The sequence below is a fragment of the Nelumbo lutea genome, chromosome 2, assembly GCF_056320005.1.
Source record: "Nelumbo lutea isolate HS-2025 chromosome 2, American lotus-T2T, whole genome shotgun sequence".
NCBI lineage: Eukaryota > Viridiplantae > Streptophyta > Magnoliopsida > Proteales > Nelumbonaceae > Nelumbo > Nelumbo lutea.
The window spans coordinates 110,532,786-110,676,964 of NC_142685.1; the positions used below are offsets into that span (position 1 = coordinate 110,532,786).

The following is a 144,179-nucleotide window of genomic DNA, read 5'->3' on the forward strand; positions in this document are numbered from 1 at the left end:
ATGAATAAGAGAGAAAATAAGAAATTACTGAAAAGATCAAAACACCAGAAATATATTGCCTAGTTGTGAGGACAAAAATGATTTGGATAATGCATGTATCGAACCATGTACCTCTAACAAGCAAAGCGACCAATCTACCATTTGTGCTACATCCCCATTTCTTAACTATGATAGTAATTGTTATAATAAATTAAACCTAAAAAAAAAAATAAAAATGAAAGAAAAGAAGAAATTTCTAGAAAAGATCAAAATACTCTAAAATATATTGGTGAATTGTGAGGATAGAAATAATTTGGAAATGCTGTGTATCGAGCCTCGTACCTCTTGCAAGCAAAGCAAGCACCCTACCGTTCCAGCTACGTCCCCATTTGTTAATTATGATGGTAATTGTTGTAATAAATTAAACCAAAAAAAATTTAAAAGAATAAATGTATATGAAAAAAAATAATAAATTCCGGAAAAGATCAAAACACCTTAAAACATATTGGTGAGTTGTGAAAATAAAAATAATTTAGAGATATGGGGTATCGATCCACGTACCTCTTGCATGTAGAGTGCGCATTCCTCCATTTGAGCAAAATGCCCATTTGCTAATTGTGATAAAAATTGTTGTAATAAATTTAAAATAATAATTAAATATGAAAGGAAATAAGAAATGGCTGAAAATATCAAAATACCCTAAAATATATTGATGACTTATGAGGATAAAAGTAATTTGGAGATGCGGGGTATCGAACCCCGTACCTCTCGCTTGCATAGGGAGTGCTCTACCATTTTAGCTACATCACCATTTGATTATTATAATAGTAAATGTTGTAAGACATTAAAAAGAATAAATAAAAATCAAAGAAAGTTAAAAATTCCAGAAAAGATCAAAACACCCTAAAATATATTTGCGAGTTCTGAGGATAACAATAAGTTGGAGATGCAGGGTTTCGAACCCCATACCACTCGCATGCTAAGTGAGCATTCTTCCATTTGAGCTACATCCCCATTTGTTAATTAAGATAGTAATTGTTGTAATAAAATACACTTAAAAAATAAATATAATAATCATATATATTGGTGAGTTGTGAGGATAAAAATAATCTGGAAATGCGGTGTATCGATCCCCGTACCTCTTGCTTGCAAAGGAAGCGCTCTATCGTTTGAGCTATGCCCCCGTTTGTTAATTATGATTGTAATTGTATTAAAAAATTACAATTAAAAATTAAAAATAATAAATGAATATGAAAGAAAATAAGAAATTCTTTAAAAGATCAAAACACCTTAAAATATATTGGTGAGTTGTCAGGACAAAAATAATTTGGAAATGCGGTTTATTGAACGCCATACTTCTAACATGCAAAGCGTGCCCTCTTCTGTTTTTGCTACATCCCCATTTGTTAGTTATGATAGTTGCTGTTGTAATACAAAAAATTAAAAATTAAAAATAATAAATAAAAACGAAAGAAAATAAGATATTCTTGTAAAGTTTAAAAACACCCTAAAATATATTAGTGAGTTGTGAGGATAAAAATAATTTGGAAATGCAATTTATCGATCTACGTACCCCTTGAATGCAAAGTAAACGCTTTACCGTTCGAGCTACATCCCCAATTCTTAATTACGAAAGTAATTGTTGTAATAAATTAAAATTGTAAATTATAAATAATAAATAAATATTAAAAAAAATAAGAAATTCCAGAAAAGTTCAACACACCTTAACATATATTGGTGAATTGTGAAGCTAAAAACAATTTGGAGATGCGGAGTATCGGTTGCTGTACCTCTCGCATGCATTGCAAGCATTCTACCATTTGAGCTACATTCCCATTTGTTAATAATGAGAGTAATTGTTGCAATAAGTAAAAAAATAGTAAATACAGATGAAAGAAAATAAGAAATTCTTGAAAAGGTCAAAACACCCTGAAATATATTGATGTGTTGTGAGGATAAAAATAATTTAGAAATGTGGGGTATCGAACCCCGTACCCTTAACATGCAAAGCGGGCACTCTTCGGTTTGTGCTACATACCCATTTGTTATCTATGATAATATTTGTTGCAATACAATAAAATTAAAAATTAAAAATAATAAATAAATATGAAAGAAAATAAGAAATTCTTGAAAATTGTTAACACTCTAAATTTTATTGCTGAGTTGTGAGGTAAAAATATTTTAGAGATGCGGGGTATTGAAGCTGGTACATCTCGCATTCTAAGCGAGCGCTCTACCATTTCAGCTACATCCCCATTTGTTAATTGAGATAGTAATTGTTGTAATATATTAAAATTTGATAAGTTCAAAATAATAAATAAAAATGAAAGAAAATAAGAAATTCCAACAAATATCAAATCACCCTAAAACATATTGTTCATTTGTGAGGATAAAAATTATTTGGAGATGCGGCGTACCGAAACCCATACCTCTCGCATGCAAAACAAGCGCTCTGCCATTTAAGCTACTTCCCCATTTGTTAATTATGATAGTAATTGTTATAATAAATTAAAACTAAAATATTAAAAATAATAAAGAAAAATCAAAGAAAATAAGAAATTCTTAAGAAGATCAAAGCACTCTAAAATATATTGGTGAGTTGGGAGGATAAAAATAACTTTGACATGCGAGGTATCGAAGATCGAAACTCTCGCATGCAAAGCGAGCAATCTACTATATGAGCTACGTCCCCATTACTTAATTATGATAGTGATATTTATAATAAATTAAAATTAAAAAATATGAAATAATAAATAACAAATATAAATAAAAGAACATAATAAATTTCCCAAAAGATCAAAACACCCTAAAACATATTGGTGAGTTGAGAGTATAAAAATAATTTTCAGATGGAGGGTAACTAACCTCGAACATCTTGCATGCAAAGCAAGAGCTCTACTATGTGAGCTACGTCCCCAATCGTTAATTCTGATAGTAATTTTTGTAATAAGTTAAAATTAGAATATAAAAATAATAAATGAATAAGAGGGAAAATATGAAGGTCCTGAAAAGATCAAAACACCATAAAATTTATTGGCGAGTTGTGAGGACAAAAATGATTTGGATAATGCATGTATCGAACCACTTACCTCTAACAAGCAAAACGAGCAATCTAGCATTTGTGCTACATCCCCATTTCTTAACAATGATAGTAATCGTTATAATAAATTAAACCTAAAAAAATAAAAAATAAAAATGAAGGAAAAGAAGAAATTTCTAGAGAAGATCAAAATACTCTAAAATATATTGGTGACTTGTGAGGATAAAAATAATTTGGAAATGCGGTGTATCGAGCCTCGTACCTCTTGCAAGCAAAGCAGGCACTCTACTGTTTCAGCTACGTCCCCATTTGTTAATTATGATGGTAATTGTCGTAATAAATTAAACCAAAAAAAACTTAAAATAATAAATGTATATGAAAAAAAATAATAAATTGCGGAAAAATTCAAAACACCTTAAAACATAATGGTGAGTTGTGAAGATAAAAATAATTTAGAGATATGGGGTATCGATCCACGTACCTCTTGCATGTAGAGTGCGCATTCCTCCATTTGAGAAAAATGCCCATTTGCTAATTGTGATAAAAATTGTTGTAATAAATTAAAAATAATAGTTAAATATGAAAGAAAATAAGAAATGCCTGAAAATATCAAAATACCCTAAAATATATTGATGACATATGAGGATAAAAGTAATTTGGATATGCGGGGTATCGAACACCGTACATCTTGCATGCAAAGGGAGCGCTCTACCATTTAAGCTACATCCCCATTTTATTATTATAATAGTAAATGTTGTAAGACATTAAAAAGAATAAATAAAAATCAAAGAAAATTAAAAATTCCAGAAAAGATCAAAAACACCCTAAAATATATTAGCGTGTTCTGAGGATAACAATAAGTTGGAGATGCAGGGTATCGAACCCCGTACCGCTCGCATAGTAAGTTAGCACTCTTCCATTTGAGCTACATCCCCATTTGTTAATTAAGATAGTAATTGTTGTAATAAAAGACACTTAAAAATTAAAAATAATAATCATATATATTGGTGAGTTGTGTGGATAAAAATAATCTGGAAATGCGGTGTATCGATCCCCGTACCTCTTGACGCGAAGCAAGTGCTCTAACATTTGAGCAACATCCCCATTTGTTCATTATGATAATAATCGTTATAATAAACTAAACCACAAAATTTTAAAATAAGAAATAAAAATGATAGAAATTTAGAATTTCCTGAAAACATCAAAAGACCCTAAAATATATTGGTCAGTTGTGAAGATAAAAACAATTTGGAGATGCGGTTTATCCATCCCCGTACCTCTTGCTTGCAAAGGAAGTGCTGTACCGTTCGAGCTATGCCCCCGTTTGTTAATTATGATTGTAATTGTATTCATAAATTAAAATTAAAAATTAAAAATAATAAACGAATATGAAAAGAAAATAAGAAATTCTTTAAAAGATCAAAACACCTTAAAATATATTGGTGAGTTGTTAGGATAAAAATAATTTGGAAATGCGGTTTATCGAACCCCATACTTCTAACATGCAAAGCGAGCCCTCTTCTGTTTTTGCTACATCCCCATTTGTTAGTTATGATAGTTGCTGTTGTAATACAAAAAATGAAAAATTAAAAATAATAAATAAAAATGAAAGAAAATAAGATATTCTAATAAAGTTTAAAAACACCCTAAAATATATTGGTGTGTTGTGAGGATAAAAATAATTTGGAAATGCAATGTATCGATCCACGTACCCCTTGAATGCAAAGTAAGCGCTTTACCGTTCGAGCTACATCCCCAGTTGTCAATGAAGAAAGTAATTGTGGTAATAAATTAAAATTAAAGATAATAAATAATAAATAAATTTTAAAGAAAATAAGAAATTCCAGAAAAGTTCAACACACCGTAACATATATTGGTGAATTGTGAAGATAAAAACAATTTGGAGATGTGGAGTATCGGTTGTTGTACCTCTCGCATGCATAGCAAGCATTCTACCGTTTGGCCAACATCCCCATTTGTTAATAATGAGAGTAATTGTTGCAATAAGTAAAAAAATAGTAAATACATATGATAAAAATAAGAAATTCTTGAAAAGGTCAAAACACCCTGAAATATATTGATGTGTTGAGAGGATAAAAATAAATTAGAAATGTGGGGTATCGAACCCCGTACCATTAACATGCAAAGCGGGCACTCTTCGGTTTGTGCTACAAACCCATTTGTTATCTATGATAATAATTGTTACAAAACAATAAAATTAAAAATTAAAAATAAATATAAAAGAAAATAAGAAATTCTTGAAAATTATTAAAACACCCTAAATTTTATTGCTGAGTTGTAAGGTAAAAATATTTTAGAGATGTGGGGTATTGAAGCTGGTACTTCTCGCATGCTAAGCGAGCGCTCTACCATTTCAGCTACATCCCCATTTGTTAATTGAGATAGTAGTTGTTGTAATATATTAAAATTTGATAAATTCAAAATAATAAATAAAAATGAAATAAAATAAGAAATTTCGTAAAACATCAAATCACCCTAAAACATATTGTTCATTTGTGAGGATAAAAATTATTTGGAGATGCGGTGTACCGAAACCCATACCTCTCGCATGCAAAACAAGCGCTCTACCATTTAAGCTACTTCCCCATTTGTTAATTATGATAGTAGATATTATAATAATTTAGAACTAAAATATTAAAAATAATAAAGAAAAATCGAAGAAAATAAGAAATTCTTAAGAAGATCAAAACTCTAAAATATATTGGTGAGTTGCGAGGATAAAAATAACTTTGATGTGCGAGGTATCGAAGATCGAAACTCTCGCATGCGCGAGCAATCTACTATATGAGCTACGTCCCCATTACTTAATTATGACAGTGATATTTATAATAAATTAAAAATAATAAATAATAAATAATAAATAACATATAAAAATAAAAGAAAATAATAAATTCCCCAAAAGATCAAAACACCCTAAAACATATTGGTGAGTTGAGAGTATAAAAATAATTTTCAGATGGAGGGTAACGAACCTCGAACATCTTGCATGCAAAGCAAAAGCTCTACTATTTGAGCTACGTCCCCAATCGTTAATTATGATAGTAATTTTTGTAATAAGTTAAAATTAGAAATTAAAAATAATAAATGAATAAGAGAGAAAATAAGAAATTCCTGAAAATATCAAAACACCATAAAATATATTGGCGAGTTGTGAGGACAAAAATGATTTGGATAATGCATGTATCGAACCACGTACCTCTTACAAGCAAAGCGAGCAATCTACCATTTGTGCTACATCCCCATTTCTTAACTAAGATAGTAATCGTTATAATAAAGAAACCTAAAAAAATAAAAAATAAAAATGAAGGAAAAGAAGAAATTTCTAGAGAAGATCAAAATAATCTAAAATATATTGGTGAATTGTGAGGATAAAAATAATTTGGAAATGCGGTGTATCGAGCCTCATACCTCTTGCAAGCAAAGCAAGCACTCTACCGTTTCAGCTACGTCCCCATTTGTTAATTATGATGGTAATTCTTGTAATAAATTAAACCAAAAAAAATTAAAATAAGAAATGTATATGAAAAAAAATAATAAATTCCGGAAAAGATCAAAACACCTTAAAGCATATTGGTGAGTTGTGAAGATAAAAATAATTTAGAGATATGGGGTATCGATCCACGTACCTCTTGCATGTAGAGTGCGCATTCCTCTATTTGAGCAAAATGCCCATTTGCTAGTTGTGATAAAAATTGTTGTAATAAATTAAAAATATAAATTAAATATGAAAGGAAATAAGAAATGCCTGAAAATATCAAAATACCCTAAAATATATTGATGACTTATGAGGATAAAAGTAATTTGGAGATGCGGGGTATCGAACCCCGTACCTCTCACTTGCAAAGGGAGTGCTCTACCATTTAAGCTACATCACCATTTGATTATTATAATAGTAAATGTTGTAAGACATTAAAAAGAATAAATAAAAATCAAAGAAAATTAAAAATTCCAGAAAAGATCAAAACCCCCTAAAATATATTATCGAGTTCTGAGGACAACAATAAGTTGGAGATGCAGGGTATCGAACCCCGTACCGCTCGCATGCTAAGTGAGCACTCTTCCATTCGAGCTACATCACCATTTGTTAATTAAGATATTAATTGTTTTAATAAAATACACTTAAAATTTAAAAATAATAATCATATATTATGGTGAGTTGGGAGGATAAAAATAATCTGGAAATGCAGTGTATCGATCCCCGTACCTCTTGATGCAAAGCGAGCGCTCTAACGTTAGAGCAACATCCCCATTTGTTCATTATGATAATAATCGTTATAATAAAATAAACCAAAAAAATTTAAAATAAGAAATAAAAATGATAGAAAATTAGAATTTCCTGAAAACATCAAAACACCCAAAAATATATTGGTCTGTTGTGAAGATAAAAACAATTTGGAGATGCGGTTTATCCATCCCCGTACCTCTTGCTTGCAAAGCAAGCGCTCTACCGTTTGAGCTATGCCCCCGTTTGTTAATTATGATTGTAATTGTATAAATAAATTAAAACTAAAAATTAAAAATATTAAATGAATATGAAAGAAAATAAGAAATTCTTTAAAAGATCAAAACACCTTAAAATATGTTGGTGAGTTGTTAGGATAAAAATAATTTGGAAATGTGGTTTATCGAACCCCATACTTCTAACAGGCAAAGCATGCCCTCTTATGTTTGTGCTACATCCCCATTTGTTAGTTATGATAGTTGCTGTTGAAATACAAAAAATGAAAAATTAAAAATAATAAATAAAAATGGAAGAAAATAAGATATTCTTGTAAAGTTTAAAAACACCCTAAAATATATTGGTGAGTTGTGAGGATAAAAATAATTTGGAAATGCAATTTATCGATTTACAAACCCCTTGAGTGCAAAGTAAACGCTTTACCGTTCGAGCTACATCCCCAGTTCTTAATTACAAAAGTAATTGTTGTAATAAACTAAAACTAAAAATAATAAACAATAAATAAATATTAAAAAAATAAGAAATTCCATAAAAGTTCAACACACCTTAACATATATTGGTGAATTGTGAAGATAAAAACAATTTGGAGATGCGGAGTATCGGTTGTTGTACCTCTCGCATGCATAGCATGCGTTCTACCGTTTGAGCTACATCCCCATTTGATAATAATGAGAGTAATTGTTGTAATAAGTAAAAAAAAATAGTAAATACATATGAAAGAAAATTAGAAATTCTTGAAAAGATAAAAACACCCTGAAATATATTGATGTGTTGTGAGGATAATAATAATTTTGAAATGCGGGGTATCGAACCCCATACCATTAACATGCAAAGTGGGCACTCTACGGTTTGTGCTACAAACCCATTTTTTATCTATGATAATAATTGTTGCAATACAATAAAATTAAAAATAAATAAATATAAAAGAAAATACGAAATTCTTGAAAAATTATTAAAACACCCTAAATTTTATTGCTGAGTTGTTAGGTAAAAATATTTTAGAGATGTGGGGTATTGAAGCTCGTACATCTCGCATGCTAAGCGAGCGCTCTACCATTTCAGCTACATCCCCATTTGTTAATGAAGATAGTAATTGTTGTAATATATTAAAATTTGATAACTTCAAAATATTAAATAAAAATGAAAGAAAATAAGAAATTCCTAATAATATCAAATCACCCTAAAACATATTGTTCATTTGTGAGGATAAAACTTATTTGGAGATGCGGTGTACCGAAACCCATACCTCTCGCATGCAAAACAAGCGCTCTACCATTTAAGCTACTTCCCCATTTGTTAATTATGATAGTAATTGTTATAATAAATTAAAACTAAAATATTAAAAATAATAAAGAAAAATAAAAGAAAATAAGAAATTCTTATGAAGATCAAAACACTCTAAAATATATTGGTGAGTTGGAGAATAAAAATATCTTGGAGATGTGGGGTATCGAAGATCGAATCTCTCGCATGCAAAGCGAGCAGTCTACTATATGAGCTACGTCCCCATTCCTTAATTATGATAGTGATATTTATAATATATTAAAATTAAACGTTTCAGCTACGTCCCCATTTATTAATTATGATGGTAATTGTTGTAATAAATTAAACCCAAAAAAAATTTTTAATAATAAATGTATATGAAAAATAATAATAAATTCCGGAAAAGATCAAAACACCTTAAAACATGTTGGTGAGTTGTGAAGATAAAAATAATTTAGAGATATGGGGTATCGATCCCCATACCACTTGCATGTAGAGCGAGCATTCCTCCATTTGAGCAAAATGCCCATTTGCTAGTTGTGATAAAAATTGTAATAAATTAAAAATCATAATTAAATATGAAAGAAAATAAGAAATGCCTGAAAATATCAAAATACCCTAAAATATATTGATGACTTATGTGGATAAAAGTAATTTGGAGATGCGGGGTAACGAACCCCGTACCTCTCGCATGCTAAGCGAGCGCTCTTCCATTTGAGCTACATCCCCATTTGTTAATTAAGATAGTAATTGTCGTAAAAAATTACACTTAAAAATTAAAAATAATAATCAAATATATTGGTGAGTTGTGAGGATTAAAATAATTTGGAAATGCGGTGTATCGATCCTCGTACCTCTTGCAAGCAAAGCAAGAACTCTACCGTTTCAGCTACGTCCCCATTTGTTAATTATGATGGGAATTGTTGTAATAAATTAAACCAAAAAAATTTAAAATAATAAATGTATATGAAAAAAATAATAAATTGCGGAAAAGATCAAAACCCCTTAAAACATATTGGTGAGTTGTGAAGATAAAAATAATTTAGAGATATGGGATATCGATCCACGTACCTCTTGCATGTAGAGTGAGCATTCCTCCATTTGAGCAAAATGCCCATTTGCTAATTGTGATAAAAATTGTTGTAATAAATTTAAAATAATGATTAAATATGAAAGGATTTTAGAAATGCCTGAAAATATCAAAATACCCTAAAATATATTGATTACTTATGAGGATAAAAGTAATTTGGAGATGCGGGGTATCGAACCCCGTACCTCTCGCTTGCAAAGGGAGTGCTCTACCATTTAAGCTACATCACCATTTGATTATTATAATAGTAAATGTTGTAAGACATTAAAAAGAATAAATAAAAATCAAAGAAAATTAAAAATTCCAGAAAAGATCAAAACACCCTAAAATATATTTGCAAGTTCTGAGGATAACAAAAAGTTGGAGATGCAGGGTTTTGAATCCCATACCACTCGCATGCTAAAGTAGCATTCTTCCATTTGAGCTACATCCCCATTTGTTAATTAAGATAGTAATTGTTGTAATAAAATACACTTAAAAAATAAATATAATAATCATATATATTGGTGAATTGTGAGGATAAAAATAATCTGGAAATGGGGTGTATCGATCCCCGTACCTCTTGCTTGCAAAGCAAGCGCTCTACCGTTTGAGCTATGCCCCCGTTTGTTAATTATGATTGTAATTGTATTAATAAATTACAATTAAAAATTAAAAATAATAAATGAATATGAAAGAAAATAAGAAATTCTTTAAAAGATCAAAACACCTTAAAATATATTGGTGAGTTGTCAGGACAAAAATAATTTGGAAATGCGGTTTATCGAACCCCATACTTCTAACATGCAAAGCGTGCCCTCTTCTGTTTTTGCTACATCCCCATTTGTTAGTTATGATAGTTGCTGTTGTAATACAAAAAATTAAAAATTAAAAATAATAAATAAAAATGAAAGAAAATAAGATATTCTTGTAAAGTTTAAAAACACCCTAAAATATATTATTGAGTTGTGAGGATAAAAATAATTTGGAAATGCAATTTATCGATCTACGTACCCCTTGAATGCAAAGTAAGCGCTTTACCGTTCGAGCTACATCCCCAATTCTTAATTACGAAAGTAATTGTTGTAATAAAATAAAATTAAAAATTATAAATAATAAATAAATATAAAAGAAAATAAGAAATTCCAGAAAAGTTCTACACACCTTAACATATATTGGTGAATTGTGAAGATAAAAACAATTTGGAGATGCGGAGTATCAGTTTCTGTACCTCTCGCATGCATAGCAAGCATTCTACCATTTGAGCTACATTCCCATTTGTTAATAATGAGAGTAATTGTTGCAATTAGTAAAAAAATAGTAAACACATATGAAAGAAAATAAGAAATTCTTGAAAAGGTCAAAACACCCTGAAATATATTGATGTGTTGTGAGGATAAAAATAATTTAGAAATGTGGGGTATCGAAACCCGTACCCTTAACATGCAAAGCGGGCACTCTTCGGTTTGTGCTACATACCCATTTGTTATCTATGATAATAATTGTTGCAATACAATAAAATTAAAAATTCAAAAATAATAAATAAATATGAAAAAAAATAAGAAATTCTTGAAAATTATTAAAACACTCTAAATTTTATTGCTGAGTTGTGAGGTAAAAATATTTTAGAGATGCGGAGTATTGAAGCTAGTACATCTCGCATGCTAAGCGAGCGCTCTACCATTTCAGCTACATCCCCATTTGTTAATGAAGATAGTAATTGTTGTAATATATTAAAATTTGATAAGTTCAAAATAATAAATAAAAATGAAAGAAAATAAGAAATTCCAAAAAATATCAAATCACCCTAAAACATATTGTTCATTTGTGAGGATAAAAATTATTTGGAGAAGCGACGTACCGAAACCCATACCTCTCGCATGCAAAACAAGCGCTCTACCATTTAAGCTACTTCCCCATTTGTTAATTATGATAGTAATTGTTATAATAAATTAAAACTAAAATATTAAAAATAATAAAGAAAAATCAAAGAAAATAAGAAATTCTTTAGAAGATCAAAGCACTCTAAAATATATTGGTGAGTTGGGAGGATAAAAATAACTTTGACATGCGAGGTATCGAAGATCGAAACTCTCGCATGCAAAGCGAGCAATCTACTATATGAGCTACGTCCCCATTACTTAATTATGATAGTGATATTTATAATAAATTAAAATTAAAAAATATGAAATAATAAATAACAAATATAAATAAAAGAACATAATAAATTTCCCAAAAGTTCAAAACACCCTAAAACATATTGGTGAGTTGAGAGTATAAAAATAATTTTCAGATGGAGGGTAACGAACCTCGAACATCTTGCATGCAAAGCAAGAGCTCTACTGTTTGAGCTACGTCCCCAATCGTTAATTCTGATAGTAATTTTTGTAATAAGTTAAAATTAGAATATAAAAATAATAAATGAATAAGAGGGAAAATATGAAGGTCCTGAAAAGATCAAAACACCATAAAATTTATTGGCGAGTTGTGAGGACAAAAATGATTTGGATAATGCATGTATCGAACCACTTACCTTTAACAAGCAAAGTGAGCAATCTAGCATTTGTGCTACATCCCCATTTCTTAACTATGATAGTAATCGTTATAATAAATTAAACCTAAAAAAAATAAAAAATAAAAATGAAAGAAAAGAAGAAATTTCTAGAGAAGATCAAAATACTCTAAAATATATTGGTGACTTGTGAGGATAAAAATAATTTAGAAATGCGGTGTATCGAGCCTCGTACCTCTTGCAAGCAAAGCAGGCACTCTACCATTTCAGCTACGTCCCCATTTGTTAATTATGATGTTAATTGTCGTAAGAAATTAAACCAAAAAAAAATTAAAATAATAAATGTATATGAAAAAAAATAATAAATTGCGGAAAAGATCAAAACACCTTAAAACATAATGGTGAGTTGTGAAGATAAAAATAATTTAGAGATATGGGGTATCGATCCACGTACCGCTTGCATGTAGAGTGCGCATTCCTCCATTTGAGCAAAATGCCCATTTGCTAATTGTGATAAAAATTGTTGTAATAAATTAAAAATAAAAGTTAAATATGAAAGAAAATAAGAAATGCCTGAAAATATCAAAATACCCTAAAATATATTGATGACATATGAGGATAAAAGTAATTTGGATATGCGGGGTATCGAACACCGTACATCTTGCATGCAAAGGGAGCGCTCTACCATTTAAGCTACATCCCCATTTTATTATTATAATAGTAAATGTTGTAAGACATTAAAAAGAATAAATAAAAATAAAAAAAAATTAAAAATTCCAGAAAAGATCAAAACCCCCTGAAATATATTAGCGAGTTCTGAGGACAACAATAAGTTGGAGATGCAGGGTATCGAACCCCGTACCGCTCGCATGCTAAGTGAGCACTCTTCCATTCGAGCTACATCAAGATTTGTTAATTAAGATATTAATTGTTTTAATAAAATACACTTAAAATTTAAAATAATAATCATATATATTGGTGAGTTGGGAGGATAAAAATAATCTGGAAATGCAGTGTATCGATCCCCGTACCTCTTGATGCAAAGCAAGCGCTCTAACGTTAGAGCAACATCCCCATTTGTTCATTATGATAATAATCGTTATAATAAAATAAACCAAAAAAATTTAAAATTTGAAATAAAAATGATAGAAAATTAGAATTTCCTGAAAACATCAAAACACCCAAAAATATATTGGTCAGTTGTGAAGGTAAAAACAATTTGGAGATGCGGTTTATCCATCCCCGTACCTCTTGCTTGCAAAGCAAGCGCTCTACCGTTTGAGCTATGCCCCCGTTTGTTAATTATGATTGTAATTGTATAAATAAATTAAAATTAAAAATTAAAAATATTAAATGAATATGAAAGAAAATAAGAAATTCTTTAAAAGATCAAAACACCTTAAAATATATTGGTGAGTTGTTAGGGTAAAAATAATTTGAAAATGTGGTTTATCGAACCCCATACTTCTAACAAGCAAAGCATGCCCTCTTCTGTTTTTGCTACATCCCCATTTGTTAGTTATGATAGTTGCTGTTGTAATACAAAAAATGAAAAATTAAAAATAATAAATAAAAATGAAAGAAAATAAGATATTCTTGTAATGTTTAAAAACACCCTAAAATATATTGGTGAGTTGTGAGGATAAAAATAATTCAGAAATGCAATTTATCGATCTACGAACCCCTTGAGTGCAAAGTATGCGCTTTACCGTTCGAGCTACATCCCCAGTTCTTAATTACGAAAGTAATTGTTGTAATAAACTAAAACTAAAAATAATAAACAATAAATAAATATTAAAAAAATAAGAAATTCCAAAAAAGTTCAACACACCTTAACATATATTGGTGAATTGTGAAGATAAAAACAATTTGGGGATGTGGAGTTTCGGTTGTTGTACCTCTCGCATGCATAGCATGCGTTCTACCATTTGAGCTACATCCCCATTTGATAATAATGAGAGTAATTGTTGTAATATTAAAAAAAATAGTAAATACATATGAAAAAAATAAAAAATTCTTGAAAAGGTCAAAACACCCTGAAATATATTGATGTGTTGTGAGGATAAAAATAAATTAGAAATGTGGGGTATCGAACCTCGTACCATTAACATAAAAAGCGGGCACTCTTCGGTTTGTTCTACGAACCCATTTGTTATCTATGATAATAATTGTTACAATACAATAAAATTAAAAATTAAAAATAAATATAAAAGAAAATAAGAAATTCTTGAAAATTATTAAAACACTCTAAATTTTATTGCTGAGTTGTGAGGTAAAAATATTTTAGAGATGCGGAGTATAGAAGCTAGTACATCTCGCATGCTAAGCGAGCGCTCTACCATTTCAGCTACATCCCCATTTGTTAATGAAGATAGTAATTGTTGTAATATATTAAAATTTGATAAGTTCAAAATAATAAATAAAAAAGAAAGAAAATAAGAAATTCCAAAAAATATCAAATCACCCTAAAACATATTGTTCATTTGTGAGGATAAAAATTATTTGGAGAAGCGACGTACCGAAACCCATACCTCTCGCATGCAAAACAAGCGCTCTACCATTTAAGCTACTTCCCCATTTGTTAATTATAATAGTAATTGTTATAATAAATTAAAACTAAAATATTAAAAATAATAAAGAAAAATCAAAGAAAATAAGAAATTCTTAAGAAGATCAAAGCACTCTAAAATATTTTGGTGAGTTGGGAGGATAAAAATAACTTTGACATGCGAGGTATCGAAGATCGAAACTCTCGCATGCAAAGCGAGCAATCTACTATATGAGCTACGTCCCCATTACTTAATTATGATAGTGATATTTATAATAAATTAAAATTAAAAAATATGAAATAATAAATAACAAATATAAATAAAAGAACATAATAAATTTCCCAAAAGATCAAAACACCCTAAAACATATTGGTGAGTTGAGAGTATAAAAATAATTTTCAGATGGAGGGTAACGAACCTCGAACATCTTGCATGCAAAGCAAGAGCTCTACTGTTTGAGCAACGTCCCCAATCGTTAATTCTGATAGTAATTTTTGTAATAAGTTAAAATTAGAATATAAAAATAATAAATGAATAAAAGGGAAAATATGAAGGTCCTGAAAAGATCAAAACACCATAAAATTAATTGGCGAGTTGTGAGGACAAAAATGATTTGGAAATGCATGTATCGAACCTCGTACCTCTAACAAGCAAAGCGAGCAATCTACCATTTGTGCTACATTCCCATTTCTGAACTATGACAGTAATCGTTATAATAAATTAAACCTAAACAAATAAAAAATAAAAATGAAAGAAAAGAAGAAATTTCTAGAAAAGATCAAAATACTCTAAAATATATTGGTGAATTGTGAGGATAAAAATAATTTGGAAATGCGGTGTATCGAGCCTCGTACCTCTTGCAAGCAAAGCAAGCACTCTACCGTTTCAGCTACGTCCCCATTTATTAATTATGATGGTAATTGTTGTAATAAATTAAACCAAAAAAAATTAAAATAATAAATGTATATGAAAAAAAATAATAAATTCCGGAAAAGATCAAAACACCTTAAAACATGTTGGTGAGTTGTGAAGATAAAAATAATTTAGAGATATGGGGTATCGATCCCCGTACCACTTGCATGTAGAGTGAGCATTCCTCCATTTGAGCAAAATGCCCATTTGCTAATTGTGATAAAAATTGTTGTAATAAATTAAAATTCATAATTAAATATGAAAGAAAATAAGAAATGCCTGAAAATATCAAAATACCCTAAAATATATTGATGACTTATGAGGATAAAAGTAATTTGGAGATGCGGGGTATCGAACCTCATACCTCCTGCATGCAAAGCGAGCGCTCTACCATTTGAGCTACATCCCCATTTGATTATTATAATAATAAATGCTGTAAGACATTAAAAAGAATAAATAAAAATCAAAGGAAATAAAAAATTCCAGAAAATATCAAAACACTGTAAAATATATTAGCGAGTTCTAAACATAACAATAAGTTGGAGATGCGGGGTATCGAACCCCGTACCTCTCGCATGCTAAGCGAGCACTCTTCCATTTGAGCTACATCCCCATTTGTTAATTAAGATAGTAATTGTCGTAAAAAATTACACTTAAAAATTAAAACTAATAATCAAATATATTGGTGAGTTGTGAGGATTAAAATAATTTGGAAATGCGGTGTATCGATCCTCGTACCTCTTGCAAACAAAGCAAGCACTCTACCGTTTCAGCTACGTCCCCATTTATTAATTATGATGGTTATTGTTGTAATAAATTAAACCAAAAAAAATTTAAAATAATAAATGTATATGAAAAAAAATAATAAATTCCGGAAAAGATCAAAACACCTTAAAACGTGTTGGTGAGTTGTGAAGATAAAAATAATTTAGAGATATGGGGTATCGATCTCCGTACCACTTGCATGTAGAGCGAGCATTCTTCCATTTGGGCAAAATGCCCATTTGCTAATTGTGATAAAAATTGTTGTAATAAATTAAAATTCATAATTAAATATGAAAGAAAATAAGAAATGCCTGAAATATCAAAATACCCTAAAATATATTGATGACTTTTGAGGATAAAAGTAATTTGGAGATGCGGGCTATCGAACCTCATACCTCCCGCATGCAAAGCGAGCGCTCTACCATTTGAGCTACATCCCCATTTGATTATTATAATAATAAATGTTGTAAGACATTAAAAAGAATAAATAAAAATCAAAGGAAATAAAAAATTCCAGAAAATATCAAAACACCCTAAACCAAAAATATTTAAAATAAGAAATAAAAATGATAGAAAATTAGAATTTCCTGAAAACATCAAAACCCCCAAATATATATTGGTCAGTTGTGAAGATAAAAACAATTTGGAGATGCGGTTTATCCATCCCCCTACCTCCTGCTTGCAAAGCAAGCGCTCTACCGTTTGAGCTATGCCCCCGTTTGTTAATTATGATTGTAATTGTATAAATAAATTAAAATTAAAAATTAAAAATATTAAATGAATATGAAAGAAAATAAGAAATTCTTTAAAACATCAAAACACCTTAAAATATATTGGTGAGTTGTTAGGATAAAAATAATTTGGAAATGTGGTTTATCGAACCCCATACTTCTAACATGCAAAGCATGCCCTCTTCTGTTTTTGCTACATCCCCATTTGTTAGTTATGATAGTTGCTGTTGTAATACAAAAAATTAAAACTTAAAAATAATAAATAAAAATGAAAGAAAATATGGTATTCTTGTAAAGTTTAAAAACACCCTAAAATATATTGGTGAGTTGTGAGGATAAAAATAATTTGGAAATGCAATTTATCGATCTATGAACCCCTTGAGTGCAAAGTAAGCGCTTTACCGTTCGAGCTACATCCCCAGTTCTTAAGAACGAAAGTAATTGTTGTAATAAACTAAAACTAAAAATAATAAACAATAAATAAATATTAAATAAATAAGAAATTCCAAAAAAGTTCAACACACCTTAACATATATTGGTGAATTGTGAAGATAAAAACAATTTGGAGATGCGGAGTATCGGTTGTTGTACCTCTCGCATGCATAGCATGCGTTCTACCGTTTGAGCTACATCCCCATTTGATAATAATGAGAGTAATTGTTGTAATATTAAAAAAAATAGTAAATACATATGAAAGAAAATTAGAAATTCTTGAAAAGGTAAAAACACCCTGAAATATATTGATGTGTTGTGAGGATAAAAATAATTTAGAAATGCGGGGTATCGAACCCCGTACCATTAACATGCAAAGTGGGCACTCTACGGTTTGTGCTACAAACCCATTTGTTATCTATGATAATAATTGTTGCAATACAATATAATTAAAAATAATAAATAAATATAAAAGAAAATAAGAAATTCTTGAAAATTATTAAAACACCCTAAATTTTATTGCTGAGTTGTTAGGTAAAAATATTTTAGAGATGTGGGGTATTGAAGCTCGTACATCTCGCATGCTAAGCGAGCGCTCTTCCATTTCAGCTACATCCCCATTTGTTAATGAAGATAGAAATTGTTGTAATATATTAAAATTTGATAAGTTCAAAATATTAAATAAAAATGAAAGAAAATAAGAAATTCCTAATAATATCAAATCACCCTAAAACATATTGTTCATTTGTGAGGATAAAAATTATTTGGAGATGCGGTGTATCGAAACCCATACCTCTCGCATGCAAAACAAGCGCTCTACCATTTAAGCTACTTCCCCATTTGTTAATTATGATAGTAATTGTTATAATAAATTAAAACTAAAATATTAAAAATAATAAAGAAAAATCAAAGAAAATAAGAAATTCTTATGAAGATCAAAACACTCTAAAATATATTGGTGAGTTGGAGAATAAAAATATCTTTGAGATGTAGGGTATCGAAGATCGAATCTCTCGCATGCAAAGCGAGCAGTCTACTATATGAGCTACGTCCCCATTCCTTAATTATGATACTGATATTTATAATAAATTAAAATTAAAAAATATGAAATAATAAATAACAAATAAAAATAAAAGAACATAATAAATTCCCCAAAAGATCAAAACTCCTAAAAACATATTGGTGAGTTGAGAGTATAAAAATAATTTTCAGATGGAGGGTTACGAACCTCGAACATCTTCTTGCAAAGCAAGAACTCTGCTATTTGAGCTACGTCCCCAATCGTTAATTATGATAGTAATTTTTGTAATAAGTTAAAATTAGAAATTAAAAATAATAAGTGAATAATAGAGAAAATAAGAAATTCCTGAAAAGATCAAAACACCCTAAAACATATTGGCGAGTTGTGAAGACAAAAATGATTTGGAAATGCATGTATCGAACCACGTACCTCTAACAAGCAAAGCGAGCAATCTACCATTTGTCCTACATTCCCATTTCTGAACTATGACAGTAATCATTATAATAAATTAAACCTAAACAAATAAAAAATAAAAATGAAAGAAAAGAAGAAATTTCTAGAAAAAATCAAAATACTCTAAAATATATTGGTGAATTGTGAGGATAAAAATAATTTGGAAATGCGGTGTATCGAGCCTCGTACCTCTTGCAAGCAAAGCAAGCACTCTACCGTTTCAGCTACGTCCCCATTTATTAATTATGATGGTAATTGTTGTAATAAATTAAACCAAAAAAAAATTAAAATAATAAATGTATATGAAAAAAAATAATAAATTCCGGAAAAGATCAAAACACCTTAAAACATGTTGGTGAGTTGTGAAGATAAAAATAATTTAGAGATATGGGGTATCGATCCCCGTACCACTTGCATGTAGAGCGAGCATTCCTACATTTGAGCAAAATGCCCATTTGCTAATTGTGATAAAAATTGTTGTAATAAATTAAAATTCATAATTAAATATGAAAGAAAATAAGAAATGCCTGAAAATATCAAAATACCCTAAAATATATTGGTGGCTTATGAGGATAAAAGTAATTTGGAGATGCGGGGTATCGAACCTCATACCTCCCGCATGCAAAGCGAGCGCTCTACCATTTGAGCTACATCCCCATTTGATTATTATAATAATAAATGTTGTAAGACATTAAAAAGAATAAATAAAAATCAAAGGAAATAAAAAATTCCAGAAAATATCAAAACACCCTAAAATATATTAGCGAGATCTAAACATAACAATAAGTTGGAGATGCGGGGTATCGAACCCCGTACCTCTCGCATGCTAAGCGAGCACTCTTCCATTTGAGCTACATCCCCATTTGTTAATTAAGATAGTAATTGTCGTAAAAAATTACACTTAAAAACAAAAAAATAATAATCAAATATATTGGTGAGTTGTGAGGATTAAAATAATTAGGAAATGCGGTGTATCGATCCTCGTACCTCTTGCAAGCAAAGCAGGCACTCTACCATTTCAGCTACGTCCCCATTTGTTAGTTATGATGGTAATTGTCGTAATAAATTAAACCAAAAAAAACTTAAAATAATAAATGTATATGAAAAAAAATAATAAATTGCGGAAAAGATCAAAACACCTTAAAACATAATGGTGAGTTGTGAAGATAAAAATAATTTAGAGATATGGGGTATCGATCCACGTACCTCTTGCATGTAGAGTGCGCATTCCTCCATTTGAGCAAAATGCCCATTTGCTAATTGTGATAAAAATTGTTGTAATAAATTAAAAATAATAGTTAAATATTAAAGAAAATAAGAAATGCCTGAAAATATCAAAATACCCTAAAATATATTGATGACATATGAGGATAAAAGTAATTTGGATATGCAGGTTATCAAACATCGTACATCTTGCATGCAAAGGGAGCGCTCTACCATTTAAGCGACATTCCCATTTTATTATTATAATAGTAAATGTTGTAAGACATTAAAAAGAATAAATAAAAATCAAAGAAAATTAAAAATTCCAGAAAAGATCAAAACACGCTAAAATATATTAGCGTGTTCTGAGGATAACAATAAGTTGGAGATGCAGGGTATCGAACCCCGTACCGCTCGCATAGTAAGTGAGCACTCTTCCATTTGAGCTACATCCCCATTTGTTAATTAAGATAGTAATTGTTGTAAGAAAAGACACTTAAAAATTAAAAATAATAATCATATATATTGGTGAGTTGTGAGGATAAAAATAATCTGGAAATGCGGTGTATCGATCCCCGTACCTCTTGCTTCCAAAGCAAGCGCTCAACGGTTTGAGCTATGCCCCCGTTTGTTAATTATGATTGTAATTGTATTAATAAATTACAATTAAAAATTAAAAATAATAAATGAATATGAAAGAAAATAAGAAATTCTTTAAAAGATCAAAACACCTTAAAGTATATTGGTGAGTTGTCAGGACAAAAATAATTTGGAAATGCGGTTTATTGAACCCCATACTTCTAACATGCAAAGCGTGCCCTCTTCTGTTTTTGCTACATCCCCATTTGTTAGTTATGATAGTTGCTGTTGTAATACAAAAAATTAAAAATTAAAAATAATAAATAAAAACGAAAGAAAATAAGATATTCTTGTAAAGTTTAAAAACACCCTAAAATATATTAGTGAGTTGTGAGGATAAAAATAATTTGGAAATGCAATTTATCGATCTACGTACCCCTTGAATGCAAAGTAGGCGCTTTACCGTTCGAGCTACATCCCCAATTCTTAATTACGAAAGTAATTGTTGTAATAAATTAAAATTAAAAATTATAAATAATAAATAAATATAAAAGAAAATAAGAAATTCCAGAAAAGTTCAACACACCTTAACATATATTGGTGAATTGTGAAGATAAAAACAATTTGGAGATGCGGAGTATCGGTTGCTGTACCTCTCGCATGCATAGCAAGCATTCTACCATTTGAGCTACATTCCCATTTGTTAATAATGAGAGTAATTGTTGCAAAAAGTAAAAAAATAGTAAATACATATGAAAGAAAATAAGAAATTCTTGAAAAGGTCAAAACACCCTGAAATATATTGATGTGTTGTGAGGATAAAAATAATTTAGAAATGTGGGGTATCGAACCCCGTACCCTTAACATGCAAAGCGGGCACTCTTCGATTTGTGCTACGTACCCATTTGTTATCTATGATAATAATTGTTGCAATACAATAAAATTAAAAATTAAAAATAATAAATAAATACGAAAGAAAATAAGAAATTCTTGAAAATTATTAAAACACTCTAAATTTTATTGTTGAGTTGTGAGGTAAAAATATTTTAGAGATGCGGGGTATTGAAGCTGGTACATCTCGCATGCTAAGCGAGCGCTCTACCATTTCAGCTACATCCCCATTTGTTAATTGAGATAGTAATTGTTGTAATATATTAAATTTTGATAAGTTCAAAATAATAAATAAAAATGTAAGAAAATAAGAAATTCCAAAAAATATCAAATCACCCTAAAACATATTGTTCATTTGTGAGGATAAAAATTATATGGAGATGCAGCGTACCGAAACCCATAACTCTCGCATGCAAAACAAGCGCTCTACCATTTAAGCTACTTCCCCATTTGTTAATTATGATAGTAATTGTTATAATAAATTAAAACTAAAATATTAAAAATAATAAAGAAAAATCAAAGAAAATAAGAAATTCTTAAGAAGATCAAAGCACTCTAAAATATATTGGTGAGTTGGGAGGATAAAAATAACTTTGACATGCGAGGTATCGAAGATCGAAACTCTCGCATGCAAAGCGAGCAATCTACTATATGAGCTACGTCCCCATTACTTAATTATGATAGTGATATTTATAATAAATTAAAATTAAAAAATATGAAATAATAAATAACAAATATAAATAAAAGAACATAATAAATTTCCCAAAAGATCAAAACACCCTAAAACATATTGGTGAGTTGAGAGTATAAAAATAATTTTCAGATGGAGGGTAACGAACCTCGAACATCTTGCATGCAAAGCAAGAGCACTACTGTTTGAGCTACGTCCCCAATCATTAATTCTGATAGTAATTTTTGTAATAAGTTAAAATTAGAATATAAAAATAATAAATGAATAAGAGGGAAAATATGAAGGTCCTGAAAAGATCAAAACACCAGAAAATTTATTGGCGAGTTGTGAGGACAAAAATGATTTGGAAATGCATGTATCGAACCACGTACCTCTAACAAGCAAAGCGAGCAATCTACTATTTGTGCTACATTCCCATTTCTGAACTATGATAGTAATCGTTATAATAAATTAAACCTAAACAAATAAAAAATAAAAATGAAAGAAAAGAAGAAATTTCTAGAAAAGATCAAAATACTCTAAAATATATTGGTGAATTGTGAGGATAAAAATAATTTGGAAATGCGGTGTATCGAGCCTCGTACCTCTTGCAAGCAAAGCAAGCACTCTACCGTTTCAGCTACGTCCCCATTTATTAATTATGATGGTAATTGTTATAATAAATTAAACCAAAAAAAATTTAAAATAATAAATGTATATGAAAAAAAATAATAAATTCCGGAAAAGATTAAAACACCTTAAAACATGTTGGTGAGTTGTGAAGATATAAATAATTTAGAGATATGGGGTATCGATCCCCGTACCACTTGCATGTAGAGCGAGCATTCCTCCATTTGAGCAAAATGCCCATTTGCTAATTGTGATAAAAATTGTTGTAATAAATTAAAATTCATAATTAAATATGAAAGAAAATAAGAAATGCCTGAAAATATCAAAATACCCTAAAATATATTGATGACTTATGAGGATAAAAGTAATTTGGAGATGCGGGGAATCGAACCTCATACCTCCCGCATGCAAAGCGAGCGCTCTACCATTTGAGCTACATCCCCATTTGATTATTATAATAATAAATGCTGTAAGACATTAAAAAGAATAAATAAAAATCAAAGGAAATAAAAAATTCCAGAAAATATCAAAACACCCTAAAATATATTAGCGAGTTCTAAACATAACAATAAGTTGGAGATGCGGGGTATCGAACCCCGTACCTCTCGCATGCTAAGCGAGCACTCTTCCATTTGAGCTACATCCCCATTTGTTAATTAAGATAGTAATTGTCGTAAAAAATTACACTTAAAAATTAAAAATAATAATCAAATATATTGGTGAGTTGTGAGGATTAAAATAATTTGGAAATGCGGTGTATCGATCCTCGTACCTCTTGCAAGCAAAGCAGGCACTCTACCGTTTCAGCTACGTCCCCATTTGTTAATTATGATGGTAATTGTCGTAATAAATTAAACCAAAAAAAACTTAAAATAATAAATGTATATGAAAAAAAATAATAAATTGCGGAAAAGATCAAAACACCTTAAAACATAATGGTGAGTTGTGAAGATAAAAATAATTTAGAGATATGGGGTATCGATCCACGTACCTCTTGCATGTAGAGTGCGCATTCCTCCATTTGAGCAAAATGCCCATTTGCTAATTGTGATAAAAATTGTTGTAATAAATTAAAAATAATAGTTAAATATTAAAGAAAATAAGAAATGCCTGAAAATATCAAAATACCCTAAAATATATTGATGACATATGAGGATAAAAGTAATTTGGATATGCGGGTTATCAAACACCGTACATCTTGCATGCAAAGGGAGCGCTCTACCATTTAAGCTACATCCCCATTTTATTATTATAATAGTAAATGTTGTAAGACATTAAAAAGAATAAATAAAAATCAAAGAAAATTAAAAATTCCAGAAAAGATCAAAACACCCTAAAATATATTAGCGTGTTCTGAGGATAACAATAAGTTGGAGATGCAGGGTATCGAACCCCGTACCGCTCGCATAGTAAGTGAGCACTCTTCCATTTGAGCTACATCGCCATTTGTTAATTAAGATAGTAATTGTTGTAATAAAAGACACTTAAAAATTAAAAATAATAATCATATATATTGGTGAGTTGTGAGGATAAAAATAATCTGGAAATGCGGTGTATCGATCCCCTTACCTCTTGCTTGCAAAGCAAGGGCTCTACCGTTTGAGCTATGCCCCTGTTTGTTAATTATGATTGTAATTGTATTAATAAATTACAATTAAAAATTAAAAATAATAAATGAATATGAAAGAAAATAAGAAATTCTTTAAAAGATCAAAACACCTTAAAGTATATTGGTGAGTTGTCAGGACAAAAATAATTTGGAAATGCGGTTTATTGAACCCCATACTTCTAACATGCAAAGCGTGCCCTCTTCTGTTTTAGCTACATCCCCATTTGTTAGTTATGATAGTTGCTGTTGTAATACAAAAAATTAAAAATTAAAAATAATAAATAAAAACAAAAGAAAATAAGATATTCTTGTAAAGTTTAAAAACACCCTAAAATATATTAGTGAGTTGTGAGGATAAAAATAATTTGGAAATGCAATTTATCGATCTACGTACCCCTTGAATGAAAAGTAAGCGCTTTACCGTTCGAGCTACATCCCCAATTCTTAATTGCGAAAGTAATTGTTGTAATAAATTAAAATTAAAAATTATAAATAATAAATAAATATAAAAGAAAATAAGAAATTCCAGAAAAGTTCAACACACCTTAACATATATTGGTGAATTGTGAAGATAAAAACAATTTGGAGATGCGGAGTATGGGTTGCTGTACCTCTCGCATGCATAGCAAGCATTCTACCATTTGAGCTACATTCCCATTTGTTAATAATGAGAGTAATTGTTGCAAAAAGTAAAAAAATAGTAAATACATATGAAAGAAAATAAGAAATTCTTGAAAAGGTCAAAACACCCTGAAATATATTGATGTGTTGTGAGGATAAAAATAATTTAGAAATGTGGGGTATCGAACCCCGTACCCTTAACATGCAAAGCGGGCACTCTTCGGTTTGTGCTACATACCCATTTGTTATCTATGATAATAATTGTTGCAATACAATAAAATTAAAAATTAAAATAAATAAATAAATACGAAAGAAAATAAGAAATTCTTGAAAATTATTAAAACACTCTAAATTTTATTGTTGAGTTGTGAGGTAAAAATATTTTAGAGATGCGGGGTATTGAAGCTGGTACTTCTCGCATGCTAAGCGAGCGCTCTACCATTTCAGCTACATCCCCATTTGTTAATTGAGATAGTTATTGTTGTAATATATTAAAATTTGATAAGTTCAAAATAATAAATAAAAATGAAAGAAAATAAGAAATTCCAAAAAATATCAAATCACCCTAAAACATATTGTTCATTTGTGAGGATAAAAATTATATGGCGATGCGGCGTACCGAAACCCATACCTCTCGCATGCAAAACAAGCGCTCTACCATTTAAGCTACTTCCCCATTTGTTAATTATGATAGTAATTGTTATAATAAATTAAAACTAAAATATTAAAAATAATAAAGAAAAATCAAAGAAAATAAGAAATTCTTAAGAAGATCAAAGCACTCTAAAATATATTGGTGAGTTGGGAGGATAAAAATAACTTTGACATGCGAGGTATCGAAGATCGAAACTCTCGCATGCAAAGCGAGCAATCTACTATATGAGCTACGTCCCCATTACTTAATTATGATAGTGATATTTATAATAAATTAAAATTAAAAAATATGAAATAATAAATAACAAATATAAATAAAAGAACATAATAAATTTCCCAAAAGATCAAAACACCCAAAAACATATTGGTGAGTTGAGAGTATAAAAATAATTTTCAGATGGAGGGTAACGAACCTCGAACATCTTGCATGCAAAGCAAGAGCTCTACTGTTTGAGCTACGTCCCCAATCGTTAATTCTGATAGTAATTTTTGTAATAAGTTAAAATTAGAATATAAAAATAATAAATGAATAAGAGGGAAAATATGAAGGTCCTGAAAAGATCAAAACACCATAAAATTTATTGGCGAGTTGTGAGGATAAAAATGATTTGGAAATGCATGTATCGAACCACGTACCTCTAACAAGCAAAGCGAGCAATCTACCATTTGTGCTACATTCCCATTTCTGAACTATGACAGTAATCGTTATAATAAATTAAACCTAAACAAATAAAAAATAAAAATGAAAGAAAAGAAGAAATTTCTAGAAAAGATCAAAATACTCTAAAATATATTGGTGAATTGTGAGGATAAAAATAATTTGGAAATGCGGTGTATCGAGCCTCGTACCAGGCACTCTACCGTTTCAGCTACGTCCCCATTTATTAATTATGATGGTAATTGTTGTAATAAATTAAACCAAAAAAAATTTAAAATAATAAATGTATATGAAAAAAAATAATAAATTCCGGAAAAGATTAAAACACCTTAAAACATGTTGGTGAGTTGTGAAGATAAAAATAATTTAGAGATATGGGGTATCGATCCCCGTACCACTTGCATGTAGAGCGAGCATTCCTCCATTTGAGCAAAATGCCCATTTGCTAATTGTGATAAAAATTGTTGTAATAAATTAAAATTCATAATTAAATATGAAAGAAAATAAGAAATGCCTGAAAATATCAAAATACCCTAAAATATATTGATGACTTATGAGGATAAAAGTAATTTGGAGATGCGGGGAATCGAACCTCATACCTCCCGCATGCAAAGCGAGCGCTCTACCATTTGAGCTACATCCCCATTTGATTATTATAATAATAAATGCTGTAAGACATTAAAAAGAATAAATAAAAATCAAAGGAAATAAAAAATTCCAGAAAATATCAAAACACGCTAAAATATATTAGCGAGTTCTAAACATAACAATAAGTTGGAGATGCGGGGTATCGAACCCCGTACCTCTCGCATGCTAAGCGAGCACTCTTCCATTTGAGCTACATCCCCATTTGTTAATTAAGATAGTAATTGTCGTAAAAAATTACACTTAAAAATTAAAAATAATAATCAAATATATTGGTGAGTTGTGAGGATTAAAATAATTTGGAAATGCGGTGTATCGATCCTCGTACCTCTTGCAAGCAAAGCAGGCACTCTACCGTTTCAGCTACGTCCCCATTTGTTAATTATGATGGTAATTGTCGTAATAAATTAAACCAAAAAAAACTTAAAATAATAAATGTATATGAAAAAAAATAATAAATTGCGGAAAAGATCAAATCACCTTAAAACATAATGGTGAGTTGTGAAGATAAAAATAATTTAGAGATATGGGGTATCGATCCACGTACCTCTTGCATGTAGAGTGCGCATTCCTCCATTTGAGCAAAATGCCCATTTGCTAATTGTGATAAAAATTGTTGTAATAAATTAAAAATAATAGTTAAATATTAAAGAAAATAAGAAATGCCTGAAAATATCAAAATACCCTAAAATATATTGATGACATATGAGGATAAAAGTAATTTGGATATGCGGGTTATCAAAAACCGTACATCTTGCATGCAAAGGGAGCGCTCTACCATTTAAGCTACATCCCCATTTTATTATTATAATAGTAAATGTTGTAAGACATTAAAAAGAATAAAAAAAATCAAAGAAAATTAAAAATTCCAGAAAAGATCAAAACACCCTAAAATATATTAGCGTGTTCTGAGGATAACAATAAGTTGGAGATGCAGGGTATCGAACCCCGTACCGCTCGCATAGTAAGTGAGCACTCTTCCATTTGAGCTACATCCCCATTTGTTAATTAAGATAGTAATTGTTGTAATAAAAGACACTTAAAAATTAAAAATAATAATCATATATATTGGTGAGTTGTGAGGATAAAAATAATCTGGAAATGCGGTGTATCGATCCCCTTACCTCTTGCTTGCAAAGCAAGGGCTCTACCGTTTGAGCTATGCCCCCGTTTGTTAATTATGATTGTAATTGTATTAATAAATTACAATTAAAAATTAAAAATAATAAATGAATATGAAAAAAAATAAGAAATTCTTTAAAAGATCAAAACACCTTAAAGTATATTGGTGAGTTGTCAGGACAAAAATAATTTGGAAATGCGGTTTATTGAACCCCATACTTCTAACATGCAAAGCGTGCCCTCTTCTGTTTTTGCTACATCCCCATTTGTTAGTTATGATAGTTGCTGTTGTAATACAAAAAATTAAAAATTAAAAATAATAAATAAAAACAAAAGAAAATAAGATATTCTTGTAAAGTTTAAAAACACCCTAAAATATATTAGTGAGTTGTGAGGATAAAAATAATTTGGAAATGCAATTTATCGATCTACGTACCCCTTGAATGAAAAGTAAGCGCTTTACCGTTCGAGCTACATCCCCAATTCTTAATTGCGAAAGTAATTGTTGTAATAAATTAAAATTAAAAATTATAAATAATAAATAAATATAAAAGAAAATAAGAAATTCCAGAAAAGTTCAACACACCTTAACATATATTGGTGAATTGTGAAGATAAAAACAATTTGGAGATGCGGAGTATCGGTTGCTGTACCTCTCGCATGCATAGCAAGCATTCTACCATTTGAGCTACATTCCCATTTGTTAATAATGAGAGTAATTGTTGCAAAAAGTAAAAAAATAGTAAATACATATGAAAGAAAATAAGAAATTCTTGAAAAGGTCAAAACACCCTGAAATATATTGATGTGTTGTGAGGATAAAAATAATTTAGAAATGTGGGGTATCGAACCCCGTACCCTTAACATGCAAAGCGGGCACTCTTCGGTTTGTGCTACATACCCATTTGTTATCTATGATAATAATTGTTGCAATACAATAAAATTAAAAATTAAAATAAATAAATAAATACGAAAGAAAATAAGAAATTCTTGAAAATTATTAAAACACTCTAAATTTTATTGTTGAGTTGTGAGGTAAAAATATTTTAGAGATGCGGGGTATTGAAGCTGGTACTTCTCGCATGCTAAGCGAGCGCTCTACCATTTCAGCTACATCCCCATTTGTTAATTGAGATAGTTATTGTTGTAATATATTAAAATTTGATAAGTTCAAAATAATAAATAAAAATGAAAGAAAATAAGAAATTCCAAAAAATATCAAATCACCCTAAAACATATTGTTCATTTGTGAGGATAAAAATTATATGGAGATGCGGCGTACCGAAACCCATACCTCTCGCATGCAAAACAAGCGCTCTACCATTTAAGCTACTTCCCCATTTGTTAATTATGATAGTAATTGTTATAATAAATTAAAACTAAAATATTAAAAATAATAAAGAAAAATCAAAGAAAATAAGAAATTCTTAAGAAGATCAAAGCACTCTAAAATATATTGGTGAGTTGGGAGGATAAAAATAACTTTGACATGCGAGGTATCGAAGATCGAAACTCTCGCATGCAAAGCGAGCAATCTACTATATGAGCTACGTCCCCATTACTTAATTATGATAGTGATATTTATAATAAATTAAAATTAAAAAATATGAAATAATAAATAACAAATATAAATAAAAGAACATAATAAATTTCCCAAAAGATCAAAACACCCAAAAACATATTGGTGAGTTGAGAGTATAAAAATAATTTTCAGATGGAGGGTAACGAACCTCGAACATCTTGCATGCAAAGCAAGAGCTCTACTGTTTGAGCTACGTCCCCAATCGTTAATTCTGATAGTAATTTTTGTAATAAGTTAAAATTAGAATATAAAAATAATAAATGAATAAGAGGGAAAATATGAAGGTCCTGAAAAGATCAAAACACCATAAAATTTATTGGCGAGTTGTGAGGACAAAAATGATTTGGAAATGCATGTATCGAACCACGTACCTCTAACAAGCAAAGCGAGCAATCTACCATTTGTGCTACATTCCCATTTCTGAACTATGACAGTAATCGTTATAATAAATTAAACCTAAACAAATAAAAAATAAAAATGAAAGAAAAGAAGAAATTTCTAGAAAAGATCAAAATACTCTAAAATATATTGGTGAATTGTGAGGATAAAAATAATTTGGAAATGCGGTGTATCGAGCCTCGTACCTCTTGCAAGCAAAGCAGGCACTCTACCGTTTCAGCTACGTCCCCATTTATTAATTATGATGGTAATTGTTGTAATAAATTAAACCAAAAAAAATTTAAAATAATAAATGTATATGAAAAAAAATAATAAATTCCGGAAAAGATTAAAACACCTTAAAACATGTTGGTGAGTTGTGAAGATAAAAATAATTTAGAGATATGGGGTATCGATCCCCGTACCACTTGCATGTAGAGCGAGCATTCCTCCATTTGAGCAAAATGCCCATTTGCTAATTGTGATAAAAATTGTTGTAATAAATTAAAATTCATAATTAAATATGAAAGAAAATAAGAAATGCCTGAAAATATCAAAATACCCTAAAATATATTGATGACTTATGAGGATAAAAGTAATTTGGAGATGCGGGGAATCGAACCTCATACCTCCCGCATGCAAAGCGAGCGCTCTACCATTTGAGCTACATCCCCATTTGATTATTATAATAATAAATGCTGTAAGACATTAAAAAGAATAAATAAAAATCAAAGGAAATAAAAAATTCCAGAAAATATCAAAACACGCTAAAATATATTAGCGAGTTCTAAACATAACAATAAGTTGGAGATGCGGGGTATCGAACCCCGTACCTCTCGCATGCTAAGCGAGCACTCTTCCATTTGAGCTACATCCCCATTTGTTAATTAAGATAGTAATTGTCGTAAAAAATTACACTTAAAAATTAAAAATAATAATCAAATATATTGGTGAGTTGTGAGGATTAAAATAATTTGGAAATGCGGTGTATCGATCCTCGTACCTCTTGCAAGCAAAGCAGGCACTCTACCGTTTCAGCTACGTCCCCATTTGTTAATTATGATGGTAATTGTCGTAATAAATTAAACCAAAAAAAACTTAAAATAATAAATGTATATGAAAAAAAATAATAAATTGCGGAAAAGATCAAATCACCTTAAAACATAATGGTGAGTTGTGAAGATAAAAATAATTTAGAGATATGGGGTATCGATCCACGTACCTCTTGCATGTAGAGTGCGCATTCCTCCATTTGAGCAAAATGCCCATTTGCTAATTGTGATAAAAATTGTTGTAATAAATTAAAAATAATAGTTAAATATTAAAGAAAATAAGAAATGCCTGAAAATATCAAAATACCCTAAAATATATTGATGACATATGAGGATAAAAGTAATTTGGATATGCGGGTTATCAAAAACCGTACATCTTGCATGCAAAGGGAGCGCTCTACCATTTAAGCTACATCCCCATTTTATTATTATAATAGTAAATGTTGTAAGACATTAAAAAGAATAAAAAAAATCAAAGAAAATTAAAAATTCCAGAAAAGATCAAAACACCCTAAAATATATTAGCGTGTTCTGAGGATAACAATAAGTTGGAGATGCAGGGTATCGAACCCCGTACCGCTCGCATAGTAAGTGAGCACTCTTCCATTTGAGCTACATCCCCATTTGTTAATTAAGATAGTAATTGTTGTAATAAAAGACACTTAAAAATTAAAAATAATAATCATATATATTGGTGAGTTGTGAGGATAAAAATAATCTGGAAATGCGGTGTATCGATCCCCTTACCTCTTGCTTGCAAAGCAAGGGCTCTACCGTTTGAGCTATGCCCCCGTTTGTTAATTATGATTGTAATTGTATTAATAAATTACAATTAAAAATTAAAAATAATAAATGAATATGAAAGAAAATAAGAAATTCTTTAAAAGATCAAAACACCTTAAAGTATATTGGTGAGTTGTCAGGACAAAAATAATTTGGAAATGCGGTTTATTGAACCCCATACTTCTAACATGCAAAGCGTGCCCTCTTCTGTTTTTGCTACATCCCCATTTGTTAGTTATGATAGTTGCTGTTGTAATACAAAAAATTAAAAATTAAAAATAATAAATAAAAACAAAAGAAAATAAGATATTCTTGTAAAGTTTAAAAACACCCTAAAATATATTAGTGAGTTGTGAGGATAAAAATAATTTGGAAATGCAATTTATCGATCTACGTACCCCTTGAATGAAAAGTAAGCGCTTTACCGTTCGAGCTACATCCCCAATTCTTAATTGCGAAAGTAATTGTTGTAATAAATTAAAATTAAAAATTATAAATAATAAATAAATATAAAAGAAAATAAGAAATTCCAGAAAAGTTCAACACACCTTAACATATATTGGTGAATTGTGAAGATAAAAACAATTTGGAGATGCGGAGTATCGGTTGCTGTACCTCTCGCATGCATAGCAAGCATTCTACCATTTGAGCTACATTCCCATTTGTTAATAATGAGAGTAATTGTTGCAAAAAGTAAAAAAATAGTAAATACATATGAAAGAAAATAAGAAATTCTTGAAAAGGTCAAAACACCCTGAAATATATTGATGTGTTGTGAGGATAAAAATAATTTAGAAATGTGGGGTATCGAACCCCGTACCCTTAACATGCAAAGCGGGCACTCTTCGGTTTGTGCTACATACCCATTTGTTATCTATGATAATTATTGTTGAGTTGTGAGGTAAAAATATTTTAGAGATGCGGGGTATTGAAGCTGGTACTTCTCGCATGCTAAGCGAGCGCTCTACCATTTCAGCTACATCCCCATTTGTTAATTGAGATAGTTATTGTTGTAATATATTAAAATTTGATAAGTTCAAAATAATAAATAAAAATGAAAGAAAATAAGAAATTCCAAAAAATATCAAATCACCCTAAAACATATTGTTCATTTGTGAGGATAAAAATTATATGGAGATGCGGCGTACCGAAACCCATACCTCTCGCATGCAAAACAAGCGCTCTACCATTTAAGCTACTTCCCCATTTGTTAATTATGATAGTAATTGTTATAATAAATTAAAACTAAAATATTAAAAATAATAAAGAAAAATCAAAGAAAATAAGAAATTCTTAAGAAGATCAAAGCACTCTAAAATATATTGGTGAGTTGGGAGGATAAAAATAACTTTGACATGCGAGGTATCGAAGATCGAAACTCTCGCATGCAAAGCGAGCAATCTACTATATGAGCTACGTCCCCATTACTTAATTATGATAGTGATATTTATAATAAATTAAAATTAAAAAATATGAAATAATAAATAACAAATATAAATAAAAGAACATAATAAATTTCCCAAAAGATCAAAACACCCTAAAACATATTGGTGAGTTGAGAGTATAAAAATAATTTTCAGATGGAGGGTAACGAACCTCGAACATCTTGCATGCAAAGCAAGAGCTCTACTGTTTGAGCTACGTCCCCAATCGTTAATTCTGATAGTAATTTTTGTAATAAGTTAAAATTAGAATATAAAAATAATAAATGAATAAGAGGGAAAATATGAAGGTCCTGAAAAGATCAAAACACCATAAAATTTATTGGCGAGTTGTGAGGACAAAAATGATTTGGAAATGCATGTATCGAACCACGTACCTCTAACAAGCAAAGCGAGCAATCTACCATTTGTGCTACATTCCCATTTCTGAACTATGACAGTAATCGTTATAATAAATTAAACCTAAACAAATAAAAAATAAAAATGAAAGAAAAGAAGAAATTTCTAGAAAAGATCAAAATACTCTAAAATATATTGGTGAATTGTGAGGATAAAAATAATTTGGAAATGCGGTGTATCGAGCCTCGTACCTCTTGCAAGCAAAGCAGGCACTCTACCGTTTCAGCTACGTCCCCATTTATTAATTATGATGGTAATTGTTGTAATAAATTAAACCAAAAAAAATTTAAAATAATAAATGTATATGAAAAAAAATAATAAATTCCGGAAAAGATTAAAACACCTTAAAACATGTTGGTGAGTTGTGAAGATAAAAATAATTTAGAGATATGGGGTATCGATCCCCGTACCACTTGCATGTAGAGCGAGCATTCCTCCATTTGAGCAAAATGCCCATTTGCTAATTGTGATAAAAATTGTTGTAATAAATTAAAATTCATAATTAAATATGAAAGAAAATAAGAAATGCCTGAAAATATCAAAATACCCTAAAATATATTGATGACTTATGAGGATAAAAGTAATTTGGAGATGCGGGGAATCGAACCTCATACCTCCCGCATGCAAAGCGAGCGCTCTACCATTTGAGCTACATCCCCATTTGATTATTATAATAATAAATGCTGTAAGACATTAAAAAGAATAAATAAAAATCAAAGGAAATAAAAAATTCCAGAAAATATCAAAACACCCTAAAATATATTAGCGAGTTCTAAACATAACAATAAGTTGGAGATGCGGGGTATCGAACCCCGTACCTCTCGCATGCTAAGCGAGCACTCTTCCATTTGAGCTACATCCCCATTTGTTAATTAAGATAGTAATTGTCGTAAAAAATTACACTTAAAAATTAAAAATAATAATCAAATATATTGGTGAGTTGTGAGGATTAAAATAATTTGGAAATGCGGTGTATCGATCCTCGTACCTCTTGCAAGCAAAGCAGGCACTCTACCGTTTCAGCTACGTCCCCATTTGTTAATTATGATGGTAATTGTCGTAATAAATTAAACCAAAAAAAACTTAAAATAATAAATGTATATGAAAAAAAATAATAAATTGCGGAAAAGATCAAAACACCTTAAAACATAATGGTGAGTTGTGAAGATAAAAATAATTTAGAGATATGGGGTATCGATCCACGTACCTCTTGCATGTAGAGTGCGCATTCCTCCATTTGAGCAAAATGCCCATTTGCTAATTGTGATAAAAATTGTTGTAATAAATTAAAAATAATAGTTAAATATTAAAGAAAATAAGAAATGCCTGAAAATATCAAAATACCCTAAAATATATTGATGACATATGAGGATAAAAGTAATTTGGATATGCGGGTTATCAAACACCGTACATCTTGCATGCAAAGGGAGCGCTCTACCATTTAAGCTACATCCCCATTTTATTATTATAATAGTAAATGTTGTAAGACATTAAAAAGAATAAATAAAAATCAAAGAAAATTAAAAATTCCAGAAAAGATCAAAACACCCTAAAATATATTAGCGTGTTCTGAGGATAACAATAAGTTGGAGATGCAGGGTATCGAACCCCGTACCGCTCGCATAGTAAGTGAGCACTCTTCCATTTGAGCTACATCCCCATTTGTTAATTAAGATAGTAATTGTTGTAATAAAAGACACTTAAAAATTAAAAATAATAATCATATATATTGGTGAGTTGTGAGGATAAAAATAATCTGGAAATGCGGTGTATCGATCCCCTTACCTCTTGCTTGCAAAGCAAGCGCTCTACCGTTTGAGCTATGCCCCCGTTTGTTAATTATGATTGTAATTGTATTAATAAATTACAATTAAAAATTAAAAATAATAAATGAATATGAAAGAAAATAAGAAATTCTTTAAAAGATCAAAACACCTTAAAGTATATTGGTGAGTTGTCAGGACAAAAATAATTTGGAAATGCGGTTTATTGAACCCCATACTTCTAACATGCAAAGCGTGCCCTCTTCTGTTTTAGCTACATCCCCATTTGTTAGTTATGATAGTTGCTGTTGTAATACAAAAAATTAAAAATTAAAAATAATAAATAAAAACAAAAGAAAATAAGATATTCTTGTAAAGTTTAAAAACACCCTAAAATATATTAGTGAGTTGTGAGGATAAAAATAATTTGGAAATGCAATTTATCGATCTACGTACCCCTTGAATGCAAAGTAAGCGCTTTACCGTTCGAGCTACATCCCCAATTCTTAATTGCGAAAGTAATTGTTGTAATAAATTAAAATTAAAAATTATAAATAATAAATAAATATAAAAGAAAATAAGAAATTCCAGAAAAGTTCAACACACCTTAACATATATTGGTGAATTGTGAAGATAAAAACAATTTGGAGATGCGGAGTATCGGTTGCTGTACCTCTCGCATGCATAGCAAGCATTCTACCATTTGAGCTACATTCCCATTTGTTAATAATGAGAGTAATTGTTGCAAAAAGTAAAAAAATAGTAAATACATATGAAAGAAAATAAGAAATTCTTGAAAAGGTCAAAACACCCTGAAATATATTGATGTGTTGTGAGGATAAAAATAATTTAGAAATGTGGGGTATCGAACCCCGTACCCTTAACATGCAAAGCGGGCACTCTTCGGTTTGTGCTACATACCCATTTGTTATCTATGATAATAATTGTTGCAATACAATAAAATTAAAAATTAAAATAAATAAATAAATACGAAAGAAAATAAGAAATTCTTGAAAATTATTAAAACACTCTAAATTTTATTGTTGAGTTGTGAGGTAAAAATATTTTAGAGATGCGGGGTATTGAAGCTGGTACTTCTCGCATGCTAAGCGAGCGCTCTACCATTTCAGCTACATCCCCATTTGTTAATTGAGATAGTTATTGTTGTAATATATTAAAATTTGATAAGTTCAAAATAATAAATAAAAATGAAAGAAAATAAGAAATTCCAAAAAATATCAAATCACCCTAAAACATATTGTTCATTTGTGAGGATAAAAATTATATGGAGATGCGGCGTACCGAAACCCATACCTCTCGCATGCAAAACAAGCGCTCTACCATTTAAGCTACTTCCCCATTTGTTAATTATGATAGTAATTGTTATAATAAATTAAAACTAAAATATTAAAAATAATAAAGAAAAATCAAAGAAAATAAGAAATTCTTAAGAAGATCAAAGCACTCTAAAATATATTGGTGAGTTGGGAGGATAAAAATAACTTTGACATGCGAGGTATCGAAGATCGAAACTCTCGCATGCAAAGCGAGCAATCTACTATATGAGCTACGTCCCCATTACTTAATTATGATAGTGATATTTATAATAAATTAAAATTAAAAAATATGAAATAATAAATAACAAATATAAATAAAAGAACATAATAAATTTCCCAAAAGATCAAAACACCCTAAAACATATTGGTGAGTTGAGAGTATAAAAATAATTTTCAGATGGAGGGTAACGAACCTCGAACATCTTGCATGCAAAGCAAGAGCTCTACTGTTTGAGCTACGTCCCCAATCGTTAATTCTGATAGTAATTTTTGTAATAAGTTAAAATTAGAATATAAAAATAATAAATGAATAAGAGGGAAAATATGAAGGTCCTGAAAAGATCAAAACACCATAAAATTTATTGGCGAGTTGTGAGGACAAAAATGATTTGGAAATGCATGTATCGAACCACGTACCTCTAACAAGCAAAGCGAGCAATCTACCATTTGTGCTACATTCCCATTTCTGAACTATGACAGTAATCGTTATAATAAATTAAACCTAAACAAATAAAAAATAAAAATGAAAGAAAAGAAGAAATTTCTAGAAAAGATCAAAATACTCTAAAATATATTGGTGAATTGTGAGGATAAAAATAATTTGGAAATGCGGTGTATCGAGCCTCGTACCTCTTGCAAGCAAAGCAGGCACTCTACCGTTTCAGCTACGTCCCCATTTATTAATTATGATGGTAATTGTTGTAATAAATTAAACCAAAAAAAATTTAAAATAATAAATGTATATGAAAAAAAATAATAAATTCCGGAAAAGATTAAAACACCTTAAAACATGTTGGTGAGTTGTGAAGATAAAAATAATTTAGAGATATGGGGTATCGATCCCCGTACCACTTGCATGTAGAGCGAGCATTCCTCCATTTGAGCAAAATGCCCATTTGCTAATTGTGATAAAAATTGTTGTAATAAATTAAAATTCATAATTAAATATGAAAGAAAATAAGAAATGCCTGAAAATATCAAAATACCCTAAAATATATTGATGACTTATGAGGATAAAAGTAATTTGGAGATGCGGGGAATCGAACCTCATACCTCCCGCATGCAAAGCGAGCGCTCTACCATTTGAGCTACATCCCCATTTGATTATTATAATAATAAATGCTGTAAGACATTAAAAAGAATAAATAAAAATCAAAGGAAATAAAAAATTCCAGAAAATATCAAAACACCCTAAAATATATTAGCGAGTTCTAAACATAACAATAAGTTGGAGATGCGGGGTATCGAACCCCGTACCTCTCGCATGCTAAGCGAGCACTCTTCCATTTGAGCTACATCCCCATTTGTTAATTAAGATAGTAATTGTCGTAAAAAATTACACTTAAAAATTAAAAATAATAATCAAATATATTGGTGAGTTGTGAGGATTAAAATAATTTGGAAATGCGGTGTATCGATCCTCGTACCTCTTGCAAGCAAAGCAGGCACTCTACCGTTTCAGCTACGTCCCCATTTGTTAATTATGATGGTAATTGTCGTAATAAATTAAACCAAAAAAAACTTAAAATAATAAATGTATATGAAAAAAAATAATAAATTGCGGAAAAGATCAAAACACCTTAAAACATAATGGTGAGTTGTGAAGATAAAAATAATTTAGAGATATGGGGTATCGATCCACGTACCTCTTGCATGTAGAGTGCGCATTCCTCCATTTGAGCAAAATGCCCATTTGCTAATTGTGATAAAAATTGTTGTAATAAATTAAAAATAATAGTTAAATATTAAAGAAAATAAGAAATGCCTGAAAATATCAAAATACCCTAAAATATATTGATGACATATGAGGATAAAAGTAATTTGGATATGCGGGTTATCAAACACCGTACATCTTGCATGCAAAGGGAGCGCTCTACCATTTAAGCTACATCCCCATTTTATTATTATAATAGTAAATGTTGTAAGACATTAAAAAGAATAAATAAAAATCAAAGAAAATTAAAAATTCCAGAAAAGATCAAAACACCCTAAAATATATTAGCGTGTTCTGAGGATAACAATAAGTTGGAGATGCAGGGTATCGAACCCCGTACCGCTCGCATAGTAAGTGAGCACTCTTCCATTTGAGCTACATCCCCATTTGTTAATTAAGATAGTAATTGTTGTAATAAAAGACACTTAAAAATTAAAAATAATAATCATATATATTGGTGAGTTGTGAGGATAAAAATAATCTGGAAATGCGGTGTATCGATCCCCTTACCTCTTGCTTGCAAAGCAAGCGCTCTACCGTTTGAGCTATGCCCCCGTTTGTTAATTATGATTGTAATTGTATTAATAAATTACAATTAAAAATTAAAAATAATAAATGAATATGAAAGAAAATAAGAAATTCTTTAAAAGATCAAAACACCTTAAAGTATATTGGTGAGTTGTCAGGACAAAAATAATTTGGAAATGCGGTTTATTGAACCCCATACTTCTAACATGCAAAGCGTGCCCTCTTCTGTTTTAGCTACATCCCCATTTGTTAGTTATGATAGTTGCTGTTGTAATACAAAAAATTAAAAATTAAAAATAATAAATAAAAACAAAAGAAAATAAGATATTCTTGTAAAGTTTAAAAACACCCTAAAATATATTAGTGAGTTGTGAGGATAAAAATAATTTGGAAATGCAATTTATCGATCTACGTACCCCTTGAATGCAAAGTAAGCGCTTTACCGTTCGAGCTACATCCCCAATTCTTAATTGCGAAAGTAATTGTTGTAATAAATTAAAATTAAAAATTATAAATAATAAATAAATATAAAAGAAAATAAGAAATTCCAGAAAAGTTCAACACACCTTAACATATATTGGTGAATTGTGAAGATAAAAACAATTTGGAGATGCGGAGTATCGGTTGCTGTACCTCTCGCATGCATAGCAAGCATTCTACCATTTGAGCTACATTCCCATTTGTTAATAATGAGAGTAATTGTTGCAAAAAGTAAAAAAATAGTAAATACATATGAAAGAAAATAAGAAATTCTTGAAAAGGTCAAAACACCCTGAAATATATTGATGTGTTGTGAGGATAAAAATAATTTAGAAATGTGGGGTATCGAACCCCGTACCCTTAACATGCAAAGCGGGCACTCTTCGGTTTGTGCTACATACCCATTTGTTATCTATGATAATAATTGTTGCAATACAATAAAATTAAAAATTAAAATAAATAAATAAATACGAAAGAAAATAAGAAATTCTTGAAAATTATTAAAACACTCTAAATTTTATTGTTGAGTTGTGAGGTAAAAATATTTTAGAGATGCGGGGTATTGAAGCTGGTACTTCTCGCATGCTAAGCGAGCGCTCTACCATTTCAGCTACATCCCCATTTGTTAATTGAGATAGTTATTGTTGTAATATATTAAAATTTGATAAGTTCAAAATAATAAATAAAAATGAAAGAAAATAAGAAATTCCAAAAAATATCAAATCACCCTAAAACATATTGTTCATTTGTGAGGATAAAAATTATATGGAGATGCGGCGTACCGAAACCCATACCTCTCGCATGCAAAACAAGCGCTCTACCATTTAAGCTACTTCCCCATTTGTTAATTATGATAGTAATTGTTATAATAAATTAAAACTAAAATATTAAAAATAATAAAGAAAAATCAAAGAAAATAAGAAATTCTTAAGAAGATCAAAGCACTCTAAAATATATTGGTGAGTTGGGAGGATAAAAATAACTTTGACATGCGAGGTATCGAAGATCGAAACTCTCGCATGCAAAGCGAGCAATCTACTATATGAGCTACGTCCCCATTACTTAATTATGATAGTGATATTTATAATAAATTAAAATTAAAAAATATGAAATAATAAATAACAAATATAAATAAAAGAACATAATAAATTTCCCAAAAGATCAAAACACCCTAAAACATATTGGTGAGTTGAGAGTATAAAAATAATTTTCAGATGGAGGGTAACGAACCTCGAACATCTTGCATGCAAAGCAAGAGCTCTACTGTTTGAGCTACGTCCCCAATCGTTAATTCTGATAGTAATTTTTGTAATAAGTTAAAATTAGAATATAAAAATAATAAATGAATAAGAGGGAAAATATGAAGGTCCTGAAAAGATCAAAACACCATAAAATTTATTGGCGAGTTGTGAGGACAAAAATGATTTGGAAATGCATGTATCGAACCACGTACCTCTAACAAGCAAAGCGAGCAATCTACCATTTGTGCTACATTCCCATTTCTGAACTATGACAGTAATCGTTATAATAAATTAAACCTAAACAAATAAAAAATAAAAATGAAAGAAAAGAAGAAATTTCTAGAAAAGATCAAAATACTCTAAAATATATTGGTGAATTGTGAGGATAAAAATAATTTGGAAATGCGGTGTATCGAGCCTCGTACCTCTTGCAAGCAAAGCAGGCACTCTACCGTTTCAGCTACGTCCCCATTTATTAATTATGATGGTAATTGTTGTAATAAATTAAACCAAAAAAAATTTAAAATAATAAATGTATATGAAAAAAAATAATAAATTCCGGAAAAGATTAAAACACCTTAAAACATGTTGGTGAGTTGTGAAGATAAAAATAATTTAGAGATATGGGGTATCGATCCCCGTACCACTTGCATGTAGAGCGAGCATTCCTCCATTTGAGCAAAATGCCCATTTGCTAATTGTGATAAAAATTGTTGTAATAAATTAAAATTCATAATTAAATATGAAAGAAAATAAGAAATGCCTGAAAATATCAAAATACCCTAAAATATATTGATGACTTATGAGGATAAAAGTAATTTGGAGATGCGGGGAATCGAACCTCATACCTCCCGCATGCAAAGCGAGCGCTCTACCATTTGAGCTACATCCCCATTTGATTATTATAATAATAAATGCTGTAAGACATTAAAAAGAATAAATAAAAATCAAAGGAAATAAAAAATTCCAGAAAATATCAAAACACGCTAAAATATATTAGCGAGTTCTAAACATAACAATAAGTTGGAGATGCGGGGTATCGAACCCCGTACCTCTCGCATGCTAAGCGAGCACTCTTCCATTTGAGCTACATCCCCATTTGTTAATTAAGATAGTAATTGTCGTAAAAAATTACACTTAAAAATTAAAAATAATAATCAAATATATTGGTGAGTTGTGAGGATTAAAATAATTTGGAAATGCGGTGTATCGATCCTCGTACCTCTTGCAAGCAAAGCAGGCACTCTACCGTTTCAGCAACGTCCCCATTTGTTAATTATGATGGTAATTGTCGTAATAAATTAAACCAAAATAAACTTAAAATATCAAAACACCCTAAAACATATTGGTGAGTTGAGAGTATAAAAATAATTTTCAGATGGAGGGTAACGAACCTCGAACATCTTGCATGCAAAGCAAGAGCTCTACTGTTTGAGCTACGTCCCCAATCGTTAATTCTGATAGTAATTTTTGTAATAAGTTAAAATTAGAATATAAAAATAATAAATGAATAAGAGGGAAAATATGAAGGTCCTGAAAAGATCAAAACACCATAAAATTTATTGGCGAGTTGTGAGGACAAAAATGATTTGGAAATGCATGTATCGAACCACGTACCTCTAACAAGCAAAGTGAGCAATCTACCATTTGTGCTACATTCCCATTTCTGAACTATGACAGTAATCGTTATAATAAATTAAACCTAAACAAATAAAAAATAAAAATGAAAGAAAAGAAGAAATTTCTAGAAAAGATCAAAATACTCTAAAATATATTGGTGAATTGTGAGGATAAAAATAATTTGGAAATGCGGTGTATCGAGCCTCGTACCTCTTGCAAGCAAAGCAGGCACTCTACCGTTTCAGCTACGTCCCCATTTGTTAATTATGATGGTAATTGTTGTAATAAATTAAACCAAAAAAAATTTAAAATAATAAATGTATATGAAAAAAAATAATAAATTCCGGAAAAGATCAAAACACCTTAAAACATGTTGGTGAGTTGTGAAGATAAAAATAATTTAGAGATATGGGGTATCGATCCCCGTACCTCTTGCATGTAGAGCGAGCATTCCTCCATTTGAGCAAAATGCCCATTTGCTAATTGTGATAAAAATTGTTGTAATAAATTAAAAATTCATAATTAAATATGAAAGAAAATAAGAAATGCCTGAAAATATCAAAATACCCTAAAATATATTGATGACTTATGAGGATAAAAGTAATTTGGAGATGCGGGGTATCGAACCTCATACATCTTGCATGCAAAGCGAGCGCTCTACCATTTGAGCTACATCCCCATTTGATTATTATAATAGTAAATGTTGTAAGACATTAAAAAGAATAAATAAAAATCAAAGAAAATAAAAAAATCCAGAAAAGATCAAAACACCCTAAAATATATTAGCGAGTTCTGAGGATAACAATAAGTTGGAGATGCAGGGTATCGAACCCCGTACCTCTCGCATAGCTAAGCGAGCACTCTTCCATTTGAGCTACATCCCCATTTGTTAATTAAGATAGTAATTGTTGTAAAAAATTACAGTTAAAAATTAAAAATAATAATCAAATATATTGGTGAGTTGTGAGGATAAAAATAATTTGGAAATGCGGTGTATCGATCCTCGTACCTCTTGCAAGCAAAGCAGGCACTCTACCGTTTCAGCTACGTCCCCATTTGTTAATTATGATGGTAATTGTCGTAATAAATTAAACCAAAAAAAACTTAAAATAATAAATGTATATGAAAAAAAATAATAAATTCGGAAAAGATCAAAACACCTTAAAACATATTGGTGAGTTGTGAAGATAAAAATAATTTAGAGATATGGGGTATCGATCCACGTACCTCTTGCATGTAGAGCGCGCATTCCTCCATTTGAGCAAAATGCCCATTTGCTAATTGTGATAAAAATTGTTGTAATAAATTAAAAATAATAATTAAATATTAAAGAAAATAAGAAATGCCTGAAAATATCAAAATACCCTAAAATATATTGATGAGTTATGAGGATAAAAGTAATTTGGATATGCGGGTTATCGAACACCGTACATCTTGCATGCAAAGGGAGCGCTCTACCATTTAAGCTACATCCCCATTTTATTATTATAATAGTAAATGTTGTAAGACATTAAAAAGAATAAATAAAAATCAAAGAAAATAAAAAATTCCAGAAAAGATCAAAACACCCTAAAATATATTAGCGTGTTCTGAGGATAACAATAAGTTGGAGATGCGGGGTATCGAACCCCGTACCTCTCGCATGTAAGTGAGCACTCTTCCATTTGAGCTACATCCCCATTTGTTAATTAAGATAGTAATTGTTGTAATAAAAGACACTTAAAAATTAAAAATAATAATCAAATATATTGGTGAGTTGTGAGGATAAAAATAATTTGGAAATGCGGTGTATCGATCCCCGTACCTCTTGCTTGCAAAGCAAGCGCTCTACCGTTTGAGCTATGCCCCCATTTGTTAATTATGATTGTAATTGTATTAATAAATTAGTTGTAATAAATTGAAATTAAAAATTATAAATAATAAATAAAAATAAAAGAAAATAAGAAATTCCAGAAAAGTTCAACACACCTTAAAATATATTGGTGAATTGTGAAGATAAAAACAATTTGGAGATGCGGAGTATCGGTTGCTGTACCTCTCGCATGCATAGCAAGCATTCTACCATTTGAGCTACATTCCCATTTGTTAATAATGAGAGTAATTGTTGCAAAAAGTAAACCAAAAAAAAAAAATAGTAAATACATATGAAAGAAAATAAGAAATTCTTGAAAAGGTCAAAACACCCTGAAATATGTTGATGTGTTGTGAGGATAAAAATAATTTAGAAATGTGGGGTATCGAACCCCGTACCCTTAACATGCAAAGCGGGCACTCTTCGGTTTGTGCTACATACCCATTTGTTATCTATGATAATAATTGTTGCAATACAATAAAATTAAAATTAAAATAAATAAATAAATACGAAAGAAAATAAGAAATTCTTGAAAATTATTAAAACACTCTAAATTTTATTGTTGAGTTGTGAGGTAAAAATATTTTAGAGATGCGGGGTATTGAAGCTGGTACTTCTCGCATGCTAAGCGAGCGCTCTACCATTTGAGCTACATCCCCATTTGTTAATTGAGATAGTTATTGTTGTAATATATTAAAATGCTGATAAGACATTAAAAAGAATAAATAAAAATCAAAGGAAATAAAAAAATCCAGAAAATATCAAATCACCCTAAAATATATTAGCGAGTTCTAAACATAACAATAAGTTGGAGATGCGGGGTATCGAACCCCGTACCTCTCGCATGCTAAGCGAGCACTCTTCCATTTGAGCTTCATCCCCATTTGTTAATTAAGATAGTAATTGTCGTAAAAAATTACAGTTAAAAATTAAAAATAATAATCAAATATATTGGTGAGTTGTGAGGATTAAAATAATTTGGAAATGCGGTGTATCGATCCTCGTACCTCTTGCAAGCAAAGCAGGCACTCTACCGTTTCAGCTACGTCCCCATTTGTTAATTATGATGGTAATTGTCGTAATAAATTAAACCAAAAAAAACTTAAAATAATAAATGTATATGAAAAAAAATAATAAATTGCGGAAAAGATCAAAACACCTTAAAACATAATGGTGAGTTGTGAAGATAAAAATAATTTAGAGATATGGGGTATCGATCCACGTACCTCTTGCATGTAGAGTGCGCATTCCTCCATTTGAGCAAAATGCCCATTTGCTAATTGTGATAAAAATTGTTGTAATAAATTAAAAATAATAGTTAAATATTAAAGAAAATAAGAAATGCCTGAAAATATCAAAATACCCTAAAATATATTGATGACATATGAGGATAAAAGTAATTTGGATATGCGGGTTATCAAACACCGTACATCTTGCATGCAAAGGGAGCGCTCTACCATTTAAGCTACATCCCCATTTTATTATTATAATAGTAAATGTTGTAAGACATTAAAAAGAATAAATAAAAATCAAAGAAAATTAAAAATTCCAGAAAAGATCAAAACACCCTAAAATATATTAGCGTGTTCTGAGGATAACAATAAGTTGGAGATGCAGGGTATCGAACCCCGTACCGCTCGCATAGTAAGTGAGCACTCTTCCATTTGAGCTACATCCCCATTTGTTAATTAAGATAGTAATTGTTGTAATAAAAGACACTTAAAAATTAAAAATAATAATCATATATATTGGTGAGTTGTGAGGATAAAAATAATCTGGAAATGCGGTGTATCGATCCCCTTACCTCTTGCTTGCAAAGCAAGCGCTCTACCGTTTGAGCTATGCCCCCGTTTGTTAATTATGATTGTAATTGTATTAATAAATTACAATTAAAAATTAAAAATAATAAATGAATATGAAAGAAAATAAGAAATTCTTTAAAAGATCAAAACACCTTAAAGTATATTGGTGAGTTGTCAGGACAAAAATAATTTGGAAATGCGGTTTATTGAACCCCATACTTCTAACATGCAAAGCGTGCCCTCTTCTGTTTTAGCTACATCCCCATTTGTTAGTTATGATAGTTGCTGTTGTAATACAAAAAATTAAAAATTAAAAATAATAAATAAAAACAAAAGAAAATAAGATATTCTTGTAAAGTTTAAAAACACCCTAAAATATATTAGTGAGTTGTGAGGATAAAAATAATTTGGAAATGCAATTTATCGATCTACGTACCCCTTGAATGAAAAGTAAGCGCTTTACCGTTCGAGCTACATCCCCAATTCTTAATTGCGAAAGTAATTGTTGTAATAAATTGAAATTAAAAATTATAAATAATAAATAAATATAAAAGAAAATAAGAAATTCCAGAAAAGTTCAACACACCTTAACATATATTGGTGAATTGTGAAGATAAAAACAATTTGGAGATGCGGAGTATCGGTTGCTGTACCTCTTGCATGCATAGCAAGCATTCTACCATTTGAGCTACATTCCCATTTGTTAATAATGAGAGTAATTGTTGCAAAAAGTAAAAAAATAGTAAATACATATGAAAGAAAATAAGAAATTCTTGAAAAGGTCAAAACACCCTGAAATATATTGATGTGTTGTGAGGATAAAAATAATTTAGAAATGTGGGGTATCGAACCCCGTACCCTTAACATGCAAAGCGGGCACTCTTCGGTTTGTGCTACATACCCATTTGTTATCTATGATAATAATTGTTGCAATACAATAAAATTAAAAATTAAAATAAATAAATAAATACGAAAGAAAATAAGAAATTCTTGAAAATTATTAAAACACTCTAAATTTTATTGTTGAGTTGTGAGGTAAAAATATTTTAGAGATGCGGGGTATTGAAGCTGGTACTTCTCGCATGCTAAGCGAGCGCTCTACCATTTCAGCTACATCCCCATTTGTTAATTGAGATAGTTATTGTTGTAATATATTAAAATTTGATAAGTTCAAAATAATAAATAAAAATGAAAGAAAATAAGAAATTCCAAAAAATATCAAATCACCCTAAAATTTATTAGCGAGTTCTAAACATAACAATAAGTTGGAGATGCGGGGTATCGAACCCCGTACCTCTCGCATGCTATGCGAGCACTCTTCCATTTGAGCTATATCCCCATTTGTTAATTAAGATAGTAATTGTCGTAAAAAATTACACTTAAAAATTTAAAATAATAATCAAATATATTGGTGAGTTGTGAGGATTTAAATAATTTGGAAATGCGGTGTATCGATCCTCGTACCTCTTGCAAGCAAAGCAGGCACTCTACCGTTTCAGCTACGTCCCCATTTGTTAATTATGATGGTAATTGTCGTAATAAATTAAACCAAAAAAAACTTAAAATAATAAATGTATATGAAAAAAAATAATAAATTGCGGAAAAGATCAAAACACCTTAAAACATAATGGTGAGTTGTGAAGATAAAAATAATTTAGAGATATGGGGTATCGATCCACGTACCTCTTGCATGTAGAGTGCGCATTCCTCCATTTGAGCAAAATACCCATTTGCTAATTGTTATAAAAATTGTTGTAATAAATTAAAAATAATAGTTAAATATTAAAGAAAATAAGAAATGCCTGAAAATATCAAAATACCCTAAAATATATTGATGACATATGAGGATAAAAGTAATTTGGATATGCGGGTTATCAAACACCGTACATCTTGCATGCAAAGGGAGCGCTCTACCATTTAAGCTACATCCCCATTTTATTATTATAATAGTAAATGTTGTAAGACAGTAAAAAGAATAAATAAAAATCAAAGAAAATTAAAAATTCCAGAAAAGATCAAAACACCCTAAAATATATTAGCGTGTTCTGAGGATAACAATAAGTTGGAGATGCAGGGTATCGAACCCCGTACCGCTCGCATAGTAAGTGAGCACTCTTCCATTTGAGCTACATCCCCATTTGTTAATTAAGATAGTAATTGTTGTAATAAAAGACACTTAAAAATTAAAAATAATAATCATATATATTGGTGAGTTGTGAGGATAAAAATAATCTGGAAATGCGGTGTATCGATCCCCTTACCTCTTGCTTGCAAAGCAAGCGCTCTACCGTTTGAGCTATGCCCCCGTTTGTTAATTATGATTGTAATTGTATTAATAAATTACAATTAAAAATTAAAAATAATAAATGAATATGAAAGAAAATAAGAAATTCTTTAAGAGATCAAAACACCTTAAAGTATATTGGTGAGTTGTCAGGACAAAAATAATTTGGAAATGCGGTTTATTGAACCCCATACTTCTAACATGCAAAGCGTGCCCTCTTCTGTTTTAGCTACATCCCCATTTGTTAGTTATGATAGTTGCTGTTGTAATACAAAAAATTAAAAATTAAAAATAATAAATAAAAACAAAAGAAAATAAGATATTCTTGTAAAGTTTAAAAACACCCTAAAATATATTAGTGAGTTGTGAGGATAAAAATAATTTGGAAATGCAATTTATCGATCTACGTACCCCTTGAATGAAAAGTAAGCGCTTTACCGTTCGAGCTACATCCCCAATTCTTAATTGCGAAAGTAATTGTTGTAATAAATTGAAATTAAAAATTATAAATAATAAATAAAATAAAAGAAAATAAGAAATTCCAGAAAAGTTCAACACACCTTAACATATATTGGTGAATTGTGAAGATAAAAACAATTTGGAGATGCGGAGTATCGGTTGCTGTACCTCTCGCATGCATAGCAAGCATTCTACCATTTGAGCTACATTCCCATTTGTTAATAATGAGAGTAATTGTTGCAAAAAGTAAAAAAATAGTAAATACATATGAAAGAAAATAAGAAATTCTTGAAAAGGTCAAAACACCCTGAAATATATTGATGTGTTGTGAGGATAAAAATAATTTAGAAATGTGGGGTATCGAACCCCGTACCCTTAACATGCAAAGCGGGCACTCTTCGGTTTGTGCTACATACCCATTTGTTATCTATGATAATAATTGTTGCAATACAATAAAATTAAAAATTAAAATAAATAAATAAATACGAAAGAAAATAAGAAATTCTTGAAAATTATTAAAACACTCTAAATTTTATTGTTGAGTTGTGAGGTAAAAATATTTTAGAGATGCGGGGTATTGAAGCTGGTACTTCTCGCATGCTAAGCGAGCGCTCTACCATTTCAGCTACATCCCCATTTGTTAATTGAGATAGTTATTGTTGTAATATATTAAAATTTGATAAGTTCAAAATAATAAATAAAAATGAAAGAAAATAAGAAATTCCAAAAAATATCAAATCACCCTAAAATTTATTAGCGAGTTCTAAACATAACAATAAGTTGGAGATGCGGGGTATCGAACCCCGTACCTCTCGCATGCTATGCGAGCACTCTTCCATTTGAGCTATCCCCATTTGTTAATTAAGATAGTAATTGTCGTAAAAAATTACACTTAAAAATTTAAAATAATAATCAAATATATTGGTGAGTTGTGAGGATTTAAATAATTTGGAAATGTGGTGTATCGATCCTCGTACCTCTTGCAAGCAAAGCAGGCACTCTACCGTTTCAGCTACGTCCCCATTTGTTAATTATGATGGTAATTGTCGTAATAAATTAAACCAAAAAAAACTTAAAATAATAAATATATATGAAAAAAAATAATAAATTGCGGAAAAGATCAAAACACCTTAAAACATAATGGTGAGTTGTGAAGATAAAAATAATTTAGAGATATGGGGTATCGATCCACGTACCTCTTGCATGTAGAGTGCGCATTTCTCCATTTGAGCAAAATACCCATTTGCTAATTGTTATAAAAATTGTTGTAATAAATTAAAAATAATAGTTAAATATTAAAGAAAATAAGAAATGCCTGAAAATATCAAAATACCCTAAAATATATTGATGACATATGAGGATAAAAGTAATTTGGATATGCGGGTTATCAAACACCGTACATCTTGCATGCAAAGGGAGCGCTCTACCATTTAAGCTACATCCCCATTTTATTATTATAATAGTAAATGTTGTAAGACAGTAAAAAGAATAAATAAAAATCAAAGAAAATTAAAAATTCCAGAAAAGATCAAAACACCCTAAAATATATTAGCGTGTTCTGAGGATAACAATAAGTTGGAGATGCAGGGTATCGAACCCCGTACCGCTCGCATAGTAAGTGAGCACTCTTCCATTTGAGCTACATCCCCATTTGTTAATTAAGATAGTAATTGTTGTAATAAAAGACACTTAAAAATTAAAAATAATAATCATATATATTGGTGAGTTGTGAGGATAAAAATAATCTGGAAATGCGGTGTATCGATCCCCTTACCTCTTGCTTGCAAAGCAAGCGCTCTACCGTTTGAGCTATGCCCCCGTTTGTTAATTATGATTGTAATTGTATTAATAAATTACAATTAAAAATTAAAAATAATAAATGAATATGAAAGAAAATAAGAAATTCTTTAAAAGATCAAAACACCTTAAAGTATATTCGTGAGTTGTCAGGACAAAAATAATTTGGAAATGCGGTTTATTGAACCCCATACTTCTAACATGCAAAGCGTGCCCTCTTCTGTTTTAGCTACATCCCCATTTGTTAGTTATGATAGTTGCTGTTGTAATACAAAAAATTAAAAATTAAAAATAATAAATAAAAACAAAAGAAAATAAGATATTCTTGTAAAGTTTAAAAACACCCTAAAATATATTAGTGAGTTGTGAGGATAAAAATAATTTGGAAATGCAATTTATCGATCAACGTACCCCTTGAATGAAAAGTAAGCGCTTTACCGTTCGAGCTACATCCCCAATTCTTAATTGCGAAAGTATTTGTTGTAATAAATTGAAATTAAAAATTATAAATAATAAATAAATATAAAAGAAAATAAGAAATTCCAGAAAAGTTCAACACACCTTAACATATATTGGTGAATTGTGAAGATAAAAACAATTTGGAGATGCGGAGTATCGGTTGCTGTACCTCTCGCATGCATAGCAAGCATTCTACCATTTGAGCTACATTCCCATTTGTTAATAATGAGAGTAATTGTTGCAAAAAGTAAAAAAATAGTAAATACATATGAAAGAAAATAAGAAATTCTTGAAAAGGTCAAAACACCCTGAAATATATTGATGTGTTGTGAGGATAAAAATAATTTAGAAATGTGGGGTATCGAACCCCGTACCCTTAACATGCAAAGCGGGCACTCTTCGGTTTGTGCTACATACCCATTTGTTATCTATGATAATAATTGTTGCAATACAATAAAATTAAAAATTAAAATAAATAAATAAATACGAAAGAAAATAAGAAATTCTTGAAAATTATTAAAACACTCTAAATTTTATTGTTGAGTTGTGAGGTAAAAATATTTTAGAGATGCGGGGTATTGAAGCTGGTACTTCTCGCATGCTAAGCGAGCGCTCTACCATTTCAGCTACATCCCCATTTGTTAATTGAGATAGTTATTGTTGTAATATATTAAAATTTGATAAGTTCAAAATAATAAATAAAAATGAAAGAAAATAAGAAATTCCAAAAAATATCAAATCACCCTAAAACATATTGTTCATTTGTGAGGATAAAAATTATATGGAGATGCGGCGTACCGAAACCCATACCTCTCGCATGCAAAACAAGCGCTCTACCATTTAAGCTACTTCCCCATTTGTTAATTATGATAGTAATTGTTATAATAAATTAAAACTAAAATATTAAAAATAATAAAGAAAAATCAAAGAAAATAAGAAATTCTTAAGAAGATCAAAGCACTCTAAAATATATTGGTGAGTTGGGAGGATAAAAATAACTTTGACATGCGAGGTATCGAAGATCGAAACTCTCGCATGCAAAGCGAGCAATCTACTATATGAGCTACGTCCCCATTACTTAATTATGATAGTGATATTTATAATAAATTAAAATTAAAAAATATGAAATAATAAATAACAAATATAAATAAAAGAACATAATAAATTTCCCAAAAGATCAAAACACCCTAAAACATATTGGTGAGTTGAGAGTATAAAAATAATTTTCAGATGGAGGGTAACGAACCTCGAACATCTTGCATGCAAAGCAAGAGCTCTACTGTTTGAGCTACGTCCCCAATCGTTATATCTGATAGTAATTTTTGTAATAAGTTAAAATTAGAATATAAAAATAATAAATGAATAAGAGGGAAAATATGAAGGTCCTGAAAAGATCAAAACACCATAAAATTTATTGGCGAGTTGTGAGGACAAAAATGATTTGGAAATGCATGTATCGAACCACGTACCTCTAACAAGCAAAGCGAGCAATCTACCATTTGTGCTACATTCCCATTTCTAAACTATGACAGTAATCGTTATAATAAATTAAACCTTAACAAATAAAAAATAAAAATGAAAGAAAAGAAGAAATTTCTAGAAAAGATCAAAATACTCTAAAATATATTGGTGAATTGTGAGGATAAAAATAATTTGGAAATGCGGTGTATCGAGCCTCGTACCTCTTGCAAGCAAAGCAGGCACTCTACCGTTTCAGCTACGTCCCCATTTATTAATTATGATGGTAATTGTTGTAATAAATTAAACCAAAAAAAATTTAAAATAATAAATGTATATGAAAAAAAATAATAAATTCCGGAAAAGATTAAAACACCTTAAAACATGTTGGTGAGTTGTGAAGATAAAAATAATTTAGAGATATGGGGTATCGATCCCCGTACCACTTGCATGTAGAGCGAGCATTCCTCCATTTGAGCAAAATGCCCATTTGCTAATTGTGATAAAAATTGTTGTAATAAATTAAAATTCATAATTAAATATGAAAGAAAATAAGAAATGCCTGAAAATATCAAAATACCCTAAAATATATTGATGACTTATGAGGATAAAAGTAATTTGGAGATGCGGGGAATCGAACCTCATACCTCCCGCATGCAAAGCGAGCGCTCTACCATTTGAGCTACATCCCCATTTGATTATTATAATAATAAATGCTGTAAGAAATTAAAAAGAATAAATAAAAATCAAAGGAAATAAAAAATTCCAGAAAATATCAAAACACCCTAAAATATATTAGCGAGTTCTAAACATAACAATAAGTTGGAGATGCGGGGTATCGAACCCCGTACCGCTCGCATGCTAAGCGAGCACTCTTCCATTTGAGCTACATCCCCATTTGTTAATTAAGATAGTAATTGTCGTAAAAAATTACACTTAAAAATTAAAAATAATAATCAAATATATTGGTGAGTTGTGAGGATTAAAATAATTTGGAAATGCGGTGTATCGATCCTCGTACCTCTTGCAAGCAAAGCAGGCACTCTACCGTTTCAGTTACGTACCCATTTGTTAATTATGATGGTAATTGTCATAATAAATTAAACCAAAAAAAACTTAAAATAATAAATGTATATGAAAAAAAATAATAAATTGCGGAAAAGATCAAAACACCTTAAAACATAATGGTGAGTTGTGAAGATAAAAATAATTTAGAGATATGGGGTATCGATCCACGTACCTCTTGCATGTAGAGTGCGCATTCCTCCATTTGAGCAAAATGCCCATTTGCTAATTGTGATAAAAATTGTTTTAATAAATTAAAAATAATAGTTAAATATTACAGAAAATAAGAAATGCCTGAAAATATCAAAATACCCTAAAATATATTGATGACATATGAGGATAAAAGTAATTTGGATATGCGGGTTATCAAACACCGTACATCTTGCATGCAAAGGGAGCGCTCTACCATTTAAGCTACATCCCCATTTTATTATTATAATAGTAAATGTTGTAAGACATTAAAAAGAATAAATAAAAATCAAAGAAAATTAAAAATTTCAGAAAAGATCAAAACACCCTAAAATATATTAGCGTGTTCTGAGGATAACAATAAGTTGGAGATGCAGGGTATCGAACCCCGTACCGCTCGCATAGTAAGTGAGCACTCTTCCATTTGAGCTACATCCCCATTTGTTAATTAAGATAGTAATTGTTGTAATAAAAGACACTTAAAAATTAAAAATAATAATCATATATATTGGTGAGTTGTGAGGATAAAAATAATCTGGAAATGCGGTGTATCGATCCCCTTACCTCTTGCTTGCAAAGCAAGCGCTCTACCGTTTGAGCTATGCCCCCGTTTGTTAATTATGATTGTAATTGTATTAATAAATTACAATTAAAAATTAAAAATAATAAATGAATATGAAAGAAAATAAGAAATTCTTTAAAAGATCAAAACACCTTAAAGTATATTGGTGAGTTGTCAGGACAAAAATAATTTGGAAATGCGGTTTATTGAACCCCATACTTCTAACATGCAAAGCGTGCCCTCTTCTGTTTTAGCTACATCCCCATTTGTTAGTTATGATAGTTGCTGTTGTAATACAAAAAATTAAAAATTAAAAATAACAAATAAAAACAAAAGAAAATAAGATATTCTTGTAAAGTTTAAAAACACCCTAAAATATATTTGTGAGTTGTGAGGATAAAAATAATTTGGAAATGCAATTTATCGATCTACGTACCCCTTGAATGCAAAGTAAGCGCTTTACCGTTCGAGCTACATCCCCAATTCTTAATTGCGAAAGTAATTGTTGTAATAAATTAAAATTATAAATTATAAATAATAAATAAATATAAAAGAAAATAAGAAATTCCAGAAAAGTTCAACACACCTTAACATATATTGGTGAATTGTGAAGATAAAAACAATTTGGAGATGCGGAGTATCGGTTGCTGTACCTCTCGCATGCATAGCAAGCATTCTACCATTTGAGCTACATTCCCATTTGTTAATAATGAGAGTAATTGTTGCAAAAAGTAAAAAAATAGTAAATACATATGAAAGAAAATAAGAAATTCTTGAAAAGGTCAAAACACCCTGAAATATATTGATGTGTTGTGAGGATAAAAATAATTTAGAAATGTGGGGTATCGAACCCCGTACCCTTAACATGCAAAGCGGGCACTCTTCGGTTTGTGCTACATACCCATTTGTTATCTATGATAATAATTGTTGCAATACAATAAAATTAAAAATTAAAATAAATAAATAAATACGAAAGAAAATAAGAAATTCTTGAAAATTATTAAAACACTCTAAATTTTATTGTTGAGTTGTGAGGTAAAAATATTTTAGAGATGCGGGGTATTGAAGCTGGTACTTCTCGCATGCTAAGCGAGCGCTCTACCATTTCAGCTACATCCCCATTTGTTAATTGAGATAGTTATTGTTGTAATATATTAAAATTTGATAAGTTCAAAATAATAAATAAAAATGAAAGAAAATAAGAAATTCCAAAAAATATCAAATCACCCTAAAACATATTGTTCATTTGTGAGGATAAAAATTATATGGAGATGCGGCGTACCGAAACCCATACCTCTCGCATGCAAAACAAGCGCTCTACCATTTAAGCTACTTCCCCATTTGTTAATTATGATAGTAATTGTTATAATAAATTAAAACTAAAATATTAAAAATAATAAAGAAAAATCAAAGAAAATAAGAAATTCTTAAGAAGATCAAAGCACTCTAAAATATATTGGTGAGTTGGGAGGATAAAAATAACTTTGACATGCGAGGTATCGAAGATCGAAACTCTCGCATGCAAAGCGAGCAATCTACTATATGAGCTACGTCCCCATTACTTAATTATGATAGTGATATTTATAATAAATTAAAATTAAAAAATATGAAATAATAAATAACAAATATAAATAAAAGAACATAATAAATTTCCCAAAAGATCAAAACACCCTAAAACATATTGGTGAGTTGAGAGTATAAAAATAATTTTCAGATGGAGGGTAACGAACCTCGAACATCTTGCATGCAAAGCAAGAGCTCTACTGTTTGAGCTACGTCCCCAATCGTTAATTCTGATAGTAATTTTTGTAATAAGTTAAAATTAGAATATAAAAATAATAAATGAATAAGAGGGAAAATATGAAGGTCCTGAAAAGATCAAAACACCATAAAATTTATTGGCGAGTTGTGAGGACAAAAATGATTTGGAAATGCATGTATCGAACCACGTACCTCTAACAAGCAAAGCGAGCAATCTACCATTTGTGCTACATTCCCATTTCTGAACTATGACAGTAATCGTTATAATAAATTAAACCTTAACAAATAAAAAATAAAAATGAAAGAAAAGAAGAAATTTCTAGAAAAGATCAAAATACTCTAAAATATATTGGTGAATTGTGAGGATAAAAATAATTTGGAAATGCGGTGTATCGAGCCTCGTACCTCTTGCAAGCAAAGCAGGCACTCTACCGTTTCAGCTACGTCCCCATTAATTAATTATGATAGTAATTGTTGTAATAAATTAAACCAAAAAAAATTTAAAATAATAAATGTATATGAAAAAAAATAATAAATTCCGGAAAAGATTAAAACACCTTAAAACATGTTGGTGAGTTGTGAAGATAAAAATAATTTAGAGATATGGGGTATCGATCCCCGTACCACTTGCATGTAGAGCGAGCATTCCTCCATTTGAGCAAAATGCCCATTTGCTAATTGTGATAAAAATTGTTGTAATAAATTAAAATTCATAATTAAATATGAAAGAAAATAAGAAATGCCTGAAAATATCAAAATACCCTAAAATATATTGATGACTTATGAGGATAAAAGTAATTTGGAGATGCGGGGAATCGAACCTCATACCTCCCGCATGCAAAGCGAGCGCTCTACCATTTGAGCTACATCCCCATTTGATTATTATAATAATAAATGCTGTAAGAAATTAAAAAGAATAAATAAAAATCAAAGGAAATAAAAAATTCCAGAAAATATCAAAACACCCTAAAATATATTAGCGAGTTCTAAACATAACAATAAGTTGGAGATGCGGGGTATCGAACCCCGTACCTCTCGCATGCTAAGCGAGCACTCTTCCATTTGAGCTACATCCCCATTTGTTAATTAAGATAGTAATTGTCGTAAAAAATTACACTTAAAAATTAAAAATAATAATCAAATATATTGGTGAGTTGTGAGGATTAAAATAATTTGGAAATGCGGTGTATCGATCCTCGTACCTCTTGCAAGCAAAGCAGGCACTCTACCGTTTCAGCTACGTCCCCATTTGTTAATTATGATGGTAATTGTCGTAATAAATTAAACCAAAAAAAACTTAAAATAATAAATGTATAAAAAAATAATAAATTGCGGAAAAGATCAAAACACCTTAAAACATAATGGTGAGTTGTGAAGATAAAAATAATTTAGAGATATGGGGTATCGATCCACGTACCACTTGCATGTAGAGTGCGCATTCCTCCATTTGAGCAAAATGCCCATTTGCTAATTGTGATAAAAATTGTTGTAATAAATTAAAAATAATAGTTAAATATTAAAGAAAATAAGAAATGCCTGAAAATATCAAAATACCCTAAAATATATTGATGACATATGAGGATAAAAGTAATTTGGATATGCGGGTTATCAAACACCGTACATCTTGCATGCAAAGGGAGCGCTCTACCATTTAAGCTACATCCCCATTTTATTATTATAATAGTAAATGTTGTAAGACATTAAAAAGAATAAATAAAAATCAAAGAAAATTAAAAATTCCAGAAAAGATCAAAACACCCTAAAATATATTAGCGTGTTCTGAGGATAACAATAAGTTGGAGATGTAGGGTATCGAACCCCGTACCGCTCGCATAGTAAGTGAGCACTCTTCCATTTGAGCTACATCCCCATTTGTTAATTAAGATAGTAATTGTTGTAATAAAAGACACTTAAAAATTAAAAATAATAATCATATATATTGGTGAGTTGTGAGGATAAAAATAATCTGGAAATGCGGTGTATCGATCCCCTTACCTCTTGCTTGCAAAGCAAGCGCTCTACCGTTTGAGCTATGCCCCCGTTTGTTAATTATGATTGTAATTGTATTAATAAATTACAATTAAAAATTAAAAATAATAAATGAATATGAAAGAAAATAAGAAATTCTTTAAAAGATCAAAACACCTTAAAGTATATTGGTGAGTTGTTAGGACAAAAATAATTTGGAAATGCGGTTTATTGAACCCCATACTTCTAACATGCAAAGCGTGCCCTCTTCTGTTTTAGCTACATCCCCATTTGTTAGTTATGATAGTTGCTGTTGTAATACAAAAAATTAAAAATTAAAAATAATAAATAAAAACAAAAGAAAATAAGATATTCTTGTAAAGTTTAAAAACACCTTAAAATATATTAGTGAGTTGTGAGGATAAAAATAATTTGGAAATGCAATTTATCGATCTACGTACCCCTTGAATGAAAAGTAAGCGCTTTACCGTTCGAGCTACATCCCCAATTCTTAATTGCGAAAGTAATTGTTGTAATAAATTAAAATTAAAAATTATAAATAATAAATAAATATAAAAGAAAATAAGAAATTCCAGAAAAGTTCAACACACCTTAACATATATTGGTGAATTGTGAAGATAAAAACAATTTGGAGATGCGGAGTATCGGTTGCTGTACCTCTCGCATGCATAGCAAGCATTCTACCATTTGAGCTACATTCCCATTTGTTAATAATGAGAGTAATTGTTGCAAAAAGTAAAAAAATAGTAAATACATATGAAAGAAAATAAGAAATTCTTGAAAAGGTCAAAACACCCTGAAATATATTGATGTGTTGTGAGGATAAAAATAATTTAGAAATGTGGGGTATCGAACCCCGTACCCTTAACATGCAAAGCGGGCACTCTTCGGTTTGTGCTACATACCCATTTGTTATCTATGATAATAATTGTTGCAATACAATAAAATTAAAAATTAAAATAAAAAAATAAATACGAAAGAAAATAAGAAATTCTTGAAAATTATTAAAACACTCTAAATTTTATTGTTGAGTTGTGAGGTAAAAATATTTTAGAGATGCGGGGTATTGAAGCTGGTACTTCTCGCATGCTAAGCGAGCGCTCTACCATTTCAGCTACATCCCCATTTGTTAATTGAGATAGTTATTGTTGTAATATATTAAAATTTGATAAGTTCAAAATAATAAATAAAAATGAAAGAAAATAAGAAATTCCAAAAAATATCAAATCACCCTAAAACATATTGTTCATTTGTGAGGATAAAAATTATATGGAGATGCGGCGTACCGAAACCCATACCTCTCGCATGCAAAACAAGCGCTCTACCATTTAAACTACTTCCCCATTTGTTAATTATGATAGTAATTGTTATAATAAATTAAAACTAAAATATTAAAAATAATAAAGAAAAATCAAAGAAAATAAGAAATTCTTAAGAAGATCAAAGCACTCTAAAATATATTGGTGAGTTGGGAGGATAAAAATAACTTTGACATGCGAGGTATCGAAGATCGAAACTCTCGCATGCAAAGCGAGCAATCTACTATATGAGCTACGTCCCCATTACTTAATTATGATAGTGATATTTATAATAAATTAAAATTAAAAAATATGAAATAATAAATAACAAATATAAATAAAAGAACATAATAAATTTCCCAAAAGATCAAAACACCCTAAAACATATTGGTGAGTTGAGAGTATAAAAATAATTTTCAGATGGAGGGTAACGAACCTCGAACATCTTGCATGCAAAGCAAGAGCTCTACTGTTTGAGCTACGTCCCCAATCGTTAATTCTGATAGTAATTTTTGTAATAAGTTAAAATTAGAATATAAAAATAATAAATGAATAAGAGGGAAAATATGAAGGTCCTGAAAAGATCAAAACACCATAAAATTTATTGGCGAGTTGTGAGGACAAAAATGATTTGGAAATGCATGTATCGAACCACGTACCTCTAACAAGCAAAGCGAGCAATCTACCATTTGTGCTACATTCCCATTTCTGAACTATGACAGTAATCGTTATAATAAATTAAACCTTAACAAATAAAAAATAAAAATTTAAGAAAAGAAGAAATTTCTAGAAAAGATCAAAATACTCTAAAATATATTGGTGAATTGTGAGGATAAAAATAATTTGGAAATGCGGTGTATCGAGCCTCGTACCTCTTGCAAGCAAAGCAGGCACTCTACCGTTTCAGCTACGTCCCCATTTATTAATTATGATGGTAATTGTTGTAATAAATTAAACCAAAAAAATTTAAAATAATAAATGTATATGAAAAAAAATAATAAATTCCGGAAAAGATTAAAACACCTTAAAACATGTTGGTGAGTTGTGAAGATAAAAATAATTTAGAGATATGGGGTATCGATCCCCGTACCACTTGCATGTAGAGCGAGCATTCCTCCATTTGAGCAAAATGCCCATTTGCTAATTGTGATAAAAATTGTTGTAATAAATTAAAATTCATAATTAAATATGAAAGAAAATAAGAAATGCCTGAAAATATCAAAATACCCTAAAATATATTGATGACTTATGAGGATAAAAGTAATTTGGAGATGCGGGGAATCGAACCTCATACCTCCCGCATGCAAAGCGAGCGCTCTACCATTTGAGCTACATCCCCATTTGATTATTATAATAATAAATGCTGTAAGACATTAAAAAGAATAAATAAAAATCAAAGGAAATAAAAAATTCCAGAAAATATCAAAACACCCTAAAATATATTAGCAAGTTCTAAACATAACAATAAGTTGGAGATGCGGGGTATCGAACCCCGTACCTCTCGCATGCTAAGCGAGCACTCTTCCATTTGAGCTACATCCCCATTTGTTAATTAAGATAGTAATTGTCGTAAAAAATTACACTTAAAAATTAAAAATAATAATCAAATATATTGGTGAGTTGTGAGGATTAAAATAATTTGGAAATGCGATGTATCGATCCTCGTACCTCTTGCAAGCAAAGCAGGCACTCTACCGTTTCAGCTACGTCCCCATTTGTTAATTATGATGGTAATTGTCGTAATAAATTAAACCAAAAAAAACTTAAAATAATAAATGTATATGAAAAAAATAATAAATTGCGGAAAAGATCAAAACACCTTAAAACATAATGGTGAGTTGTGAAGATAAAAATAATTTAGAGATATGGGGTATCGATCCACGTACCTCTTGCATGTAGAGTGCGCATTCCTCCATTTTAGCAAAATGCCCATTTGCTAATTGTGATAAAAATTGTTGTAATAAATTAAAAATAATAGTTAAATATTAAAGAAAATAAGAAATGCCTGAAAATATCAAAATACCCTAAAATATATTGATGACATATGAGGATAAAAGTATTTTGGATATGCGGGTTATCAAACACCGTACATCTTGCATGCAAAGGGAGCGCTCTACCATTTAAGCTACATCCCCATTTTATTATTATAATAGTAATTGTTGTAAGACATTAAAAAGAATAAATAAAAATCAAAGAAAATTAAAAATTCCAGAAAAGATCAAAACACCCTAAAATATATTAGCGTGTTCTGAGGACAACAATAAGTTGGAGATGCAGGGTATCGAACCCCGTACCGCTCGCATAGTAAGTGAGCACTCTTCCATTTGAGCTACATCCCCATTTGTTAATTAAGATAGTAATTGTTGTAATAAAAGACACTTAAAAATTAAAAATAATAATCATATATATTGGTGAGTTGTGAGGATAAAAATAATCTGGAAATGCGGTGTATCGATCCCCTTACCTCTTGCTTGCAAAGCAAGCGCTCTACCGTTTGAGCTATGCCCCCGTTTGTTAATTATGATTGTAATTGTATTAATAAATTACAATTAAAAATTAAAAATAATAAATGAATATGAAAGAAAATAAGAAATTCTTTAAAAGATCAAAACACCTTAAAGTATATTGGTGAGTTGTCAGGACAAAAATAATTTGGAAATGCGGTTTATTGAACCCCATACTTCTAACATGCAAAGCGTGCCCTCTTCTGTTTTAGCTACATCCCCATTTGTTAGTTATGATAGTTGCTGTTGTAATACAAAAAATTAAAAATTAAAAATAATAAATAAAAACAAAAGAAAATAAGATATTCTTGTAAAGTTTAAAAACACCTTAAAATATATTAGTGAGTTGTGAGGATAAAAATAATTTGGAAATGCAATTTATCGATCTACGTACCCCTTGAATGAAAAGTAAGCGCTTTACCGTTCGAGCTACATCCCCAATTCTTAATTGCGAAAGTAATTGTTGTAATAAATTAAAATTAAAAATTATAAATAATAAATAAATATAAAAGAAAATAAGAAATTCCAGAAAAGTTCAACACACCTTAACATATATTGGTGAATTGTGAAGATAAAAACAATTTGGAGATGCGGAGTATCGGTTGCTGTACCTCTCGCATGCATAGCAAGCATTCTACCATTTGAGCTACATTCCCATTTGTTAATAATGAGAGTAATTGTTGCAAAAAGTAAAAAAATAGTAAATACATATGAAAGAAAATAAGAAATTCTTGAAAAGGTCAAAAGACCCTGAAATATATTGATGCGTTGTGAGGATAAAAATAATTTAGAAATGTGGGGTATCGAACCACGTACCCTTAACATGCAAAGCGGGCACTCTTCGATTTGTGCTACATACCCATTTGTTATCTATGATAATAATTGTTGCAATACAATAAAATTAAAAATTAAAATAAATAAATAAATATGAAAGAAAATAAGAAATTCTTGAAAATTATTAAAACACTCTAAATTTTATTGCTGAGTTGTGAGGTAAAAGTATTTTAGAGATGCGGGGTATTGAAGCTGGTACATCTCGCATGCTAAGCGAGCGCTCTACCATTTCAGCTACATCCCCATTTGTTAATTGAGATAGTAATTGTTGTAATATATTAAAATTTGATAAGTTCAAAATAATAAATAAAAATGAAAGAAAATAATAAATTCCAAAAAATATCAAATCACCCTAATACATATTGTTCATTTGTGAGGATAAAAATTATATGGAGATGCGGCGTACCGAAACCCATACCTCTCGCATGCAAAACAAGCGCTCTTCCATTTAAGCTACTTCCCCATTTGTTAATTATGATAGTAATTGTTATAATAAATTAAAACTAAAATATTAAAAATAATAAAGAAAAATCAAAGAAAATAAGAAATTCTTAAGAAGATCAAAACACTCTAAAATATATTGGTGAGTTGGGAGGATAAAAATAACTTTGACATGCGAGGTATCGAAGATCGAAACTCTCGCATGCAAAGCGAGCAATCTACTATATGAGCTATGTCCCCATTACTTAATTATGATAGTGATATTTATAATAAATTAAAATTAAAAAATATGAAATAATAAATAACAAATATAAATAAAAGAACATAATAAATTTCCCAAAAGATCAAAACACCCTAAAACATATTGGTGAGTTGAGAGTATAAAAATAATTTTCAGATGGAGGGTAACGAACCTCGAACATCTTGCATGCAAAGCAAGAGCTCTACTGTTTGAGCTACGTCCCCAATCGTTAATTCTGATAGTAATTTTTGTAATAAGTTAAAATTAGAATATAAAAATAATAAATGAATAAGAGGGAAAATATGAAGGTCCTGAAAAGATCAAAACACCATAAAATTTATTGGCGAGTTGTGAGGACAAAAATGATTTGGAAATGCATGTATCGAACCACGTACCTCTAACAAGCAAAGTGAGCAATCTACCATTTGTGCTACATTCCCATTTCTGAACTATGACAGTAATCGTTATAATAAATTAAACCTAAACAAATAAAAAATAAAAATGAAAGAAAAGAAGAAATTTCTAGAAAAGATCAAAATACTCTAAAATATATTGGTGAATTGTGAGGATAAAAATAATTTGGAAATGCGGTGTATCGAGCCTCGTATTGATTATTATAATAATAAATGCTGTAAGACATTAAAAAGAATAAATAAAAATCAAAGGAAATAAAAAATTCCAGAAAATATCAAAACACCCTAAAATATATTAGCGAGTTCTAAACATAACAATAAGTTGGAGATGCGGGGTATCGAACCCCGTACCTCTCGCATGCTAAGCGAGCACTCTTCCATTTGAGCTACATCCCCATTTGTTAATTAAGATAGTAATTGTCGTAAAAAATTACACTTAAAAATTAAAAATAATAATCAAATATATTGGTGAGTTGTGAGGATTAAAATAATTTGGAAATGCGGTGTATCGATCCTCGTACCTCTTGCAAGCAAAGCAGGCACTCTACCGTTTCAGCTACGTCCCCATTTGTTAATTATGATGGTAATTGTCGTAATAAATTAAACCAAAAAAAACTTAAAATAATAAATGTATATGAAAAAAATAATAAATTGCGGAAAAGATCAAAACACCTTAAAACATAATGGTGAGTTGTGAAGATAAAAATAATTTAGAGATATGGGGTATCGATCCACGTACCTCTTGCATGTAGAGTGCGCATTCCTCCATTTGAGCAAAATGCCCATTTGCTAATTGTGATAAAAATTGTTGTAATAAATTAAAAATAATAGTTAAATATTAAAGAAAATAAGAAATGCCTGAAAATATCAAAATACCCTAAAATATATTGATGACATATGAGGATAAAAGTAATTTGGATATGCGGGTTATCAAACACCGTACATCTTGCATGCAAAGGGAGCGCTCTACCATTTAAGCTACATCCCCATTTTATTATTATAATAGTAAATGTTGTAAGACATTAAAAAGAATAAATAAAAATCAAAGAAAATTAAAAATTCCAGAAAAGATCAAAACACCCTAAAATATATTAGCGTGTTCTGAGGATAACAATAAGTTGGAGATGCAGGGTATCGAACCCCGTACCGCTCGCATAGTAAGTGAGCACTCTTCCATTTGAGCTACATCCCCATTTGTTAATTAAGATAGTAATTGTTGTAATAAAAGACACTTAAAAATTAAAAATAATAATCATATATATTGGTGAGTTGTGAGGATTAAAAATAATTTGGAAATGCGGTGTATCGATCCTCGTACCTCTTGCAAGCAAAGCAGGCACTCTACCGTTTCAGCTACGTCCCCATTTGTTAATTATGATGGTAATTGTCGTAATAAATTAAACCAAAAAAAAACTTAAAAATAATAAATGTATATGAAAAAAAATAATAAATTGCTTTAAAAGATCAAAACACCTTAAAACATAATGGTGAGTTGTGAAGATAAAAATAATTTAGAGATATGCGGTTTATCGATCCACGTACCTCTTGCATGTAGAGTGTGCATTCCTCCATTTGAGCAAAATGCCCATTTGCTAATTGTGATAAAAATGCTGTTGTAATACAAAAAATTAAAAATTAAAAATAATAGTTAAATATTAAAGAAAATAAGAAATGCCTGTAAAATATCAAAATACACCTTAAAATATATTGAGTGACATATGAGGATAAAAGTAATTTGGATATGCAGGGTTATCAAACTACCGTACATCTTGCATGCAAAGGGAGCGCTCTACCATTTAAGCTACATCCCCAATTCTTATTATTGCGATAGTAATTGTTGTAAGACATTAAAATTAAAGATTATAAATAATAAATAAATATCAAAGAAAATTAAGAAATTCCAGAAAAGATCAAAACACCCTAAAATATATTAGCGTGAATTCTGAGGACAACAATAAGTTGGAGATGCAGGAGTATCGAACCCCGTACCGCTCGCATAGTATAGTGAGCACTCTTCCATTTGAGCTACATCCCCATTTGTTAATTAATGATAGTAATTGTTGCAAAAAGTAAATAAATAGTAAACACATATGAAAGAAAATTAGAAATTCTTGAAAAGGTCAAAAGACCCTGAAATATATTGGTGAGTTGTGAGGATAAAAATAATCTGGAAATGCGGTGTATCGATCCACTTACCTCTTAACTTTCAAAGCAAGCACTCTTCGATTTGTGCTACGTACCCATTTGTTATCTATGATAATAATTGTTGCAATACAATAAAATTAAAAATTAAAAATAAATAAATAAATACGAAAGAAAATAAGAAATTCTTGAAAATTATTAAAACACTCTAAATTTTATTGTTGAGTTGTGAGGTAAAAATATTTTAGAGATGCGGGGTATTGAAGCTGGTACATCTCGCATGCTAAGCGAGCGCTCTACCATTTCAGCTACATCCCCATTTGTTAATTGAGATAGTAATTGTTGTAATATATTAAAATTTGATAAGTTCAAAATAATAAATAAAAATGAAAGAAAATAAGAAATTCCAAAAAATATCAAATCACCCTAAAACATATTGTTCATTTGTGAGGATAAAAATTATATGGAGATGCAGCGTACCGAAACCCATACCTCTCGCATGCAAAACAAGCGCTCTACCATTTAAGCTACTTCCCCATTTGTTAATTATGATAGTAATTGTTATAATAAATTAAAACTAAAATATTAAAAATAATAAAGAAAAATCAAAGAAAATAAGAAATTCTTAAGAAGATCAAAGCACTCTAAAATATATTGGTGAGTTGGGAGGATAAAAATAACTTTGACATGCGAGGTATCGAAGATCGAAACTCTCGCATGCAAAGCGAGCAATCTACTATATGAGCTACGTCCCCATTACTTAATTATGATAGTGATATTTATAATAAATTAAAATTAAAAAATATGAAATAATAAATAACAAATATAAATAAAAGAACATAATAAATTTCCCAAAAGATCAAAACACCCTAAAACATATTGGTGAGTTGAGAGTATAAAAATAATTTTCAGATGGAGGGTAACGAACCTCGAACATCTTGCATGCAAAGCAAGAGCACTACTGTTTGAGCTACGTCCCCAATCGTTAATTATGATAGTAATTTTTGTAATAAGTTAAAATTAGAAATATAAAAATAATAAATGAATAAGAGGGAAAATAAGAAATTCCTGAAAAGATCAAAACACCCTAAAATTTATTGGCGAGTTGTGAGGACAAAAATGATTTGGAAATGCATGTATCGAACCACGTACCTCTAACAAGCAAAGCGAGCAATCTACCATTTGTGCTACATTCCCATTTCTGAACTATGATAGTAATCGTTATAATAAATTAAACCTAAACAAATAAAAAATAAAAATGAAAGAAAAGAAGAAATTTCTAGAAAAGATCAAAATACTCTAAAATATATTGGTGAATTGTGAGGATAAAAATAATTTGGAAATGCGGTGTATCGAGCCTCGTACCTCTTGCAAGCAAAGCAAGCACTCTACCGTTTCAGCTACGTCCCCATTTATTAATTATGATGGTAATTGTTGTAATAAATTAAACCAAAAAAAATTTAAAATAATAAATGTATATGAAAAAAAATAATAAATTCCGGAAAAGATCAAAACACCTTAAAACATGTTGGTGAGTTGTGAAGATAAAAATAATTTAGAGATATGGGGTATCGATCCCCGTACCACTTGCATGTAGAGCGAGCATTCCTTCATTTGAGCAAAATGCCCATTTGCTAATTGTGATAAAAATTGTTGTAATAAATTAAAATTCATAATTAAATATGAAAGAAAATAAGAAATGCCTGAAAATATCAAAATACCCTAAAATATATTGATGACTTATGAGGATAAAAGTAATTTGGAGATGCGGGGAATCGAACCTCATACCTCCCGCATGCAAAGCGAGCGCTCTACCATTTGAGCTACATCCCCATTTGATTATTATAATAATAAATGCTGTAAGACATTAAAAAGAATAAATAAAAATCAAAGGAAATAAAAAATTCCAGAAAATATCAAAACACCCTAAAATATATTAGCGAGTTCTAAACATAACAATAAGTTGGAGATGCGGGGTATCGAACCCCGTACCTCTCGCATGCTAAGCGAGCACTCTTCCATTTGAGCTACATCCCCATTTGTTAATTAAGATAGTAATTGTCGTAAAAAATTACACTTAAAAATTAAAAATAATAATCAAATATATTGGTGAGTTGTGAGGATTAAAATAATTTGGAAATGCGGTGTATCGATCCTCGTACCTCTTGCAAGCAAAGCAGGCACTCTACCGTTTCAGCTACGTCCCCATTTGTTAATTATGATGGTAATTGTCGTAATAAATTAAACCAAAAAAAACTTAAAATAATAAATGTATATGAAAAAAAATAATAAATTGCGGAAAAGATCAAAACACCTTAAAACATAATGGTGAGTTGTGAAGATAAAAATAATTTAGAGATATGGGGTATCGATCCACGTACCTCTTGCATGTAGAGTGCGCATTCCTCCATTTGAGCAAAATGCCCATTTGCTAATTGTGATAAAAATTGTTGTAATAAATTAAAAATAATAGTTAAATATTAAAGAAAATAAGAAATGCCTGAAAATATCAAAATACCCTAAAATATATTGATGACATATGAGGATAAAAGTAATTTGGATATGCGGGTTATCAAACACCGTACATCTTGCATGCAAAGGGAGCGCTCTACCATTTAAGCTACATCCCCATTTTATTATTATAATAGTAAATGTTGTAAGACATTAAAAAGAATAAATAAAAATCAAAGAAAATTAAAAATTCCAGAAAAGATCAAAACACCCTAAAATATATTAGCGTGTTCTGAGGATAACAATAAGTTGGAGATGCAGGGTATCGAACCCCGTACCGCTCGCATAGTAAGTGAGCACTCTTCCATTTGAGCTACATCCCCATTTGTTAATTAAGATAGTAATTGTTGTAATAAAAGACACTTAAAAATTAAAAATAATAATCATATATATTGGTGAGTTGTGAGGATAAAAATAATCTGGAAATGCGGTGTATCGATCCCCTTACCTCTTGCTTGCAAAGCAAGCGCTCTACCGTTTGAGCTATGCCCCCGTTTGTTAATTATGATTGTAATTGTATTAATAAATTACAATTAAAAATTAAAAATAATAAATGAATATGAAAGAAAATAAGAAATTCTTTAAAAGATCAAAACACCTTAAAGTATATTGGTGAGTTGTCAGGACAAAAATAATTTGGAAATGCGGTTTATTGAACCCCATACTTCTAACATGCAAAGCGTGCCCTCTTCTGTTTTAGCTACATCCCCATTTGTTAGTTATGATAGTTGCTGTTGTAATACAAAAAATTAAAAATTAAAAATAATAAATAAAAACAAAAGAAAATAAGATATTCTTGTAAAGTTTAAAAACACCCTAAAATATATTAGTGAGTTGTGAGGATAAAAATAATTTGGAAATGCAATTTATCGATCTACGTACCCCTTGAATGAAAAGTAAGCGCTTTACCGTTCGAGCTACATCCCCAATTCTTAATTGCGAAAGTAATTGTTGTAATAAATTAAAATTAAAAATTATAAATAATAAATAAATATAAAAGAAAATAAGAAATTCCAGAAAAGTTCAACACACCTTAACATATATTGGTGAATTGTGAAGATAAAAACAATTTGGAGATGCGGAGTATCGGTTGCTGTACCTCTCGCATGCATAGCAAGCATTCTACCATTTGAGCTACATTCCCATTTGTTAATAATGAGAGTAATTGTTGCAAAAAGTAAAAAAATAGTAAATACATATGAAAGAAAATAAGAAATTCTTGAAAAGGTCAAAACACCCTGAAATATATTGATGTGTTGTGAGGATAAAAATAATTTAGAAATGTGGGGTATCGAACCCCGTACCCTTAACATGCAAAGCGGGCACTCTTCGGTTTGTGCTACATACCCATTTGTTATCTATGATAATAATTGTTGCAATACAATAAAATTAAAAATTAAAATAAATAAATAAATACGAAAGAAAATAAGAAATTCTTGAAAATTATTAAAACACTCTAAATTTTATTGTTGAGTTGTGAGGTAAAAATATTTTAGAGATGCGGGGTATTGAAGCTGGTACTTCTCGCATGCTAAGCGAGCGCTCTACCATTTCAGCTACATCCCCATTTGTTAATTGAGATAGTTATTGTTGTAATATATTAAAATTTGATAAGTTCAAAATAATAAATAAAAATGAAAGAAAATAAGAAATTCCAAAAAATATCAAATCACCCTAAAACATATTGTTCATTTGTGAGGATAAAAATTATATGGAGATGCGGCGTACCGAAACCCATACCTCTCGCATGCAAAACAAGCGCTCTACCATTTAAGCTACTTCCCCATTTGTTAATTATGATAGTAATTGTTATAATAAATTAAAACTAAAATATTAAAAATAATAAAGAAAAATCAAAGAAAATAAGAAATTCTTAAGAAGATCAAAGCACTCTAAAATATATTGGTGAGTTGGGAGGATAAAAATAACTTTGACATGCGAGGTATCGAAGATCGAAACTCTCGCATGCAAAGCGAGCAATCTACTATATGAGCTACGTCCCCATTACTTAATTATGATAGTGATATTTATAATAAATTAAAATTAAAAAATATGAAATAATAAATAACAAATATAAATAAAAGAACATAATAAATTTCCCAAAAGATCAAAACACCCTAAAACATATTGGTGAGTTGAGAGTATAAAAATAATTTTCAGATGGAGGGTAACGAACCTCGAACATCTTGCATGCAAAGCAAGAGCTCTACTGTTTGAGCTACGTCCCCAATCGTTAATTCTGATAGTAATTTTTGTAATAAGTTAAAATTAGAATATAAAAATAATAAATGAATAAGAGGGAAAATATGAAGGTCCTGAAAAGATCAAAACACCATAAAATTTATTGGCGAGTTGTGAGGACAAAAATGATTTGGAAATGCATGTATCGAACCACGTACCTCTAACAAGCAAAGCGAGCAATCTACCATTTGTGCTACATTCCCATTTCTGAACTATGACAGTAATCGTTATAATAAATTAAACCTAAACAAATAAAAAATAAAAATGAAAGAAAAGAAGAAATTTCTAGAAAAGATCAAAATACTCTAAAATATATTGGTGAATTGTGAGGATAAAAATAATTTGGAAATGCGGTGTATCGAGCCTCGTACCTCTTGCAAGCAAAGCAGGCACTCTACCGTTTCAGCTACGTCCCCATTTATTAATTATGATGGTAATTGTTGTAATAAATTAAACCAAAAAAAATTTAAAATAATAAATGTATATGAAAAAAAATAATAAATTCCGGAAAAGATCAAAACACCTTAAAACATGTTGGTGAGTTGTGAAGATAAAAATAATTTAGAGATATGGGGTATCGATCCCCGTACCACTTGCATGTAGAGCGAGCATTCCTCCATTTGAGCAAAATGCCCATTTGCTAATTGTGATAAAAATTGTTGTAATAAATTAAAATTCATAATTAAATATGAAAGAAAATAAGAAATGCCTGAAAATATCAAAATACCCTAAAATATATTGATGACTTATGAGGATAAAAGTAATTTGGAGATGCGGGGTATCGAACCTCATACCTCCCGCATGCAAAGCGAGCGCTCTACCATTTGAGCTACATCCCCATTTGATTATTATAATAATAAATGCTGTAAGACATTAAAAAGAATAAATAAAAATCAAAGGAAATAAAAAATTCCAGAAAATATCAAAACACCCTAAAATATATTAGCGAGTTCTAAACATAACAATAAGTTGGAGATGCGGGGTATCGAACCCCGTACCTCTCGCATGCTAAGCGAGCACTCTTCCATTTGAGCTACATCCCCATTTGTTAATTAAGATAGTAATTGTCGTAAAAAATTACACTTAAAAATTAAAAATAATAATCAAATATATTGGTGAGTTGTGAGGATTAAAATAATTTGGAAATGCGGTGTATCGATCCTCGTACCTCTTGCAAGCAAAGCAGGCACTCTACCGTTTCAGCTACGTCCCCATTTGTTAATTATGATGGTAATTGTCGTAATAAATTAAACCAAAAAAAACTTAAAATAATAAATGTATATGAAAAAAAATAATAAATTGCGGAAAAGATCAAAACACCTTAAAACATAATGGTGAGTTGTGAAGATAAAAATAATTTAGAGATATGGGGTATCGATCCACGTACCTCTTGCATGTAGAGTGCGCATTCCTCCATTTGAGCAAAATGCCCATTTGCTAATTGTGATAAAAATTGTTGTAATAAATTAAAAATAATAGTTAAATATTAAAGAAAATAAGAAATGCCTGAAAATATCAAAATACCCTAAAATATATTGATGACATATGAGGATAAAAGTAATTTGGATATGCGGGTTATCAAACACCGTACATCTTGCATGCAAAGGGAGCGCTCTACCATTTAAGCTACATCCCCATTTTATTATTATAATAGTAAATGTTGTAAGACATTAAAAAGAATAAATAAAAATCAAAGAAAATTAAAAATTCCAGAAAAGATCAAAACACCCTAAAATATATTAGCGTGTTCTGAGGATAACAATAAGTTGGAGATGCAGGGTATCGAACCCCGTACCGCTCGCATAGTAAGTGAGCACTCTTCCATTTGAGCTACATCCCCATTTGTTAATTAAGATAGTAATTGTTGTAATAAAAGACACTTAAAAATTAAAAATAATAATCATATATATTGGTGAGTTGTGAGGATAAAAATAATCTGGAAATGCGGTGTATCGATCCCCTTACCTCTTGCTTGCAAAGCAAGCGCTCTACCGTTTGAGCTATGCCCCCGTTTGTTAATTATGATTGTAATTGTATTAATAAATTACAATTAAAAATTAAAAATAATAAATGAATATGAAAGAAAATAAGAAATTCTTTAAAAGATCAAAACACCTTAAAGTATATTGGTGAGTTGTCAGGACAAAAATAATTTGGAAATGCGGTTTATTGAACCCCATACTTCTAACATGCAAAGCGTGCCCTCTTCTGTTTTAGCTACATCCCCATTTGTTAGTTATGATAGTTGCTGTTGTAATACAAAAAATTAAAAATTAAAAATAATAAATAAAAACAAAAGAAAATAAGATATTCTTGTAAAGTTTAAAAACACCCTAAAATATATTAGTGAGTTGTGAGGATAAAAATAATTTGGAAATGCAATTTATCGATCTACGTACCCCTTGAATGAAAAGTAAGCGCTTTACCGTTCGAGCTACATCCCCAATTCTTAATTGCGAAAGTAATTGTTGTAATAAATTAAAATTAAAAATTATAAATAATAAATAAATATAAAAGAAAATAAGAAATTCCAGAAAAGTTCAACACACCTTAACATATATTGGTGAATTGTGAAGATAAAAACAATTTGGAGATGCGGAGTATCGGTTGCTGTACCTCTCGCATGCATAGCAAGCATTCTACCATTTGAGCTACATTCCCATTTGTTAATAATGAGAGTAATTGTTGCAAAAAGTAAAAAAATAGTAAATACATATGAAAGAAAATAAGAAATTCTTGAAAAGGTCAAAACACCCTGAAATATATTGATGTGTTGTGAGGATAAAAATAATTTAGAAATGTGGGGTATCGAACCCCGTACCCTTAACATGCAAAGCGGGCACTCTTCGGTTTGTGCTACATACCCATTTGTTATCTATGATAATAATTGTTGCAATACAATAAAATTAAAAATTAAAATAAATAAATAAATACGAAAGAAAATAAGAAATTCTTGAAAATTATTAAAACACTCTAAATTTTATTGTTGAGTTGTGAGGTAAAAATATTTTAGAGATGCGGGGTATTGAAGCTGGTACTTCTCGCATGCTAAGCGAGCGCTCTACCATTTCAGCTACATCCCCATTTGTTAATTGAGATAGTTATTGTTGTAATATATTAAAATTTGATAAGTTCAAAATAATAAATAAAAATGAAAGAAAATAAGAAATTCCAAAAAATATCAAATCACCCTAAAACATATTGTTCATTTGTGAGGATAAAAATTATATGGAGATGCGGCGTACCGAAACCCATACCTCTCGCATGCAAAACAAGCGCTCTACCATTTAAGCTACTTCCCCATTTGTTAATTATGATAGTAATTGTTATAATAAATTAAAACTAAAATATTAAAAATAATAAAGAAAAATCAAAGAAAATAAGAAATTCTTAAGAAGATCAAAGCACTCTAAAATATATTGGTGAGTTGGGAGGATAAAAATAACTTTGACATGCGAGGTATCGAAGATCGAAACTCTCGCATGCAAAGCGAGCAATCTACTATATGAGCTACGTCCCCATTACTTAATTATGATAGTGATATTTATAATAAATTAAAATTAAAAAATATGAAATAATAAATAACAAATATAAATAAAAGAACATAATAAATTTCCCAAAAGATCAAAACACCCTAAAACATATTGGTGAGTTGAGAGTATAAAAATAATTTTCAGATGGAGGGTAACGAACCTCGAACATCTTGCATGCAAAGCAAGAGCTCTACTGTTTGAGCTACGTCCCCAATCGTTAATTCTGATAGTAATTTTTGTAATAAGTTAAAATTAGAATATAAAAATAATAAATGAATAAGAGGGAAAATATGAAGGTCCTGAAAAGATCAAAACACCATAAAATTTATTGGCGAGTTGTGAGGACAAAAATGATTTGGAAATGCATGTATCGAACCACGTACCTCTAACAAGCAAAGCGAGCAATCTACCATTTGTGCTACATTCCCATTTCTGAACTATGACAGTAATCGTTATAATAAATTAAACCTAAACAAATAAAAAATAAAAATGAAAGAAAAGAAGAAATTTCTAGAAAAGATCAAAATACTCTAAAATATATTGGTGAATTGTGAGGATAAAAATAATTTGGAAATGCGGTGTATCGAGCCTCGTACCTCTTGCAAGCAAAGCAGGCACTCTACCGTTTCAGCTACGTCCCCATTTATTAATTATGATGGTAATTGTTGTAATAAATTAAACCAAAAAAAATTTAAAATAATAAATGTATATGAAAAAAAATAATAAATTCCGGAAAAGATCAAAACACCTTAAAACATGTTGGTGAGTTGTGAAGATAAAAATAATTTAGAGATATGGGGTATCGATCCCCGTACCACTTGCATGTAGAGCGAGCATTCCTCCATTTGAGCAAAATGCCCATTTGCTAATTGTGATAAAAATTGTTGTAATAAATTAAAATTCATAATTAAATATGAAAGAAAATAAGAAATGCCTGAAAATATCAAAATACCCTAAAATATATTGATGACTTATGAGGATAAAAGTAATTTGGAGATGCGGGGTATCGAACCTCATACCTCCCGCATGCAAAGCGAGCGCTCTACCATTTGAGCTACATCCCCATTTGATTATTATAATAATAAATGCTGTAAGACATTAAAAAGAATAAATAAAAATCAAAGGAAATAAAAAATTCCAGAAAATATCAAAACACCCTAAAATATATTAGCGAGTTCTAAACATAACAATAAGTTGGAGATGCGGGGTATCGAACCCCGTACCTCTCGCATGCTAAGCGAGCACTCTTCCATTTGAGCTACATCCCCATTTGTTAATTAAGATAGTAATTGTCGTAAAAAATTACACTTAAAAATTAAAAATAATAATCAAATATATTGGTGAGTTGTGAGGATTAAAATAATTTGGAAATGCGGTGTATCGATCCTCGTACCTCTTGCAAGCAAAGCAGGCACTCTACCGTTTCAGCTACGTCCCCATTTGTTAATTATGATGGTAATTGTCGTAATAAATTAAACCAAAAAAAACTTAAAATAATAAATGTATATGAAAAAAAATAATAAATTGCGGAAAAGATCAAAACACCTTAAAACATAATGGTGAGTTGTGAAGATAAAAATAATTTAGAGATATGGGGTATCGATCCACGTACCTCTTGCATGTAGAGTGCGCATTCCTCCATTTGAGCAAAATGCCCATTTGCTAATTGTGATAAAAATTGTTGTAATAAATTAAAAATAATAGTTAAATATTAAAGAAAATAAGAAATGCCTGAAAATATCAAAATACCCTAAAATATATTGATGACATATGAGGATAAAAGTAATTTGGATATGCGGGTTATCAAACACCGTACATCTTGCATGCAAAGGGAGCGCTCTACCATTTAAGCTACATCCCCATTTTATTATTATAATAGTAAATGTTGTAAGACATTAAAAAGAATAAATAAAAATCAAAGAAAATTAAAAATTCCAGAAAAGATCAAAACACCCTAAAATATATTAGCGTGTTCTGAGGATAACAATAAGTTGGAGATGCAGGGTATCGAACCCCGTACCGCTCGCATAGTAAGTGAGCACTCTTCCATTTGAGCTACATCCCCATTTGTTAATTAAGATAGTAATTGTTGTAATAAAAGACACTTAAAAATTAAAAATAATAATCATATATATTGGTGAGTTGTGAGGATAAAAATAATCTGGAAATGCGGTGTATCGATCCCCTTACCTCTTGCTTGCAAAGCAAGGGCTCTACCGTTTGAGCTATGCCCCCGTTTGTTAATTATGATTGTAATTGTATTAATAAATTACAATTAAAAATTAAAAATAATAAATGAATATGAAAGAAAATAAGAAATTCTTTAAAAGATCAAAACACCTTAAAGTATATTGGTGAGTTGTCAGGACAAAAATAATTTGGAAATGCGGTTTATTGAACCCCATACTTCTAACATGCAAAGCGTGCCCTCTTCTGTTTTAGCTACATCCCCATTTGTTAGTTATGATAGTTGCTGTTGTAATACAAAAAATTAAAAATTAAAAATAATAAATAAAAACAAAAGAAAATAAGATATTCTTGTAAAGTTTAAAAACACCCTAAAATATATTAGTGAGTTGTGAGGATAAAAATAATTTGGAAATGCAATTTATCGATCTACGTACCCCTTGAATGAAAAGTAAGCGCTTTACCGTTCGAGCTACATCCCCAATTCTTAATTGCGAAAGTAATTGTTGTAATAAATTAAAATTAAAAATTATAAATAATAAATAAATATAAAAGAAAATAAGAAATTCCAGAAAAGTTCAACACACCTTAACATATATTGGTGAATTGTGAAGATAAAAACAATTTGGAGATGCGGAGTATCGGTTGCTGTACCTCTCGCATGCATAGCAAGCATTCTACCATTTGAGCTACATTCCCATTTGTTAATAATGAGAGTAATTGTTGCAAAAAGTAAAAAAATAGTAAATACATATGAAAGAAAATAAGAAATTCTTGAAAAGGTCAAAACACCCTGAAATATATTGATGTGTTGTGAGGATAAAAATAATTTAGAAATGTGGGGTATCGAACCCCGTACCCTTAACATGCAAAGCGGGCACTCTTCGGTTTGTGCTACATACCCATTTGTTATCTATGATAATAATTGTTGCAATACAATAAAATTAAAAATTAAAATAAATAAATAAATACGAAAGAAAATAAGAAATTCTTGAAAATTATTAAAACACTCTAAATTTTATTGTTGAGTTGTGAGGTAAAAATATTTTAGAGATGCGGGGTATTGAAGCTGGTACTTCTCGCATGCTAAGCGAGCGCTCTACCATTTCAGCTACATCCCCATTTGTTAATTGAGATAGTTATTGTTGTAATATATTAAAATTTGATAAGTTCAAAATAATAAATAAAAATGAAAGAAAATAAGAAATTCCAAAAAATATCAAATCACCCTAAAACATATTGTTCATTTGTGAGGATAAAAATTATATGGAGATGCGGCGTACCGAAACCCATACCTCTCGCATGCAAAACAAGCGCTCTACCATTTAAGCTACTTCCCCATTTGTTAATTATGATAGTAATTGTTATAATAAATTAAAACTAAAATATTAAAAATAATAAAGAAAAATCAAAGAAAATAAGAAATTCTTAAGAAGATCAAAGCACTCTAAAATATATTGGTGAGTTGGGAGGATAAAAATAACTTTGACATGCGAGGTATCGAAGATCGAAACTCTCGCATGCAAAGCGAGCAATCTACTATATGAGCTACGTCCCCATTACTTAATTATGATAGTGATATTTATAATAAATTAAAATTAAAAAATATGAAATAATAAATAACAAATATAAATAAAAGAACATAATAAATTTCCCAAAAGATCAAAACACCCTAAAACATATTGGTGAGTTGAGAGTATAAAAATAATTTTCAGATGGAGGGTAACGAACCTCGAACATCTTGCATGCAAAGCAAGAGCTCTACTGTTTGAGCTACGTCCCCAATCGTTAATTCTGATAGTAATTTTTGTAATAAGTTAAAATTAGAATATAAAAATAATAAATGAATAAGAGGGAAAATATGAAGGTCCTGAAAAGATCAAAACACCATAAAATTTATTGGCGAGTTGTGAGGACAAAAATGATTTGGAAATGCATGTATCGAACCACGTACCTCTAACAAGCAAAGCGAGCAATCTACCATTTGTGCTACATTCCCATTTCTGAACTATGACAGTAATCGTTATAATAAATTAAACCTAAACAAATAAAAAATAAAAATGAAAGAAAAGAAGAAATTTCTAGAAAAGATCAAAATACTCTAAAATATATTGGTGAATTGTGAGGATAAAAATAATTTGGAAATGCGGTGTATCGAGCCTCGTACCTCTTGCAAGCAAAGCAGGCACTCTACCGTTTCAGCTACGTCCCCATTTATTAATTATGATGGTAATTGTTGTAATAAATTAAACCAAAAAAAATTTAAAATAATAAATGTATATGAAAAAAAATAATAAATTCCGGAAAAGATTAAAACACCTTAAAACATGTTGGTGAGTTGTGAAGATAAAAATAATTTAGAGATATGGGGTATCGATCCCCGTACCACTTGCATGTAGAGCGAGCATTCCTCCATTTGAGCAAAATGCCCATTTGCTAATTGTGATAAAAATTGTTGTAATAAATTAAAATTCATAATTAAATATGAAAGAAAATAAGAAATGCCTGAAAATATCAAAATACCCTAAAATATATTGATGACTTATGAGGATAAAAGTAATTTGGAGATGCGGGGAATCGAACCTCATACCTCCCGCATGCAAAGCGAGCGCTCTACCATTTGAGCTACATCCCCATTTGATTATTATAATAATAAATGCTGTAAGACATTAAAAAGAATAAATAAAAATCAAAGGAAATAAAAAATTCCAGAAAATATCAAAACACGCTAAAATATATTAGCGAGTTCTAAACATAACAATAAGTTGGAGATGCGGGGTATCGAACCCCGTACCTCTCGCATGCTAAGCGAGCACTCTTCCATTTGAGCTACATCCCCATTTGTTAATTAAGATAGTAATTGTCGTAAAAAATTACACTTAAAAATTAAAAATAATAATCAAATATATTGGTGAGTTGTGAGGATTAAAATAATTTGGAAATGCGGTGTATCGATCCTCGTACCTCTTGCAAGCAAAGCAGGCACTCTACCGTTTCAGCTACGTCCCCATTTGTTAATTATGATGGTAATTGTCGTAATAAATTAAACCAAAAAAAACTTAAAATAATAAATGTATATGAAAAAAAATAATAAATTGCGGAAAAGATCAAAACACCTTAAAACATAATGGTGAGTTGTGAAGATAAAAATAATTTAGAGATATGGGGTATCGATCCACGTACCTCTTGCATGTAGAGTGCGCATTCCTCCATTTGAGCAAAATGCCCATTTGCTAATTGTGATAAAAATTGTTGTAATAAATTAAAAATAATAGTTAAATATTAAAGAAAATAAGAAATGCCTGAAAATATCAAAATACCCTAAAATATATTGATGACATATGAGGATAAAAGTAATTTGGATATGCGGGTTATCAAACACCGTACATCTTGCATGCAAAGGGAGCGCTCTACCATTTAAGCTACATCCCCATTTTATTATTATAATAGTAAATGTTGTAAGACATTAAAAAGAATAAATAAAAATCAAAGAAAATTAAAAATTCCAGAAAAGATCAAAACACCCTAAAATATATTAGCGTGTTCTGAGGATAACAATAAGTTGGAGATGCAGGGTATCGAACCCCGTACCGCTCGCATAGTAAGTGAGCACTCTTCCATTTGAGCTACATCCCCATTTGTTAATTAAGATAGTAATTGTTGTAATAAAAGACACTTAAAAATTAAAAATAATAATCATATATATTGGTGAGTTGTGAGGATAAAAATAATCTGGAAATGCGGTGTATCGATCCCCTTACCTCTTGCTTGCAAAGCAAGCGCTCTACCGTTTGAGCTATGCCCCCGTTTGTTAATTATGATTGTAATTGTATTAATAAATTACAATTAAAAATTAAAAATAATAAATGAATATGAAAGAAAATAAGAAATTCTTTAAAAGATCAAAACACCTTAAAGTATATTGGTGAGTTGTCAGGACAAAAATAATTTGGAAATGCGGTTTATTGAACCCCATACTTCTAACATGCAAAGCGTGCCCTCTTCTGTTTTAGCTACATCCCCATTTGTTAGTTATGATAGTTGCTGTTGTAATACAAAAAATTAAAAATTAAAAATAATAAATAAAAACAAAAGAAAATAAGATATTCTTGTAAAGTTTAAAAACACCCTAAAATATATTAGTGAGTTGTGAGGATAAAAATAATTTGGAAATGCAATTTATCGATCTACGTACCCCTTGAATGCAAAGTAAGCGCTTTACCGTTCGAGCTACATCCCCAATTCTTAATTGCGAAAGTAATTGTTGTAATAAATTAAAATTAAAAATTATAAATAATAAATAAATATAAAAGAAAATAAGAAATTCCAGAAAAGTTCAACACACCTTAACATATATTGGTGAATTGTGAAGATAAAAACAATTTGGAGATGCGGAGTATCGGTTGCTGTACCTCTCGCATGCATAGCAAGCATTCTACCATTTGAGCTACATTCCCATTTGTTAATAATGAGAGTAATTGTTGCAAAAAGTAAAAAAATAGTAAATACATATGAAAGAAAATAAGAAATTCTTGAAAAGGTCAAAACACCCTGAAATATATTGATGTGTTGTGAGGATAAAAATAATTTAGAAATGTGGGGTATCGAACCCCGTACCCTTAACATGCAAAGCGGGCACTCTTCGGTTTGTGCTACATACCCATTTGTTATCTATGATAATAATTGTTGCAATACAATAAAATTAAAAATTAAAATAAATAAATAAATACGAAAGAAAATAAGAAATTCTTGAAAATTATTAAAACACTCTAAATTTTATTGTTGAGTTGTGAGGTAAAAATATTTTAGAGATGCGGGGTATTGAAGCTGGTACTTCTCGCATGCTAAGCGAGCGCTCTACCATTTCAGCTACATCCCCATTTGTTAATTGAGATAGTTATTGTTGTAATATATTAAAATTTGATAAGTTCAAAATAATAAATAAAAATGAAAGAAAATAAGAAATTCCAAAAAATATCAAATCACCCTAAAACATATTGTTCATTTGTGAGGATAAAAATTATATGGAGATGCGGCGTACCGAAACCCATACCTCTCGCATGCAAAACAAGCGCTCTACCATTTAAGCTACTTCCCCATTTGTTAATTATGATAGTAATTGTTATAATAAATTAAAACTAAAATATTAAAAATAATAAAGAAAAATCAAAGAAAATAAGAAATTCTTAAGAAGATCAAAGCACTCTAAAATATATTGGTGAGTTGGGAGGATAAAAATAACTTTGACATGCGAGGTATCGAAGATCGAAACTCTCGCATGCAAAGCGAGCAATCTACTATATGAGCTACGTCCCCATTACTTAATTATGATAGTGATATTTATAATAAATTAAAATTAAAAAATATGAAATAATAAATAACAAATATAAATAAAAGAACATAATAAATTTCCCAAAAGATCAAAACACCCTAAAACATATTGGTGAGTTGAGACTATAAAAATAATTTTCAGATGGAGGGTAACGAACCTCGAACATCTTGCATGCAAAGCAAGAGCTCTACTGTTTGAGCTACGTCCCCAATCGTTAATTATGATAGTAATTTTTGTAATAAGTTAAAATTAGAAATTAAAAATAATAAATGAATAAGAGAGAAAATAAGAAATTCCTGAAAAGATCAAAACACCCTAAAACATATTGGCGAGTTGTGAGGACAAAAATGATTTGGAAATGCATGTATCGAACCACGTACCTCTAACAAGCAAAGCGAGCAATCTACCATTTGTGCTACATTCCCATTTCTGAACTATGACAGTAATCGTTATAATAAATTAAACCTAAACAAATAAAAAATAAAAATGAAAGAAAAGAAGAAATTTCTAGAAAAGATCAAAATACTCTAAAATATATTGGTGAATTGTGAGGATAAAAATAATTTGGAAATGCGGTGTATCGAGCCTCGTACCTCTTGCAAGCAAAGCAGGCACTCTACCGTTTCAGCTACGTCCCCATTTATTAATTATGATGGTAATTGTTGTAATAAATTAAACCAAAAAAAATTTAAAATAATAAATGTATATGAAAAAAAATAATAAATTCCGGAAAAGATCAAAACACCTTAAAACATGTTGGTGAGTTGTGAAGATAAAAATAATTTAGAGATATGGGGTATCGATCCCCGTACCACTTGCATGTAGAGCGAGCATTCCTCCATTTGAGCAAAATGCCCATTTGCTAATTGTGATAAAAATTGTTGTAATAAATTAAAATTCATAATTAAATATGAAAGAAAATAAGAAATGCCTGAAAATATCAGAATACCCTAAAATATATTGATGACTTATGAGGATAAAAGTAATTTGGAGATGCGGGGTATCGAACCTCATACCTCCCGCATGCAAAGCGAGCGCTCTACCATTTGAGCTACATCCCCATTTGATTATTATAATAATAAATGCTGTAAGACATTAAAAAGAATAAATAAAAATCAAAGGAAATAAAAAATTCCAGAAAATATCAAAACACCCTAAAATATATTAGCGAGTTCTAAACATAACAATAAGTTGGAGATGCGGGGTATCGAACCCCGTACCTCTCGCATGCTAAGCGAGCACTCTTCCATTTGAGCTACATCCCCATTTGTTAATTAAGATAGTAATTGTCGTAAAAAATTACACTTAAAAATTAAAAATAATAATCAAATATATTGGTGAGTTGTGAGGATTAAAATAATTTGGAAATGCGGTGTATCGATCCTCGTACCTCTTGCAAGCAAAGCAGGCACTCTACCGTTTCAGCTACGTCCCCATTTGTTAATTATGATGGTAATTGTCGTAATAAATTAAACCAAAAAAAACTTAAAATAATAAATGTATATGAAAAAAAATAATAAATTGCGGAAAAGATCAAAACACCTTAAAACATAATGGTGAGTTGTGAAGATAAAAATAATTTAGAGATATGGGGTATCGATCCACGTACCTCTTGCATGTAGAGTGCGCATTCCTCCATTTGAGCAAAATGCCCATTTGCTAATTGTGATAAAAATTGTTGTAATAAATTAAAAATAATAGTTAAATATTAAAGAAAATAAGAAATGCCTGAAAATATCAAAATACCCTAAAATATATTGATGACATATGAGGATAAAAGTAATTTGGATATGCGGGTTATCAAACACCGTACATCTTGCATGCAAAGGGAGCGCTCTACCATTTAAGCTACATCCCCATTTTATTATTATAATAGTAAATGTTGTAAGACATTAAAAAGAATAAATAAAAATCAAAGAAAATTAAAAATTCCAGAAAAGATCAAAACACCCTAAAATATATTAGCGTGTTCTGAGGATAACAATAAGTTGGAGATGCAGGGTATCGAACCCCGTACCGCTCGCATAGTAAGTGAGCACTCTTCCATTTGAGCTACATCCCCATTTGTTAATTAAGATAGTAATTGTTGTAATAAAAGACACTTAAAAATTAAAAATAATAATCATATATATTGGTGAGTTGTGAGGATAAAAATAATCTGGAAATGCGGTGTATCGATCCCCTTACCTCTTGCTTGCAAAGCAAGCGCTCTACCGTTTGAGCTATGCCCCCGTTTGTTAATTATGATTGTAATTGTATTAATAAATTACAATTAAAAATTAAAAATAATAAATGAATATGAAAGAAAATAAGAAATTCTTTAAAAGATCAAAACACCTTAAAGTATATTGGTGAGTTGTCAGGACAAAAATAATTTGGAAATGCGGTTTATTGAACCCCATACTTCTAACATGCAAAGCGTGCCCTCTTCTGTTTTAGCTACATCCCCATTTGTTAGTTATGATAGTTGCTGTTGTAATACAAAAAATTAAAAATTAAAAATAATAAATAAAAACAAAAGAAAATAAGATATTCTTGTAAAGTTTAAAAACACCCTAAAATATATTAGTGAGTTGTGAGGATAAAAATAATTTGGAAATGCAATTTATCGATCTACGTACCCCTTGAATGCAAAGTAAGCGCTTTACCGTTCGAGCTACATCCCCAATTCTTAATTGCGAAAGTAATTGTTGTAATAAATTAAAATTAAAAATTATAAATAATAAATAAATATAAAAGAAAATAAGAAATTCCAGAAAAGTTCAACACACCTTAACATATATTGGTGAATTGTGAAGATAAAAACAATTTGGAGATGCGGAGTATCGGTTGCTGTACCTCTCGCATGCATAGCAAGCATTCTACCATTTGAGCTACATTCCCATTTGTTAATAATGAGAGTAATTGTTGCAAAAAGTAAAAAAATAGTAAATACATATGAAAGAAAATAAGAAATTCTTGAAAAGGTCAAAACACCCTGAAATATATTGATGTGTTGTGAGGATAAAAATAATTTAGAAATGTGGGGTATCGAACCCCGTACCCTTAACATGCAAAGCGGGCACTCTTCGGTTTGTGCTACATACCCATTTGTTATCTATGATAATAATTGTTGCAATACAATAAAATTAAAAATTAAAATAAATAAATAAATACGAAAGAAAATAAGAAATTCTTGAAAATTATTAAAACACTCTAAATTTTATTGTTGAGTTGTGAGGTAAAAATATTTTAGAGATGCGGGGTATTGAAGCTGGTACTTCTCGCATGCTAAGCGAGCGCTCTACCATTTCAGCTACATCCCCATTTGTTAATTGAGATAGTTATTGTTGTAATATATTAAAATTTGATAAGTTCAAAATAATAAATAAAAATGAAAGAAAATAAGAAATTCCAAAAAATATCAAATCACCCTAAAACATATTGTTCATTTGTGAGGATAAAAATTATATGGAGATGCGGCGTACCGAAACCCATACCTCTCGCATGCAAAACAAGCGCTCTACCATTTAAGCTACTTCCCCATTTGTTAATTATGATAGTAATTGTTATAATAAATTAAAACTAAAATATTAAAAATAATAAAGAAAAATCAAAGAAAATAAGAAATTCTTAAGAAGATCAAAGCACTCTAAAATATATTGGTGAGTTGGGAGGATAAAAATAACTTTGACATGCGAGGTATCGAAGATCGAAACTCTCGCATGCAAAGCGAGCAATCTACTATATGAGCTACGTCCCCATTACTTAATTATGATAGTGATATTTATAATAAATTAAAATTAAAAAATATGAAATAATAAATAACAAATATAAATAAAAGAACATAATAAATTTCCCAAAAGATCAAAACACCCTAAAACATATTGGTGAGTTGAGACTATAAAAATAATTTTCAGATGGAGGGTAACGAACCTCGAACATCTTGCATGCAAAGCAAGAGCTCTACTGTTTGAGCTACGTCCCCAATCGTTAATTATGATAGTAATTTTTGTAATAAGTTAAAATTAGAAATTAAAAATAATAAATGAATAAGAGAGAAAATAAGAAATTCCTGAAAAGATCAAAACACCCTAAAACATATTGGCGAGTTGTGAGGACAAAAATGATTTGGAAATGCATGTATCGAACCACGTACCTCTAACAAGCAAAGCGAGCAATCTACCATTTGTGCTACATTCCCATTTCTGAACTATGACAGTAATCGTTATAATAAATTAAACCTAAACAAATAAAAAATAAAAATGAAAGAAAAGAAGAAATTTCTAGGAAAGATCAAAATACTCTAAAATATATTGGTGAATTGTGAGGATAAAAATAATTTGGAAATGCGGTGTATCGAGCCTCGTACCTCTTGCAAGCAAAGCAGGCACTCTGCCGTTTCAGCTACGTCCCCATTTATTAATTATGATGGTAATTGTTGTAATAAATTAAACCAAAAAAAATTTAAAATAATAAATGTATATGAAAAAAAATAATAAATTCCGGAAAAGATCAAAACACCTTAAAACATGTTGGTGAGTTGTGAAGATAAAAATAATTTAGAGATATGGGGTATCGATCCCCGTACCACTTGCATGTAGAGCGAGCATTCCTCCATTTGAGCAAAATGCCCATTTGCTAATTGTGATAAAAATTGTTGTAATAAATTAAAATTCATAATTAAATATGAAAGAAAATAAGAAATGCCTGAAAATATCAGAATACCCTAAAATATATTGATGACTTATGAGGATAAAAGTAATTTGGAGATGCGGGGTATCGAACCTCATACCTCCCGCATGCAAAGCGAGCGCTCTACCATTTGAGCTACATCCCCATTTGATTATTATAATAATAAATGCTGTAAGACATTAAAAAGAATAAATAAAAATCAAAGGAAATAAAAAATTCCAGAAAATATCAAAACACCCTAAAATATATTAGCGAGTTCTAAACATAACAATAAGTTGGAGATGCGGGGTATCGAACCCCGTACCTCTCGCATGCTAAGCGAGCACTCTTCCATTTGAGCTACATCCCCATTTGTTAATTAAGATAGTAATTGTCGTAAAAAATTACACTTAAAAATTAAAAATAATAATCAAATATATTGGTGAGTTGTGAGGATTAAAATAATTTGGAAATGCGGTGTATCGATCCTCGTACCTCTTGCAAGCAAAGCAGGCACTCTACCGTTTCAGCTACGTCCCCATTTGTTAATTATGATGGTAATTGTCGTAATAAATTAAACCAAAAGAAACTTAAAATAATAAATGTATATGAAAAAAAATAATAAATTGCGGAAAAGATCAAAACACCTTAAAACATAATGGTGAGTTGTGAAGATAAAAATAATTTAGAGATATGGGGTATCGATCCACGTACCTCTTTCATGTAGAGTGCGCATTCCTCCATTTGAGCAAAATGCCCATTTGCTAATTGTGATAAAAATTGTTGTAATAAATTAAAAATAATAGTTAAATATTAAAGAAAATAAGAAATGCCTGAAAATATCAAAATACCCTAAAATATATTGATGACATATGAGGATAAAAGTAATTTGGATATGCGGGTTATCAAACACCGTACATCTTGCATGCAAAGGGAGCGCTCTACCATTTGAGCTACATCCCCATTTTATTATTATAATAGTAAATGTTGTAAGACATTAAAAAGAATAAATAAAAATCAAAGAAAATTAAAAATTCCAGAAAAGATCAAAACACCCTAAAATATATTAGCGTGTTCTGAGGATAACAATAAGTTGGAGATGCAGGGTATCGAACCCCGTACCGCTCGCATAGTAAGTGAGCACTCTTCCATTTGAGCTACATCCCCATTTGTTAATTAAGATAGTAATTGTTGTAATAAAAGACACTTAAAAATTAAAAATAATAATCATATATATTGGTGAGTTGTGAGGATAAAAATAATCTGGAAATGCGGTGTATCGATCCCCTTACCTCTTGCTTGCAAAGCAAGCGCTCTACCGTTTGAGCTATGCCCCCGTTTGTTAATTATGATTGTAATTGTATTAATAAATTACAATTAAAAATTAAAAATAATAAATGAATATGAAAGAAAATAAGAAATTCTTTAAAAGATCAAAACACCTTAAAGTATATTGGTGAGTTGTCAGGACAAAAATAATTTGGAAATGCGGTTTATTGAACCCCATACTTCTAACATGCAAAGCGTGCCCTCTTCTGTTTTAGCTACATCCCCATTTGTTAGTTATGATAGTTGCTGTTGTAATACAAAAAATTAAAAATTAAAAATAATAAATAAAAACAAAAGAAAATAAGATATTCTTGTAAAGTTTAAAAACACCCTAAAATATATTAGTGAGTTGTGAGGATAAAAATAATTTGGAAATGCAATTTATCGATCTACGTACCCCTTGAATGCAAAGTAAGCGCTTTACCGTTCGAGCTACATCCCCAATTCTTAATTGCGAAAGTAATTGTTGTAATAAATTAAAATTATAAATTATAAATAATAAATAAATATAAAAGAAAATAAGAAATTCCAGAAAAGTTCAACACACCTTAACATATATTGGTGAATTGTGAAGATAAAAACAATTTGGAGATGCGGAGTATCGGTTGCTGTACCTCTCGCATGCATAGCAAGCGTTCTACCATTTGAGCTACATTCCCATTTGTTAATAATGAGAGTAATTGTTGCAAAAAGTAAAAAAATAGTAAATACATATGAAAGAAAATAAGAAATTCTTGAAAAGGTCAAAACACCCTGAAATATATTGATGTGTTGTGAGGATAAAAATAATTTAGAAATGTGGGGTATCGAACCCCGTACCCTTAACATGCAAAGCGGGCACTCTTCGGTTTGTGCTACATACCCATTTGTTATCTATGATAATAATTGTTGCAATACAATAAAATTAAAAATTAAAATAAATAAATAAATACGAAAGAAAATAAGAAATTCTTGAAAATTATTAAAACACTCTAAATTTTATTGTTGAGTTGTGAGGTAAAAATATTTTAGAGATGCGGGGTATTGAAGCTGGTACTTCTCGCATGCTAAGCGAGCGCTCTACCATTTCAGCTACATCCCCATTTGTTATTTGAGATAGTTATTGTTGTAATATATTAAAATTTGATAAGTTCAAAATAATAAATAAAAATGAAAGAAAATAAGAAATTCCAAAAAATATCAAATCACCCTAAAACATATTGTTCATTTGTGAGGATAAAAATTATATGGAGATGCGGCGTACCGAAACCCATACCTCTCGCATGCAAAACAAGCGCTCTACCATTTAAGCTACTTCCCCATTTGTTAATTATGATAGTAATTGTTATAATAAATTAAAACTAAAATATTAAAAATAATAAAGAAAAATCAAAGAAAATAAGAAATTCTTAAGAAGATCAAAGCACTCTAAAATATATTGGTGAGTTGGGAGGATAAAAATAACTTGGACATGCGAGGTATCGAAGATCGAAACTCTCGCATGCAAAGCGAGCAATCTACTATATGAGCTACGTCCCCATTACTTAATTATGATAGTGATATTTATAATAAATTAAAATTAAAAAATATGAAATAATAAATAACAAATATAAATAAAACAACATAATAAATTTCCCAAAAGATCAAAACACCCTAAAACATATTGGTGAGTTGAGACTATAAAAATAATTTTCAGATGGAGGGTAACGAACCTCGAACATCTTGCATGCAAAGCAAGAGCTCTACTGTTTGAGCTACGTCCCCAGTCGTTAATTATGATAGTAATTTTAGTAATAAGTTAAAATTAGAAATTAAAAATAATATATGAATAAGAGAGAAAATAAGAAATTCCTGAAAAGATCAAAACACCCTAAAACATATTGGCGAGTTGTGAGGACAAAAATGATTTGGAAATGCATGTATCGAACCACGTACCTCTAACAAGCAAAGCGAGCAATCTACCATTTGTGCTACATTCCCATTTCTGAACTATGACAGTAATCGTTATAATAAATTAAACCTAAACAAATAAAAAATAAAAATGAAAGAAAAGAAGAAATTTCTTGAAAAGATCAAAATACTCTAAAATATATTGGTGAATTGTGAGGGTAAAAATAATTTGGAAATGCGGTGTATCGAGCCTCGTACCTCTTGCAAGCAAAGCAAGCACTCTACCGTTTCAGCTACGTCCCCATTTATTAATTATGATGGTAATTGTTGTAATAAATTAAACCAAAAAAAATTTAAAATAATAAATGTATATGAAAAAAAATAATAAATTCCGGAAAAGATCAAAACACCTTAAAACATGTTGGTGAGTTGTGAAGATAAAAATAATTTAGAGATATGGGGTATCGATCCCCGTACCACTTGCATGTAGAGCGAGCATTCCTCAATTTGAGCAAAATGCCCATTTGCTAATTGTGATATAAATTGTTGTAATAAATTAAAATTCATAATTAAATATGAAAGAAAATAAGAAATGCCTGAAAATATCAAAATACCCTAAAATATATTGATGACTTATGAGGATAAAAGTAATTTGGAGATGCGGGGTATCGAACCTCATACCTCCCGCATGCAAAGCGAGCGCTCTACCATTTGAGCTACATCCCCATTTGATTATTATAATAATAAATGCTGTAAGACATTAAAAAGAATAAATAAAAATCAAAGGAAATAAAAAATTCCAGAAAATATCAAAACACCCTAAAATATATTAGCGAGTTCTAAACATAACAATAAGTTGGAGATGCGGGGTATCGAACCCCGTACCTCTCGCATGCTAAGCGAGCACTCTTCCATTTGAGCTACATCCCCATTTGTTAATTAAGATAGTAATTGTCGTAAAAAATTACACTTAAAAATTAAAAATAATAATCAAATATATTGGTGAGTTGTGAGGATTAAAATAATTTGGAAATGCGGTGTATCGATCCTCGTACCTCTTGCAAGCAAAGCAGGCACTCTACCGTTTCAGCTACGTCCCCATTTGTTAATTATGATGGTAATTGTCGTAATAAATTAAACCAAAAAAAACTTAAAATAATAAATGTATATGAAAAAAAATAATAAATTGCGGAAAAGATCAAAACACCTTAAAACATAATGGTGAGTTGTGAAGATAAAAATAATTTAGAGATATGGGGTATCGATCCACGTACCTCTTGCATGTAGAGTGCGCATTCCTCCATTTGAGCAAAATGCCCATTTGCTAATTGTGATAAAAATTGTTGTAATAAATTAAAAATAATAGTTAAATATTAAAGAAAATAAGAAATGCCTGAAAATATCAAAATACCCTAAAATATATTGATGACATATGAGGATAAAAGTAATTTGGATATGCGGGTTATCAAACACCGTACATCTTGCATGCAAAGGGAGCGCTCTACCATTTGAGCTACATCCCCATTTTATTATTATAATAGTAATTGTTGTAAGACATTAAAAAGAATAAATAAAAATCAAAGAAAATTAAAAATTCCAGAAAAGATCAAAACACCCTAAAATATATTAGCGTGTTCTGAGGATAACAATAAGTTGGAGATGCAGGGTATCGAACCCCGTACCGCTCGCATAGTAAGTGAGCACTCTTCCATTTGAGCTACATCCCCATTTGTTAATTAAGATAGTAATTGTTGTAATAAAAGACACTTAAAAATTAAAAATAATAATCATATATATTGGTGAGTTGTGAGGATAAAAATAATCTGGAAATGCGGTGTATCGATCCCCTTACCTCTTGCTTGCAAAGCAAGCGCTCTACCGTTTGAGCTATGCCCCCGTTTGTTAATTATGATTGTAATTGTATTAATAAATTACAATTAAAAATTAAAAATAATAAATGAATATGAAAGAAAATAAGAAATTCTTTAAAAGATCAAAACACCTTAAAGTATATTGGTGAGTTGTCAGGACAAAAATAATTTGGAAATGCGGTTTATTGAACCCCATACTTCTAACATGCAAAGCGTGCCCTCTTCTGTTTTAGCTACATCCCCATTTGTTAGTTATGATAGTTGCTGTTGTAATACAAAAAATTAAAAATTAAAAATAATAAATAAAAACAAAAGAAAATAAGATATTCTTGTAAAGTTTAAAAACACCCTAAAATATATTAGTGAGTTGTGAGGATAAAAATAATTTGGAAATGCAATTTATCGATCTACGTACCCCTTGAATGCAAAGTAAGCGCTTTACCGTTCGAGCTACATCCCCAATTCTTAATTGCGAAAGTAATTGTTGTAATAAATTAAAATTAAAAATTATAAATAATAAATAAATATAAAAGAAAATAAGAAATTCCAGAAAAGTTCAACACACCTTAACATATATTGGTGAATTGTGAAGATAAAAACAATTTGGAGATGCGGAGTATCGGTTGCTGTACCTCTCGCATGCATAGCAAGCGTTCTACCATTTGAGCTACATTCCCATTTGTTAATAATGAGAGTAATTGTTGCAAAAAGTAAAAAAATAGTAAATACATATGAAAGAAAATAAGAAATTCTTGAAAAGGTCAAAACACCCTGAAATATATTGATGTGTTGTGAGGATAAAAATAATTTAGAAATGTGGGGTATCGAACCCCGTACCCTTAACATGCAAAGCGGGCACTCTTCGGTTTGTGCTACATACCCATTTGTTATCTATGATAATAATTGTTGCAATACAATAAAATTAAAAATTAAAATAAATAAATAAATACGAAAGAAAATAAGAAATTCTTGAAAATTATTAAAACACTCTAAATTTTATTGTTGAGTTGTGAGGTAAAAATATTTTAGAGATGCGGGGTATTGAAGCTGGTACTTCTCGCATGCTAAGCGAGCGCTCTACCATTTCAGCTACATCCCCATTTGTTATTTGAGATAGTTATTGTTGTAATATATTAAAATTTGATAAGTTCAAAATAATAAATAAAAATGAAAGAAAATAAGAAATTCCAAAAAATATCAAATCACCCTAAAATATATTGGTGAATTGTGAGGATAAAAATAATTTGGAGATGCGGTGTATCGAACCCATACCTCTCGCATGCAAAGCAAGCACTCTACCATTTCAGCTACGTCCCCATTTGTTAATTATGATAGTAATTGTTGTAATAAATTAAACCTAAAATATTAAAATAATAAATGAAATATGAAAGAAAATAATAAATTCCTTAAAAGATCAAAACACCTTAAAACATGTTGGTGAGTTGTGAAGATAAAAATAATTTAGAGATATGGGGTATCGATCCCCGTACCACTTGCATGTAGAGCGAGCATTCCTACTATTTGAGCAAAATGCCCATTTGCTAATTGTGATAGAAATTGTTGTAATAAATTAAAATTCATAATTAAATATAAAAAGAAAATAAGAAATGCCTGAAAATATCAAAATACCCTAAAATATATTGGTGACTTATGAGGATAAAAGTAATTTGGAGATGCGGGGTATCGAACCTCATACCTCTTGCATGCAAAGCGAGCGCTCTACCATTTGAGCTACATCCCCATTTGATTATTATAATAATAAATTTGTAAGACATTAAAAAGAATAAATAAAAATCAAAGGAAATAAAAAATTCCAGAAAATATCAAAACACCCTAAAATATATTAGCGAGTTCTAAACATAACAATAAGTTGGAGATGCGGGGTATCGAACCCCGTACCTCTCGCATGCTAAGCGAGCACTCTTCCATTTGAGCTACATCCCCATTTGTTAATTAAGATAGTAATTGTCGTAAAAAATTACACTTAAAAATAAAAAATAATAATCAAATATATTGGTGAGTTGTGAGGATTAAAATAATTTGGAAATGCGGTGTATCGATCCTCGTACCTCTTGCAAGCAAAGCAGGCACTCTACCGTTTCAGCTACGTCCCCATTTGTTAATTATGATGGTAATTGTCGTAATAAATTAAACCAAAAAAAACTTAAAATAATAAATGTATATGAAAAAAAATAATAAATTGCGGAAAAGATCAAAACACCTTAAAACATAATGGTGAGTTGTGAAGATAAAAATAATTTAGAGATATGGGGTATCGATCCACGTACCTCTTGCATGTAGAGTGCGCATTCCTCCATTTGAGCAAAATGCCCATTTGCTAATTGTGATAAAAATTGTTGTAATAAATTAAAAATAATAGTTAAATATTAAAGAAAATAAGAAATGCCTGAAAATATCAAAATACCCTAAAATATATTGATGACATATGAGGATAAAAGTAATTTGGATATGCGGGTTATCAAACACCGTACATCTTGCATGCAAAGGGAGCGCTCTACCATTTAAGCTACATCCCCATTTTATTATTATAATAGTAAATGTTGTAAGACATTAAAAAGAATAAATAAAAATCAAAGAAAATTAAAAATTCCAGAAAAGATCAAAACACCCTAAAATATATTAGCGTGTTCTGAGGATAACAATAAGTTGGAGATGCAGGGTATCGAACCCCGTACCGCTCGCATAGTAAGTGAGCACTCTTCCATTTGAGCTACATCCCCATTTGTTAATTAAGATAGTAATTGTTGTAATAAAAGACACTTAAAAATTAAAAATAATAATCATATATATTGGTGAGTTGTGAGGATAAAAATAATCTGGAAATGCGGTGTATCGATCCCCTTACCTCTTGCTTGCAAAGCAAGCGCTCTACCGTTTGAGCTATGCCCCCGTTTGTTAATTATGATTGTAATTGTATTAATAAATTACAATTAAAAATTAAAAATAATAAATGAATATGAAAGAAAATAAGAAATTCTTTAAAAGATCAAAACACCTTAAAGTATATTGGTGAGTTGTCAGGACAAAAATAATTTGGAAATGCGGTTTATTGAACCCCATACTTCTAACATGCAAAGCGTGCCCTCTTCTGTTTTAGCTACATCCCCATTTGTTAGTTATGATAGTTGCTGTTGTAATACAAAAAATTAAAAATTAAAAATAATAAATAAAAACAAAAGAAAATAAGATATTCTTGTAAAGTTTAAAAACACCCTAAAATATATTAGTGAGTTGTGAGGATAAAAATAATTTGGAAATGCAATTTATCGATCTACGTACCCCTTGAATGCAAAGTAAGCGCTTTACCGTTCGAGCTACATCCCCAATTCTTAATTGCGAAAGTAATTGTTGTAATAAATTAAAATTAAAAATTATAAATAATAAATAAATATAAAAGAAAATAAGAAATTCCAGAAAAGTTCAACACACCTTAACATATATTGGTGAATTGTGAAGATAAAAACAATTTGGAGATGCGGAGTATCGGTTGCTGTACCTCTCGCATGCATAGCAAGCATTCTACCATTTGAGCTACATTCCCATTTGTTAATAATGAGAGTAATTGTTGCAAAAAGTAAAAAAATAGTAAATACATATGAAAGAAAATAAGAAATTCTTGAAAAGGTCAAAACACCCTGAAATATATTGATGTGTTGTGAGGATAAAAATAATTTAGAAATGTGGGGTATCGAACCCCGTACCCTTAACATGCAAAGCGGGCACTCTTCGGTTTGTGCTACATACCCATTTGTTATCTATGATAATAATTGTTGCAATACAATAAAATTAAAAATTAAAATAAATAAATAAATACGAAAGAAAATAAGAAATTCTTGAAAATTATTAAAACACTCTAAATTTTATTGTTGAGTTGTGAGGTAAAAATATTTTAGAGATGCGGGGTATTGAAGCTGGTACTTCTCGCATGCTAAGCGAGCGCTCTACCATTTCAGCTACATCCCCATTTGTTAATTGAGATAGTTATTGTTGTAATATATTAAAATTTGATAAGTTCAAAATAATAAATAAAAATGAAAGAAAATAAGAAATTCCAAAAAATATCAAATCACCCTAAAACATATTGTTCATTTGTGAGGATAAAAATTATATGGAGATGCGGCGTACCGAAACCCATACCTCTCGCATGCAAAACAAGCGCTCTACCATTTAAGCTACTTCCCCATTTGTTAATTATGATAGTAATTGTTATAATAAATTAAAACTAAAATATTAAAAATAATAAAGAAAAATCAAAGAAAATAAGAAATTCTTAAGAAGATCAAAGCACTCTAAAATATATTGGTGAGTTGGGAGGATAAAAATAACTTTGACATGCGAGGTATCGAAGATCGAAACTCTCGCATGCAAAGCGAGCAATCTACTATATGAGCTACGTCCCCATTACTTAATTATGATAGTGATATTTATAATAAATTAAAATTAAAAAATATGAAATAATAAATAACAAATATAAATAAAAGAACATAATAAATTTCCCAAAAGATCAAAACACCCTAAAACATATTGGTGAGTTGAGACTATAAAAATAATTTTCAGATGGAGGGTAACGAACCTCGAACATCTTGCATGCAAAGCAAGAGCTCTACTGTTTGAGCTACGTCCCCAATCGTTAATTATGATAGTAATTTTTGTAATAAGTTAAAATTAGAAATTAAAAATAATAAATGAATAAGAGAGAAAATAAGAAATTCCTGAAAAGATCAAAACACCCTAAAACATATTGGCGAGTTGTGAGGACAAAAATGATTTGGAAATGCATGTATCGAACCACGTACCTCTAACAAGCAAAGCGAGCAATCTACCATTTGTGCTACATTCCCATTTCTGAACTATGACAGTAATCGTTATAATAAATTAAACCTAAACAAATAAAAAATAAAAATGAAAGAAAAGAAGAAATTTCTAGAAAAGATCAAAATACTCTAAAATATATTGGTGAATTGTGAGGATAAAAATAATTTGGAAATGCGGTGTATCGAGCCTCGTACCTCTTGCAAGCAAAGCAGGCACTCTACCGTTTCAGCTACGTCCCCATTTATTAATTATGATGGTAATTGTTGTAATAAATTAAACCAAAAAAAATTTAAAATAATAAATGTATATGAAAAAAAATAATAAATTCCGGAAAAGATCAAAACACCTTAAAACATGTTGGTGAGTTGTGAAGATAAAAATAATTTAGAGATATGGGGTATCGATCCCCGTACCACTTGCATGTAGAGCGAGCATTCCTCCATTTGAGCAAAATGCCCATTTGCTAATTGTGATAAAAATTGTTGTAATAAATTAAAATTCATAATTAAATATGAAAGAAAATAAGAAATGCCTGAAAATATCAGAATACCCTAAAATATATTGATGACTTATGAGGATAAAAGTAATTTGGAGATGCGGGGTATCGAACCTCATACCTCCCGCATGCAAAGCGAGCGCTCTACCATTTGAGCTACATCCCCATTTGATTATTATAATAATAAATGCTGTAAGACATTAAAAAGAATAAATAAAAATCAAAGGAAATAAAAAATTCCAGAAAATATCAAAACACCCTAAAATATATTAGCGAGTTCTAAACATAACAATAAGTTGGAGATGCGGGGTATCGAACCCCGTACCTCTCGCATGCTAAGCGAGCACTCTTCCATTTGAGCTACATCCCCATTTGTTAATTAAGATAGTAATTGTCGTAAAAAATTACACTTAAAAATTAAAAATAATAATCAAATATATTGGTGAGTTGTGAGGATTAAAATAATTTGGAAATGCGGTGTATCGATCCTCGTACCTCTTGCAAGCAAAGCAGGCACTCTACCGTTTCAGCTACGTCCCCATTTGTTAATTATGATGGTAATTGTCGTAATAAATTAAACCAAAAAAAACTTAAAATAATAAATGTATATGAAAAAAAATAATAAATTGCGGAAAAGATCAAAACACCTTAAAACATAATGGTGAGTTGTGAAGATAAAAATAATTTAGAGATATGGGGTATCGATCCACGTACCTCTTGCATGTAGAGTGCGCATTCCTCCATTTGAGCAAAATGCCCATTTGCTAATTGTGATAAAAATTGTTGTAATAAATTAAAAATAATAGTTAAATATTAAAGAAAATAAGAAATGCCTGAAAATATCAAAATACCCTAAAATATATTGATGACATATGAGGATAAAAGTAATTTGGATATGCGGGTTATCAAACACCGTACATCTTGCATGCAAAGGGAGCGCTCTACCATTTAAGCTACATCCCCATTTTATTATTATAATAGTAAATGTTGTAAGACATTAAAAAGAATAAATAAAAATCAAAGAAAATTAAAAATTCCAGAAAAGATCAAAACACCCTAAAATATATTAGCGTGTTCTGAGGATAACAATAAGTTGGAGATGCAGGGTATCGAACCCCGTACCGCTCGCATAGTAAGTGAGCACTCTTCCATTTGAGCTACATCCCCATTTGTTAATTAAGATAGTAATTGTTGTAATAAAAGACACTTAAAAATTAAAAATAATAATCATATATATTGGTGAGTTGTGAGGATAAAAATAATCTGGAAATGCGGTGTATCGATCCCCTTACCTCTTGCTTGCAAAGCAAGCGCTCTACCGTTTGAGCTATGCCCCCGTTTGTTAATTATGATTGTAATTGTATTAATAAATTACAATTAAAAATTAAAAATAATAAATGAATATGAAAGAAAATAAGAAATTCTTTAAAAGATCAAAACACCTTAAAGTATATTGGTGAGTTGTCAGGACAAAAATAATTTGGAAATGCGGTTTATTGAACCCCATACTTCTAACATGCAAAGCGTGCCCTCTTCTGTTTTAGCTACATCCCCATTTGTTAGTTATGATAGTTGCTGTTGTAATACAAAAAATTAAAAATTAAAAATAATAAATAAAAACAAAAGAAAATAAGATATTCTTGTAAAGTTTAAAAACACCCTAAAATATATTAGTGAGTTGTGAGGATAAAAATAATTTGGAAATGCAATTTATCGATCTACGTACCCCTTGAATGCAAAGTAAGCGCTTTACCGTTCGAGCTACATCCCCAATTCTTAATTGCGAAAGTAATTGTTGTAATAAATTAAAATTATAAATTATAAATAATAAATAAATATAAAAGAAAATAAGAAATTCCAGAAAAGTTCAACACACCTTAACATATATTGGTGAATTGTGAAGATAAAAACAATTTGGAGATGCGGAGTATCGGTTGCTGTACCTCTCGCATGCATAGCAAGCATTCTACCATTTGAGCTACATTCCCATTTGTTAATAATGAGAGTAATTGTTGCAAAAAGTAAAAAAATAGTAAATACATATGAAAGAAAATAAGAAATTCTTGAAAAGGTCAAAACACCCTGAAATATATTGATGTGTTGTGAGGATAAAAATAATTTAGAAATGTGGGGTATCGAACCCCGTACCCTTAACATGCAAAGCGGGCACTCTTCGGTTTGTGCTACATACCCATTTGTTATCTATGATAATAATTGTTGCAATACAATAAAATTAAAAATTAAAATAAATAAATAAATACGAAAGAAAATAAGAAATTCTTGAAAATTATTAAAACACTCTAAATTTTATTGTTGAGTTGTGAGGTAAAAATATTTTAGAGATGCGGGGTATTGAAGCTGGTACTTCTCGCATGCTAAGCGAGCGCTCTACCATTTCAGCTACATCCCCATTTGTTAATTGAGATAGTTATTGTTGTAATATATTAAAATTTGATAAGTTCAAAATAATAAATAAAAATGAAAGAAAATAAGAAATTCCAAAAAATATCAAATCACCCTAAAACATATTGTTCATTTGTGAGGATAAAAATTATATGGAGATGCGGCGTACCGAAACCCATACCTCTCGCATGCAAAACAAGCGCTCTACCATTTAAGCTACTTCCCCATTTGTTAATTATGATAGTAATTGTTATAATAAATTAAAACTAAAATATTAAAAATAATAAAGAAAAATCAAAGAAAATAAGAAATTCTTAAGAAGATCAAAGCACTCTAAAATATATTGGTGAGTTGGGAGGATAAAAATAACTTTGACATGCGAGGTATCGAAGATCGAAACTCTCGCATGCAAAGCGAGCAATCTACTATATGAGCTACGTCCCCATTACTTAATTATGATAGTGATATTTATAATAAATTAAAATTAAAAAATATGAAATAATAAATAACAAATATAAATAAAAGAACATAATAAATTTCCCAAAAGATCAAAACACCCTAAAACATATTGGTGAGTTGAGAGTATAAAAATAATTTTCAGATGGAGGGTAACGAACCTCGAACATCTTGCATGCAAAGCAAGAGCTCTACTGTTTGAGCTACGTCCCCAATCGTTAATTATGATAGTAATTTTTGTAATAAGTTAAAATTAGAAATTAAAAATAATAAATGAATAAGAGAGAAAATAAGAAATTCCTGAAAAGATCAAAACACCCTAAAACATATTGGCGAGTTGTGAGGACAAAAATGATTTGGAAATGCATGTATCGAACCACGTACCTCTAACAAGCAAAGCGAGCAATCTACCATTTGTGCTACATTCCCATTTCTGAACTATGACAGTAATCGTTATAATAAATTAAACCTAAACAAATAAAAAATAAAAATGAAAGAAAAGAAGAAATTTCTAGAAAAGATCAAAATACTCTAAAATATATTGGTGAATTGTGAGGATAAAAATAATTTGGAAATGCGGTGTATCGAGCCTCGTACCTCTTGCAAGCAAAGCAGGCACTCTACCGTTTCAGCTACGTCCCCATTTATTAATTATGATGGTAATTGTTGTAATAAATTAAACCAAAAAAAATTTAAAATAATAAATGTATATGAAAAAAAATAATAAATTCCGGAAAAGATCAAAACACCTTAAAACATGTTGGTGAGTTGTGAAGATAAAAATAATTTAGAGATATGGGGTATCGATCCCCGTACCACTTGCATGTAGAGCGAGCATTCCTCCATTTGAGCAAAATGCCCATTTGCTAATTGTGATAAAAATTGTTGTAATAAATTAAAATTCATAATTAAATATGAAAGAAAATAAGAAATGCCTGAAAATATCAAAATACCCTAAAATATATTGATGACTTATGAGGATAAAAGTAATTTGGAGATGCGGGGTATCGAACCTCATACCTCCCGCATGCAAAGCGAGCGCTCTACCATTTGAGCTACATCCCCATTTGATTATTATAATAATAAATGCTGTAAGACATTAAAAAGAATAAATAAAAATCAAAGGAAATAAAAAATTCCAGAAAATATCAAAACACCCTAAAATATATTAGCGAGTTCTAAACATAACAATAAGTTGGAGATGCGGGGTATCGAACCCCGTACCTCTCGCATGCTAAGCGAGCACTCTTCCATTTGAGCTACATCCCCATTTGTTAATTAAGATAGTAATTGTCGTAAAAAATTACACTTAAAAATTAAAAATAATAATCAAATATATTGGTGAGTTGTGAGGATTAAAATAATTTGGAAATGCGGTGTATCGATCCTCGTACCTCTTGCAAGCAAAGCAGGCACTCTACCGTTTCAGCTACGTCCCCATTTGTTAATTATGATGGTAATTGTCGTAATAAATTAAACCAAAAAAAACTTAAAATAATAAATGTATATGAAAAAAAATAATAAATTGCGGAAAAGATCAAAACACCTTAAAACATAATGGTGAGTTGTGAAGATAAAAATAATTTAGAGATATGGGGTATCGATCCACGTACCTCTTGCATGTAGAGTGCGCATTCCTCCATTTGAGCAAAATGCCCATTTGCTAATTGTGATAAAAATTGTTGTAATAAATTAAAAATAATAGTTAAATATTAAAGAAAATAAGAAATGCCTGAAAATATCAAAATACCCTAAAATATATTGATGACATATGAGGATAAAAGTAATTTGGATATGCGGGTTATCAAACACCGTACATCTTGCATGCAAAGGGAGCGCTCTACCATTTAAGCTACATCCCCATTTTATTATTATAATAGTAAATGTTGTAAGACATTAAAAAGAATAAATAAAAATCAAAGAAAATTAAAAATTCCAGAAAAGATCAAAACACCCTAAAATATATTAGCGTGTTCTGAGGATAACAATAAGTTGGAGATGCAGGGTATCGAACCCCGTACCGCTCGCATAGTAAGTGAGCACTCTTCCATTTGAGCTACATCCCCATTTGTTAATTAAGATAGTAATTGTTGTAATAAAAGACACTTAAAAATTAAAAATAATAATCATATATATTGGTGAGTTGTGAGGATAAAAATAATCTGGAAATGCGGTGTATCGATCCCCTTACCTCTTGCTTGCAAAGCAAGCGCTCTACCGTTTGAGCTATGCCCCCGTTTGTTAATTATGATTGTAATTGTATTAATAAATTACAATTAAAAATTAAAAATAATAAATGAATATGAAAGAAAATAAGAAATTCTTTAAAAGATCAAAACACCTTAAAGTATATTGGTGAGTTGTCAGGACAAAAATAATTTGGAAATGCGGTTTATTGAACCCCATACTTCTAACATGCAAAGCGTGCCCTCTTCTGTTTTAGCTACATCCCCATTTGTTAGTTATGATAGTTGCTGTTGTAATACAAAAAATTAAAAATTAAAAATAATAAATAAAAACAAAAGAAAATAAGATATTCTTGTAAAGTTTAAAAACACCCTAAAATATATTAGTGAGTTGTGAGGATAAAAATAATTTGGAAATGCAATTTATCGATCTACGTACCCCTTGAATGCAAAGTAAGCGCTTTACCGTTCGAGCTACATCCCCAATTCTTAATTGCGAAAGTAATTGTTGTAATAAATTAAAATTATAAATTATAAATAATAAATAAATATAAAAGAAAATAAGAAATTCCAGAAAAGTTCAACACACCTTAACATATATTGGTGAATTGTGAAGATAAAAACAATTTGGAGATGCGGAGTATCGGTTGCTGTACCTCTCGCATGCATAGCAAGCATTCTACCATTTGAGCTACATTCCCATTTGTTAATAATGAGAGTAATTGTTGCAAAAAGTAAAAAAATAGTAAATACATATGAAAGAAAATAAGAAATTCTTGAAAAGGTCAAAACACCCTGAAATATATTGATGTGTTGTGAGGATAAAAATAATTTAGAAATGTGGGGTATCGAACCCCGTACCCTTAACATGCAAAGCGGGCACTCTTCGGTTTGTGCTACATACCCATTTGTTATCTATGATAATAATTGTTGCAATACAATAAAATTAAAAATTAAAATAAATAAATAAATACGAAAGAAAATAAGAAATTCTTGAAAATTATTAAAACACTCTAAATTTTATTGTTGAGTTGTGAGGTAAAAATATTTTAGAGATGCGGGGTATTGAAGCTGGTACTTCTCGCATGCTAAGCGAGCGCTCTACCATTTCAGCTACATCCCCATTTGTTAATTGAGATAGTTATTGTTGTAATATATTAAAATTTGATAAGTTCAAAATAATAAATAAAAATGAAAGAAAATAAGAAATTCCAAAAAATATCAAATCACCCTAAAACATATTGTTCATTTGTGAGGATAAAAATTATATGGAGATGCGGCGTACCGAAACCCATACCTCTCGCATGCAAAACAAGCGCTCTACCATTTAAGCTACTTCCCCATTTGTTAATTATGATAGTAATTGTTATAATAAATTAAAACTAAAATATTAAAAATAATAAAGAAAAATCAAAGAAAATAAGAAATTCTTAAGAAGATCAAAGCACTCTAAAATATATTGGTGAGTTGGGAGGATAAAAATAACTTTGACATGCGAGGTATCGAAGATCGAAACTCTCGCATGCAAAGCGAGCAATCTACTATATGAGCTACGTCCCCATTACTTAATTATGATAGTGATATTTATAATAAATTAAAATTAAAAAATATGAAATAATAAATAACAAATATAAATAAAAGAACATAATAAATTTCCCAAAAGATCAAAACACCCTAAAACATATTGGTGAGTTGAGACTATAAAAATAATTTTCAGATGGAGGGTAACGAACCTCGAACATCTTGCATGCAAAGCAAGAGCTCTACTGTTTGAGCTACGTCCCCAATCGTTAATTATGATAGTAATTTTTGTAATAAGTTAAAATTAGAAATTAAAAATAATAAATGAATAAGAGAGAAAATAAGAAATTCCTGAAAAGATCAAAACACCCTAAAACATATTGGCGAGTTGTGAGGACAAAAATGATTTGGAAATGCATGTATCGAACCACGTACCTCTAACAAGCAAAGCGAGCAATCTACCATTTGTGCTACATTCCCATTTCTGAACTATGACAGTAATCGTTATAATAAATTAAACCTAAACAAATAAAAAATAAAAATGAAAGAAAAGAAGAAATTTCTAGAAAAGATCAAAATACTCTAAAATATATTGGTGAATTGTGAGGATAAAAATAATTTGGAAATGCGGTGTATCGAGCCTCGTACCTCTTGCAAGCAAAGCAGGCACTCTGCCGTTTCAGCTACGTCCCCATTTATTAATTATGATGGTAATTGTTGTAATAAATTAAACCAAAAAAAATTTAAAATAATAAATGTATATGAAAAAAAATAATAAATTCCGGAAAAGATCAAAACACCTTAAAACATGTTGGTGAGTTGTGAAGATAAAAATAATTTAGAGATATGGGGTATCGATCCCCGTACCACTTGCATGTAGAGCGAGCATTCCTCCATTTGAGCAAAATGCCCATTTGCTAATTGTGATAAAAATTGTTGTAATAAATTAAAATTCATAATTAAATATGAAAGAAAATAAGAAATGCCTGAAAATATCAAAATACCCTAAAATATATTGATGACTTATGAGGATAAAAGTAATTTGGAGATGCGGGGTATCGAACCTCATACCTCCCGCATGCAAAGCGAGCGCTCTACCATTTGAGCTACATCCCCATTTGATTATTATAATAATAAATGCTGTAAGACATTAAAAAGAATAAATAAAAATCAAAGGAAATAAAAAATTCCAGAAAATATCAAAACACCCTAAAATATATTAGCGAGTTCTAAACATAACAATAAGTTGGAGATGCGGGGTATCGAACCCCGTACCTCTCGCATGCTAAGCGAGCACTCTTCCATTTGAGCTACATCCCCATTTGTTAATTAAGATAGTAATTGTCGTAAAAAATTACACTTAAAAATTAAAAATAATAATCAAATATATTGGTGAGTTGTGAGGATTAAAATAATTTGGAAATGCGGTGTATCGATCCTCGTACCTCTTGCAAGCAAAGCAGGCACTCTACCGTTTCAGCTACGTCCCCATTTGTTAATTATGATGGTAATTGTCGTAATAAATTAAACCAAAAAAAACTTAAAATAATAAATGTATATGAAAAAAAATAATAAATTGCGGAAAAGATCAAAACACCTTAAAACATAATGGTGAGTTGTGAAGATAAAAATAATTTAGAGATATGGGGTATCGATCCACGTACCTCTTGCATGTAGAGTGCGCATTCCTCCATTTGAGCAAAATGCCCATTTGCTAATTGTGATAAAAATTGTTGTAATAAATTAAAAATAATAGTTAAATATTAAAGAAAATAAGAAATGCCTGAAAATATCAAAATACCCTAAAATATATTGATGACATATGAGGATAAAAGTAATTTGGATATGCGGGTTATCAAACACCGTACATCTTGCATGCAAAGGGAGCGCTCTACCATTTAAGCTACATCCCCATTTTATTATTATAATAGTAAATGTTGTAAGACATTAAAAAGAATAAATAAAAATCAAAGAAAATTAAAAATTCCAGAAAAGATCAAAACACCCTAAAATATATTAGCGTGTTCTGAGGATAACAATAAGTTGGAGATGCAGGGTATCGAACCCCGTACCGCTCGCATAGTAAGTGAGCACTCTTCCATTTGAGCTACATCCCCATTTGTTAATTAAGATAGTAATTGTTGTAATAAAAGACACTTAAAAATTAAAAATAATAATCATATATATTGGTGAGTTGTGAGGATAAAAATAATCTGGAAATGCGGTGTATCGATCCCCTTACCTCTTGCTTGCAAAGCAAGCGCTCTACCGTTTGAGCTATGCCCCCGTTTGTTAATTATGATTGTAATTGTATTAATAAATTACAATTAAAAATTAAAAATAATAAATGAATATGAAAGAAAATAAGAAATTCTTTAAAAGATCAAAACACCTTAAAGTATATTGGTGAGTTGTCAGGACAAAAATAATTTGGAAATGCGGTTTATTGAACCCCATACTTCTAACATGCAAAGCGTGCCCTCTTCTGTTTTAGCTACATCCCCATTTGTTAGTTATGATAGTTGCTGTTGTAATACAAAAAATTAAAAATTAAAAATAATAAATAAAAACAAAAGAAAATAAGATATTCTTGTAAAGTTTAAAAACACCCTAAAATATATTAGTGAGTTGTGAGGATAAAAATAATTTGGAAATGCAATTTATCGATCTACGTACCCCTTGAATGCAAAGTAAGCGCTTTACCGTTCGAGCTACATCCCCAATTCTTAATTGCGAAAGTAATTGTTGTAATAAATTAAAATTAAAAATTATAAATAATAAATAAATATAAAAGAAAATAAGAAATTCCAGAAAAGTTCAACACACCTTAACATATATTGGTGAATTGTGAAGATAAAAACAATTTGGAGATGCGGAGTATCGGTTGCTGTACCTCTCGCATGCATAGCAAGCATTCTACCATTTGAGCTACATTCCCATTTGTTAATAATGAGAGTAATTGTTGCAAAAAGTAAAAAAATAGTAAATACATATGAAAGAAAATAAGAAATTCTTGAAAAGGTCAAAACACCCTGAAATATATTGATGTGTTGTGAGGATAAAAATAATTTAGAAATGTGGGGTATCGAACCCCGTACCCTTAACATGCAAAGCGGGCACTCTTCGGTTTGTGCTACATACCCATTTGTTATCTATGATAATAATTGTTGCAATACAATAAAATTAAAAATTAAAATAAATAAATAAATACGAAAGAAAATAAGAAATTCTTGAAAATTATTAAAACACTCTAAATTTTATTGTTGAGTTGTGAGGTAAAAATATTTTAGAGATGCGGGGTATTGAAGCTGGTACTTCTCGCATGCTAAGCGAGCGCTCTACCATTTCAGCTACATCCCCATTTGTTATTTGAGATAGTTATTGTTGTAATATATTAAAATTTGATAAGTTCAAAATAATAAATAAAAATGAAAGAAAATAAGAAATTCCAAAAAATATCAAATCACCCTAAAACATATTGTTCATTTGTGAGGATAAAAATTATATGGAGATGCGGCGTACCGAAACCCATACCTCTCGCATGCAAAACAAGCGCTCTACCATTTAAGCTACTTCCCCATTTGTTAATTATGATAGTAATTGTTATAATAAATTAAAACTAAAATATTAAAAATAATAAAGAAAAATCAAAGAAAATAAGAAATTCTTAAGAAGATCAAAGCACTCTAAAATATATTGGTGAGTTGGGAGGATAAAAATAACTTGGACATGCGAGGTATCGAAGATCGAAACTCTCGCATGCAAAGCGAGCAATCTACTATATGAGCTACGTCCCCATTACTTAATTATGATAGTGATATTTATAATAAATTAAAATTAAAAAATATGAAATAATAAATAACAAATATAAATAAAACAACATAATAAATTTCCCAAAAGATCAAAACACCCTAAAACATATTGGTGAGTTGAGACTATAAAAATAATTTTCAGATGGAGGGTAACGAACCTCGAACATCTTGCATGCAAAGCAAGAGCTCTACTGTTTGAGCTACGTCCCCAATCGTTAATTATGATAGTAATTTTTGTAATAAGTTAAAATTAGAAATTAAAAATAATAAATGAATAAGAGAGAAAATAAGAAATTCCTGAAAAGATCAAAACACCCTAAAACATATTGGCGAGTTGTGAGGACAAAAATGATTTGGAAATGCATGTATCGAACCACGTACCTCTAACAAGCAAAGCGAGCAATCTACCATTTGTGCTACATTCCCATTTCTGAACTATGACAGTAATCGTTATAATAAATTAAACCTAAACAAATAAAAAATAAAAATGAAAGAAAAGAAGAAATTTCTAGAAAAGATCAAAATACTCTAAAATATATTGGTGAATTGTGAGGATAAAAATAATTTGGAAATGCGGTGTATCGAGCCTCGTACCTCTTGCAAGCAAAGCAAGCACTCTACCGTTTCAGCTACGTCCCCATTTATTAATTATGATGGTAATTGTTGTAATAAATTAAACCAAAAAAAATTTAAAATAATAAATGTATATGAAAAAAAATAATAAATTCCGGAAAAGATCAAAACACCTTAAAACATGTTGGTGAGTTGTGAAGATAAAAATAATTTAGAGATATGGGGTATCGATCCCCGTACCACTTGCATGTAGAGCGAGCATTCCTCCATTTGAGCAAAATGCCCATTTGCTAATTGTGATAAAAATTGTTGTAATAAATTAAAATTCATAATTAAATATGAAAGAAAATAAGAAATGCCTGAAAATATCAAAATACCCTAAAATATATTGATGACTTATGAGGATAAAAGTAATTTGGAGATGCGGGGTATCGAACCTCATACCTCCCGCATGCAAAGCGAGCGCTCTACCATTTGAGCTACATCCCCATTTGATTATTATAATAATAAATGCTGTAAGACATTAAAAAGAATAAATAAAAATCAAAGGAAATAAAAAATTCCAGAAAATATCAAAACACCCTAAAATATATTAGCGAGTTCTAAACATAACAATAAGTTGGAGATGCGGGGTATCGAACCCCGTACCTCTCGCATGCTAAGCGAGCACTCTTCCATTTGAGCTACATCCCCATTTGTTAATTAAGATAGTAATTGTCGTAAAAAATTACACTTAAAAATTAAAAATAATAATCAAATATATTGGTGAGTTGTGAGGATTAAAATAATTTGGAAATGCGGTGTATCGATCCTCGTACCTCTTGCAAGCAAAGCAGGCACTCTACCGTTTCAGCTACGTCCCCATTTGTTAATTATGATGGTAATTGTCGTAATAAATTAAACCAAAAAAAACTTAAAATAATAAATGTATATGAAAAAAAATAATAAATTGCGGAAAAGATCAAAACACCTTAAAACATAATGGTGAGTTGTGAAGATAAAAATAATTTAGAGATATGGGGTATCGATCCACGTACCTCTTGCATGTAGAGTGCGCATTCCTCCATTTGAGCAAAATGCCCATTTGCTAATTGTGATAAAAATTGTTGTAATAAATTAAAAATAATAGTTAAATATTAAAGAAAATAAGAAATGCCTGAAAATATCAAAATACCCTAAAATATATTGATGACATATGAGGATAAAAGTAATTTGGATATGCGGGTTATCAAACACCGTACATCTTGCATGCAAAGGGAGCGCTCTACCATTTGAGCTACATCCCCATTTTATTATTATAATAGTAAATGTTGTAAGACATTAAAAAGAATAAATAAAAATCAAAGAAAATTAAAAATTCCAGAAAAGATCAAAACACCCTAAAATATATTAGCGTGTTCTGAGGATAACAATAAGTTGGAGATGCAGGGTATCGAACCCCGTACCGCTCGCATAGTAAGTGAGCACTCTTCCATTTGAGCTACATCCCCATTTGTTAATTAAGATAGTAATTGTTGTAATAAAAGACACTTAAAAATTAAAAATAATAATCATATATATTGGTGAGTTGTGAGGATAAAAATAATCTGGAAATGCGGTGTATCGATCCCCTTACCTCTTGCTTGCAAAGCAAGCGCTCTACCGTTTGAGCTATGCCCCCGTTTGTTAATTATGATTGTAATTGTATTAATAAATTACAATTAAAAATTAAAAATAATAAATGAATATGAAAGAAAATAAGAAATTCTTTAAAAGATCAAAACACCTTAAAGTATATTGGTGAGTTGTCAGGACAAAAATAATTTGGAAATGCGGTTTATTGAACCCCATACTTCTAACATGCAAAGCGTGCCCTCTTCTGTTTTAGCTACATCCCCATTTGTTAGTTATGATAGTTGCTGTTGTAATACAAAAAATTAAAAATTAAAAATAATAAATAAAAACAAAAGAAAATAAGATATTCTTGTAAAGTTTAAAAACACCCTAAAATATATTAGTGAGTTGTGAGGATAAAAATAATTTGGAAATGCAATTTATCGATCTACGTACCCCTTGAATGCAAAGTAAGCGCTTTACCGTTCGAGCTACATCCCCAATTCTTAATTGCGAAAGTAATTGTTGTAATAAATTAAAATTAAAAATTATAAATAATAAATAAATATAAAAGAAAATAAGAAATTCCAGAAAAGTTCAACACACCTTAACATATATTGGTGAATTGTGAAGATAAAAACAATTTGGAGATGCGGAGTATCGGTTGCTGTACCTCTCGCATGCATAGCAAGCATTCTACCATTTGAGCTACATTCCCATTTGTTAATAATGAGAGTAATTGTTGCAAAAAGTAAAAAAATAGTAAATACATATGAAAGAAAATAAGAAATTCTTGAAAAGGTCAAAACACCCTGAAATATATTGATGTGTTGTGAGGATAAAAATAATTTAGAAATGTGGGGTATCGAACCCCGTACCCTTAACATGCAAAGCGGGCACTCTTCGGTTTGTGCTACATACCCATTTGTTATCTATGATAATAATTGTTGCAATACAATAAAATTAAAAATTAAAATAAATAAATAAATACGAAAGAAAATAAGAAATTCTTGAAAATTATTAAAACACTCTAAATTTTATTGTTGAGTTGTGAGGTAAAAATATTTTAGAGATGCGGGGTATTGAAGCTGGTACTTCTCGCATGCTAAGCGAGCGCTCTACCATTTCAGCTACATCCCCATTTGTTATTTGAGATAGTTATTGTTGTAATATATTAAAATTTGATAAGTTCAAAATAATAAATAAAAATGAAAGAAAATAAGAAATTCCAAAAAATATCAAATCACCCTAAAACATATTGTTCATTTGTGAGGATAAAAATTATATGGAGATGCGGCGTACCGAAACCCATACCTCTCGCATGCAAAACAAGCGCTCTACCATTTAAGCTACTTCCCCATTTGTTAATTATGATAGTAATTGTTATAATAAATTAAAACTAAAATATTAAAAATAATAAAGAAAAATCAAAGAAAATAAGAAATTCTTAAGAAGATCAAAGCACTCTAAAATATATTGGTGAGTTGGGAGGATAAAAATAACTTGGACATGCGAGGTATCGAAGATCGAAACTCTCGCATGCAAAGCGAGCAATCTACTATATGAGCTACGTCCCCATTACTTAATTATGATAGTGATATTTATAATAAATTAAAATTAAAAAATATGAAATAATAAATAACAAATATAAATAAAACAACATAATAAATTTCCCAAAAGATCAAAACACCCTAAAACATATTGGTGAGTTGAGACTATAAAAATAATTTTCAGATGGAGGGTAACGAACCTCGAACATCTTGCATGCAAAGCAAGAGCTCTACTGTTTGAGCTACGTCCCCAGTCGTTAATTATGATAGTAATTTTAGTAATAAGTTAAAATTAGAAATTAAAAATAATATATGAATAAGAGAGAAAATAAGAAATTCCTGAAAAGATCAAAACACCCTAAAACATATTGGCGAGTTGTGAGGACAAAAATGATTTGGAAATGCATGTATCGAACCACGTACCTCTAACAAGCAAAGCGAGCAATCTACCATTTGTGCTACATTCCCATTTCTGAACTATGACAGTAATCGTTATAATAAATTAAACCTAAACAAATAAAAAATAAAAATGAAAGAAAAGAAGAAATTTCTTGAAAAGATCAAAATACTCTAAAATATATTGGTGAATTGTGAGGGTAAAAATAATTTGGAAATGCGGTGTATCGAGCCTCGTACCTCTTGCAAGCAAAGCAAGCACTCTACCGTTTCAGCTACGTCCCCATTTATTAATTATGATGGTAATTGTTGTAATAAATTAAACCAAAAAAAATTTAAAATAATAAATGTATATGAAAAAAAATAATAAATTCCGGAAAAGATCAAAACACCTTAAAACATGTTGGTGAGTTGTGAAGATAAAAATAATTTAGAGATATGGGGTATCGATCCCCGTACCACTTGCATGTAGAGCGAGCATTCCTCAATTTGAGCAAAATGCCCATTTGCTAATTGTGATATAAATTGTTGTAATAAATTAAAATTCATAATTAAATATGAAAGAAAATAAGAAATGCCTGAAAATATCAAAATACCCTAAAATATATTGATGACTTATGAGGATAAAAGTAATTTGGAGATGCGGGGTATCGAACCTCATACCTCCCGCATGCAAAGCGAGCGCTCTACCATTTGAGCTACATCCCCATTTGATTATTATAATAATAAATGCTGTAAGACATTAAAAAGAATAAATAAAAATCAAAGGAAATAAAAAATTCCAGAAAATATCAAAACACCCTAAAATATATTAGCGAGTTCTAAACATAACAATAAGTTGGAGATGCGGGGTATCGAACCCCGTACCTCTCGCATGCTAAGCGAGCACTCTTCCATTTGAGCTACATCCCCATTTGTTAATTAAGATAGTAATTGTCGTAAAAAATTACACTTAAAAATTAAAAATAATAATCAAATATATTGGTGAGTTGTGAGGATTAAAATAATTTGGAAATGCGGTGTATCGATCCTCGTACCTCTTGCAAGCAAAGCAGGCACTCTACCGTTTCAGCTACGTCCCCATTTGTTAATTATGATGGTAATTGTCGTAATAAATTAAACCAAAAAAAACTTAAAATAATAAATGTATATGAAAAAAAATAATAAATTGCGGAAAAGATCAAAACACCTTAAAACATAATGGTGAGTTGTGAAGATAAAAATAATTTAGAGATATGGGGTATCGATCCACGTACCTCTTGCATGTAGAGTGCGCATTCCTCCATTTGAGCAAAATGCCCATTTGCTAATTGTGATAAAAATTGTTGTAATAAATTAAAAATAATAGTTAAATATTAAAGAAAATAAGAAATGCCTGAAAATATCAAAATACCCTAAAATATATTGATGACATATGAGGATAAAAGTAATTTGGATATGCGGGTTATCAAACACCGTACATCTTGCATGCAAAGGGAGCGCTCTACCATTTGAGCTACATCCCCATTTTATTATTATAATAGTAAATGTTGTAAGACATTAAAAAGAATAAATAAAAATCAAAGAAAATTAAAAATTCCAGAAAAGATCAAAACACCCTAAAATATATTAGCGTGTTCTGAGGATAACAATAAGTTGGAGATGCAGGGTATCGAACCCCGTACCGCTCGCATAGTAAGTGAGCACTCTTCCATTTGAGCTACATCCCCATTTGTTAATTAAGATAGTAATTGTTGTAATAAAAGACACTTAAAAATTAAAAATAATAATCATATATATTGGTGAGTTGTGAGGATAAAAATAATCTGGAAATGCGGTGTATCGATCCCCTTACCTCTTGCTTGCAAAGCAAGCGCTCTACCGTTTGAGCTATGCCCCCGTTTGTTAATTATGATTGTAATTGTATTAATAAATTACAATTAAAAATTAAAAATAATAAATGAATATGAAAGAAAATAAGAAATTCTTTAAAAGATCAAAACACCTTAAAGTATATTGGTGAGTTGTCAGGACAAAAATAATTTGGAAATGCGGTTTATTGAACCCCATACTTCTAACATGCAAAGCGTGCCCTCTTCTGTTTTAGCTACATCCCCATTTGTTAGTTATGATAGTTGCTGTTGTAATACAAAAAATTAAAAATTAAAAATAATAAATAAAAACAAAAGAAAATAAGATATTCTTGTAAAGTTTAAAAACACCCTAAAATATATTAGTGAGTTGTGAGGATAAAAATAATTTGGAAATGCAATTTATCGATCTACGTACCCCTTGAATGCAAAGTAAGCGCTTTACCGTTCGAGCTACATCCCCAATTCTTAATTGCGAAAGTAATTGTTGTAATAAATTAAAATTAAAAATTATAAATAATAAATAAATATAAAAGAAAATAAGAAATTCCAGAAAAGTTCAACACACCTTAACATATATTGGTGAATTGTGAAGATAAAAACAATTTGGAGATGCGGAGTATCGGTTGCTGTACCTCTCGCATGCATAGCAAGCGTTCTACCATTTGAGCTACATTCCCATTTGTTAATAATGAGAGTAATTGTTGCAAAAAGTAAAAAAATAGTAAATACATATGAAAGAAAATAAGAAATTCTTGAAAAGGTCAAAACACCCTGAAATATATTGATGTGTTGTGAGGATAAAAATAATTTAGAAATGTGGGGTATCGAACCCCGTACCCTTAACATGCAAAGCGGGCACTCTTCGGTTTGTGCTACATACCCATTTGTTATCTATGATAATAATTGTTGCAATACAATAAAATTAAAAATTAAAATAAATAAATAAATACGAAAGAAAATAAGAAATTCTTGAAAATTATTAAAACACTCTAAATTTTATTGTTGAGTTGTGAGGTAAAAATATTTTAGAGATGCGGGGTATTGAAGCTGGTACTTCTCGCATGCTAAGCGAGCGCTCTACCATTTCAGCTACATCCCCATTTGTTATTTGAGATAGTTATTGTTGTAATATATTAAAATTTGATAAGTTCAAAATAATAAATAAAAATGAAAGAAAATAAGAAATTCCAAAAAATATCAAATCACCCTAAAACATATTGTTCATTTGTGAGGATAAAAATTATATGGAGATGCGGCGTACCGAAACCCATACCTCTCGCATGCAAAACAAGCGCTCTACCATTTAAGCTACTTCCCCATTTGTTAATTATGATAGTAATTGTTATAATAAAATAAAACTAAAATATTAAAAATAATAAAGAAAAATCAAAGAAAATAAGAAATTCTTAAGAAGATCAAAGCACTCTAAAATATATTGGTGAGTTGGGAGGATAAAAATAACTTGGACATGCGAGGTATCGAAGATCGAAACTCTCGCATGCAAAGCGAGCAATCTACTATATGAGCTACGTCCCCATTACTTAATTATGATAGTGATATTTATAATAAATTAAAATTAAAAAATATGAAATAATAAATAACAAATATAAATAAAACAACATAATAAATTTCCCAAAAGATCAAAACACCCTAAAACATATTGGTGAGTTGAGACTATAAAAATAATTTTCAGATGGAGGGTAACGAACCTCGAACATCTTGCATGCAAAGCAAGAGCTCTACTGTTTGAGCTACGTCCCCAGTCGTTAATTATGATAGTAATTTTAGTAATAAGTTAAAATTAGAAATTAAAAATAATATATGAATAAGAGAGAAAATAAGAAATTCCTGAAAAGATCAAAACACCCTAAAACATATTGGCGAGTTGTGAGGACAAAAATGATTTGGAAAAGCATGTATCGAACCACGTACCTCTAACAAGCAAAGCGAGCAATCTACCATTTGTGCTACATTCCCATTTCTGAACTATGACAGTAATCGTTATAATAAATTAAACCTAAACAAATAAAAAATAAAAATGAAAGAAAAGAAGAAATTTCTTGGAAAGATCAAAATACTCTAAAATATATTGGTGAATTGTGAGGGTAAAAATAATTTGGAAATGCGGTGTATCGAGCCTCGTACCTCTTGCAAGCAAAGCAAGCACTCTACCGTTTCAGCTACGTCCCCATTTATTAATTATGATGGTAATTGTTGTAATAAATTAAACCAAAAAAAATTTAAAATAATAAATGTATATGAAAAAAAATAATAAATTCCGGAAAAGATCAAAACACCTTAAAACATGTTGGTGAGTTGTGAAGATAAAAATAATTTAGAGATATGGGGTATCGATCCCCGTACCACTTGCATGTAGAGCGAGCATTCCTCCATTTGAGCAAAATGCCCATTTGCTAATTGTGATAAAAATTGTTGTAATAAATTAAAATTCATAATTAAATATGAAAGAAAATAAGAAATGCCTGAAAATATCAAAATACCCTAAAATATATTGATGACTTATGAGGATAAAAGTAATTTGGATATGCGGGTTATCAAACACCGTACATCTTGCATGCAAAGGGAGCGCTCTACCATTTAAGCGAGCACTCTTCCATTTGAGCTACATCCCCATTTGTTAATTAAGATAGTAATTGTCGTAAAAAATTACACTTAAAAATTAAAAATAATAATCAAATATATTGGTGACTTGTGAGGATAAAATAAATTTGGAAATGCGGTGTATCGAGCCTCGTACCTCTTGCAAGCAAAGCAGGCACTCTACCGTTTCGGCTATGTCCCCATTTGTTAATTATGATGGTAATTGTCGTAATAAATTAAACCAAAAAAAACTTAAAATAATAAATGTATATGAAAAAAAATAATAAATTGCGGAAAAGATCAAAACACCTTAAAACATAATGGTGAGTTGTGAAGATAAAAATAATTTAGAGATATGGGGTATCGATCCACGTACCTCTTGCATGTAGAGTGCGCATTCCTCCATTTGAGCAAAATGCCCATTTGCTGATTGTGATAAAAATTGTTGTAATAAATTAAAAATAATAGTTAAATATTAAAGAAAATAAGAAATGCCTGAAATTATCAAAATACCCTAAAATATATTGATGACATATGAGGATAAAAGTAATTTGGATATGCGGGTTATCAAACACCGTACATCTTGCATGCAAAGGGAGCGCTCTACCATTTAAGCTACATCCCCATTTTATTATTATAATAGTAAATGTTGTAAGACATTAAAAAGAATAAATAAAAATCAAAGAAAATTAAAAATTCCAGAAAAGATCAAAACACCCTAAAATATATTAGCGTGTTCTGAGGATAACAATAAGTTGGAGATGCAGGGTATCGAACCCCGTACCGCTCGCATAGTAAGTGAGCACTCTTCCATTTGAGCTACATCCCCATTTGTTAATTAAGATAGTAATTGTTGTAATAAAAGACACTTAAAAATTAAAAATAATAATCGTATATATTGGTGAGTTGTGAGGATAAAAATAATCTGGAAATGCGGTGTATCGATCCCCTTACCTCTTGCTTGCAAAGCAAGCGCTCTACCGTTTGAGCTATGCCCCCGTTTGTTAATTATGATTGTAATTGTATTAATAAATTACAATTAAAAATTAAAAATAATAAATGAATATGAAAGAAAATAAGAAATTCTTTAAAAGATCAAAACACCTTAAAGTATATTGGTGAGTTGTCAGGACAAAAATAATTTGGAAATGCGGTTTATTGAACCCCATACTTCTAACATGCAAAGCGTGCCCTCTTCTGTTTTAGCTACATCCCCATTTGTTAGTTATGATAGTTGCTGTTGTAATACAAAAAATTAAAAATTAAAAATAATAAATAAAAACAAAAGAAAATAAGATATTCTTGTAAAGTTTAAAAACACCCTAAAATATATTAGTGAGTTGTGAGGATAAAAATAATTTGGAAATGCAATTTATCGATCTACGTACCCCTTGAATGCAAAGTAAGCGCTTTACCGTTCGAGCTACATCCCCAATTCTTAATTGCGAAAGTAATTGTTGTAATAAATTAAAATTAAAAATTATAAATAATAAATAAATACAAAAGAAAATAAGAAATTCCAGAAAAGTTCAACACACCTTAACATATATTGGTGAATTGTGAAGATAAAAACAATTTTGAGATGCGGAGTATCGGTTGCTGTACCTCTCGCATGCATCGCAAGCATTCTACCGTTTGAGCTACATCCCCATTTGTTAATAATGAGAGTAATTTTTGTAATAAGTAAAAAAATAGTAATACATGTGAAAGAAAATAAAAAATTCGTGAAAAGGTCAAAACACCCTGAAATATATTGATGTCTTGTGAGGATAAAAATAATTTAGAAAAGTGGGGTATCGAACCCCGTACCCTTAACATGCAAAGCGGGCCACTCTACGGTTTGTGCTACATACCCATTTGTTATCTATGATAATAATTGTTGCAATACAATAAAATTAAAAATTAAAATAAATAAATAAATACGAAAGAAACTAAGAAATTCTTGAAAATTATTAAAACACTCTAAATTTTATTGTTGAGTTGTGAGGTAAAAATATTTTAGAGATGCGGGGTATTGAAGCTGGTACTTCTCGCATGCTAAGCGAGCGCTCTACCATTTCAGCTACATCCCCATTTGTTAATTGAGATAGTTATTGTTGTAATATATTAAAATTTGATAAGTTCAAAATAATAAATAAAAATGAAAGAAAATAAGAAATTCCAAAAAATATCAAATCACCCTAAAACATATTGTTCATTTGTGAGGATAAAAATTATATGGAGATGCGGCGTACCGAAACCCATACCTCTCGCATGCAAAACAAGCGCTCTACCATTTAAGCTACTTCCCTATTTGTTAATTATGATAGTAATTGTTATAATAAATTAAAACTAAAATATTAAAAATAATAAGAAAAATCAAAGAAAATAAGAAATTCTTAAGAAGATCAAAGCACTCTAAAATATATTGGTGAGTTGGGAGGATAAAAATAACTTTGACATGCGAGGTATCGAAGATCGAAACTCTCGCATGCAAAGCGAGAAATCTACTATATGAGCTACGTCCCCATTACTTAATTATGATAGTGATATTTATAATAAATTAAAATAATAAATAATAAATATTAAATAACAAATAAAAATAAAAGAAAATAATAAATTCCCCAAAAGATCAAAACACCCAAAAACATATTGGTGAGTTGAGAGTATAAAAATAATTTTCAGATGGAGGGTAACGAACCTCGAACATCTTGCATGCAAAGCAAGAGCTCTACTGTTTGAGCTACGTCCCCAATCGTTAATTATGATAGTAATTTTAGTAATAAGTTAAAATTAGAAATTAAAAATAATAAATGAATAAGAGAGAAAATAAGAAATTCCTGAAAAGATCAAAACACCCTAAAACATATTGGCGAGTTGTGAGGACAAAAATGATTTGGAAATGCATGTATCGAACCACGTACCTCTAACAAGCAAAGCGAGCAATCTACCATTTGTTCTACATTCCCATTTATGAACTATGACAGTAATCGTTATAATAAATTAAACCTAAACAAATAAAAAATAAAAATGAAAGAAAAGAAGAAATTTCTAGGAAAGATCAAAATACTCTAAAATATATTGGTGAATTGTGAGGATAAAATTAATATGGAAATGCGGTGTATCGAGCCTCGTACCTCTTGCAAGCAAAGCATGCACTCTACCGTTTAAGCTACGTCCCCATTTGTTAATTATGATGGTAATTGTTGTAATAAATTAAACAAAAAAAATTTAAAATAACAAATGTATATGAAAAAAAATAATAAATTCCAGAAAAGATCAAAACACCTTAAAGCATATTGGTGAGTTGTTAAGATAAAAATAATTTAGAGATATGGGGTATCGATCCCCGTACCACTTGCATGTAGAGCGAGCATTCCTCCATTTGAGCAAAATGCCCATTTGCTAATTGTGATAAAAATTGTTGTAATTAATTAAAAATCATAATTAAATATGAAAAGAAATAAAAAATGCCTGAAAATATCAAAATACTCTAAAATATATTGATGACTTATGTGGATAAAAGTAATTTGGAGATGCGGGGTATCGAACCCCGTACCTCTCGCATGCAAAGTGAGCACTCTACCATTTGAGCAACATCCCCATTTGATTATTATAAAAGTAAATGTTGTAAGACATAAAAAGAAAAAATAAAAATCAAAGAAAATAAAAAATTTTAGAAAATATCAAAACACCCTAAAATATATTAGCGAGTTCTAAGGATAACAATAAGTTGGAAATGCGGGGTATTGAACCCCGTACATCTCGCATGCTAGGCGAGCACTCTTCCATTTGAGCTACATCCCCATTTATTAATTAACATAGTAATTGTTGTAATAAATTACACTTAAAAATTAAAAATAAAAATCAAATATATTGGTGAGTTGTGAGGATGAAAATAATTTGGAAATGCGGTGTATCGATCCCCGTACCTCTTGCATGCAAAGCAAGCGCTCTAACGTTTCAGCAACATCCCCATTTGCTCATTATGATAATAATCGTTATAATAAACTAAACCAAAAAATTTTAAAATATTAAATAAAAATGATAGAAAATTAGAATTTCCTGAAAACATCAAAACACCCTAAAATATATTGGTCAGTTGTGAAGATAATAACATTTTGGATATGCGGCTTATCCATCCCCGTACCTCTTGCTTGCAAAGCAAGTGCTCTACCGTTTAAGCTATGCCCCCGTTTGTTAATTATGATTGTAATTGTATTAATAAATTAAAATTAAAAATTAAAAATAATAAATGAATATCAAAGAAAATAAGAAATTCCTTAAAAGATCAAAACACATTAAAATATATTGGTGAGTTGTCAGGATAAAAATAATTTGGAAATGCGGTTTATTGAACCCCATACTTCTAACATGCAAAGCGAGCCCTCTTCTATTTTTGCTACATCCCCATTTCTTAGTTATGATAGTTGTTGTTGTAATACAAAAAAATAAAAATTAAAAATAAAAATTAAAAATGAAAGAAAATAAGATATTCTTGTAAAGTTTAAAAACACCGTAAAATATATTGGTGGGTTGTGAGGATAAAAATAATTTGGAAATGCAATGTATCGATCCACGTACCCCTTGAATGCAAAGTACGCGCTTTACCGTTCGAGCTACATCCCCAGTTCTTAATTACGAAAGTAATTGTTGTAATAAATTAAAAGTAAAAAAATAAATATTAAAGAAAATAAGAAATTACAAAAAAGTTCAACACACCTTAGCATATATTGGGGAATTGTGAAGATAAAAACAATTTGGAGATGCGGAGTATCGGTTGTTGTACCTCTCGCATGCATAGCAAGCATTCTACTGTTTGAGCTACATCCCAATTTGATAATAATGAGAGTAATTGTTGTAATAAGTAAATACATATGAAAGAAAATTAGATATTCTTGAAAAGGTCAAAACACCCTGAAATATATTGATGTGTTGTGAGGATAAAAATAATTTAGAAATGTAGGGTATCGAACCCTGTACCATTAAAATGCAAAGTGGGCACTCTACGGTTTGTGCTACATACCCATTTGTTATCTATGCTAATAATTGTTGCAATACAATAAAATTAAAAATTAAAAATAATAAATAAATATGAAAGAAAATCAGAAATTCTTGAAAATTATTAAAACACCCTAAATTTTATTGCTGAGTTGTGAGGTAAAAATATTTTAGAGACACGGGGTATTGAAGCTCGTACATCACGCATGCTAAGCGAGCGCACTACCATTTCAGCTACATCCCCATTTGTTAATTGAGATAGTAATTGTTGTAATATATTAAAATTTGATAAATTCAAAAAAATAAATAAAAATGAAAGAAAATAAGAAATTCCTAAAAATATGAAATCACCCTAAAACATATTGTTCATTTGTGAGGATAAAAATTATTTGGAGATGCGGTGTACCGAAACCCATACCTCTCGCATGCAAAACAAGCGCTCTACCATTTAAGCTACTTCCCCATTTGTTAATTATGATAGTAACTGTTATAATAAATTCAAACTAAAATATTAAATATAATAAAGAAAAATCATAGAAAATAAGAAATTCTTAAGAAGATAAAAACACTCTAAAATATATTGGTGAGTTGGGAGGATAAAAATAACATTGATATGTGAGGTATCGAATATCGAAACTCTCGCATGCAAAGCGATCAATCTACTATATGAGCTACGTCCCCATTACTTAATTATGACAGTGATATTTATAATAAATTAAAAATAATAAATAACAAATAAAAATGAAAGAAAATAATAAATTCCCCAAAAGATCTAAACACCCTAAAACATATTGGTGAGTTGAGAGTATAAAAATAATTTTCAGATGGGGGGTAACAAACCTAGGACATCTTGCATGCAAAGCAAGAGGTCTACTATTTGAAGTATGTCCCCAATCGTAAATTTTGATAGTAATTTTTGTAATAATTTAAAATTAGAAATTAAAAATAATAAATGAATAAGAGAAAAAATAAGAAATTCCTGAAAAGATCAAAACACCATAAAATATATTGGCAAGTTGTGAGGAAAAAAATGATTTGGAAATACATGTATCGATCCACGTACCACTAACAAGCAAAGCGAGCAATCTACAATTTGTACTACATCCCCGTTTCTTAACTATGATAATAATTGTTATAATAAATTAAACCTAAAAAAAATAACAAATAAAAATGAAAGAAAAGAAGAAATATATAGAAAAGATGAAAATACTCTAAAATATATTGGTGAATTGTGAGGATAAAAGTAATTTGGAAATGCGGTGTATCGAGCCTCGTACCTCTTGCAAACAAAGCAAGCACTCTACCGTTTCAGCTACGTCCCCATTTGTTAATTATGATGGTAATTGTTGTAATAAATTAAACCAAAAAAAATTTTAAATAATAAATGTATATGAAAAAAAATAATAAATTCCGGAAAAGAACAAAACACCTTAAAACATATTGGTGAGTTGTGAAGATAAAAATTATTTGGAGATGCGGTTTATCCATCCCCGTACCTCTTGCCGGCAAAGCAAGCGCTCTACCGTTTGAGCTACGCCCCTGTTTGTTAATTATGATTGTAATTGTATTAATAAATCAAAATGAAAAATTAAAAATAATAAATGAATATGAAAGAAAATAAGAAAATCCTTAAAAGATCAAAATACCTTAAAATATATTGGTGTGTTGTCAGGATAAAAATAATTTAGAAATGTGGTTTATCAAACCCTATACTTCTAACATGCAAAGCAAGCCCTCTTCTGTTTTTGCTAGATCCCCATTTGTTAGTTATGATAGTTGCTGTTGTAATACAAAAAATTAAAAATTAAAAATAATAAATAACAATGATAAAAATAAGATATTCTTGTAAAGTTTGAAAACACCCTAAAATATATTGGTGAGTTGTGAGGATAAGTGATATTTATAATAAACTAAAAATAATAAATAACAAATAAAAATGAAAGAAAATAATAAATTCCCCAAAAGATCTAAACACCCTAAAACATATTGGTGAGTAGAGAGTTTAAAAATAATTTTCAAATGGGGGGTAACGAACCTCGAACATCTTGCATGCAAAGCAAGAGCTCTACTATTGAAGGTATGTCCCCAATCGTTAATTATGATAGTAATTTTTGTAATAAGTTAAAATTAGAAATTAAAAATGATAAATGAATAAGAAAGAAAATAAGAAATTCCTGGAAAGATCCAAACACCATAAAATATATTGGCGAGTTGTGAGGACAAAAATGATTTGGAAATGCATGTATCGAACCACGTACCTCTAAGAAGCAAAGCGAGCAATCTACCATTTGTTCTACCTCCCCATTTCATAACGACGATAGTAATCATTATAATAAATTAAACATAAAAAAAATAAAAACTAAAAATGAAAGAAAATAAGAAATTCCTGAAAAGGTCAAAACACCCTAAAATATATTGATGTCTTGTGAGGATAAAAATAATTTGGAAATGCGGTGTTTCGAGCCTCGTACCTCTTGCAAGCAAAGCAAGCACTCTACCGTTTCAGCTACGTCCCCATTTGTTAATTATGATGCTAATTGTTGAAATAAATTAAACCAAAAAAAATTTAAAATAATAAATGTATATGAAAAATAATAATAAATTCCGGAAAAGATCAAAACACCTTAAAACATATTGGTGAGTTGTGAAGATAAAAATAATTTAGAGATATGGGGTATCGATCCCCGTACCTCTTGCATGTAGAGCGAGCACTCCTCCATTTGAGCAAAATGCCCATTTGCTAATTGTTATAAAAATTGTTGTAATAAATTAAAAATAATAATTAAATATGAAACAAAATAAGAAATGCCTGAAAACATCAAAATACTCTAAAATATATTGATGGCTTATGAGAATAAAAGTAATTTGGAGATGCGGGGTATCGAATCACTTACCTCTCGCATGCAAAGCAAGCGCTCTACCATTTGAGCTACATCCCCATTTGATTATTATAATAGTAAATGTTGTAAAACATTAAAAAGAATAAATAAAAATCAAAGAAAATAAAAAATTCCAGAAAATATCAAAACACCCTAAAATATATTAGCGAGTTCTAAAGATAACAATAAGAAGGAGAAGCGGGGTATCGAACCACGTACCTCTCGCATGCTAAGCGAGCACTCTTCCATTTGAGCTAAATCCCCATTTTTAATTAATATAGTAATTGTTGTAATAAATTACACTTAAAAATTAAAAATAATAATCAAATATATTGGTGAGTTGTGAGGATAAAAATAATTTGGAAATGCGGTGTATTGATCCCCCTACCTCTTGCATGCAAAGCAAGCGCTCTAACATTTGAGCATAATCCCCATTTGTTCATTATGATAATAATCGTTATAATAAAATAAACCAAAAAATTTTAAAGTAAGAAATAAAAATAATAGAAATTTAGAATTTCCTGAAAACATCAAAACACCCTAAAATATATTGGTCAGTTGTGAAGATAAAAACAATTTGGAGATGCGGTTTATCCATCCCCGTACCTCTTGTTGGCAAAGCAAGCGCTCTACCATTTGAGCTATGCCCCCGTTTGTTAATTATGATTGTAATTGTATTAATAAATCAAAATGAAAAATTAAAAATAATAAATGAATATGAAAGAAAATAAGAAATTCCTAAAAAGATCAAAAGACCTTAAAATATATTGGTGGGTTGTCAAGATAAAAATAATTTGGAAATGCGGTTTATCGAACCCCATACTTCTAACATGCAAAGCAAGCCCTCTTCTGTTTTTGCTACATCCCCATTTGTTAGTTATGATAGTTTCTGTTGTAATACAAAAAATAAAAATTAAAAATAATAAATAACAACGAAAAAATTAAGTTATTCTTGTAAAGTTTAAAAACACCCTAAAATATATTGGTGAGTTGTGAGGATAAAAATAATTTGGAAATGCAATGTATCGATCCACGTACCCCTTGGATGCAAAGTAAGTGCTTTACCGTTCGAGTTAAATCCCCAGCTGTTAATTACGAAAGTAATTGATGTAATAAATTAAAATAAAAATTAAAAATATTAAATAAATATTAAAGAAAATAAGAAATTCCAGAAAAGTTCAACACACCTTAACATATACTGGTGAATTGTGAAGATAAAAACAATTTGAAGATGCAGAGTATCAGTTGTTGTACCTCTCGCATGCATAGCAAACATTCTACCGTTTGAGCTACATCCCCATTTGTTAAAAATGAGAGTGATTGTTGTAATAAGTAAAAAAAATACTAAATACATATGAAAGAAAATAAGAAATTCCTGAAAAGGTCAAAACACCCTAAAATATATTGATGTCTTGTGAGGATAAAAATAATTTGGAAATGCGGTGTTTCGAGCCTCGTACCTCTTGCAAGCAAAGCAAGCACTCTACCGTTTCAGCTACGTCCCCATTTGTTAATTATGATGCTAATTGTTGAAATAAATTAAACCAAAAAAAAATTAAAATAATAAATGTATATGAAAAATAATAATAAATTCCGGAAAAGATCAAAACACCTTAAAACATATTGGTGAGTTGTGAAGATAAAAATAATTTAGAGATATGGGGTATCGATCCCCGTACCTCTTGCATGTGGAGTGAGCACTCCTCCATTTGAACAAAATGCCCATTTGCTAATTGTGATAAAAATTGTTGTAATAAATTAAAAATAATAATTAAATATGAAAGAAAATAAGAAATGCCTGAAAACATCAAAATACTCTAAAATATATTGATGGCTTATGAGAATAAAAGTAATTTGGAGATGCGGGGTATCAAATCCCTTACCTCTCGCATGCAAAGTGAGCACTCTACCATTTGAGCTACATCCCCATTTGATTATTATAATAGTAAATGTTGTAAGACATTAAAAAGAATAAATAAAAATCAAAGAAAATAAAAAATTCCAGAAAATATCAAAACACCCTAAAATATATTAGCGAGTTCTAAGGATAACAATAAGTTGGAGATGCGGGGTATCGAACCATGTACCTCTCACATGCTAAGCGAGCCCTCTTCCATTTGAGCTACATCCCCATTTGTTAATTAAGATAGTAATTGTTGTAATAAATTACACTTAAAAATTAAAAATAATAATCAAATATATTGGTGAGTTGTGAGGATAAAAATAATTTGGAAATGCGGTGTATTGATCCCCCTACCTCTTGCATGCAAAGCAAGCGCTTTAACATTTGAGCAAAATCCCCATTTGTTCATTATGATAATAATCGTTATAATAAACTAAACAAAAAAATTTTAAAATAAGAAATAAAAATGATAGAAAATTAGAATTTCCTGAAAACATCAAAACACCCTAAAATATATTGGTCAGTTGTGAAGATAAAAACAATTTGGAGATGCGGTTTATCCATCCCGGTACCTCTTGTTGGCAAAGCAAGCGGTCTACCGTTTGAGCTACACCCCCGTTTGTTAATTATGATTGTAATTGTATTAATAAATCAAAATAAAAAATTAAAAATAATAAATGAATATGAAAGAAAATAAGAAATTCCTAAAAAGATCAAAACACCTTAAAATATATTGTTGAGTTTTCAGGATAAAAATAATTTGGAAATGTGGTTTATCGAACCCCATACTTCTAACATGCAAAGCGAGCCCTCTTCTATTTTTTCTAAATCCCCATTTGTTAGTTATGATAGTCGTTGTTGTATAGTTTAAAAACACCCTAAAATATATTGGTGTGTTGTGGGGATAAAAATAATTTGGAAATGCAATGTATCGATCCACATACCCCTTGGATGCAAAGTAAGCGCTTTACCGTTCGATTAAATCCCCAGCTGTTAATTACGAAAGTAATTGATGTAATAAATTAAAATAAAAATTAAAAACATTAAAGAAAATAATAAATTCCAGAAAAGTTCAACACACCTTAACATATATTGGTGAATTTTGAAGATAAAAACAATTTGGAGATGCGAGTATCAGTTGCTGTACCTCTCGCATGCATAGCAAGCATTCTACCATTTGAGCTACATCCCCATTTGTTAAAAATGAGAGTAATTGTTGTAATAAGTAAAAAAATACTAAATACATATGAAAGAAAATAAGAAATTCCTGAAAAGGTCAAAACACCCTAAAATATTGATGTCTTATGAGGATAAAAATAATTTAGAAATGCGGGGTATCGAACCCCATACCGTTAACATCCAAAGCGGGCACTCTACGGTTTGTGCCGCCTACCCATTTGTTATCTATGATAATAATTGTTGCAATACAATAAAATTAAAAATTAAAAATAATAAATAAATATGAAAGAAAATAAGAAATTCTTGTAAATTATTAAAACACCCTAAATATTATTGCTGAGTTGTGAGGTAAAAATATTTTAGAGATGCGGGGTATTGAAGCTCGTACATCTCGCATGCTAAGCGAGCACTCTACCATTTCAGCTACATCCCCATTTGTTAATTAAGATAGTAATTGTGGTAAAATATTAAAATTTGATAAATTCAAAATAATAAATATAAATGAAAGAAAATAGGAAATTCCTGAAAATATCAAATCACCCTAAAACATATTGTTCATTTGTGAGGATAAAAATAATTTGGAGATGCGGTATACCGAAAGCCATACCTCTCGCATGCAAAACAAGCGATCTACCATTTAAGCAACTTCCTCATTTGTTAATTATGATAGTAACTGTTATAATAAATTAAAACTAAAAAATTAAAAATAATAAAGAAAACTCGAAGAAAATAAGAAATTCTTAAGAAGATCAAAACACTCCAAAATATATTGGTGAGTTGGGAGGATAAAAATAACTTTGAGATGCGGGGTATCATAGATCGAAACTCTCGCATGCAAAGCGAGCAGTCTACTATATGAGCAGCGTCCCCATTTCTTAATTATGACAGTGATATTTATAATAAATTAAAATTAAAAAATAATAAATAATAAATAACAAATAAAAATGAAAGAAAATAATAAATTCCCCAAAAGATCAAAACACCCTAAAACATATTGGTGAGTAGAGAGTATAAAAATAATTTTCAAATGGGGGGTAACGAACCTCGAACATCTTGCATGCAAAGCAAGAGCTCTACTGTTTGAGCTACGTCCCCAATCGTTAATTATGATACTAATTTTTGTAATAAGTTAAAATTAGAAATTAAAAATAATAAATGAATAAGAAAGAAAATAAGAAATTCCTGGAAAGATCCAAACACCATAAAATATATTGGTGAGTTGTGAGAACAAAAATGATTTGGAAATGCATGTATTGAACCATGTACCTCTAACAAGCAAAGCGAGCAATCTACCATTTGTTCTACATCCCCGTTTCTTAACTACGATAGTAATCGTTATAATAAATTAAAGCTAAAAAAATAAAAAATAAAAATGAAAGAAAAGAAGAAATTTCCAGTAAAGATGAAAATACTCTAAAATATATTGGTGAATTGTGAGGATAAAAATAATTTACTCATACCTCTTGCAATCAAAGCAAGCACTCTACCGTTTTAGCTACGCCCCCATTTGTTAATTATGATGGTAATTGTTGAAATAAATTAAACCAAAAAAAAATTAAAATAATAAATGTATATGAAAAATAATAATAAATTCCGGAAAAGATCAAAACACCTTAAAACATATTGGTGAGTTGTGAAGATAAAAATAATTTAGAGATATGGGGTATCGATCCCCGTACCTCTTGCATGTAGAGCGAGCACTCCTCCATTTGAGCAAAATGCCCATTTGCTAATTGTGATAAAAATTGTTGTAATAAATTAAAAATAATAATTAAATATGAAATAAAATAAGAAATGCCTGAAAACATCAAAATACTCCAAAATAAATTGATGGCTTATGAGAATAAAAGTAATTTGGAGATGCGGGGTATCGAATCCCTTACCTCTCGCATGCAAAGCGAGCGCTCTACCATTTGAGCTACATCCCCATTTCATTATTATAATAGTAAATGTTGTAAAACATTAAAAAGAATGAATAAAAATCAAAGAAAATAAAAAATTCCAGAAAATATCAAAACACCAAAAAATATATTAGCGAGTTCTAAGGATAACAATAAGTTGGAGATGCAGGGTATCGAACCACGTACCTCTCGCATGCTAAGCGAGCACTCTTCCATTTGAGCTACATCCCCATTTGTTAATTAAGATAGTAATTGTTGTAATAAATTACACTTAAAAATTAAAAATAATAATAAAACATTCTCTTGATTTGTGAGGATAAAAATAATTTGGAAATGCGGTGTATTCATCCCCCTACCTCTTGCATGCAAAGCAAGCGCTCTAACATTTGAGCATAATCCCCATTTGTTCATTATGATAATAATCGTTATAATAAACTAAACCAAAAAATTTTAAAATAAGAAATAAAAATGATAGAAAATTAAAATTTCCTGAAAACATCAAAACACCTTAAAATATATTGGTTTGTTGTGAAGATAAAAACAATTTGGAGATGCGGTTTATCCATCCCCGTACCTCTTCTTGGCAAAGCAGGCTGTCTACCATTTGAGCTACGCCCCCGTTTGTTAATTATGATTGTAATTGTATTAATAAATCAAAATGAAAATTTAAAAATAATAAATGAATATGAAAGAAAATAAGAAATTCTTAAAAAGATCAAAAGACCTTAAAATATATTGGTGGGTTGTCAAGATAAAAATAATTTGGAAATGCGGTTTATCGAACCCCATACTTCTAACATGCAAAGCGAGCCCTCTTCTGTTTTTGCTACATCCCCATTTGTTAGTTATGATAGTTGCTGTTGTAATACAAAAAATTAAAAATTAAAAATAATATTGGTGAGTTGTGGGGATAAAAATAATTTGGAAATGCAATGTATCGATCCACGTACCCCTTGGATGCAAAGTAAGCGCTTTACCGTTCGAGTTAAATCCCCAGCTGTTAATTACGAAAGTAATTGATGTAATAAATTAAAATTAAAATTGAAAATATTAAATAAATATTAAAGAAAATAAGAAATTCCAGAAAAGTTCAACACACCTTAACATATATTGGTGAATTGTGAAGATAAAAAGAATTTGGAGATGCGGTATACCGAAAGCCATACCTCTCACATGCAAAACAAGTGATCTACCATTTAAGCAACTCCAAAATATATTGGTGAGTTGGGAGGATAAAAATAACTTTGAGATGCGGGGTATCATTGATCAAAACTCTTGCATGCAAAGCGAGCAGTCTACTATATGAGCAGCGTCCCCATTCCTTAATTATGATAGTGATATTTTATTGTTGAGTAGAGAGTATAAAAATAAATTTCAAATGGTGGGTAACGAACCTCGAACATCTTGCATGCAAAGCAAGAGCTCTACTATTGGAGGTACGTCCACAATCGTTAATTATGATAGTAACTTTTGTAATAAGTTAAAATTAGAAATTAAAAATAATAAATGAATAAGAAAGAAAATAAGAAATTTCTAGAAAGATCGAAACACCATAAAATATATTGGCTAGTTGTGAGGAGAAAAATGAATTGGAAATGCATGTATCGAACCACATACCTCTAACAAGCAATGCGAGCAATCTACCATTTGTTCTACATCCACATTTCTTAACTACAATAGTAATCGTTATAATAAATTAAAACTAAAAAAATTAAAAATAAAAATGAAAGAAAAGAAAAAATTTACAGAAAAGATGAAAATACTCTAAAAAATATTGGTGAATTGTGAGGATAAAAATAATTTAGAAATGCGGTGTATCGAGCCTCATACCTCTGGCAAGCAAAGCAAGCACTCTACCATTTCAGCTACATCCCCATTTGTTAATTATGATGGTAATTGTTTAAATAAATTAAACCAAAAAAAAATAAAATAATAAATGTATATGAAAAATTAATAAATTCCGGTAAAGATATGGGGTATCAATCCCCGTACCTCTTGCATGTAGAGCGAGCACTCCTCCATTTGAGCAAAATGCCCATTTGCTAATTGTGATAAAAATTGTTGTAATAAATTAAAAATAATAATTAAATATGAAAGAAAATAAGAAATGCCTGAAAACATCAAAATACTCCAAAATATATTGATGGCTTATGAGAATAAAAGTAATTTGGAGATGCGGGGTATCGAATCACTTACCTCTCGCATGCAAAGCAAGCGCTCTACCATTTGAGCTACATCCCCATTCGATTATTATAATAGTAAATGTTGTAAAACATTAAAAAGAATAAATAAAAATCAAAGAAAATAAAAAATTCCAGAAAATATCAAAACACCCTAAAATATATGTGCGAGTTCTAAGGATAACAATAAGTTGGAGATGCGGGGTATTGAACCATGTACCTCTCGCATGCTAAGCGAGCAATCTTCCATTTGAGCTACATCCCCATTTGTTAATTAAGATAGTAATTGTTGTAATAAATTACACTTAAAAATTAAAAATAATAACCAAATATATTGGTGAGTTGCGAGGATAAAAATAATTTGGAAATGCGGTGTATTGATCCCCCTACCTCTTGCATGCAAAGCAAGCGCTCTAACGTTTGAGCATAATCCCCATTTGTTCATTATGATAATAATCGTTATAAGAAACTAAACCCAAAAATTTTAAAATAAGAAACAAAAATGATAGAAAATTAGAATTTCCTGAAAACATCAAAACACCCTAAAATATATTGGTCAGTTGGGAAGATAAAAACAATTTGGAGATGCGGTTTATCCATCCCCGTACCTCTTGTTGGCAAAGCAAGTGTTCTACCGTTTGAGCTAGGCCCCCGTTTGTTAATTATGATTGTAATTGTATTAATAAATCAAAATGAAAAATTAAAAATAATAAATGAATATGAAAGAAAATAAGAAATTCCTAAAAAGATCAAAACACCTTAAAATATATTGTTGAGTTTTCAGGATAAAAATAATTTGGAAATGCGGTTTATCGAACCCAATACTTCTAACATGCAAAGCGAGCCCTCTTCTGTTTTTGCTACATCCCCATTTGTTAGTTATGATAGTCGCTGTTGTAATACAAAAAATTAAAAATTAAAGATAATAAATAACAACGAAAAGAATAAGATATTCTTGTATAGTTTAAGAACACCCTAAAATATATTGGTGAGTTGTGGGGATAAAAATAATTTGGAAATGCGGGGTATCGAACCCCGTACCATTAACATGCAAAGTGGGCACTCTACGGATTGTGCTACATACCCATTTGTTATTTATGATTATAATCGTTGCAATACAATAAAATTAAAAATTAAAAATAATAAATAAATATGAAAGAAAATAAGAAATTCTTGAAAATAATATGGAAATGCAGTGTATCGATCCCCGTACCTCTTGATGCAAAGCAAGCGCTCTAACGTTAGAGCAACATCCCCATTTGTTCATTATGATAATAATCGTTATAATAAAATAAACAAAAAAATTTAAAATAAGAAATAAAAATGATAGAAAAATAGAATTTCCTGAAAACATCAAAACACCCAAAAATATATTGGTCAGTTGTGAAGGTAAAAACAATTTGGAGATGCGGTTTATCCATCCCCCTACCTCTTGCTTGCAAAGCAAGCGCTCTACCATTTGAGCTATGCCCCCGTTTGTTAATTATGATTGTAATTGTATAAATAAATTAAAATTAAAAATTAAAAATATTAAATGAATATGAAAGAAAATAAGAAATTCTTTAAAAGATCAAAACACCTTAAAATATATTGGTGAGTTGTTAGGGTAAAAATAATTTGGAAATGTGGTTTATCGAACCCCATACTTCTAACATGCAAAGCATGCCCTCTTCTGTTTTTGCTACATCCCCATTTGTTAGTTATGATAGTTGCTGTTGTAAAACAAAAAATTAAAAATTAAAAATAATAAATAAAAATGAAAGAAAATAAGATATTGTTGTAAAGTTTAAAAACACCCTAAAATATATTGGTGAGTTGTGAGGATAAAAATAATTTGGAAATGCAATTTATCGATCTACGTACCCCTTGAATGCAAAGTAAGCGCTTTACCGTTCGAGCTACATCCCCAATTCTTAATTGCGAAAGTAATTGCTGTAATAAATTAAAATTAAAAATTATAAATAATAAATAAATATAAAAGAAAATAAGAAATTCCAGAAAAGTTCAACACACCTTAACATATATTGGTGAATTGTGAAGATAAAAACAATTTGGAGATGCGGAGTATCGGTTGCTGTACCTCTCGCATGCATAGCAAGCATTCTACCATTTGAGCTACATTCCCATTTGTTAATAATGAGAGTAATTGTTGCAATAAGTAAAAAAATAGTAAATACATATGAAAGAAAATAAGAAATTCTTGAAAAGGTCAAAACACCCTGAAATATATTGATGTGTTGTGAGGATAAAAATAATTTAGAAATGTGGGGTATCGAACCCCGTACCCTTAACATGCAAAGCGGGAACTCTTCGGTTTGTGCTACATACCCATTTGTTATCTATGATAATAATTGTTGCAATACAATAAAATTAAAAATTAAAAATAATAAATAAATATGAAAGAAAATAAGAAATTCTTGAAAATTATTAAAACACTCTAAATTTTATTGTTGAGTTGTGAGGTAAAAATATTTTAGAGATGCGGGGTATTGAAGCTGGTACATCTCGCATGCTAAGCGAGCGCTCTACCATTTCAGCTACATCCCCATTTGTTAATTGAGATAGTTATTGTTGTAATATATTAAAATTTGATAAGTTCAAAATAATAAATAAAAATGAAAGAAAATAAGAAATTCCAAAAAATATCAAATCACCCTAAAACATATTGTTCATTTGTGAGGATAAAAATTATATGGAGATGCGGCGTACCGAAACCCATAACTCTCGTATGCAAAACAAGCGCTCTACCATTTAAGCTACTTCCCGATTTGTTAATTATGATAGTAATTGTTATAATAAATTAAAACTAAAATATTAAAAATAATAAAGAAAAATCAAAGAAAATAAGAAATTCTTAAGAAGATCACAATACTCTAAAATATATTGGTGAGTTGGGAGGATAAAAATAACTTTGACATGCGAGGTATCGAAGATCGAAACTCTCGCATGCAAAGCGAGCAATCTACTATATGAGCTACGTCCCCATTACTTAATTATGATAGTGATATTTATAATAAATTAAAATTAAAAAATATGAAATAATAAATAACAAATATAAATAAAAGAACATAATAAATTTCCCAAAAGATCAAAACACCCTAAAACATATTGGTGAGTTGAGACTATAAAAATAATTTTCAGATGGAGGGTAACGAACCTCGAACATCTTGCATGCAAAGCAAGAGCTCTACTGTTTGAGCTACGTCCCCAATCGTTAATTCTGATAGTAATTTTTGTAATAATTTAAAATTAGAATATAAAAATAATAAATGAATAAGAGGGAAAATATGAAGGTCCTGAAAAGATCAAAACACCATAAAATTTATTGGCGAGTTGTGAGGACAAAAATGATTTGGAAATGCATGTATCGAACCACGTACCTCTAACAAGCAAAGCGAACAATCTACCATTTGTGCTACATTCCCATTTCTTAACTATGACAGTAATCGTTATAATAAATTAAACCTAAACAAATAAAAAATAAAAATGAAAGAAAAGAAGAAATTTCTAGAAAAGATCAAAATACTCTAAAATATATTGGTGAATTGTGAGGATAAAAATAATTTGGAAATGCGGTGTATCGAGCCTCGTACCTCTTGCAAGCAAAGCAAGCACTCTACCGTTTTAGCTACGTCCCCATTTATTAATTATGATGGTAATTGTTGTAATAAATTAAACCAAAAAAAATTTAAAATAATAAATGTATATGAAAAAAAATAATAAATTCTGGAAAAGATCAAAACACCTGAAAACATGTTCGTGAGTTGTGAAAATCAAAATAATTTAGAGATATGGGGTATCGATCCCCGTACCACTTGCATGTAGAGCGAGCATTCCTCCATTTGAGCAAAATACCCATTTGCTAATTGTGATAAAAATTGTTGTAATAAATTAAAATTCATAATTAAATATGAAAGAAATTAAGAAATGCCTGAAAATATCAAAATACCCTAAAATATATTGATGACTTATGAGGATAAAAGTAATTTGGAGATGCGGGGTATCGAACCTCATACCTCCCGCATGCAAAGCGAGCGCTCTACCATTTGAGCTACATCCCCATTTGAAAAACTTAAAATAATAAATGTATATGAAAAAAATAATAAATTGCGGAAAAATCAAAACACCTTAAAATATAATGGTGAGTTGTGAAGATAAAAATAATTTAGAGATATGGGGTATCGATCCACGTACCTCTTGCATGTAGAGTGCGCATTCCTCCATTATTTCAAAATGCCCATTTGCTAATTGTGATAAAAATTGTTGTAATAAATTAAAAATAATAGTTAAATATTAAAGAAAATAAGAAATGCCTGAAAATATCAAAATACCCTAAAATATATTGATGACATATGAGGATAAAAGTAATTTGGATATGCGTGTTATCCAAGCGCTCTACCGTTTGATTTATGCCCCCGTTTGTTAATTATGATAGTAATTGTATTAATAAATTACAATTAAAAATTAAAAAATAATCTGGAAATGCGGTGTATCGATCCCCGTACCTCTTACTTGCCCCCGTTTGAGCAAGCGCTCTACCATTTGATCTATGCCCCCGTTTGTTATTTATGATTGTAAATGTATTAATAAATTACAATTAAAAATTAAAAATAATAAATGAATATGAAAGAAAATAAGAAATTCTTTAAAAGATCAAAACACCTTAAAGTATATTGGTGAGTTGTCAGGACAAAAATAATTTGGAAATGCGGTTTATTGAACCCCATACTTCTAACATGCAAAGCGTGCCCTCTTCTGTTTTTGCTACATCCCCAGTTGTTAAATACGAAAGTAATTGTGGTAATAAATTAAAATTATAAATAATAAATAAATATAAAAGAAAATAAGAAATTCCAGAAAAGTTCAACACACCTTAACATATATTGGTGAATTGTGAAGATAAAAACAATTTGGAGATGCGGAGTATCGGTTGCTGTACCTCTCGCATACATAGCAAGCATTCCACCATTTGAGCTACATTCCCATTTGTTAATAATGAGAGTAATTGTTGCAAAAAGTAAAAAAATAGTAAATACATATGAAAGAAAATAAGAAATTCTTGAAAAGGTCAAAACACCCTGAAATATATTGATGTGTTGTGAGGATAAAAATAATTTAGAAATGTGGGGTATCGAACCCCGTACCCTTAACATGCAAAGCGGGCACTCTTCGGTTTGTGCTACATACCCATTTGTTATCTATGATAAAAATTGTTGCACAACAATAAAGTTAAAAATTCAAAATAATAAATAAATATGAAAGAAAATAAGAAATTCTTGAAAATTATTAAAACACTCTAAATTTTATTGTTGAGTTGTGAGGTAAAAATATTTTAGAGATGCGGGGTTTTGAAGCTGGTACATCTCGCATGCTAAGCGAGCGCTCTACCATTTCAGCTACATACCCATTTGTTAATTGAGATAGTTATTGTTGTAATATATTAAAATTTGATAAATTCAAAATAATAAATAAAAATGAAAGAAAATAAGAAATTCCAAAAAATATCAAATCACCCTAAAACATATTGTTCATTTGTGAGGATAAAAATTATATGGAGATGCGGCGTACCGAAACCCATGCCTCTCGCATGCAAAACAAGCGCTCTACCATTTAAGCTACTTCCCGATTTGTTAATTATGATAGTAATTGTTATAATAAATTAAAACTAAAATATTAAAAATAATAAAGAAAAATCAAAGAAAATAAGAAATTCTTAAGAAGATCACAGCACTCTAAAATATATTGGTGAGTTGGGAGGATAAAAATAACTTTGACATGCGAGGTATCGAAGATCGAAACTCTCGCATGCAAAGCGAGCAATCTACTATATGATCTACGTCCCCATTACTTAATTATGATAGTGATATTTATAATAAATTAAAATTAAAAAATATGAAATAATAAATAACAAATATAAATAAAAGAACATAATAAATTTCCCAAAAGATCAAAACACCATAAAACATATTGGTGAGTTGAGTCTATAAAAATAATTTTCAGATGGAGGGTAACGAACCTCGAACATCTTGCATGCAAAGCAAGAGCTCTACTATTTGAGCTACGACCCCAATCGTTAATTATGACAGTAATTTTTGCAATAAGTTAAAATTAGAAATGAAAAATAATAAATGAATAAGAGAGAAAATAAGAAATTCCTGAAAAGATCAAAACACCCTAAAACATATTGGCGAGTTGTGAGGACAAAAATGATTTGGAAATGCATGTATCGAACCACGTACCTCTAACAAGCAAAGCGAGCAATCTAGCATTTGTGCTACCTCTAACAAGCAAAGTGGTATGGGGTATTGATCCCCGTACCACTTGCATGTAGAGCGAGCATTCCTCCATTTGAGCAAAATGCCCATTTGCTAATTGTGATAAAAATTGTTGTAATAAATTAAAATTCATAATTAAATATGAAAGAAAATAAGAAATGCCTGAAAATATCAAAATACCCTAAAATATATTGATGACTTATGAGGATAAAAGTAATTTGGAGATGCGGGGTATCGAACCTCATACCTCCCGCATGCAAAGTGAGCGCTCTACCATTTGAGCTACATCCCCATTTGATTATTATAATAATAAATGCTGTAAGACATTAAAAAGAATAAATAAAAATCAAAGGAAATAAAAAATTCCAGAAAATATCAAAACACCCTAAAATATATTAGCGAGTTCTAAACATAACAATAAGTTGGAGATGCGGGGTATCGAACCCCGTACCTCTCGCATGCTAAGCGAGCACTCTTCCATTTGAGCTACATCCCCATTTGTTAATTAAGATAGTAATTGTCGTAAAAAATTACACATAAAAATTAAAAATAATAATAAAATATATTGGTGAGTTGTGAGGATTAAAATAATTTGGAAATGCGGTGTATCGATCCTCGTACCTCTTGCAACCAAAGCATGCACTCTACCGTTTCAGCTACATCCCCATTTGTTAATTATGATGGTAATTGTCGTAATAAATTAAACCAAAAATAACTTAAAATAATAAATGTATATGAAAAAAAATAATAAATTGCGGAAAAGATCAAAACACCTTAAAACATAATGGTGAGTTGTGAAGATAAAAATAATTTAGAGATATGTGGTATCGATCCACATACCTCTTGCATGTAGAGTGCGCATTCCTCCATTTGAGCAAAATGCCCATTTGCTAATTGTGATAAAAATTGTTGTAAAATTAAAAATAATAGTTAAATATTAAAGAAAATAAGAAATGCCTGAAAATATCAAAATACCCTAAAATATATTGATGACATATGAGGATAAAAGTAATTTGGATATGCGGGTTATCAGACACCGTACATCATGCATGCAAAGGGAGCGCTCTACCATTTAAGCTACCTCCCCATTTTACTATTATAATAGTAAATGTTGTAAGACATTAAAAAGAATAAATAAAAATCAAAGAAAATTAAAAATTCCAGAAAAGATCAAAACACCCTAAAATATATTAGCGTGTTCTGAGGATAACAATAAGTTGGAGATGCAGGGTATCGAACCCCGTACCGCTCGCATAGTAAGTGAGCACTCTTCCATTTGAGCTACATCCCCATTTGTTAATTAAGATAGTAATTGTTGTAATAAAAGACACTTAAAAATTAAAAATAATAATCATATATATTGGTGAGTAGTGAGGATAAAAATAATCTGGAAATGCGGTGTATCGATCCCCGTACCTCTTACTTGCCCCCATTTGAGCAAGCGGTCTACCGTTTGATCTATGCCCCCGTTTGTTAATTATGATTGTAATTGTATTAATAAATTACAATTAAAAATTAAAAATAATAAATGAATATGAAAGAAAATAAGAAATTGTTTAAAAGATCAAAACACCTTAAAGTATATTGGTGAGTTGTCAGGACAAAAATAATTTGGAAATGCTGTTTATTGAACCCCATACTTCTAACATGCAAAGCGTGCCCTCTTCTATTTTTGCTACATCCCCATTTGTTAGTTATGAGAGTTGCTGTTGTAAAACAAAAAATTCAAAATTAAAAATAATAAATAAAAACGAAAGAAAATAAGATATTCTTGTAAAGTTTAAAAACACTCTAAAATATATTAGTGAGTTGTGAGGATAAAAATAATTTGGAAATGCAATTTATCGATCTACGTACCCCTTGAATGCAAAGTAAGAGCTTTATCGTTCGAGCTACATCCCCAATTCTTAATTACGAAAGTAATTGTTGTAATAAATTAAAATTATAAATTATAAATAAGAAATAAATATAAAAGAATATAAGAAATTCCAGAAAAGTTCAACACACCTTAACATATATTGGTGAATTGTGAAGATAAAAACAATTTGGAGATGCGGAGTATCGGTTGCTGCACATCTCGCATGCATAGCAAGCATTCTACCATTTGAGCAACATTCCCATTTGTTAATAATGAGAGTAATTGTTGCAATAAGTAAAAAAATTGTAAATACATATGAAAGAAAATAAGAAATTTTTGAAAAGGTCAAAACACCCTGAAATATATTGATGTGTTTTGAGGATAAAAATAATTTAGAAATGTGGGGTATCGAACCCCGTACCCTTAACATGCAAAGCGGGCACTCTTCGATTTGTGCTACATACCCATTTGTTATCTATGATAATAATTGTTGCAATACAATAAAATTAAAAATTAAAAATAATAAATAAATATGAAAGAAAATAAGAAATTCTTGAAAATTATTAAAACCCTCTAAATTTTATTGCTCAGTTGTGAGGTAAAAATATTTTAGAGATGCGGGGTATTGAAGCTGGTACATCTCGCATGCTAAGCGAGCGTTCTACCATTTCTGCTACATCCCCATTTGTTAATTGAGATAGTAATTGTTGTAATATATTAAAATTTGATAAGTTCGAAATAATAAATAAAAATGAAAGAAAATAAGAAATTCCAAAAAATATCAAATCACCCTAAAACATATTGTTCATTTGTGAGGATAAAAATTATATGGAGATGCGGCGTATCGAAACCCATACCTCTCGCATGCAAAACAAGCGCTCTACCATTTAAGCTACTTTCCCATTTGTTAATTATGATAGTAATTGTTATAATAAATTAAAACTAAAATATTAAAAATAATAAAGAAAAATCAAAGAAAATAAGAAATTCTTAAGAAGATCAAAGCACTCTAAAATATATTGGTGAGTTGGGAGGAAAAAAATAACTTAGACATGCGAGGTATCGAAGATCGAAACTCTCACATGCAAAGCGAGCAATCTACTATATGAGCTACGTCCCCATTACTTAATTATGATAGTGATATTTATAATAAATTAAAATTAAAAAATATGAAATAATAAATAACAAATATAAATAAAAAAACATAATAAATTTCCCAAAAGATCAAAACACCCTAAAACATATTGGTGAGTTGAGAGTATAAAAATAATTTTCAGATGGAGGGTAACAAACCTCGAACATCTTGCATGCAAAGCAAGAGCTCTACTATTTGAGCTACGTCCCCAATCATTAATTCTGATAGTAATTTTTGTAATAAGTTAAAATTAGAATATAAAAATAATAAATGAATAAGAGGGAAAATATGAAGGTCCTGAAAAGATCAAAACACCATAAAATTTATTGGCGAGTTGTGAGGACAAAAATGATTTGGATAATGCATGTATCGAACCACTTACCTCCAACAAGCAAAGCGAGCAATCTAGCATTTGTGCTACATCCCCATTTCTTAACTATGATAGTAATCGTTATAATAAATTAAACCTAAAAAAAATAAAAAATAAAAATGAGAGAAAAGAACAAATTTCTAGAGAAGATCAAAATACTCTAAAATATATTGGTGACTTGTGAGGATAAAAATAATTTGGAAATGCGGTGTATCGAGCCTCGTACCTCTTGCAAGCAAAGTAGGTAATCTACCGTTTCAGCTATGTCCCCATTTGTTAATTATGATGGTAATTGTCGTAATAAATTAAACCAAAAAAAACTTAAAATAATAAATGTATATGAAAAAAAATAATAAATTGAGGAAAATATCAAAACACCTTAAAACATAATGGTGAGTTGTGAAGATAAAAATAATTTAGAGATATGGGGTATCGATCCACGTACCTCTTGCATGTAGAGTGCGCATTCCTCCATTTCAACAAAATTCCCATTTGCTAATTGTGATAAAAATTGTTGTTATAAATTAAAAATAATAGTTAAATATTAAAGAAAATAAGAAATGCCTGAAAATATCAAAATACCCTAAAATATATTGATGACATATGAGGATAAAAGTAATTTGGATATGCGGGGTATCAAACACCGTACATCTTGCATGCAAAGGGAGCTCTCTACCATTTAAGCTACATCCCCATTTTATTATTATAATAGTAAATGTTGTAAGACATTAAAAAGAATAAATAAAAATCAAAGAAAATTAAAAATTCCAGAAAAGATCAAAACACCCTAAAATATATTAGCGTGTTCTGAGGATAACAATAAGTTGGAGATGCAGGGTATCGAACCCCGTACCGCTCGCAGAGTATGTGAGCACTTCCATTTGAGCTACATCCCCATTTGTTAATTAAGATAGTAATTGTTGTAATAAAAGACACTTAAAAATTAAAAATAATAATCATATATATTGGTGAGTTGTGAGGATAAAAATAATCTGGAAATGCGGTGTATCGATCCCCGTACCTCTTGACGCAAAGCAAGTGCTCTAACATTTGAGCAACATCCCCATTTGTTCATTATGATAATAATCGTTATAATAAACAAAACCAAAAAATTTTAAAATAATAAATAAAAATGATAGAAATTTAGAATTTCCTAAAAACATCAAAACACCCTAAAATATATTGGTCACTTGGGAAGATAAAAACAATTTGGAGATGCGGTTTATCCATCCCCGTACCTCTTGCTTGCAAAGCAAGTGCTGTACCATTTGAGCTATGCCCCCGTTTGTTAATTATGATTGTAATTGTATTCATAAATTAAAATTAAAAATTAAAAATAATAAATGAATATGAAAGAAAATAAGAAATTCTTTAAAAGATCAAAACACCTTAAAATATATTGGTGAATTGTTAGGATAAAAATAATTTGGAAATGCGGTTTATCGAACCCCATACTTCTAACATGCAAAGCGAGCCCTCTTCTGTTTTTGTTACATCCCCATTTGTTAGTTATGATAGTTGCTGTTGTAATACAAAAAATTAAAAATTAAAAATAATAAATAAAAACGAAAGAAAATAAGATATTCTAATAAAATTTAAAAGCACCCTAAAATATATTGGTGTGTTGTGAGGATAAAAATAATTTGGAAATGCAATGTATCGATCCACATACCCCTTGAATGCAAAGTAAGCGCTTTACCGTTCGAGCTACATCCCCAGTTGTTAATTACGAAAGTAATTGTGGTAATAAATTAAAATTAAAGATAATAAATAAATATTAAAGAAAATAAGAAATTCCAGAAAAGTTCAACACACCGTAACATATATTGGTGAATTGTGAAGATAAAAACAATTTGGAGATGCGGAGTATCGGTTGCTGTACCTCTCGCATGCATAGCAAGCATTCTACCATTTGAGCTACATTCCCATTTGTTAATAATGAGAGTAATTGTTGCAATAAGTAAAAAAATAGTGAATACATATGAAAAAAATAAGAAATTCTTGAAAAGGTCAAAACACCCTAAAATATATTGATGTGTTGTGAGGATAAAAATAAATTAGAAATGTGGGGTATCGAACCCCGTACCATTAACATGCAAAGCGGGCACTCTTCGGTTTGTGCTACAAACCCATTTGTTATCTATGATAATATTTGTTACAATACAATAAAATTAAAAATTAAAAATAAATATAAAAGAAAATAAGAAATTCTTGAAAATTATTAAAACACCTTAAATTTTATTGCTGAGTTGTAAGGTAAAAATATTTTAGAGATGTGGGGTATTGAAGCTGGTACATCTCGCATGCTAAGCGAGCGCTCTACCATTTCAGCTACATCCCCATTTGTTAATTGAGATAGTAATTGTTGTAATATATTAAAATTTGATAAATTCAAAATAATAAATAAAAATGAAAGAAAATAAGAAATTTCTAAAAACATCAAATCACCCTAAAACATATTGTTCATTTGTGAGGATAAAAATTATTTGGAGATGCGGTGTACCGAAACCCATACCTCTCGCATGCAAAACAAGCGCTCTACCATTTAAGCTACTTCCCCATTTGTTAATTATGATAGTAGCTGTTATAATAATTTAAAACTAAAATATTAAAAATAATAAAGAAAAATCAAAGAAAATAAGAAATTCTTAAGAAAATCAAAACACTCTAAAATATATTGGTTAGTTGCGAGGATAAAAATAACTTTGATGTGCGAGGTATCGAAGATCGAAACTCTCGCATGCACGAGCAATCTATTATATGAGCCACGTCCCCATTACTTAATTATGACAGTGATATTTATAATAAATAATAAGTAATAAATAATAAATAATAAATAACAAATAAAAGTAAAAGAAAATAATAAATTCCCGAAAAGATCAAAACACCCTAAAACAAATTGGTGAGTTGAGAGTATAAAAATAATTTTCAGATGGAGGGTAACGAACCTCGAACATCTTGCATGCAAAGCAAGAGCTCTACTATTTGAGCTACGTCCCCAATCGTTAATTATGATAGTAATTTTTGTAATAAGTTAAAATTAGAAATTAAAAATAATAAATGAATAAGAGAGAAAATAAGAAATTCCTGAAAATATCAAAACACCATAAAATATATTGGCGAGTTGTGAGGACAAAAATG

The 144,179-nt window shown here is 29.8% G+C and overlaps 21 non-coding genes across 21 annotated transcripts; all 21 read right to left on the minus strand.

Moving 5' to 3' along the window:
- Window positions 1-16,344: 16,344 nt before the first annotated feature.
- TRNAA-AGC (transfer RNA alanine (anticodon AGC)) lies at window positions 16,345-16,417 on the minus strand. The gene has a single exon. It is a non-coding gene; the product is annotated as a tRNA-Ala (tRNA).
- A 3,577-nt stretch (window positions 16,418-19,994) lies between these two features.
- On the minus strand, window positions 19,995-20,067 carry TRNAA-AGC (transfer RNA alanine (anticodon AGC)). The gene has a single exon. It is a non-coding gene; the product is annotated as a tRNA-Ala (tRNA).
- Window positions 20,068-23,753: 3,686 nt separating this feature from the next.
- TRNAA-AGC (transfer RNA alanine (anticodon AGC)) lies at window positions 23,754-23,826 on the minus strand. The gene has a single exon. It is a non-coding gene; the product is annotated as a tRNA-Ala (tRNA).
- Window positions 23,827-27,496: 3,670 nt separating this feature from the next.
- TRNAA-AGC (transfer RNA alanine (anticodon AGC)) lies at window positions 27,497-27,569 on the minus strand. The gene has a single exon. It is a non-coding gene; the product is annotated as a tRNA-Ala (tRNA).
- Window positions 27,570-31,253: 3,684 nt separating this feature from the next.
- TRNAA-AGC (transfer RNA alanine (anticodon AGC)) lies at window positions 31,254-31,326 on the minus strand. Its single transcript has one exon. It is a non-coding gene; the product is annotated as a tRNA-Ala (tRNA).
- Window positions 31,327-34,914: 3,588 nt separating this feature from the next.
- Window positions 34,915-34,987, minus strand: TRNAA-AGC (transfer RNA alanine (anticodon AGC)). The gene has a single exon. It is a non-coding gene; the product is annotated as a tRNA-Ala (tRNA).
- A 3,685-nt stretch (window positions 34,988-38,672) lies between these two features.
- Window positions 38,673-38,745, minus strand: TRNAA-AGC (transfer RNA alanine (anticodon AGC)). The gene has a single exon. It is a non-coding gene; the product is annotated as a tRNA-Ala (tRNA).
- Window positions 38,746-42,430: 3,685 nt separating this feature from the next.
- Window positions 42,431-42,503, minus strand: TRNAA-AGC (transfer RNA alanine (anticodon AGC)). Its single transcript has one exon. It is a non-coding gene; the product is annotated as a tRNA-Ala (tRNA).
- Window positions 42,504-57,718: 15,215 nt separating this feature from the next.
- On the minus strand, window positions 57,719-57,791 carry TRNAA-AGC (transfer RNA alanine (anticodon AGC)). The gene has a single exon. It is a non-coding gene; the product is annotated as a tRNA-Ala (tRNA).
- Window positions 57,792-61,471: 3,680 nt separating this feature from the next.
- Window positions 61,472-61,544, minus strand: TRNAA-AGC (transfer RNA alanine (anticodon AGC)). Its single transcript has one exon. It is a non-coding gene; the product is annotated as a tRNA-Ala (tRNA).
- A 3,213-nt stretch (window positions 61,545-64,757) lies between these two features.
- Window positions 64,758-64,830, minus strand: TRNAA-AGC (transfer RNA alanine (anticodon AGC)). The gene has a single exon. It is a non-coding gene; the product is annotated as a tRNA-Ala (tRNA).
- A 3,710-nt stretch (window positions 64,831-68,540) lies between these two features.
- TRNAA-AGC (transfer RNA alanine (anticodon AGC)) lies at window positions 68,541-68,613 on the minus strand. The gene has a single exon. It is a non-coding gene; the product is annotated as a tRNA-Ala (tRNA).
- A 3,685-nt stretch (window positions 68,614-72,298) lies between these two features.
- Window positions 72,299-72,371, minus strand: TRNAA-AGC (transfer RNA alanine (anticodon AGC)). Its single transcript has one exon. It is a non-coding gene; the product is annotated as a tRNA-Ala (tRNA).
- Window positions 72,372-76,056: 3,685 nt separating this feature from the next.
- TRNAA-AGC (transfer RNA alanine (anticodon AGC)) lies at window positions 76,057-76,129 on the minus strand. The gene has a single exon. It is a non-coding gene; the product is annotated as a tRNA-Ala (tRNA).
- A 3,685-nt stretch (window positions 76,130-79,814) lies between these two features.
- On the minus strand, window positions 79,815-79,887 carry TRNAA-AGC (transfer RNA alanine (anticodon AGC)). The gene has a single exon. It is a non-coding gene; the product is annotated as a tRNA-Ala (tRNA).
- Window positions 79,888-83,572: 3,685 nt separating this feature from the next.
- On the minus strand, window positions 83,573-83,645 carry TRNAA-AGC (transfer RNA alanine (anticodon AGC)). The gene has a single exon. It is a non-coding gene; the product is annotated as a tRNA-Ala (tRNA).
- Window positions 83,646-87,330: 3,685 nt separating this feature from the next.
- TRNAA-AGC (transfer RNA alanine (anticodon AGC)) lies at window positions 87,331-87,403 on the minus strand. The gene has a single exon. It is a non-coding gene; the product is annotated as a tRNA-Ala (tRNA).
- Window positions 87,404-91,088: 3,685 nt separating this feature from the next.
- On the minus strand, window positions 91,089-91,161 carry TRNAA-AGC (transfer RNA alanine (anticodon AGC)). The gene has a single exon. It is a non-coding gene; the product is annotated as a tRNA-Ala (tRNA).
- Window positions 91,162-93,973: 2,812 nt separating this feature from the next.
- On the minus strand, window positions 93,974-94,046 carry TRNAA-AGC (transfer RNA alanine (anticodon AGC)). The gene has a single exon. It is a non-coding gene; the product is annotated as a tRNA-Ala (tRNA).
- A 3,685-nt stretch (window positions 94,047-97,731) lies between these two features.
- On the minus strand, window positions 97,732-97,804 carry TRNAA-AGC (transfer RNA alanine (anticodon AGC)). The gene has a single exon. It is a non-coding gene; the product is annotated as a tRNA-Ala (tRNA).
- Window positions 97,805-101,489: 3,685 nt separating this feature from the next.
- Window positions 101,490-101,562, minus strand: TRNAA-AGC (transfer RNA alanine (anticodon AGC)). Its single transcript has one exon. It is a non-coding gene; the product is annotated as a tRNA-Ala (tRNA).
- Between the last annotated feature and the right edge of the window lie 42,617 nt (window positions 101,563-144,179).